Here is a 144,179-nt window from a genome sequence, read left to right as displayed (position 1 = left end):
CCAATACTTTGGCCACCTGATGTGACAAGCCGATTCATTGGAAAACCTGATGCTGGAAAAGATTGGAAGCAGGAGGAGAAGGGGACGACAGAGGATGAGATGGTTGGATGGCATCACTGACTCAATGGACATGAGTTTGAGAAAATTCTGAGAGATAGTGAAGGACAGGGAAGCCTGGCAAGCTGCAGTCCATAGGGTTGCAAAGAGTTGGACATTACTGAGCAACTGAACAACAAATTTCATTGCAAGAATATACCATAATTTGTCCATTTACCAGCTGATGGATATTTGGGTCCTTTACAGCTTTTGGCTATTCCCAAAAATGTTACCATGAAACATCTGTGTGCAAGTCTTTGTGAGAATATACACTTTTTTACCCCTTAGTGAAACTTGCTCTGTCGTGTCCAGCTCTTTGCAATCCCATGGACTATACAGTCCATGGAATTCTCCAGGCCAGAATACTGGAGTGGGTACCCTTTCCCTTCTCCAGGGGATCTTCCAGGGATCAAACCCAGGTCTCCCCACACTACAGGTGGATTCTTTGCCAGCTGAGTCACAAGGGAAACCCTCTTCCCCTTAAATAGATTCCTAAGGGTAGAATGGCTGGGTCTTATGGTAGGTTTATGTTTAAGATTTTAAAAACTGACCAGTTATTTTCTAAAGTGATCTTACTATTTTACATTCTCAGTAGTGTATGAGATCCAGTTGGTCTACATCCTTACCAACACTTGATATGGTCAGGTTTTTTTTTTTTTCATTTTAGAAATTCTAATAGGTGTATAGTAGTATATCATTGGATTTAGTTAGTATGCTGTTGGCATATTTTCCTGTGCTTATTTGTTACCTTTATATCTTCTTCGGTGAAGTGTCTGCTTGACTCTTTTGCACATTTAAAACATTGGATTGTTTGTTTTCTTATTAATGAGTTTTGAGCAGTTCTTTGTATTTTCTGAATGTGTGTCTTGTGTCAGTTGCTCAGTCATGTCCAACTCTTTGCGACCCTATGGACTGTTTCATGAGGTCTGAATACAATTGCTTAACAACTCATTTGCCACTATTTTCCCCAAGTCTGCGGTTTGTCTTAGTCAGGGTTTCTTTATTGGACAAATTTACTACATGCAATGCTCTTTGCTAGGATCTAAGAATCCAGATACTTGAAAACAAGGTCCCACCCTTCGGGGTTCTTATAGGCTAGTCTAATGAAGAGTTATCATCAATCAATGCAAGAAAATGGGATTACTACTAGCCACATGTCAATCTTCTGCTAATCCTGGAGATGGAGATTATACATCCAGGTAAGGTCCAGTCTTTCAGAGTCAGAGTTATAAAAAAAATCCCATGGAGACAATAATGTTGTAAAGAGTGGTCTAATTTAACTTGTATGTATAAAAATAAGCAACAATGAAACAGTTTTTCTGAATTGCAAATGACTTATGTATTTTAGGGGTATACTTCCATTTTTCTGTTTTATTAGCTATTTACTGAAATGGAGAGAAATGAATTTCCCTCTCAGTAGCTATAGACAAATATGGTCAAAACTAATTTACATTGTGATAAAGACTATAATTAATAGGCAACAAAACTTTAAAATAAAAAGTGTGGATGTGCTTAAATGAAGAAATAGAAAGAGAGAGATTGAGGGATACTGTACCCTACTCTTTAACTGTACCCTACTCTTTAGTCCTCAGGAATAGAGTCAACAGCTAGGAAGGGTGGGTAGAACATTTCTTTAAGTGGATCAGAGAACATTAGAAATAATGAACCAACATGATCAATGATTAATAATTTCTCAGGCTTGAGACACAGTACATTAGTGGTGACTACCAGATTTTGTGACAAAATCACTAAAAGAATAAAATGGTGCTATTGATAGGAATATAAAATTCAGAAACAGTAGTTAGTTTTGAGTTAAGGATAAATTTGATTAAATAACTTTGGAAAGACAGCAAGACAACCAACTGGACATGTCCAGCAGGCAGCATGATGAGTGCTTAGAGGGGTAATCAGGACTAGAAGAAACCACTGAAGAGTCATCATCAAACAGGTGACTCTGAGAACAGGTCCATTTTCAAAGCAATGGGAAAATAAAAACAGTGCTGGGTATAAAATGAACACTGGATAAAGGACCTAGAATTGTCATTTCATACAAATATTGAGTTAAAAACAACTCAATTATTTTTATCTCTTACAGTAGGGTGAAAAAAGAAACCCACTAATTTTTACTATATCTGATGTGGTCAGTAGATATCTAGTTGACTAATGGAGTAGTCATAGGTTTTTCAAGATAGACTAGATGATTGTTAGAGAATTCAAACTGGAAAAAGCCTTTCTTGTGTGGAGCCCCATGGGACCGAACCATTATCTTCAATCTTAGTTACAGTTTCTGGCAGATTAGGAACTCAAGCTATGTTTGTTAGACGACCAGGTGATTCCTCTTGTGTTTCTCAGCCAATTCTGTAAGTCTACTCTCTTCCATGTATAAGCCAGATGGCTGAGCAGTTACATGAACTTTTGGCTATATATAGAAGCAGTCTATCATTGTAATTGTCTATTGTGTACCTTGTGTTCTCACTTTCTGTATTTACAAAGACAGTCCAATCATGGTATGATATCAAGACACATTTCAGAGAAGAGAATTGAGGAAATATGTCATATGGCTTCCTTCTCAATACAAGTAGGTGGAGTTATTTAATCTGAGTGGAAATATCTGGGGGCCTTTAGTATAGTGGCTGTGGAGGAAGGTATTTAAGAGCCAATAAAATAAGTATAAAAATATTATAGAACATCAGCTAAGCTATATGTATCATGGATTTTCAGTGAATCAGAATGGTTCTATAATTTTTTCCAGAAAAAAAAAATTATGGGAATTATAGAAAAGGGAGACTTTGAAAATACTGCCTAGTTTAGCAGAGTGAACAAGTTGGGTTTAGAAAAGGCAGAGGAATCAGAGATCAAATTGACAGTGTTCATTGGATCAGAGAGAAAGCAAGGGGACTCCAGAAAAAACCCTCCTCCTGTTTCATGGACTACTCTAAAGCCTTTGAATGTGTGGATCACAACAAACTGTGGAAATTCTTCAAGACATGGGAATACCAGAACATCTTACCTGTCTCCTGAAAATCTGTATACAGGTCAAGAAGCAAGAGTTAGAACCAGATGTGGAACAACGGACTGGTTCAAAATTGGGAAAGGAATACATCAAGACTGCATATTGTTATCCTGTTTATTTAACTTATATGCAGAGTACATCATGTGAAATTCTGGGCTGAATGAGTTACAAGCTGGAATCAAGATTGCTGGGAGAAACATCAACAACCTCAGATATGCAGATGATATCACTGTAATGGCTGAAAGCTAAGAGGAACTAAAGAGACTCTTGATGAAAGTGAAAGAGGAGAGTGAAAAAAGCTGACTTAAAACCCAACGTTCAAAAACTAAGAACGTTTTTGGCATCTGGTTCCATCATTTCATGGCAAATAGATGGGGAAACAATGGAAACAGAGACAGACTTTTTTTCTTGGGCTCCAAAATCACTGCAAATGGTAACTGCAGCCATGAAATTAAAATATGTTTGTTCCTTGGAAGAAAAGCTATGACAAACTCAGACAGTGTATTAAAAAGTAAATCACATTGCCGACAAAGGTCCATCTAGTCAAAGCTCTGGTTTTCCCAGTAGTCATGTATGGATATGAGAGTTGGACCATAAAGAAGGCTGAGTGCCGAAGAATCGATGCTTTCAAATATCGTGCTGAAGAAGACTCTTGCGAGTCTCTTTGACAGTAAGGAGATCCAACCATTCAAACCTAGAGAAATCAGTTCTGAATAGTCATTGGAAGGACTGATGCTGATTGGCCACTTGATGTGAAGAGCCGACTCAATGGAAAAGGCTCTGATGCTGGGAAGAACTGAAGGCAAAAGAAGAGGGTGGCAGAGGATGCGATGCTTGGATAGCATCACCGACATGATGGACATAAACTTGGGCAAACTCCAGGAAACAGTGAGGGACAGGGAAGACTGCTGTGCTATAATCCATCGGGTCACAAGAAGTCAGACACAACTTAGCAACTAAACAACACCAACAACCAAAGCAGAAAGAGTGGAGACAGTATAAAATGTGACACTCATGAGTTGGACCATGAAAGGTCTCCCTCACTGGATTTCTTCATAGCAGAATCCTACGTGTTGTTCTTTTATTCTGTCAGTTTATCAATGGGTTGTGTTCATCCTGTATAAGTCAGGAACTGAAACTCTGCTGAAAAGTCGTGAATTAGGATATGCCCAAGTTCAGATTTCTATAAATAGGAAGATATTTGATTAATGGAACGCTCAACTTCAGTTAGGAATGGCCACAGATGAACTACCAGTCTTTCTTGAGTAGTTTCTGCTACTCAGAATTATCTCTGTTTTGGAAGGGTTGGCTGCCAAATGATCGTGGCTAATTGTTTTAGCTTCCCATCCACTAATCACTGATATGGCACAGTGCTTAAGAGTACACATTTGAGAGTCAAAGAAACCTGTGTTTAAATTCTGGTTGTGTGGCTTACTAGTTTGTATACATGGGGCTTCCCAGGGGGCACAGTGATAAAGAATCTGCCTGCCAATGCAGGAGACACAACAGATGCAGGTCTGATCCCTGGATCAGGAAGATCCCTTGAAGTAGGAAATGGCAACCTATCCCAGTATTCTTGCCTGGAAAATCCCAAGGACACAGGAGCCTGGAGGGCTACAGTCCATGGGGTCGCAAAAACTGAGCAGGCACACATGCAGTTTGCATAGGTTATATTAAGTTACTTTACATTTCTGGTTAAGTAGTGAGGTGTTGAAATTCTCATCTGAAGTGAGGATATGCTATTTAGGTTGTTTTAAGTTTTAAATGGTTAAAGAATTAAATGAGGTAATATATCTAAAGTGCCTAAAGCAATAGCTAGAACTTTTTTTTTTTTTTTTTAATAAATTGTTGTTGGGTTCCTGGCCTTCCAAAATCCCTAACCTTCTTTTTACCTGGGGAGTTTATATTCTCCCATCTTCATTCTAAGGGATGCTCATGGGGATCATTATCAATATAAACACTCATGGTTCACAATAGCAAGACACTTTCAGTATTATAGAAACTGTCACTTGAGGAAAAGTCTTAAATTTGTTTTTGGTTACCCTGGAATAGAGGAGAGGTTTAGGGGAGGGGAATCAATGAATAAAACAGTGAGCCTTACACAAGGACTGAGGTAATTAAAGAAGAAGTTAAGTTTATCCACTACTGCTGCTGCTGCTCTGCTAAGTCGCTTCAGTCGTGTCCGACTCTGTGCAACCCCATAGGCTGCAGCCCACCAGGCTCCCCCGTTCCTGGGATTCTCCAGGAAAGAACACTGGAGTGGGTTGCCATTTCTTTCTCCAATGCATGAAAGTGAAGAGTGAAAGTGAAGTTGCTCAGTTGTGTCTGACTCTTTGGGACCCCATGGACTGCAGCCTACCAGGCTCCTCTGTCCATGGGATTTTCCAGGCAAGAGTACTGGAGCGGGGTGCCATTGCCTTCTCCAAGTTTATCTACTAGGTACAGGCAAAAGCAGTTGCAAAACTGCAGAAAACAGACCTACTTTCTCTTGCAGGGTCTGACCTTCGCCCACTAACCTTACTATAGAGAAGCAATCAGAGAAGTAAAGACTATATGTGGAAAAATACATGGATATTTGAAACTTCCCCCAAAAGGCAAAGCCCAGAGGAAGCTGAGCTATACATGTATAATGCTCAGTTACTCCTCAAGTCTTGAGAAAGATATGAATGTAAGATCGATTAAAAATTTCTTTCCAATACTTCTCAGATAGTAGGAATTCCCATTTTACTGTCCCTGTCAGGAACATGGAGAATTTGAAAGGATAACTGATACTTCTGTGTTTCAAATAGGGATGACTTAGGGGAAAGAAGAGACCCTTTCATCTTTTGGTTCTGTGTCTTGTTCGTATTTGGTAAGGATATGGCCATGGCCGTTTATTTAAGTACTGACTCATGTATGGATGTGAGAGTAGGACTGTGAAGAAGACTGAGCGCCAAAGAATTGATGCTTTTGAACTGTGGTGTTGGAGAAGACTCTTGAGAGTCTCTTGGACTACAAGGAGATCCAACCAGTCCATTCTGAAGGAGATCAGCCCTGGGATTTCTTTGGAAGGAATGATGCTAAAGCTGAAACTCCAGTATTTTGGCCAGCTCATGCGAAGAGTTGACTCATTGGAAAAGACTCTGATGCTGGGAGGGATTGGGGGCAGGAGGAGAAGGGGATGACAGAGGATGAGATGGCTGGATGGCATCACCGACTGGATGGATATGAGTGTGGGTGAACTCCGGGAGTTGGTAATGGACAGGGAGGCCTGGCGTGCTGCAGTTCATGGGGTTGTGAAGAGTCGGACATGACTGAGCGCCTGATCTGATCTGATCTGATGACTATTTTCATACCACAGTTGAGCTGAGTAATGTGACAGAGAACATATGCCCCACAAAACCAGAAAAACTACCTGTTCTTTTATGGAAAAAGTAAAGACCCCTCATCTGAACCAATTACCTAGGCAGAACAGGGGTAGCCTGTTCCTTCCTGTTTGTCAAATACCATGAAAATCCCCAATGGCAATGGTCAGTCACAGTTCCCAGTTCAATGCAGAAGTTGCTATGCCCCACTGTGGAAATATTTCTCTCTTGGGGTGCTAAATTCTCCAAACAGCAAAGCTCAGAGTTTGAGGACTGAGAGGAAAATTTTTGCAAGTGAGTAATAAGGTATAATAATGGGAGATGTAATGTTCACATCCAACCCTGGGTTTCCAGATCCAAGTGTTCTAACTCTGAGGGTAACAGCATCTCATCTCAGTCACTGGTTCAGAGTATATGCCATGTTCCAATCTTGCAAGGTGTTGATTGCCAACTGATGCTGTACTGAGTCTTTGATAAATTTTATTTCATATGTGTAATGAGATACACAGTAAGACTCATGAGCTCCATGATGATTAGTGACTACAGGCTCACTTCTTTTGCTGAAAAAATGAGTTTCTTGATCAAGATATTTGTGGAGAAGAAAACTCTAACAGAGAAGAAGTTTAGATGTAATTTTTAGCCTAAGTATGGTGGGTAGGGGAGGCAAACCCAAATGTAGAAATACCATAAACACAAAGCACTTTTTCTTCCATGACTGCTGTGGTCTTAATGGAAGTCTTGCCTCAAAATTCATATGGTGAAATCCTGATTCTCAAGGTGATTGCATCAGGAGGTGGGGCTCTGGGGAGGTGGTTAGCTCTCTTATAAAAGAGACCTCACGGGGCCCCCTAACCCCTTCCACTATACATGTAAGGACACGGGAAGAAGTCTGTGACCTGGAAGAGGGCCCTCTCTTGAACATAAATTAACCTCAGACCTGCAGCTTCTGGAAGTGTGAGAAATAAATTTCTGTTGTTTATATGCTACCTAGTCTGGGGATATATATATATATTTTTTTGTTTTGTTTTGTTTTGTTTTTTTAGAGCAGTGCAAACAGACTAACACAATGATGACAGGGTTGAAATATCATTTCACTGAATTACTGGCTGGTTCTCCAGGGACTCGGTTTTGGTTGTTTTTAGAATATGGCATACCCAGGAGTGGGGGTAATCTGACTAGGCTTGATGAGAGCAGTCTATGTTGTTGACCTTGCATACAATACATTCCTGCCATCATGGCACTTTTCAGATCAGATCAGTCGCTCAGTCATGTCTGACTCTTTGCGACCCCATGAATCACAGCACGCCAGGCCTCCCTGTCCATCACCAACTCCCTGAGTTCACCCAGACTCACGTCCATCGGGTCAGTGATGCCATCCAGCCATCTCATCCTCTGTTGTCCCCTTCTCCTCTTGCCCCCAATCCCTCCCAGCATCAGAGTCTTTTCCAATGAGTCAACTCTTCGCATGAGGTGGCCAAAGTACTGGAGTTTCAGCTTTAGCATCATTCCTTCCAAAGAAATCCCAGGACTGATCTCCTTCAGAATGGACTGGTTGGATCTCCTTGCAGTCCAAGAGACTCTCAAGAGGCTTCTCCAACACCACAGTTCAAAAGCATCAATTCTTCGGCACTCAGCCTTCTTCACAGTCCAACTTTCACATCCATACACGGCCACAGGAAAAACCATAGCCTTGACTAGACGAACCTTTGTTGGCAAAGTAATGTCTCTGCTTTTGAATAGGCTATCTAGGTTGGTCATAACTTTCCTTCCAAGGAGTAAGCGTCTTTTAATTTCATGGCTGCAGTCACCATCTGCAGTGATTTTGGAGCCCAGAAAAATAAAGTCTGACACTGTTTCCACTGTTTCCCCATCTATTTCCCATGAAGTGATGGGACCGGATGCCATGATCTTCGTTTTCTGAATGTTGAGCTTTAAGCCAACTTTTTCACTCTCCACTTTCACTTTCATCAAGAGGCTTTTGAGTTCCTCTTCACATTCTGCCATAAGGGTGGTGTCATCTGCATATCTGAGGTTACTGATATTTCTCCCAGCAATCTTGATTCCAGCTTGTGTTTCTTCCAGCCCAGTGTTTCTCATGATGTACTCTGCATACAAGTTAAATAAACAGGGTGACAATATACAGCCTTGACGTACTCCTTTTCCTATTTGGAACCAGTCTGTTGTTCCATGTCCAGTTCTAACTGTTGCTTCCTGACCTGCATACAAATTTCTCAAGAGGCAGATCAGGTGGTCTGGTATTCCTATCTCTTTCAGAATTTTCCACAGTTGATTGTGATCCACACAGTCAAAGGCTTTGGCATAGTCAATAAAGCAGAGGAATCCATTAATCAAACATTAGGGGGATTGGGAGTGGCTGACTTGATGAACATGGGGTATATCATTTTGTTCATGTTATTACTGAAAGCTTCTTTCACAAAGGGGACCTTCAGTGAACACGTATGATGCAATTATTCTCTCATTCTGCGCCCATTCTGAGAGGACCACCATGTGATCCTTTCCAAAACATCTTTGTCACTTCAGTTCAGTTCAGTTGCTCAGTTGTGTCCGACTCTTTGCGACCCCATGAATCGCAGCACGCCAGGCCTCCCTGTCCATCACCAACTCCCGGAGTTCACCCAGACTCATGTCCATTGAGTCAGTGATGCCATCCAGCCATCTCATCCTCTGTCGTCCCCTTCTCCTCCTGCCCCCAATCCCTCCCAGCATCAGGGTCTTTTCCAATGAGTCAACTCTTTGCATGAGGTGGCCAAAGCACTGGAGTTTCTGCTTTAGCATCATTCCCTCCAAAGAAATCCCAGGGCTGATCTTCTTCAGAATGGACTGGTTGGATCTCCTTGCAATCCAAGGGACTTTCAAGAGTCTTCTCCAATACCACAGTTCCAAAGGATCAATTCTTTGGTGCTCACTAATTGGCTAAAATTTCTTGCTTTTGACTAAATGGTCAAACCATGCCTAAAGATCAGTATAGGCTCTTACCTTTGACCATGTATGCTTCAAGGCAAACAAAAAAAGTATCAGTGGTCCTCCCGTGGCATATAACTATGCAGACCCTAACTTACATGCACAAATTTCAGTTATCTCAGTTTAACAACAATCCCCCAATAACACAGTTCAAATTTCAGTTACCATGGTCTATTGCCCCTGAGAGACTGCATAAAGTACAAACTTCACTGCCAGCTCTTGGTCCACAGATCACTAAGGAAACAACAGACACACCTAATAATCAGTGACTGATCATGTCACTTCTTTCAACGTCTATCAATGGTCATTTCTCATCTGCTATTCAGTTCACACAAACAACACAGCGTGTCATTTGTTGCCTCCTCATCTCCTGGTGATAAACCTGTGTGATTTACAAAATTGGATAATCCTAAAAGGAAATTGGCCCACAAAAATGGATGTGCAGCAAAGAAACAAAAACTGATAACTCTGGGAGTGAAATTCAAATAAAATGTAACTGGAGCTTTGGGAAAAAATGGCTAACCTTAGGAATTTTGAGATTTTTACCATTTGAGAGACTCTAGATATGTAGTCAGAGGAAGTTACTGAAGGCAAACTAATGGACATAAGTGAGGAAATTGGTTATGACAAGAGGTAGAGTCCTTTGGACTGCAAGGAGATCCAACCAGTCCATTCTGAAAAAGATCAGCCCTGGGATTTCTTTGGAGGGAATGATGCTAAGTTGAAAATCCAGTACTTTGGCCACCTCATGCAAAGAGTTGACTCATTGGAAAATACTCTGATGCTGGGAGGGATTGGGGGCAGGAGGAGAAGGGGACAACAGAGGATGAGATGGCTGGATGGCATCACTGAGTTGATGGACGTGAGTCTGAGTGAACTCCAAGAGTTGGTGATGGACAGGGAGGCCTGGCGTGCTGCGATTCATGGGGTCGCAAAGAGTCAGACACGACTGAGCGACTGAACTGAACTGAAAGACAATTTCAGAGGAAGTGGTGCTGACAAAAAACACATCACAGAGATAACACTCAGATATATTTCATGACAGTGTACGTTCAAATAATAAAATGTTAGAAGGATAAAAAGGAGTTTGGCAATTCACCAAGGCATAGAAAGACACTCTTTCCATATTGCAAGTTATTCAAAAAGAAGGCAATCACTGCTCAAATTACTCTCGATAAGCTTTTTTTTTTAAACAAAGAAATAAAACACTCTAATTCTCAATGTTTCTAATACTTTAAATTACATAATATTACATAAATATTAGTGTCACTTTTTATTGGCCTATCGTTTATAATTGACAGAGTTTTTAATGTTTGACAAAAAATTTTAAAGGTCACAGAACTTTTTCCCCTTGATCATTAAGATCGCTTTTCACAGTTACAGCTTGCAGAGTCATTTTTTCAGCCCTAAGGTGCTGTACAAAGAGGATATTAGGAAGATTCTGCCCACTAGGAGGATATCCTTTCCTATATCTCATCCAAAGTATTTTACTTTGGAGAGAAAATCCATTCAGACTCCAGGCCATGGATGCCCAGAAACTTAATCAAGGTAGAAAATTCCTTTATTTGGGGGGGATTTACTTTCTACCTTTTGTCCTACAAAACAACAATAACACTTGCTACTTCCTGTTTTCTAGATCCTATCAAAGTGGTGTTGTAAATGTACAGGATCAATGGGATATCCTGAAGGACTCAATTATGGCTCAGAAATACAGAGGTGACCTAACTCAAGGCCGAGTAGAAATGGTTACTGCTATTCCTCATGAGTGCTCTTTTCTTCCCTGGAGCTCAGTGCAGTTCAGTTCAGTCACTCAGTCATGTCCGACTCTTTGTAACCCCATGGACTGCAGCACGCCAGGCCTCCCTGTCCATCACCAACTCTCGGAGTCTACTCAAACTCATGTGCATTGAGTCGGTGATGCCATCCAATCATCTCATCCTCTGTCGTCCCCTTCTCCTCCCACCTTCAATCTTTCCCAGCATCAGGGTCTTTTCAAATGAGTCAGTTCTTTGCATCAGGTGGCCAAAGTGTTGAAGTTTCAGCTTCAACTTTCTTCAATTTAGGTCTGAATTTTTATTTGGCAATAAGGAGTTCATGATCTGAGCCACAGTCAGCTCAGTTACAGTATTTTTCAACTCTAGGATTTCTGTTTGTTTTAGATGATTGCTATTTCCTTTCCTCTAATTTTGTTTAGTTGTCTGTGTTTTCTTGTAGTTCACTAAGCTTCTTTAAGAAGTTATTCAGAACTCATTGTCTGACAGCTCATAGATCTTTATTTCTTTAGGGTCACTTATTTGATCTTAATTAGTTTCCTTTGGTGGTGTCATATTTACCTTATTTTTCATGATTCCTTATGTTGGTATCTGCCCACTTGAGTAATGGGGCTTCTCTTCCAGAATGTGTGTATTTGTTTTGGCAGATGCAGTTCTTCACTAGTCACATCAGTTTGAGTTTCTGGCTGTGTTTGTTAGGTGGGTGGGACCTGCTATTATGGTCTATTTTGGGGCAAGGCAACTCCTTGAGCTCTGAGGTTAGGGACTAGGGGTGTGTCACTGGCTGAGAAGAACTGGATAGGACTACTAGACGGTTCTCTACCCAAAAGGCTGTAGAATGGGCTCCACAGTTGCCCGAATTCTCTTGTCAGTCTTATTAGATGGTTGGGACTGTGTACTATATTCAGTAGTAGATAAGGCTATGAATTAGTTCCCTATGCCCTGGAAGGGCAGTAGGCCAGGGTCCACAGCCTATACAGCTTATTATTTAGAGGCCCAAATCAGGCCTCAGTGTACACTGAATTACCCGGTCAGGTGACACCACCAGTTTTGCTAGACACATGGGGAAGCCCTGGGCTATGTTCTTAGTTCAAGAGCCACTGTACAAAGAGCTGTTCATTGGGCTAGGCAGCCTCTCATGTGCTCTAGTTAGGTTCTCTGATCAGACAGGCTGAAAGCTATATTCAGTGATGAGCAGGACGATGATTCAATTCCCTGCCCAGGCACAGTTGGAGAAGCAGCTCTGAAACCAGTAAAGCCCTTTCTTTGTTATCTCAACTCAAGCCAAGAACCCACTCCCCAAGTTCTTTGGCTGAATAGGACCACTGTATTTGCTCTATAAACTATTGGCTCTGTCTGCCCTTCTCTCTGCTTGACTCCCAATGAATGGTACAGCTCCCAGGAGTTGTCACAATTCAGGTCAGTCCTTCAGGTCTGATGGGACTGAAAGCCTCCACAGCAGGTGGAACTATCTAGGTTATTTTTTGCAGGGCAGAGAGGAGGAGCTGCTACTCTAGGCTATTGGTTCACTTTCTTTTTAAAATTGAGTTAGAATTAACTTATAATAATATATTAGTTTCAGGTACACAGCATAGTATGTGATATTTTATACATTATGAAATGATAAGCACAATATGAAATGATCATTGCAATAAAACCAGTTAATTATTGACTATAATCCCTAGACAGACATCATATCCCCATGACTTATTCATTGTATATCTCTTTATCATCTTCATCTATTTCTCTCACCACCTGAAACTACCATCAATCTCCCAAACAGGCTCTCTGGTTGGGAGAGGCCAGGAGGTAAATTAATCCTGCCTGTACGTAGCATGAGATGCCTTCAGGCCCAATACTGGCTTTGCTCTGAGGACAACAGCCTTGACCGCCTGCCTCTCTGCTCAAGTGCACCTTGTCCACACACCTGCCAGGAGTTGTCACCAGCCCTCCTGGTCAGATCAAGCTTAAAGGCACTCTCCATAGCAGGTAGGGCTGTGACTCAGCACCCCACCCGGGTGTGGGCAAACTGGGCTCTAAGGTCAGCAAAACTCCTTATTTGAGAATTCAAATCAGTCAGAAGTGTATGCCCACCAAGTTTCCTGTTCAGAGTATACCCGACTTGGGTCTGCAGATGAACAAAGCTGTTGGCTTGGGATTATTACTTGGGCATTTGCCAAACCCCATGTGCTGATGGTTGCAAACCCCACCCCTCTTCTCTGTCACGGTCATATTCCCAGTGACTGGGCCTCTTGGATTCCCCTGTAATCTCCATGGTGTGAGATCATAGTAAAAGTTGCTATAAAGAGACTCACAAAGCTAGAGAAGGCTGGTTGGCCCCCCTTGGTCTCTTTCTCCACTGGGGGAGTCAGAGGCTCAGGGGAGACCTTCCTAACATGGTGCTGCATTGTCCTGGGGGAGGCACAATGCAATCAACATGTAGCCACTTCTCTTACCTTCAAATGCAGTCTGCCTTGGTCTCTGTGCTGCAGAGCATTGCTTCAGCTGCATCTGTGTTCTAGGATTCTCTCAGTTGTGTCTTGTTCTTGAATAGATGTTATTTGTTCTTCTCCTGAGGGGAATTAAAGTCAGGAATGACCTATCTTGATAATGCCACTGTCATCGATTTATTTATTTTTAATGCGAATCCAACCTAAAGTCCCAGAAATACAATTCCTTTGGTCATGATGTATTATTCTTTTAAATATTGCTGAGTCTGATTTGCTTATATATTCTTTGCGTTTATATTCATGAGGGATATTGGTCCGTAATCCTCATTTCTTGTAATGTCCCTACCTGAGAGCACTCTGCAAATATTTGTTGAATAAATAGATTCAGCAAAAATTGTAGAACACAATGATACAGTGTATCCCCATAGTTACACACTAAAACACACACAAGATACATGCACATTTGAGGGGAAGACTCAGAAAGACCTTCCTACTTCCAGACGTGTCCAAATACAGTTCCTATTGCATAATCTAGACAACATCTTTCTACATTTTACTTTGTTAATCTCATCTTAAAAATATATCACTGGCTTCACATCATCCTCAAAGCAATGTTCAAACTCCTCAACTTTTTAACTTCCCGATCTTTTACATCTCCAGAGTAGCAGCAGACAGAATCAGTAATGAGCGCTGTGCTTTGTTGTTCCTTTTGCACTTACTGTTCCCTCTGTTGGGAATTCTCTATCTCCTTTCTCCACTGCCAACATGGATACATAGACCAGCACCTGTCATGCGCGAACTCCTAGGTACTCTTTTGGTCTCTTCTCAAATATAATTTCCATTCTTTCCACTAGAAAGATCTCTCTAGGCCCCAAGACTAAATATCTCTCATTTTGTGCCCATGGTGGGGTGGGAAAGGGGATAAGGTGTAGCAGGCTTTGCTGGTCGATCTGGATTCAAATCTCAGCCTTGTCACTTATTTTCTGAGGACATTATACAAGATCCTTAACCTCTGTGCCTCATATACCTCAAAACAAACCTAAAACAGTTTGTTATGAGGAAAAAATAAAAGAGGGTGTATATTATATAAATGCACAGCTTGGCACAATGCGTAAACTCTCGATAAATGGCTGCTCTTATTCTTTTGCTATATGAATTTTACTATGTCAGAACTCCCCAGAAGAAGTGGGGGTAACAGAAGAATGAGATGGCTGGATGGCATCATTGACTCAATGGACAGGAGCCTGAGCAAGTGATGGTGACGGTGAAGGACAGGGAAGCCTGGCATACTGCAGTCGATGGGAATGCAAAGAGTTGGACATGACTGAGCGACTGAACAAATGTCAGAACTTAGCACCATATTTTACAGTTCTTTATATATTTTTCTATTTTTTAATTAGGGAAGGTCTTTTTTATTGGAGGATAATTGCTTTACAATGTTGTGTTGGTTTTTGCCATACATTGTGAATCAGCCATAAGTATATACATATCCCCTCCCGCTTGAAACTTCCTCCCACCCCTCCAGGTTGTCACAGAATACCAGGTTGAGCTCCCTGTGTTACACAGTAGCATCCCAACTAGCTATCTATTCTACCCATGGTAATATATATGTTCCAATGCTGAGGAACAGACTTGTGGACAGAGAAGAGGGGAGGAGAGGGTGGGATGAATCAAGAGAGTAGGTAAGTTCTTTAATACCACATAAGCTGTTATAATTTTAGCTTTTACCATAGTTCTGGAAATATAAAAAAGTTCACTAAATGTCAACTATTGCTGATGCTATTATTATAAGATCTTAGAGCTAAATTTTTCTAGATCAGGTGTTCTTGAGGACTGACTAGAAGAATGGAACCATTCATTGAAGGGTGAGTGAAATTGCTTGACACTTGGAGCTACGAGACACATGGGACCCTGGAGGTGACAAGAATTCAGATAAGGCGACCATGTGAGTATTAGGGAACTTGAATTAAGAACTATGCGAGAATTAGTATGAGTTCCATGGCTGTGGGAGCCTGGTCAAAGGCCATGGAGGCCAGATTTGCTGTAGGAAAATACTTTCCAGGGAGCCACAAGGGTCTGGTTAATCAGAAATGACAGAACAGAGTCCATAAGCTTGGAGCCTTATCATCAGGAAGTGCCAAGATTCTTATACAACCATAGGAAGATAAGGAGACCTATAAAGGATAAGTGCAACTGGGTTTCCCATGAGTTGTGCAGGGCTGACTTTGATCGAACTGATTTAGAAAAATAAAGAAATTATCAACATAAATAATAAATAATTTATTATAGATTCTAATATCATACACTGTGTGTGTGTATACTCAGTCATGTTTGACTCTCTGCAACCCCATGGACTGTAGTCTGTTAGGCCTCTTTGTCCATGGAATTTTCCAGGCAAAGATACTAGAGTGGGTTGCCTTTTCCTCCTCCAGGGGATCTTCCTGGCCTAAGGATTGAACCTGTGTCTCTCACATAGCCTGCATTGGCAGGTAGATTCTTTACCACTGCGCCACCTGGGAAGCCCAATGTCATACACTAGTAGGCCTGATAATTCGCACAAGAGCATTCTGCAATGGAGTTGGAAGGCAAGAGGTGATCAGTTACTAGTGAGCCACATCACACTGGACAGGAAGGATCTGGGCCAGGCAAAGAACCTGTGGTTCTTCTTGGGCCAGACCACCTTGGACTCCTAATCCTTCCTCCTGCTTTCTCATCTGTGGTCTAGCGGGTTAGGTGGAAGGAGGTAGGAAGCTCTATAGCTGCCATTCCTGTACCTTGAAAGTCATGGAAAAAGCTTGTCCTGATTCAGTAGTGTATTAAATTTTTTCTGGTACTATTTTTATTTACTATTAATAAATAGTAATTACTACTATCAAAGATAATAATTTATTATTACTATCAAAGATCCCCTAGTTATTTTGGGAGAACCTTCAGAGTTCACAAATAAAGTCCTTCAAACTTCTGTTAACCGTCCACACTTCTCATGGCTACCAGTGATTTATTAACATTTACCCCTACTGCTGTACCCCCGTATCCTGGAAGCTGCTGGCCCACTCATGAAGTTACAGCTTCCTCCATCAGGTTAAGTTGGCACTTGCACTGGCTTTGGCACCCTTGGAATGAGTACTGACACTGCTGAAGACCACAAAGTCAAGAATTATCCACAAAAAACTATGCCGAGGCCATTATGTTAAAGCAAGGAGGATCCTTTCTCTCATTTTTGTGATCCCTTCTTTTTCTTTCATTCCAGAGAAACCTTGTGGTCCCAGTGGGTCCTGGGGCTTTAATATTCCTACACCCACCAGTCATTGGCTAAAAGCCTCTGGGGGAAAACACAGAAAATAGCAGGGTACTTCTGGGGAGCACCAAAACTGTCCACATTATCATCATCTCAGCGCTAACAATTTTTCAGCACCATGTACTAGGTTCAACACTAACTTTGTATGCATTCTTCTATTTAATGTTCAAAGCTACCCCCATTTTACAGATGGGGAAATGAAGACTGCTTTAATTAAACCCTTGTCACTCAGTCAGAGTTTAGCGTATTCTGAGAGTCCAGAGGTCTTCATTGCAACAGCACTGAATGACAGACAGAGTGAGTAGAGGCAAATGAGATGTCCCTAAGGACTGGGTCAGAATTAGCTGTCTGGCTACTTGCAATTAACAATTCCTAGTAAGACTGGAGAAAAACAAACAGATGAAAAGTCTCCCATTTGACCTCTGGGTAGTCCTACATGTCTAGATCCTGTCCGTAGATGTCTAACTGTGAGCAGGGCTGCGAGTGTAATCAGCTATGAGGGTCAGGGAGGAGCTGAACTGTGAGAAACCAGGCAGCACGATGGTTGGCAGCTGCATGTATTTAGCTCGAGTCTAACACAGCCTCTCGTCATTAGAGAAAGGGGCTCTTCCAACTGCAGTTGCGTATCATCAGGGATGGGACAGTTTAAGTATTTTCAGCAATATTTCAACAAAAGAGCTTACTGGGAATGAGGAAACAAATGATTTAATGAGAAAGGAAATACCTCTGTACCTACGATTTTACTCTGAAATGGATAGGAAGGGATTTCATAGCAATTCGCAAACCATGCAGCCCACCCAGGCATGCCACTTAGTCAGAGAGTTAATGGGCAGTTGGGAGCTGAGACCTAGAGGTCATGATAGGATTAATTCCTTTTCCTTGAGAAAGAGCCAAGGGACCTTCCCCCATTCCCCGAGAAGCACAGAGTTGTGCCACAGAGGCCAGTAGACAATTGAGCATCTGTGTGGTGGTCAAGCTGTAATTGGAGCCTTTAAGACCGTGGCTTGTTGACCCTTGAAATTCTACCCATTGACCTGGCATGATGGGCTATTATATTTGTCTCTTGGAGTTTGAGGAGTCTTGTCCATAAGAATAGTGGAATGTCCCCGTGTGCGGGAGGGGCATGTTTGAGGGACACTTTTCCTTTTGATTTCCTCTTACATATTCCACCGGGCCTCACGTTTTCTTCGAGGGGAGTTGGGGGCATGGATACTGGACTAAACTTAAGGTAGTCTGTAGCACGGATCATGGCTACTCGGAGAGTTCTGATATTCCTTAAGTAGGGAAGAAACCCAGGTTGAGCCAAATTGGTTACAGAACTGCCCCAACTCATCATAATTCTCCCAGAAGGATCTTACCTGTGTTTGCCGTGAGGGCTGTCAGGCGGCTCCATCTTGGTGCCCCACTGCTGTCCATGGGAGGTCATCCTTTTTCTCCCTGGAAACTAACAGAATGCTGCTGGCGAGGCTTCTGGTCATGCACGCCAGGACGCTACCTATCACTGAAGGCCGAAGGTTTCTGTAGACCCGTGATTGCACAAAACCCAACCTGCATTGTAATCACCTGGCCTGCGTAGGCCCCACCTCTAAGCTTTTGATACAGTCAGGATGGAACACAGCCTAAGGATCTGCATTTCCAACAAGTTCCCATATAATGCTGATATTGCTAGCTTAAGGACAAAACTTTGGAAACCCCCAAAAAGAGAAAAGTTTAGGCAAATGTACCAGGATAGAAGGCAGCTTGCTGAAATTGCATAACACAGATTGCAGGGGAAGGATAATTAACTGTTAGCTAAGCGCTGGGTATGACCAACCTACATAGCATATTCAAAAGCAGAGACATTACTTTGCCAACAAAGGTTCGTCTAGTCAAGGCTATGGTTTTTCCAGTGGTCATGTATGGATGTGAGAGTTGGACTGTGAAGAAGGCCGAGTGCCAAAGAATTGATGCTTTTGAACTGTGGTGTTGGAGAAGACTCTTGAGAGTCCCTTGGACTGCAAAGAGATCCAACCAGTCCATTCTGAAGGAGATCAGCCCTGGGATTTCTTTGGAGGGAATGATGCTAAAGCTGAAACTCCAGTACTTTGGCCACTTCATGCTGACTCATTGGAAAAGACTCTGATGCTGGGAGGGATTGGGGGCAGGAGGAGAAGGGGACGAGAGAGGATGAGATGGCTGGATGGCATCACTGACTCAATGGATGTGAGTCTGAGTGAACTCTGGGAGTTGGTGACGGACAGGGAGGCCTGGCGTGCTGCGATTCATGGGGTCACAAAGAGTCGGACACAACTGAGCGACTGAACTGAACTGAACTGAAGTGCTGGGTGAATCAGGTGAGGAAAATGAGAATGGGAAAATGATGGTGATTCTATTTTGCTTTTTTCAAAGAACACTTTATTGAGGTACGATTGACATACAAAAAGCTGTATATGTTTAAATGTATACAACTTGAATTTGGAGATAAGTATACAGTCATGAAATCACTGCCACAATTTATGACCCATAACTTGATGAGGGAGTTACAGATAATACACAGGGGGCTGTTAAAGTTATCCAAGTTATTCCAGCCTACTGCTGAAGCTTCCCATGTGATATATGCTCAACCAGGTCAACTGATGTGAGTAGTGAGAAGCCTCTAGACTATGCACAGAATTATGACTCTCTGGTGTTCATCACTGGGAGAGGTCAGAGCTTTGATTCAGATGATGCCTGAATGGAGAAATCTGGAGGTAACTCAGGTGTCTCCTGCGGAGATGCCTGCTTCCATGAACTTAAAACATCTTTTGCTTTCTTTTCACGTGATGGTAATTCTAGCTCTACCTCTGGCATTCCAGGTTCTGGAGAATGACATCAGTAGTAAACATTCTTAAATTAGAAATGTAAGCATCATCCCAGACTTGCAGCTGAGGCATGACATCCAAATCCAGTCAATTCTACTAAATATCTCACAAATCTATCTAGCTTTCTGTCTTCCACTGCTAACCCCTAGCTCACCCTCTCTCCTCACCTCTCCCTGTAACAGTCTCTTAACCAATCTGCTGCCTCTACTGACGATCAATTCTCCATGCAGCTCTGGAAACCATGATCTCAAATGAAACCTTGGTCACCTGTTTATATCATTTTCCAATCAATACTTTATTATCAAATTTATTATTAAGTTCAAAAGTGTACTTCTCATACTTATCCTGTGCATTCCCATTCTCAGAGGACTGCTTGCATATTAACTAAATGTTAAGCATCTCAAGAGCAGGTGCAATGTCTTTTTCTCTTTGTATTCTCAGCATAAAGAGAGTCAGTCAGTCAGTTCAGTCACTCAGTTGTGTCCGACTCTTTGTGACCCTATGAATCGCAGCACGCCAGGCCTCCCTGTCCATCACCAACTCCCGGAGTTCACTCAGACTCATGTCCATCGAGTCAGTGATGCCACCCAACCATCTCATCCTCTGTCATCCCTTTCTCCTCCTGCCCCCAATCCCTTCCAGCATCAGAGTCTTTTCCAATGAGTCAACTCTTTGCATGAGGTGGCCAAAGCACTGGAGTTTCAGCTTTAGCATCATTCCCTCCAAAGAAATCCCAGGGCTGATCTCCTTCAGAATGGACTGGTTGGATCTCCTTGCAGTCCAAGGGACTCTTAAAAGTCTTCTCCAACACCACAGTCCAAAAGCATCAATTCTTCGACACTCAGCCTTCTTCACAGTCCAACTCTCAGTCCATACATGACCACAGGAAAAACCATAGCCTTGACTACTGCTGCTGCTGCTAAGTCTCTTCAGTCGAGTCCGACTCTGTGCAACCCCATAGATGGCAGCCTTGACTAGACAGACCTTTGTTGGCAAAGTAATGTCTCTGCTTTTGAATATGCTATCTAGGTTGGTCATAACGTTCCTTCCAAGGAGTAAGCGTCTTTTAATTTCATGGCTGCAGTCACCATCTGCAGTGATTTTGGAGCCCAAAAAAATAAAGTCTGACACTGTTTCCACTGTTTCTCCATCTATTTCCCATTAAGTGATGGGACCAGATGCCATGATCTTTGTTTTCTGAATGTTGAGTTTTAAGCTAACTTTTTCACTCTCCACTTTCACTTTCATCAAGAGGCTTTTTAGTTCCTCTTTACTTTTTGCCATAAGGGTGATGTCATCTGCATATCTGAGGTTATTGATATTTCTCCCGGCAATCTTGATTCCAGCTTGTGCTTCTTCCAGCCCAGCATTTCTCATGATGTACTCTGCATATAAGTTAAATAAGCAGGGTGACAATATAAAGATAGTAATCATAATCTAATTAATAGCAAAAATACACGTGCCAAACCCTTTTTATGCCTCATTTTTCAACTTTACTTGCAAATTAGACATCATTAACCCTAATTTTCAGACAAGGAAATGGAGGCCTGGCGAGATTAAGCAATTTACTCAGGATCACTCAGCTAAGGAAGGGCAAAGCTGAGATTAAAACCCAGATCTCTCAGATTCAAGATAATATCATCCCAGATATTTCTTCCACATGGTGCCCAGAGGAGATGTTTTCTTGTTGCCTCAATGGACCTGCTGATAATCTACCGTATCTAGCTTGCACATGAGACCTGCTTCCTGCAAGCCCCATAACCCATGTTCTCCCCTATGTCTGTGCCTTTACACAAGTCAGTCCCTCTGCCTACAACATTCTTCTCATGTGTTTTGTTTGCTCATTTTTCAGCAGTTAGTTCAGGCCTTCCTCTCCTAAGGTGAGAGGAGAGCCTAAACTATTCCTATTCCTCCCCAGTGCTTCCATAGCTTCTTAAATAAATCTGTTTGGAAAGTTATCACAACTTTGCTAGTCTGACACCCTTTCCCACTCTCATGAGTCTCCTGAGCTTTTTGGGGAAACTCACTTTAAACCCATAGTGCCTGAAATAAAGCATGTGAATTAGTTAGGTATTTTGAGCTGCAAGGAGCTAAAACCCTAACTCAACATGGCTTAGGTGAAAATGGAATTAATAGACTCAGGTAACTTGGATTCTAGCTCAAAAAAGCTACAGGGATTTTGTGAAAAATAGATATCTTATACCCATACACATACATATAATATCTAATATTTATTGCACTGGCATAGAGTATGTGCTCAGTAAATAACTGCCATTACCTTGGATGTTATCTTTCAGTATCCACATCTGGATCACCTATGTAAGGATTATTTGCAAAAACTATAACTCTAGACTGGATTTTTTTTCTTTATTACCTAGGACAGGATTTCTCAAAGAGTATGGATCACATACATGAGAACTGTGTGAGGTACTTGTTAAAATGCAGCTATATTTCAGTATATTTACTAAATTGGCAGGGCTAGGTGGTGACTAGCAGTCTGGAGAGTGTGGTTGAACAGCTTTATTCAAAGATCTGCAAGTAATTCTTATCTCCATGTCCCTCCCCTCCCTTCTAATTCATAATGGAATCATAGATTCTTACTTTACTATATCGGCAGAAATGTTTGGAATTATCCAGTTTACTCAACATCCTTTCTCTTGCAAGTGAAGAAACTAAGGCTTGGGAAAATCTAGTGAATTGTCCAAAGTTAGCAAAGTAGTGGCAGAGCCGAGCTTTAATAATTTATTTTCTCCCTTAATTTGGTTCATTTTTTACCATTGCCACTTCCCCACTGGTGTGTCAGAGCTCATTCTAGGTTCTGCAAATCAGAACAAATTGACATTAACTAACAGAGATTTCATTTTAAGAGCTATTTCAAGCACTTTTCAATAATATCACATTTAATACTTGGAAAAACCTTCAAAGGTGGATGCAACTATGATCCTCATTTTACAGACAGAAGCGCAGGAAAGTTAAGCAACTCAACCTAGGTCACACGGCTAGTAGGCAATGCCGGATTCAAGCCAGAGGGCCTACTTGACACTTAATTTCTGCATGATCTGATTCCTCTGAGGAAAGAGCACAGCTGATCTCAGTGATGCTTCCATTTTACTCATTGTTAGGACAATTTATAGAAATGCAGTGTTTAAAAGTTTGACTCTACCTCCTATGCTCCGTCTTCAAGGACGGCGATCAACTGAGATGGAATCAGTTTGAGATGTGACAGCACCATGGAGAGGCAGTTAATTGTTAAATTCCAATTGCAGTCATTACTTCCAATACATCCACATTTTACAATCACGAAGTCTTTGTGCTCGGGAGAAAGAGTAAAGGGTTAAGAATCACAGTGCCTGGCCCTGGATCTGAGCTTTAGAACTTCATCTGCAATTTTGTTAGCTCTATGTCATTGATTAATTTGCTGATGCCCTCTAATTTTCAAGAGCTGCTGGCATGTTCTCTACCACATTTTAGTTTGTTGAAATCCTCACTGGTCCCTTTAAGTCCTTGCTTTTGAAAGTGTGGTCAGAGTGTTGGTAGCATGAGAACTACCTGGAGCTTGTTAGAAATATAGAATCTCAGACCCCACCTGTGACCCACTGAATTAGAATCTAATTTCACCAGATTCCCTGATGAGTCCTGAGCTTTCCAGGTGGCTCAATGGTGAAGAATCTGCCTGCCAATGCTGGAGACACGGGTTCAATCCTTGGGTTAGGAAGATCCCCTGGAGTAGGAAATGGCAACCTACTCCAGTATTCTTGCCTGTAAAGTCCCATGGACAGGATCCTGGCGGGCTATAGTCCATAAGGGTTGCAAAGAGTTGGACATGACTGAGTAATTGAGTGAGCACACACACACACGCAGACACACACTGGTGAGTCCTAATGGGCATCAACATTTGAGAAACACCTCTTTAAAGTAACTCTGTCATCCCCAACTCTTCTAGTTGGAGTCTCAAATTTGCAGTTTGCCAACTGTAAATCTTTGCCTGTTATTTAAACTCTTGTCTCAGTTGCTTCACTTGCAAAATGAGAATGATTTTTGATTGTAGGATTCTTAGGAGCATGAAATGAGATAGAGTGCAGAAAGTACCTGACACACAGTGATGAGTCAGAAAAAAATTCATTATTCTTCTCAATCCACCGGCAGTGATCACAATTCTGCCTCTTTTGAATATGGCCCTTTGGTTTCCATGTACTTCTCTTCAGCCCAGTGTCTGAAGGCTCAGTATTCTATCCCCATGGTGGCTGGCTCAATGCCCTCTGTTGTTTCATATATATTTATTGAGTTTAATACTTGTCGACTGATTCAGATTATTTTCTATGTGGTCAAAGGCCTCTCACGTCAGAGAGCCAGATTAATTCTTTGTATTTTAATAAAGTCCCTACATTGTGCAGAATCTTCAAAAGAGCACAACATATGGGCAAAAGCCCTAATTAAACACTTGTTGAAAGTAAATTAGTTAATTAGAGTTGACCGCTGCTTCCCACAGAGGGTAATCAACACGAGGTCTGTGGAGAGCACCAACATCCTGTGGGGGCAGAAACAGGGCTGGTTTTTAGGCAAAAATATGTCCTTTAATAAATGCTTTTATGTGCTTCATCCTGTCCATATTAGAAAAAAAAGAAAGGCCACCAAGTCCACAAACTAATAAAAAAGAACCCAGGGAACTTCTGACTCAGTTTCTTCTAACATTAAGGTACAGCTCACAAAAGGTGCTACCACATTTTCCCTAAGAATGAGTGATTTGAGAAGTTAGAGACTCAAGGCTTCCTTTTGTTTTATTTTATAAAGAAAGCTCAATTCCTAATTAGACCCCCTACCAGGAGCAACTGAGGAAATAATTACAATATGTCATCAATCACTGGAATTTGCCTAACATTTAGTGAGGTAGGCTAAATTTCTGAATATTTCTTTTTACCAGTACAATAACAATTTTATTCATATAAAAATCAAGGGTCTTTAAACCCCAACAAAAAATGAAAAGAAATCCTGATCTAACCAGTTTAAAAAAGTCAAGGATCAAGTTCAGATAAAATATGAGCTAACCTAAGTCATCATTCGTTCACTCTTCACACTAAGCTCAGACCACTTCTGAGGGTTTGGTTTTTTGTTTTTTTTTTTTTTTTGGATTTATGTTTATTTTCATCTGGATATGTAGTTTGGGTTTTGGCTAGAACCAGCCATGGAAATACCATGAGAAAAAGAAGTTACTCCTAAGGCATTTTGACCAAACCCGTTGTTTCATGAAATTGAAGTTTCAACATTAAATTTTTTGGAGAATAACCACCAAATAATGCTGGTTTCAGTCATAATAGAGCAATAAATAAACACTTTCCTTCTTGTATATGGCCTGGTGAGAGATGGCTGGGAGCAAAAAAGAGCCCTGGAGCTGAGACTTGGAAATCTGAGTTTTAGTTTTGTCTCAGTCACTGAATTAGTCTGCTTTTAATGCAAACAGTCTCCTCTAATACTAGAAGCACTTAAAGGTATTCTACAGGGTAGCCCAATACTTTATCATCCCATTGATGATTCCTCTTTTGTGTGTATCTTTTTCCTTCCTCCTCCCCTTTCTCCTTCCCGACTTCTTTCTCCTCTCTTTTTCTTCCTTTTGCCTTTTTCTTCTTCCTTTTTTAAAAGGACTTTTCAGTGACCTTAAAACAGTACTTCAGAATAGGGGTGGGACTGCTTAATAGTCATGTGTTATTTATTATAGTTTGCATACAATGTCAAATTAAGGTCAGTCCTAAGATGAAAGATGACTAGATTCTGAATTGAAGAAACTGACCAGGCGAGCAAGGAATGAAGAGGGAGACACTTGGTGGCAGAAAAGAAGCATGGCAGTCCTCCCCTTACCTGACAGTCTTTGGTGGTTTTGAAAATGTTAACACATTTCCTGCTTGTCAGAACAGCTACACAAAGTTTGATTTGAGTTGCTGTTCACTTAACCCAGCCACAGAGACTCTGTGTTAGAAACCACAAATGCTGTTTGTACTGAGAAAGCAGCCCCACAGCGGATGAAACTCAGCTATTTCACTGGCGCCTTTTCAGCGTCATGTTCTTCCATTAGAAACTGGTTCTTCAATTAGGGGTGAAAAATGCAAATGAAATGTGCCTTCTGTTTTTTTCTCAAATATAGAGAAATTTTAGGAGTTGAAGAAAGCTCAAAATGAGCCTTCTGTTTTTATCCACTTGCCACCTGTTCCTCTTAGTATCTAAACAAATCACAAATAAGAATTTGAGAATAACAATTCAAGAATAAACAATTCAAATAAGAATTTGAATTTCTTCTTACATTTCAGTGTAAGAAGAAAATCTCTTTTTTTATGAGGGGTAGAAGAAAAAGTGAAATATCAGAGATTTTTTTTCATTATTAAAGTCAAGCCGTTCAATATTTGTGTTATAAAAACGAATTCTGCTGAGTTTAAATTTTACGATTTCCTAGGACAACGGACGCTAAGAGTCGGACACGACTGAGCGACTTCACTTTCACTTTTCACTTTCATGCATTGGAGTAGGAAATGGCAACCCACTCCAGCGTTCTTGCCTGGAGAATCCCAGGGACGGGAAGTCTGGTGGGCTGCCGTCTCTGGGGTTGCACAGAGTCGGACACGACTGAAGCGACTTAGCAGCAGTAGCAGGACAACCTAGTATGGAGGATTATTGCTTCAAGCTATTGTATCCACCTGACCTTTTAAAATAATTCTTTTAGTTATAGCTTTTTTCCCCCATTTGTTCAGCTCCTTTTATATACAGTGGAGAAGGAAATGGCAACCCACTCCAGTACTATTGCATGGACAGAGGAGCCTGGAAGGCTACAGTCCATGGGGTGGCAAAGAGTTAAACACGACTGAGGTGACTAACACTAACACATTAACACACTTATATACTGTTCTTGACAAACTTCACATTGACTCCAGGCTTATCTTGAACTTTGGGAGGGGTCTGTTGGTGAGGAACTAGGGTGCCTATGACCTCCCATAATATCTCTCAGGTTCCAGAGGAATCTAATGTTTTGAACATGTTAGAGATTTCCATTAGAGCTGAGTTCCCTCCAGCTTAGTGTTCAGTGTTAACTATAATCTTACTACAAGTGGTTGCAGGAAGCCCAACGTTAAGCACCCTGGCTTCACAGCCGTTACCCAGGAACATCCCACACCCCAGGGAAAACTGAGTGCACTTACTAGGATGCAAGGCTTCCTCTAAAACTGTGTTTAGCTTTTTCATGGGTTAGAGTCCTCATATATTTCATGATGGGCTCATATGCTATTGTTAACCTTGCTTCCATGCCAGAGAGATTTTATTTTTCTTCTTAAAATTTGTCAGCATACTTCTGTGTGATCTATCAAGCATATTATATATGTTTGTTGGTTAATTGATGGATTTCTCTTCCTTTGCTTGTGTATTTACAATAGAATAGCTTATTTAACTTTTATGCAGAATACATCATGAGAAATGCTGGGCTGGAAGAAGCACAAGCTGGAATCAAGATTGCCGGGAGAAATATCAATAACCTCAGATATGCAGATGACACCACCCTTATGGCAGAAAGTAAAGAGGAACTAAAAAGCCTTTTGATGAAAGTGAAAGAGGAGAGTAAAAAAGTTGGCTTAAAGCTCAACATTCAGAAAACGAAGATCATGGCATCTGGTCCCATCACTTCATGGCAAATAGATGGGGAAACAGTGGAAACAGTGTCAGACTTTATTTTGGGGGGCTCCAAAATCACTGCAGATGGTGATTGCAGCCATAAAATTAAAAGATGCTTACTCCTTGGAGGGAAAGTTATGACCAACCTAGATAGCCTATTCAAAAGCAGAGACATTACTTTGCCAACAAAGGTCCATCTAGTCAAGGCTATGGTTTTTCCTGTGGTCATGTATGGATGTGAGAGTTGGACTGTGAAGAAAGCTGAACACTGAAGAATTGATGCTTTTGAACTGTGGTGTTGGAGAAGACTCTTGAGAGTCCCTTGGACTGCAAGGAGATCCAACCAGTCCATTCTGAAGGAGATCAGCCCTGGGATTTCTTTGGAAGGAATGATGCTAAAGCTGAAACTCCAGTACTTTGGCCACCTCATGCAAAGAGTTGACTCATTGGCAAAGACTTTGATGCTGGGAGGGATTGGGGGCAGGAGGAGAAGGAGATGAGAGAGGATGAGATGGCTGGATGGCATCACTGACTTGATGGACATGAGTTTGGGTGAACCCTGGGAGTTGGTGATGGACAGGGAGGCCTGGTGTGCGGCAATTCATGGGGTCGCAGAGAGTCGGACATGACTGGGCGACTGAACTGAACTGGACTGATAGTCCCTAAATAAAGGAATCATCACATTTGGTCAAGAGCTATTATGGTCTGGATCTTGGTTACATGACACAGACTTTTAAAGAATATTTCAAGAAGTGGTTTCTGAAATTAGTCTATAAGGAGTATAAGCATCTCCAGGGACAATGCCAAGCCTTATATATCTTTAAACATTCAGCACTTAGTGCCTGACACATGGAGGTATACAGTAACTGTTGACTGACCTTGGTTTCTATGAACTAGGTAATATTGCATTTTTGTGTGTTCCCTATTACAGGAAGGTATTGACATTTTAGTGAACAAGTCACAGTGATAAAAAAAAGTAACAAATTGTTACTCAATCTACTGTAGCTATTTTCAAATTTTAGCATATATAGGGATTTCTTAATGAATTTGTTTAAAATGCATATTCCATGGCTCCATACCCACAGATTCTCATTCAATAGTATTGTGTGCAGCCCAGGCAATCTTTAAAAGCCCCAGAGGTATTCTGATGCAGGTGGTCGGTGCACTACAATTGGAGAAACTCTATTTTACAGAGTACTCAGGAATATTTCCATGCAGTAATGAGATCTTTAAAGGCTCAATATACACTGGTCCTCAACTACATGGAAGTTTGAAAATATTAAATAACATTTAATATGTTTAACATAACATTAAAAATCTGTTTAATATGCAATCTGAGCTTAATGAACTAAAAAATGGTGACATTTTCAGATAGTCACTCTAAGTAGTAATTACTATATATATCTCAAGATGGTTTTTTGTGTGTGTGCATGTGTAGCCTATCCATTCAGTTGTATTAAAGTAGCAAATATTGAATTCTTATGAGGTGCCAGACACTATGAATCTGCTTCACATAAATGGACATATTTAATGTTCAAAACCACCCTAAATGATAAGTACTCATTATTCACATGTAACAATTAAGGAAACTTGGCTAAAGAGGTTCAGTTCAGTTCAGTTCAGTTCAGTCGCTTAGTTGTGTCCGACTTTTTGCAACCCCATGAATTGCAGCACGCCAGGCCTCCCTGTCCATCACCAACTTCTGGAGTTCACTCAAACTCATGTCCATCGAGACGTTGATGCCATCCAGCCATCTCATCCTTTGTCGTCCCCTTCTCCTGTCCCCAATCCCTCCCAGCATCAGAGTCTTTTCCAATGAGTCAACTCTTCGCGTGAGCTGGCGAAGAGTTTCAGCTTTAGCATCAGTCCTTCCAAAGAACACCCAGGCCTGATCTCCTTTAGAATGGACTGGTTGGATCTCCTTGCAGTCCAAGGGACTCTCAAGAGTCTTCTCCAACACCACAGTTCAAAAGCATCAATTCTTTGGCGCTCAGCTTTCTTCACAGTCCAACTCTCACATCCATACATGACCACTGGAAAAACCATAGCCTTGACTAGACGAACCTTTGTTGGCAAAGTAATGCCTCTGATTTTGAATATGCTATCTAGGTTGGTCATAACTTTCCTTCCAAGGAGTAAATGTCTTTTAATTTCATGGCTGAAATCACCATCTGCAGTGATTTTGGAGCCCAAAAAAATAAAGTCTGACACTGTTTCCACTGTTTCCCCATCTATTTGCCATGAAGTGATGCGACCAGCTGCCATGAAAGTATTAATAATTTACTTAAGGTCACAAACTTCAAAAGTTAACAGTTCAAAATGTTACTGATTTTTCAAAAAGCAAGACTTACATAGAGAAAAGTAGGTACAAAAGTACTCTTTGAAATAAATGAAGGAGATCTTTTAAAACTGAGTTTGTGAGCTCCTGTATAACAGGTAAACGTTTTAGGACTAAGTAGTAGTATACCAACATATTATTTCTACTATAGTTTCTAGAATAATTTTGAGTTTGATTTTTAAAAAATAACGAGGACAAAAAATAGAAGTTTCAGATGACCTGATATTATTATAGAAGGGATATTAATTGAAATTACCCCAAACTCTGATGTGGCTCCAGAAACCACAGGTGAAATAAAGTGCTGCAGGAGCCATAGCCCAGGAGCCCTAGGGAGCAGTCAGGGTGAATGACATCTGAGCCTTACAAATGGATTTTTACCTGGAAAACTTCCTTCCAAAATGGCCATTGTTGTTGTTGTTGTTTTCAAATTCAATAAGCATTAACTGAGGACCTACCCTGTGCCAGAAACTTTTCTAGTTTTTAAATTATATATTATCTTATTCCATCCTTACAGCCATGGTCTGTGGTATGTTATTCATTACTGTTGTTACTGCTTGCCATTTTATGTATGTGAACACTGAGGCTTTGTGAAATTAGGTAAATTGCTAGCAAGTGGCAAGACTCAAGATTTTAGCCCAAGTCAGATTCCAAGTTTTAAGGTTTCAGCCCATCTAACTGTCTTCAAATGTGGTTTCAGATTTTGTAACGATGGCACAAAGTTTGTGTAGTCTGTGGGTTTTATAAAGCAGAACTTAAAGACATCACAAAGGTTTTAATATGAGTATATTCTACTCTTCTGGTAAATACTTAAAATCCCTTCAGCAATGTGCGTGTGTGCACAGAAAGATTGGGAAATGATGGTGGTATGAGGCATATTCACTCATTTAACAAAATGTACTGAACCACACAGTGTCAGGCACTGTGTTGGGAACTGGGGTGCTAGAAATAGAACAAGATAAACATGGAGCTTATAATCTAGCAGGGAAAACACTAGCAAATATAGTTGTGGTAAGTGTCATTTGTTTCTTCAAAATCCTGTATCATAACAGAGATTCAAACTAATTTGTGAAGTAACAGAAGAACTCTCAAAGACAGTGAGATTTCAGGTAGGACTGAATGAGAAATCTGAGGGAGGCAAACCAAGAAGTGGGCAGCAGAATTCTTCCGAGAATTTATTTTCCCTTGCGCTATCATCTTCTGCAGCAGTAGATTATGCAAACAACTTGGCTTGTGATGTGATCAAATCTACCCCACTCATTATCGTATCCCCCTAAGACTTTCCTGACTGGCTCAGAGTGAGTTCTACACTACAGAGGAGGTCTAGGAACCAATATTTTGAATACAAACAAAATAAAGGCAGCCTTGGAACGTTTAAATGCTTTTTCCCAAAACTCAACCTTGGCAAGCACTTCAAATGTACTACCTCTACCTTTAAGAAAACTTCAACATTTAGCTTAATTTTTATTATGTTTTTGAAGTCTATAAATCTCCATTGTACATTTTCCTCAGAAGGCAGCTTAATTCCATTGATATTAAAGAAAGTACATGAAGCTCTCTGGCCCACTAAATGGGGAAATCAGAATGTGACGGAGAGTGGCCAAGACTCAAAGTTTCCATTCTCTTCCAAGGGAAACCAAATGAGAAAAATAATACATCATAAAAGCCAAAGTTCTGATTACAATTCTGGAAATAGGGATGAAATAGGATATTTCATTTAAGAAAAAAAAAGTGCCTGAATTTCCAGCTGAATTTAAAAGGTTATGTAGAGTACACCATATTACCCTTCTACTAATAATTGGGCTTATCTGTGTGTCTTCCTGGGACTTCACAAAACACCCAGGTAGGCATTTAGAGACACCAAGTTAGATGCCTTTGTGTTGGTCATGAGTAAGGTTCATTAGTCAGCTGTTTAATATTGATCCCCCTTCTACCCTAAATTTCATTTTCACAGAATGAATTCATCTGAATTGTCTAAAAAGAAATGTTCCCCTACAGGAGGTCTCCAATGTAACAGTGATAGTGTGTGGACAGTAGGTAGAGACACCAGAGTCCTGCCTTGTCCAGGAATGTGTTCTATCAGAAACCCAGCCCTGCACATTAGAATTATACATGGAGCTTTACAAAAGTCTCCATGTCCATGTGCTAACACCAGAGACCCTGATTTAACTTGTCTGGCTGGAATGGTACCTGGGCAGCAGTAATTTTTAAAAGCCCCCCAGGTGATTCTCATGTGTAGTCAGCTCTTAACCAATTCTCTCATTTATAAAATGAGATCCCAAGCATTTTTTTTAATTAAAATAAATGGACAGAGGTTAGAGGTGTGGTCATGGTTTGAAAGTTTTCATGTTTACTCCATCTTTAATGAATGTTTCTTATTCATTAACTGATGACATGCTTGATTCTCCATCTGCTCTAACAGATTCAACAAATATAATAATAGCTCACATTTAATGAGTGTTCGTTTGTGCTAGGTATTGTGTAAGGTGTTGTTTCTCAAACTGCGGCCAGCAGACCTCAGCCCATCAACTATTACCTGTGACGATGAGATGTATACAAAAATTAAAGTGGTCAGAAATTTTGTAGTAATTTGAGCTTCTGTCATGTATTTATTCGCCTTTACATATAAATTAAAAAAAAAAGCACAAAAACGTTGTGTAAAGTTTAAAAATAAAATAAAATTTAAAAAAATAACATCAGGATAAAGTTAAGAAAAAAAAAACGTTGTGTACATATACTGCTTTTATGTGTGTGTGTGTATAATTTCTAATAATACATTTTATTGCAATCTCTTCCACAGCTGTTAAAGAATTTAAAAATCTCCCAAAACTTCACCATAGATGATTTGCGAGGCAGTGGCATCAAAGTCCTTTATGGATGTTATCTTAATTTAATTCTCACCACTAATTCCAATGAAGTAATTGACTACTTTACAACTAAGGAAGCTGAGGACTGAGATAATTTGCTTAAGGTTACCCTGTCAGTAAGCTAAGTCAGAAGGACTGGAACCCAGAAGTCTGAATCCAGAGCGCAGAGCCCCAGATCCAGGGGAGTGGAAGGTTAAAGAAGAGACTTCATATGACTCGGGACAGGGCAGTGTGGCCGTGTTGGGGAAACCTAGTGCCAGAAAGAGATACTTTCACACAATGCAACCTCAAATGTTCTGGGTTGTTTTTTATCTTTTGTGCATAATTAAAACTGGCCTGAGCCTTGTGAACATTAGTTAAGCTCCTGTAAGGAGTCTGCAATTTAAATTGCCTGGATATTTATAAAACTAAACCAGAGTTCAATGAAAACAGACTATTTTAAACCTGGGAGAGTGGTCTTTCAGTGGCAAGTTTGAGTTTTTTTTCTGTCATCAGTAAAACAAAATTAAAGAAAATAAAGAAGTTATTTTTCACATACTTTGGTCATCTGTATGTTAAATTTTAAGCCTGCTAAAGATGTGCGGTGGGCCTTTTTAATCCTCTCTTTATAATCTATGTAGGAAGAAATAGCTTTTTGGAAAAATTTATAAGACTCTCACCCCAGGAAAAACAGACGTTTTACTGTATAATATTTTCCTATTTCCTCTCCAGAACTTTACATTTTATACAAAAGATATGAGATTAAAAATTACTGAATTTCCTCTTTTAAATATATTTAATGTAATATCCAACATATTTATTTTAATATATTTCATATTTAAATAACATGTTTATTATCATAGGTGGTAGTTCATAAGTAAGAAAAATTAAAACCAACTTTTTTTTTTATCTTACATCTATTGAATCATGTTCTGGTTTACATCCACATTTTCAGAAATGTACCTATTATGCAGAGTGAAACGTACTGGGATGATCAAGAGCATTGGAAGAGGAAAGTCAATAAAGTCTTAAATGCCTTTTGGGCACTGTTATGGAAATATGGAATACGTGTGAAATTTCAGAACCAGAAGAGCTAGACTCTACATTTCTACTAGGTGTGGACAAAGCAAATTGTGAACACCTCGTCTTGGTATCTAGGGTCCCAGTGACCCTCTCCAAGTGGTGGTGTCAACACGTCTGAAATCTATATAAGCAACTGTTTTAGCCGTGGGTTATTATCTTTAATCATTACATAGTGGAAAGTAAATTTAATTTTATAGTAGATGCTTGCCAGTTCTTTGTGCTAAGTATGAAGAAATGCATAAGCTGGTGAGGGAAAACAGTGCTTTGATGAGGCACAGAGGAAAGAGCAAGAGCACAGAGCAGGAAGCAGTCAAGTGAGTAGGCTTGACTTAGGGTGTGATGACCCTGCTGGGAATCAGAGGAAAAACATGGGATTTGGAATGGAAGGACTTAGTCCTCCCTTCTCAATTAGTCACTAAGCATCTTTTTCTAACTCTGTCATAGAATTCAGTCCTGGTGATAAAAAGGGGTGTAAGAAACTTCTCACCTTTGTGAAGCGGGATCTTTTCCTCAAGAAGAGAGAATTCTAAAGCACCGTGGGAGGCACGAATTATAGTAGAATTTCTCATCAAGGCTGTGGAGAGAGGAAGGAGGTGAAAGTAAATAACTCTACTATGTCTTGGACAAGGTACTTACCTCCTCAGTTTCCTCATTTGTAAGAATGGGGATAATTTCACTTACTACACCGAGCTGTGACAACAAATCAAATGAGCTAATGTGCAGGAGCCACTTTTCAAATGTAAATCAGCGTCTTTATTTTTTAATTTAAAATTTTTATTTTATATTGGAGAATAGTTGATTAACAATGTTGTATTAGTTTCCAGTGTACAGCAAAGTGATTCTGTCATATATACACATGTAAAGAATTCTTTTCAAATTCTTTCCCATTTAGATTGTTACAGGATATTGAGCAGAGTTCCCTGTGCTATACCTTAGGTCCTTGTTGGTTATCTAGTTTAGATATCATAGTGTGTATAGGTCAGTTTCAGACTTCTAATCTATCCCTTCTCCCCACACCATCCCCTTGAATCTTCCTCCCTGGTACCCATGTTTATTCTCTGAGTCTTCTCTGTTTTGTAAGTAGGCTCATTTGTATCTCTCTCTCTTTTTTTTTAGATTCAGCATGCAAACAATATGAGACTTGTCTTTCTCTGTCTTACTTCACTTACAATAATCTATTAATTACCTTAAAATATCTGATGGCTACAACAGGTTGTAGCTCACATGGTAAAGAATCTACCTGCAATGCAGGAAACCCTGGGTCAGGAAGATCCCCTGGAGTAGAGAAAGGCAACCCACTCCAGTATTCTTGCCTGGAGAATCCTATGGACAGAGGAGCAGTGGGCTACAGTCCATAGGGTCACAGAGAGTTGGACACGACTGAGTGACTAACACTAATCACCTTAAAATATCTGATGGCTACAACACCACCTTTAGTACCCATTATAAATATGGTGGGGAAGGCAAAAGGTGGTGCTCTCCCTGGAATGATGTGCATTCAATTGTGGGGGTTGGCCCTTGACCTCCCCACACCCACTGTGATGAAGCAGCATAAAGGTTTTCATTTGCTTGGTGTGGTTGCACCATTGCAGATCACTACACATGTCATACTGAACTCTAACCACTGTTGGGAATGCCATTTCCTTTACCTTTTGTCTCAATCAGCTCAGGAGGCCATAACAAAATACCACAGATGCAAAGGCTTAAATAACAGAAACTTCTTTATCACAGTCCTGGAGGATGGGAAGTCCAAGATCAAGGTGCCAGGAGATTTTGTTTCAGGTGAAAGCCTACTTCCTGTCTTGCTGCCAGCCACCTTCCTACAGTGTCCTCACATTGCAATGAAAGAGAGAGAGAGAGAGTGAGCTCTTGTCTCTCTTCCTCTTCTCATAAAGACACAAATCTCCTCACAGGAGCCCCACTTTCATGACTTCATTTAAACCTAATTACTTACCAAAGGTCCCAGCTTCAAATATTATCATGTTGTGGTGATGCTAGGGCGTCAACATAAGAATTTTGGGAGAACGCAAACATTCATGAGTCCATAACACTTTTACAGTTGGTCTGTCAAATCACATATCCTTCAAGAAGTACAAGCATCTTTTCTCTGAAAACTTCCTTTACTCATTGAAAAAGAGCTGATTATTCTTTTTTTCCTATTAGTGATATCACTTCATTCCTCTCCCTATAATTATTGACTCAATAAATACTTATTGTGTTTATCTTGCACAAAATGCTCTTGCCTTGTTCATCTTGGTTTTCACTGTTCCAAGCACCTAGATCACACATACATGCAAAGCAGTTAATAGATGTCTATGGAGTGATTGGGCTTCCCAGGTGGTGCTAGTGGTAAAACACCCACCTCCAATGCAGGAGTCATAAGAGACATGAGTTTGATCCCTGGGTCAAGAAGATCCCCTGGAGAAAGGCATGGTAACCCACTCCAGTATTCTTGCCTGGACAGAGGAGCCTGGCGGGCTACAGTCCAGAGGGTCACACGGAGTTGGACACGACTGAAGTGACTTAGCATGCAGCATGCACATGCAGTGAAAATTTAGATAATGAAGAAAATGACTTAGTAGATAATAGCCAATAAAAGTAAAGAGGAAGTTCATTAAGTAGGAAAGGGATCCATCATGTGTTTATCTCATGAGTAATAACTCATGAGAATAGGGTTAGGAGGAATATCCCAGGAATTTTTTTTGAAGATTCATAGCCCTGCAAACACACCAGGAGAAAGTCCTGGGAGGTAATGTCAGGATAGTACTTGGACCAAGGATACCATAGGAATGACAGTCCTAAATGCATTTAGCCAGATTTTGAACAGGAATGTTTTCGGCCTTTCAGTACTAAGTGTTCTTCAAAATGAGAGTAGTTTTATTTAAAATTCCAATATGGGCTAGATTTGGAGGCATTTTGATTCACTGGGTGTTCAGTTTTCAAAAACCTCAAGAAACAGCTTGCTAAATTTGCCCAAAGCTGCTTTTCGTTTCCCCACCTGCAATTTGTATCCCTGAAATAAATATTACCAACAGTTCGAGCTCCATTTGGTGTGGTCCCAGAATATAACCGCTCTAACAGGGCCCTCTTGGACCGTCTATAGTTCAACACTTTTATTGGCAGCTAAAGGAAAGAATGTAATAGTCTAACTACCTTCTGCCCACACCCCACTCTTTCACCCTTTCCAACAAGCAGCCTGCTGTAAGAGCTCAGTCCTGGAATAGGAAAATATTGCACCTTATCTAGGCCATCTGACGAAGTGAGTAATGTTGTGTGTTATGTTGTGAGATGTGAAATGGACAGTGCCTTAAAACCTGAGACAAGAAAGATCAGGCCAAGAGGAGACTTTGGCAATGGCGGGAAGTTGCTGTCTTGGAACACATTAGAACCTCCAAGAAACAAATTAAATGTGACTTAAGGAAAATGGGTGTGTTCCTGTAACCCAGACATAAAAAGAAAATTGCAACCAGGGTTAAATGCTGTGGATGGTCCTCATGGTGGGCTCCATACAAGTCATCACTTTTCCCTTCAAAGACGGCAAAATGTCATCCTGCTGCTTTTATTTTTTTGTTTGGTTGTATTTTTTATTTGTTTTGCTTCACAGCTTGAGACTTTCAGGACATGCATTCTGATTCCAGGTTCCAATATCCCCTAAATGTGCAGAAGAAAGGCAAAATGAATAGATTTTATCTTTTTCTAAACTTTCAAATTGATGCCAACAGCCGGCTGTTGCTGGCCCCACTTGTGGCTTGTGCTATATGGCCTCCAGCTGGCCCTCATCCCCCACTCTAGTCGATATAATGCATTGACTAACCTGCCTTGCAAATTTCAGCTCTCTCACTGTTTGGCTCACTTGACCCTAAAGACTCTTGTCTCACTGCAGGCAGAGAACTGACATCCTTCCTCGGTTAGAGGGATTAAAAGCTGCCTGAATCTGGTCAGTGAAGCCAGTCAGCATGAGTCAGCCCTATTGCAAGTGCATCTCTGAGCTTGCGCTCCACTTTGTATAACTAATCTTTCACCCCTATCTTTTTCTTAATAATCAGCCAATATGGTATCTCCTCTGAGCCCAGGGCTCTATTTTTCTGTCCCATGGCCACAGCACAATATCCTCCTCTAATTGTCCTTGATCCTGACTTTCTGGCACTACTTACTCTGCTTTGTTTTATCACTACCAAACTGTCTGCTGCGGAGAAGGCAATGGCACCCCACTCCTGTACTCTTGCCTGGAAAATCCTATGGGCGGAGGAGCCTGGTAGGCTGCCATCTATGGGGTCGCAGAGTCAGACACGACTGAAGTGACTTAGCAGCAGCAGCAGCAGCAGCAAACTGTCTGCTGTCACCAGAGCTGCGGGGAGCGAGCTCCGCCTCTGGCAAAGGTCATGAGGAAGGAGGCTTGGCATACGCAAAGGCGGGATCAAGCCTCAGGAGTCTCCCTGGAAATTCTCGAGCAATCTACCCCCAAAACCAGAGTCTGCCTACTTTCTGCTTTGTGCTTTCACCTACACCTCTGACTTTACGGGGGGCTGTCCCCCACGACCTCTCTGAAAAAAGAGTTAGCTTACAGCTCCAGTTAATAATTCCTGGGTGTGACAGTGTTTAACCTACAAACTCCTTTGGAAATCCTCTAGCCTGCCTGAATAGGTTTTTCTGGCCACATGTGATTGTTCAGAGCCTCCCAACTGTGAGAGGCAGGAGATGTTTAAACTGTCTAAACACAGATTCTTTTGAGTAGTTAAAAGTTTGATTAGAAATTGTATTGGTGAAGGGATTTTCACTTGTTGGGCCAATGTTTGCTGCTAAGTTTCCATATCCCTTACCTGCTGTGTCCCTGGCAGTGTATTGATTAATATAGTTGGTGTAAGTAGTAGCTTTAATGTTTGTAACCTGGGACCCTTGAGTTAATTCTTTTTCTTGTTATAGCCCACCACACCTTTGCTCTGTAGGAATGCAACTTTATCTAATGCTTTTTGGAGGCTGGCGCCTGACTTGAGAATAATCACCTTTAGAGAAAAAGGCCTCCGGGCCAGAAGATGATGCAAATCACCTAAACTTTTGCATATGATATGTTTGCAGGAAGAAAGCCTGGCTTACTGCATGACTCTACCCCTTCCCCCATTATCCTCTATGCATAACTTAAGGTATAAAAACTACTTTGGAAAATAAAGTGCGGGCCTTGTTCACCGAAACTTGGTCTCACCATGTCGTTCTTTCTCTTACCTTCTGGCTGAATTATTCAGCCTCTTTTCTACGCTGAATTTCCTCACTGAGCTATCCTTATTTCAGCCTCTTTTCTCCACTGAATTTTCCTACTGAGCTATCCTCATTCTATTACTCTTTATATCCTTAATTAACGTTTAATTAAGCAATTGTTTCCTGATCTTCGCCGACGCCGTCCCCGCTTCGAATTCCCTGGATCAGCCAGGGCTGGTCCCCGGCACAGAGCCTCTGGATAACCTGCTCTGTTTGCTTACTACAATTAGCATCATGACACTCGTTCCACTGGGATCAGTCCTCAAACTGCAGCTTCTTCCTACAGGCTGAGATTTTGAATCCCTTGGTTTCAGAGGGTTTGTCTCACCAACCCATCAATGATCAGCCTGACACTTTATGAAAGGCAAGAAGAAAAGGCCTTGGTTGTCTTATCCTCAGAGGGGCTCATAGATCAATAGGGGGATGTTGATAAAGACTGACTTGCAAAGTCCATCTTTTCTATAAGAAGGGAGGGAACATGGCATAGACCAGTCAGAGTAAAGGTAGTGTGGCAACATCTTCAGTGCAGAATGGATGCTGTGTTAGAATTTGCAGGAGAAAAGAAGTTCTCTGGTTAATCTAAGTGCACAGTAGATCAAGGAGACAAATAGGACAGCATTTATTCACAAGGGGCTCCTTACAAACACACTTTGAAAGTAGGTACAATAATTGATTCAGGAAAAAACAAAGCTGAAAATTCCTTTAGTCTATATCCAACTTCACTGTGACATCTGACTAGTCCCCCACCAGTTTATTAGGATTATTACTGCTAATTCACTTTTATTTTATTTTTTTAGAATACCAGCTTATGGTACAAATTCAAGGAAACCAAAATTGTGTAAAGTGAAAAGTTAAAATTTTCCTCCTGTCCATGGCCATCTAAGAAGTGTGCTTTCATGAATTTTTTTTCCATGAATGTGTACTATTTTTGTAGCTAAAATGTATATTTTTACCACACATGAGATAAACATGTAGGATAAGTCACTTCCTTTTTCTGAAACTTTATTTTTTTTACTTAGTGTATTTCAATGTGTACTACTTGACATTAGTACACATACTGTTGATGGAATATACTCTTTTTACAACTGCATGGATCTGGATGATCTAGTCTACCCACATTAAATACTAAATTCAGAAAACTACAGAATACACTTCCCTGATAGCTCAGTTGGTAAAGAATCTGCCTGTAATGCAGGAGACTCCAGTTCAATTCCTGGGTCGGGAAAATCTGCTAGAGAAGGGATAGGCTATCCACTCCAGTATTCTTGGGCTTCCCTTGTGGCTCAGCTGGTAAAGAATCCACCTGCAATGTGGAGACCTGGGTTTGATCACTGGGTTGGGAAGATCCCCTGGAGAAGGGAAAGGCTACCCATGCCAGTATTCTGGCCTGGAGAATTCCATGGACTGTATAGTCCATGGGGTCGCAAAGAGTTGGACATGACTGAATGACTTTCACTTTCACTTTTCACTTTCACAGAAGAATACACAAACCCTAGTTTGTCTGTTGATGAGCTGTGCCAAACGCCAGAGTGGCTGGATCAACCTGCATCCTTAGTTTGTCCCTGAGAAGAACAAATGTTTAAGAGAATGAGCCAAGAAAGGCTCAATACCTTTTAAGAAAGCCCAGGATAGGAGGGCTCATTTGAATGAAAGATCAGAGGGAAGGGCTGATAGATTCACAGGGGTTGTTTGTTCATAAAGAAAGGATCCACGTGCCTTTCTTTTTAAAAAAAATTGTATTTATTTATTTTTGGCTGTGCTGGGTCTTTGTTGCCACGTGTAGGCCTTCTCCAGTTGTGGCGAATCAGGGCTACTCCTCACTGTGGTGCCCGGGGTTCTTATCATTGTGGTGGCTTCTCTTGTGGAGCATGGCCCCTAGAGTGAAGGGCTTCAGCAGTTGCATCTCAGGGGCTTAGTTGCTCTGCGGCATATGGAATCTTCCTGGACCAGGGACTGAACCCATGTTCCCGCATTAGCAGGCAGATTCCCATCCACTGTACCACCATGGATGTCCTCCAGGTTCTTTTCAATTGATTTAGAGGTCAGGAAACAGCTTCCCAGAGGAGAGTTTTCAGTTCATACCAGAAAAAGATGATAATGAAGGGGTTAAGTACCATGGAATTTTCTTTTGCTTCAGGATCTAAATGATGCCATGTTCTATATAAGAAAAAAATCAAGACTAGATTTTATCGACATACCAGCAAAGCCATATCATTTCTCCAGACACCAAACCCTGAGTTTTTCTCTTAGGCAAGATCTTTTAAGACATTTTCTTTCTACCTTTCTTTTTTTTTGGAAACCTCAGAAAGAAGAGTATTGTATTGAAAAGGGCAAAGAGCAGAAGGTACTTTTATGCTTTTATAGCAATCCTGAATCAATAGGAGTGTGATGGGTCCTCCACGGCACCAGACAACCCTGGAGCCTGGCTTTCGGCAGAATGCCCTGTAGACTTCTCTGTTGGCTCTCAGAGCAGATGTGGATTGTACTGAGGGAACAGCTGGTTCTGGCAGGGAGGCAGCCAACAGCGTGGTATTTCATCACTCCCCATGCCTTCACATCTGAGCTTTGTTCGCTGCTCACTGTCATGGGTGATCTGCTGGCCAGAACAGAGTGCTAAATGTGTCTCTAAAGTAAGAGACAGAGGCTGCCAGGAGAGCACTTGCAGGGAAGCACTCTCATTTGGAAATCCAAGGAAGAAGGGAAACCGTTTCAAAAGAGTTTAATTCCAGGGTGAGGAGCTTGCCAAAAGATAGATGTTGTGGATGAAGTAAGAGCTATGCTCCCATGAGGATTGGGGAATGGATGGTTCATCGGGAAATGAGAAGTTGCTGACAGGGAAAGATGTTGTCAACTGCAAGCACCTTTCATATGATCTCATTTCTCATGGTCATGATTCTGAGGAAGGGCATTGAAATAACTTTCACCTTGCCACTGTCTGAAAGTCCTGGTTCCATGCAGAGCCTGAACATTGCTAAGGCCAAATTGCCTTCAGTTATCTCTAAATTCAGGGACCTTCATTCAGGATTCTGAGAAACCAGGAAAATGGATGTTTCCTCGGTAGAATTTTCAATGTTGATTGCAAATTTTGATGGTTCTAGGCTGGTCATTTGACGTTTGTGTGTAGTTCTTTGGTTCACATTCCAGGAAAATATGAGGAGCATCAAACCTAGACTTTAGTTTAAAAGGAACTTGATTGATTTGAGACCATTGAGTTCTAGGCAAAATTGCCACACAGACCAGGCTTGATTTAATTTTATAAGAGAGAAGATGGCTCATGTTTTATATTGCCTCAGGAAAAAATGAATTTCTCAATTGCCTGGGAGATTCAAAATTCCATCCACTGCTGAGCACTGTCCAGCCTTTTTGGCTTGTTTCTGGTGAGGCTGTTTAAGTAATGTGGCTTTATTTAATTTGGCATAAATTTTTGTTATTATTGAACAAGAGTGAAGTCAGGTTTTTTGATAAAAAATATCATATTATATTCTGGAAATATTCAAATGTCAGTGAAAAATAAGAAATGTAGGTGGTGTTAACAGTAAAAATCTTCACATTTTAGTCTTAAGTACATAGCTACCACTCATTAAGCCAGTGCTAGTGGGACATTCATGGGACTTGGGTTTTTAAAGAACAGAATTCATATTCTCCTATCACCAAGTTGTGTGTTCCTTAACTCTCTAAATCTCCTTTCTTCATCTGTGCAATGGTGTTTGTCACAAGCAGTGTAGGTGTTACTCGTCATAACACTTACCACATGGCTCTCAAAAGGCAAGGACTGAAAATATCGCAGTTCACTCTTTTCCCTCTTTTTCCTGGCTTCCTTGGCAGGTTCTCCTTAATGAAGCAAAATTCTATGATAATCTTGAATATTTAGGTCCTCTTCTTTTCAGATAAGAATAAGGTAGGAGAGCAAAATATCTTCTTTTTATACAATTTACCCAGCCAGTTATTACTGAAAGTGAGGTATAATTGTTCAGTTTTTATATGTAACAGAGCTATTATAACTTTATACAGGGTTCCTAGGTGGTAAAGGCATAGGATCTGAACATGAGAAGTCCTGAGTTAGGGTAAGTGACTTGTCCAAGATCAAACTCATCATATGAATGACCGTGGATAAACTACTTAGCACAAAAATGTCTCCCTAATTTGGGAGAAAATTAATACCACTGCCATCACTAAATGTTCATTTAGTCAAAAATATTTTCTCTTCTAAGGACAGAGGACAGAGCTCTAAAGAAAACATATAAAAATACTGCTTTCACTGGGGCTAACATTTGAGCAAGGATGTACTAGAGATCTCCTCAAGAAAATTAGAGATACAAAGGGGACATTTCATACAAAGATGGGCACAATATAGTACAGAAACAGTATGGACCTAACAGAAGCAGAAGATATTAAGAAGAGGTGGCAAGAATACACAGAACTGTACAAAACAGATCTTCATGACCAAGATAATTATGAGAGTGTGATCACTGACCTAGAGCCAGACATCCTGGTGTGTGAAGTCAAGTGGGCCTTAGGAGCATCACTACGAACAAAGGTAGTGGAGGTGATGGAATTCCAGCTGAGCTATTTCAGATCCTAAAAGATGGTCTTGTGAAAGTGCTGCACTCAATATGCCAGCAAATTTGGAAAACTTAGCAGTGGCCACAGGACTGGAAAAATCAGATTTCATTTCAATCTGAAAGAAAGGCAATGCCAAAGAATGCTCAAACTACCACACAATTGCACTCATCTCACATGCTAGTAAAGTAATGCTCAAAATTCAATACATGAACCATGAACTTCTAGATGTTCAAGCTGGATTTAGAAGAGGCAGAGGAACCAGAGATCAAATTGCCAATATCCACTGGATCATCGAAAAAGCAAGAGAGTTCCAGAATGACATCTATTTTTGCTTTATTGACCACACCAAAGCCTTTGACTGTGTGGATCACAATAAACTGTGGAAAATTCTGAAAGAGATGGGAATACCAGACCACCTGACTAGCCTCTTGAGACATCTGTATGCAGGTCAGGAAGCAACAGTTAGAACTGGACATGGACCAACAGACTGGTTCCAAATCAGGAAAGGAGTATGTCAAGTCTATACATTGTCACCCTGATTATTTAACTTATATGCAGAGCACATAATGTGAAATGCCATGCTGGATGAAGCACAAGCTGGAATCAAGATTGTCAGGAGAAATATCAATAACCTCAGATATGCAAATAATGCCACACTTATGGCAGAAAGTGAAGAGGAAGTAAAGAACTTCTTGATGAAAGTGAAAGAGGAGAGTGAAAAAGTTGGCTTAAAACTCAACATTCAGAAAACTAAGATCACGGCATCTAGTCCCAACACTTCATGGCAAATAGATGGGGAACAATGGAAACAGTGACAGACTTTATATTCTTGCACTCCAAAATCACTGCAGATGGTGACTGCAACCATGAAATTAAAACACACTTGCTCCTTGGAAGAAAAGCTATTACAAACCTATACAGCATATTAAAAAGCAGAGGCATTACTTTGCCAACGAAAGTCCGTATAGTCAAAGGTATAGTTTTTCCAATAGTCATGTATGGGTGTGAGAATTGGATCGTAAAGAAAGCTGAGGGCCAAAAAATTGATGCTTTCGAACTGTGGTGTTGGAGAAGACTCTTGAGAGTCTCTTGGACTGAAAGGAGATCAAACCAGTCAATCCTAAAGGAAATCAATCCTGAATATTCACTGGAAGAACTGATTCTGAAGTTGAAGCTCCAAAACACTGGCCACCTGATGCGAAGAGCTGATTCATTTGAAAATACCCTGATGCTGGGAAAGATTGAAGGCAGGAGGAGAAGTGCATGACAGAGGATGAAATGGTTGGATGGCATCACCAACTCAATGGACATGAGTTTGAGCAAGCTCTGGGAGATGGTGATGGACAGGGAACCCTGGTGTGCTGCAGTCCATGGGGTCAGACACGACTGAGTTACTGAACAACAACAACAACATTCGAGCAAGGATGGACAGAGAGATGTACATAAACAAATGAATACAGCAGATGTATTCAGATAATGCCATGTTCTGTAAAGGATATAAAACAGCTATGGGATAGAGGAAGAGTGACAAAGGAAGAGGGCATGATACTTCAGTTAGGATGGGCCAAGGTGAACTCTCCAGAGAAAGGGCACTTGAGCTAGAAACCTAAATGATACAAATAAGGAAGCCTTGTGGGAAAGTCCAGGAAGAGGATGATGGAAAGCCAAATGTAAAGGCAGTGAGTCAGGAATGAGGTTGGCTATTGAAGGGAAAGAAAGCTATAAACAAGGAAGAGAATAAGGCTGCGGAGATGGGCAAAGGGGAGATTATGGAGGACTTTGTAGACTATGATAAAACGATTTTACTCTTAAAAAGACTTTAAGCATGTTGATGGATCAGATTTACTCTTCTAAAAGATGACTAGATAGTGAGTGAAGGATAAACTTCGGGAATGGTATATAAATTAAACTGGCTAATGTGTCACAAAGTTCTTAACACAGTGTCCGGTACACAGTGCTCTCAGTAATGTTTGCTGTTACTAATTATGGGTTTTTATTGACTGTATATATGAATGTATCTCTTCTTCCTAGAGTAAACATGAAATGATTAAAAACCAATCATCTAAAAAAGTATTCACATTTTAAACCTGCAGCTAGGGCTGCTTGGGAAGATGTCAGGGATACATTTTAGGGTGCCACAATGGAAATCACTAGGAAGAAACTGAATTAAAAATATTATGTTGAGGGAAAGAGGTGAGAGGAAATTTTGAAGTCAGCAACCACAGTAGAATTCTTCTGGGGGCCTTTGCTGTCTAAGTGCAGGAAGGTGTATAAGCCCTCTCTTGCTAAAGTATAGACATCTTGTAGCAAGTCAGGTTGGAGAAGTTGGCCAGACACCATGGGTATAATTTGTAGAATGGATAGGGCTTGAATTTCCAGTGCTATTTGTATAGTAGCAATATAGAAACAGAAATACCAAATGCTGAAAAAATAGTTGACATGTATTTTGTTTACTTGAAGAGCTGCAGACAAAGCAACTAAGAATTTCCTCATGTATAAGAAAACATGCCTATGTATCAGAGATCAGATCAGATCAGTCGCTCAGTCGTGTCCGACTCTTTGGGACCCCATGAATCGCAGCACGCCAGGACTCCCTGTCCATCACCAACTCCCGGAGTTCACTCATACTCACGTCCATCGAGTCAGTGATACCATCCAGCCATCTCATCCGCTGTCGTCCCCTTCTCTTCCTGCCCCCAATCCCTCCCAGCATCAGAGTCTTTTCCAATGAGTCAACTCTTCGCATGAAGTGGCCAAAGTACTGGAGTTTCAGCTTTAGCATCATTCCTTCCAAAGAAATCCCAGGGCTGATCTCCTTCAGAATGGACTGGTTGGATCTCCTTGCAGTCCAAGGGACTCTCAAGAGTCTTCTTCAACTCCACAGTTCAAAAGCATCAATTCTTCGGCGCTCAGCCTTCTTCACAGTCCAACTCTCACATCCATACATGACCACAGGAAAAACCATAGCCTTGACTAGACAAACCTTTGTTGGCAAAGTAACGTCTCTGCTTTTGAATATGCTATCTAGGCTGGTCACAACTTTCCTTCCAAGGAGCAAGCGTCCCTTAATTTCATGGCTGCAGTCACCATCCACAGTGATCCTGGAGCCCAGAAAAACAAAGTCTGACACTGTTTCCACTGTTTCCCCATCTATTTCCCATGAAGTGGTGGGACCGGATGCCATGATCTTCGTTTTCTGAATGTTGAGCTTTAAGCCAACTTTTTCACTCTCCTCTTTCACTTTCATCAAGAGGCTTTTGAGTTCCTCTTCACTTTCTGCCATAAGGGTGGTGTCATATGCATATAATTCTCATATAAAAAAAGTGAGAAGTTTTTTATCGACAGAATTAATAAAGATGGATGTCAGTCAGGACAAATGAAGGATGCAGAAATAGACCAATCATATAAATTACTCTGGAGAAGACAAGACTGGTTCTTAAAGCCATTCTTATCCTAATAAAGTGTGATTGGAATTTGTAATGGAAGTGCAATGTGGTCACAACTACTTATTATGATGTGTGTATGTGTGTTTACGTTAACTGTTTAGTTCATACCATAGGGATGTTTAAGCATCCTTACCTACTTTCTTTTGTTATCTTGATGAAGTCTGGACTTAAAAGAGCCTCTTATCTATCATTAAAAATATATACCTGAATTGACTGGACTCAATTAACATTTGAATCTATGCTTTTGATGACTAAAATGAAAAAAAAAAACAACATATGGGCAACATCTCCTATAAAAGGTTGAATTCCTTTAATCATCCAAGTTCACATGGATGTTCCCAGAGCAGTGGGTCAACATTTATTGAATGTCTTGGTTCCTGGGTATCAGAAGATAGGTGTATCTTTGTTTTGTGTCTGTCTTGATTCTTTTAGATGCTTTAGTATAATTTACTTCCTATTTTCTACTGATCCACAGAACAGTGCTGTTGGGAGAAAAAATCCTTACAGATTTAATCATAAACTTTGTATCTCAAATCTTCCAAAGCCAGACAAGCTTGGGTCCAGTGCTTAATTTTTCTATTTTAAGCCCTTTCCCATACTGTTTCCACTTCTTAGTTCTATAGGAAGAGGAGCAAGGGAAAGAGATGGGAAAGGAAAAGAGGAGAAGACAGGAGAGGAGAGGGGAGAAAAGAAGAGAAGGAACAGGAAATGGGCTGCAGGGAGGAGGACAGGGAAGGGGAATAGAGGGAGAGAGTTTTTTCATGGTCAAATAAACCAGGAGCACACCATCTCCTAGAAAACACTGTGTACAATGCCACTCCTTACAACCTGATCCTTGCTTCCTTCCAGCACAAACACTGCTGTGGTGAAGATGCTTATTCCTCAAATAGGTTGTTTTCATTTCTGTAACCTTTCAATCAGTCCGCAGGCAAAAATCCCACTCTTCAAGATTCATCATCATTCTGACAACTTCCATGCAGTGTTTCTCCACTCTCTCAGTTAACAGTGACCTCTTCTTTCTCTGATCCCCTTGCAGCTCTTGTTTTTTCCCCTCACTCATTTAGACGCTTCCCCCAAAAGTAACATTGCTTTTTCCAGACACTATAGCTTATTTCCATAATTAAAACAAACAACTAGATTATAAGCTTCTTCAGGACAGGAACACAATTTCTTACTTCTGTGTATCCCACAGGGCTGGACACATCATGGGCTTTAACAATCTTTTTACTGAATTGAGTTAATAATAAAATAATGAGAATAACGATTTTATTGAGCGCCTTCCATATACCCGACTTATTTAAGCACACTGTATATGTTATCATACTTCATTTTTCAAAGCAATCTTGTGAAATATTATTATCTTTATTTCACAAATGAAAAAAAAGTAAAATTCAAGGAAATGCACTAACTTATTAATAAGTTGCATAGTTGAAAATAGACCCATATCTGACTCCATAGCCAATATCCTTTAACTACTAGGGCATATTGCCCAATTACACTCATACTGATGTTAACCAAATTTTGGGCCACCACACACAGCCATAGATGTCTGCACTTACCTTAATATAGGTGATGAATGCCTGTACTATTTACTGAGTGATCAAAAGTTCCAGGTTAGAGATTTTGCTTCCTTTCCTTCACCAATAACAATTACAATGTTCTGTCTCATCAGACTGGCATAGAAGCAGGATCACTGTGAGATAACAAGAGAAGCAAAAAAAAAAAAAAAAAAATACCAGGACAGAATTAGAATAATCATTAAAAGAAGCATTAAGAGTTTATGACGAGCAATATCCAGGAGATCACAGCCTATAAGCCTAGCTGACTGAGCTATATTTGCCATAATTAGGGATAGTTATGGTTTGCACATTTATTGTATTATATTTTGAGATCCTGTACATCACTTAAGTAAGAAAAGTTTTTTTAGGAATGATATTAGTTTCAGTCTAAATCTAATTTTTTGAAAAGTAAACAATGCACAGTACATCTAAACCACAAAGTGAAAGTCTCTTTTTTTTTAGTATTTCACGGTACTTTTATTTTTTTTTAATTTTATTTTATTTTTTAACTTTACAATATTGTATTGGTTTTGCCATATATCAAAATGAATCCGTGCCACAGGTATACATATGTTCCCCATCCTGAACCCTAACAACATATCTTCCTTGGAAGCTTAAAAACCCAAGCTCCCACCACCCCCACCTCAAAAACTCATCTTGATTCAACTGTGGCTCTGACACTCTGTTCTTTAATTTGGTCTATGCTGACAGCTGACTTCAATTTTTGCCTGTTTATGGAAGTAAATTAAAAGAACACACTGCCTATGATCCAGTGGCTTTTTGTGGCAGAGTCCTATTCAGTTTCTAAATCAAAACCCGGATAGCTGTCAGGAAAACTAATCCTTGTGTAAACGCATTTGCAGGGCAGAGCACACAGAGGCCCAGCGTGACCAGGAGGAAGGCTGCCTCTTTCCCAGGTACTTCAAGGGTCAAGGTCTCTGTTGTTTCAGTTTTACATAGTGAGTTTAGAACAATTCGCATCAGATTTGGCAGCCTCTGACAGTTGGTGTCTGGGCTGTGGCCTTTGTTTATGCCTACGTAAGAGCTGCTGTTAGTTAGTGATGGCAGGAGCCTCCTTCTGGAGTCAGTACTTACCGAACATGCGAGACAAATACCTAAAAAGAAGTACCCAATGGCCTCTAATTCATATAACTTCCCCCAAATTCAAGAATGCTTTGGTAAAAAGTAACATTCAGTTTCATGAGAGGAGGCTTGATATATACATATATATATATTTTTGGTGTGCACCATTTTTAAAGTCTTAATGAATTTGTTGCAACATTGCTTCTGTTTTGCTTTGGCTTTCTGGCCACGCACTACACTGGATCTTAGCTCCCCAACCAGGGATTGAACACACACACACCCCCTGCATTGGAAGGCCAAGTCTTAACCATTGGACCACCAGGGAAGTCCTGATGCTTGATTTTAAGTATAAACTAACTGCTAGTATTGCATGTGCTATTTTTAGGTTTCCTAGGCAAGTGAAACAAACAAACAAACAAACAAACAAAACATGATTTCATTGGCAGTGGAAAATCACTTCCTAAAACTATAGGACTGATTACATGTTCTTGAAATCTTCAAATTTCAAGGCTTCTTCTCCTTAAGACATTATCTTCTTGGAAATATTTGAAATCATCACTGAGAAATTTCCCCATGAATGTCATACTGTTTTATTAGGTGTGAATTCTCTACCTTTTAGTAATAAGGCAGCATGTTGCTATGTAGTCTGATGATAGAAATATAAGAGGATCTTGTGAGCTGAATACAGGTCAAGAAGGATATACTATGATTTCTACAAAGAACAGGCTACTTTAAGTGATAACCTTTGGGTATTCTTCATGAGTAATTCTAATTCCAGTGTATAGTATAATAAAATATTCAAGCCCTATGATATCTTACCCCAGAAGAGGTCACATTTCATTAGAAGTGGGTGATAATTTTGCTTTGTGTGTGTGCTAAATTGTTCCAGTTGTATCCGACTCTTTGCAACCCTATGGATTATAGCCCACCAGGCTCCTCTGTCCATGGAATTCTCCAGACAAGAACACTGGAGTGAATTGCCATGCCCTCCTCCAGGGGATCTTCCTGACCCAGGGATCGAACCCCCATCTCTTAGGACTCCTGCATTGGCAGGAGGGTTCTTTACTACTAGCACCATGGGGGAAGCCCAAGTGAAAGTGTTAATCACTCACTCCTGACAGACTCTTGGCGACCCCATGGACTATAGCCCACCAGGCTCTTCTGTCCATGGGATTCTCTAGGCAAGAATACCGGAGTGGGTAGTTATTCCCTTCTCCAGGGCATCTTCCCAACTCAGGGATCAAATCCAAGTCACCTGCATTGCAGGCAGGTTCTTTACCATCTGAGCTACCAGTTGAAAAAATTTTGAAACTCCATTTAGTTAGCTGTAGACAAACATACTCCTGAACCACATTATTAACTTCTTATCATTTTTAGAAAAGCAACTGTGGAGAGAAGAGCTTAAAAAAAAGGTTAAGGTGCTACTTCTGAAGACAATTTCATACAATAAGATTATATTCAAAGTATATCATATATCTTTTTAGGTGAACTAAGTCCCATGGGTTCCAGGCCGATAGGACAGCATGGTCAGAGCTACTGAGACAGGAACTGAAAAGAGGCTGGTGTGTCTGCAGCAGATGAACAGATGCAGGAGCGGCAGGAGCTGAGATTGTGAAGTAGGCAGTGGGCAGTTGTAAAGCCACAAGAAGGACTTTGGAGCCTTTTACAAATGCAATGGGGAGCTAAGGAAGGTTTTAGGCACATCACTTTGCTCTTTGAGATACAAGGAGGCAAGAGTGCTGATAGCAGACAGCTAAAGAGGCTTTTCAGGGATTCCCTGGTGGTTCAGTGGTAAAGAATCCTCCTGACAATGCAGGAGGCATGGGTTTGATCCCTGGGTCAGGAAGATCCCCTGGAGAAGGAAGGGCCACCCTGTTGCAGTATTCTTGCCTGGGAAACCCCACAGACAGAGGAAACTGGCGGGCTATAGTCCATGGTGTTGCAAAAGAGTTGGACAAGATTTAGTGACTAAACAACAACAAAGAGGCTGTCAGTCATCCTGGGGAAGAACGAGGGCAGCTTAGACTAGCGTAGCCAGTGTGGACGGAGAGATTCAAATGCTTTCAAATCTATTTTGGATGATTTTTATGAAAAGCGCTGATAGAAAGGGGAGGTAAATGATAAAGGTCATAGTCTGTATGTATGAATTTTAATTTTCACAAATCTCAGCATCTACTGGAATGATAGACAACAAAGTTGTACTTGAGAATGATAAATGTTATAATAGAATCAAATGCAGGGTATTTGAAAAGCACATGGAACAGGAAACCAACCTATAAGCAAACTACATGTAAAAAGTGTTGGTAACTAATTATTGACTTTTTTGTTGAGAAAGCTTTGTATGAATGCAGTTGCAGCACTGTACTAGAGAACCTCAGAGATATTTCTATAGTCCATATATATGAATTTCTTGAGGCAGAAACTGGAGTTTGGAAAGGTTAAGTGTCTTGCCTAAGAGTCAATAGATGGGTAATTACAAAATCACTTAAACACTTAATCGACAGTGACTTGTTCGTGGTGGTAAATAAGAAGCACGATTCTTCTGGCTCACCAAGACCTCCTAATTGAGATGGAGAGGTTGAAGGTGACTATAAAGCTTCTTGCTTGAGCACCTGGGAGGATGGCAGTGCCACTGATTGAAATAAGGGACTTCGGGAGGAACAGTGTTCACGATGTCAGGAGTGCACAGGAAGGACTGAAAAGATTTTACTTGGAGATGCGTGTGAGATGTTCCTGTGGAAATAGAGGGAAATACAATCATTTTAATAAAAGCCAAGTATCTAACCTGGTAGGTAGGATAAAACTAGCTTTACTGACATCATTTTACTTTAATTCCTAATTCAAATTAAACCAGAGATTATTTGTTTACAAATAAAATAGTTATTTTAAATAAGGGTATCATAATATAAGAACTTCCCTGGTAGCTCAGATGGTAAAGAATCTGCTTGCAAGGCAGGACACCCTGGTTCAATCCCTGGGTCAGGAAGAACCTCCAGAGAAGTGAATGGCTACCCACTCCAGTATTCTCGCCTGAAGAATTCCATGGACAGAGGATCCTGGCAGGCTACAGTCCATGGGGTTGCAAAGAGTTGGACATGACTGGGTGACTAACACACACACACACACACACACACACACCCTATTTAAAATAACTATTTTATTTGGAACAAATTGCCTCTGGCTCTGAAACACACAAACAGAATCTCTTATATTATAATTTTAATTTTTAGAGAAGTGGGGTAAATCACAAGAAAAATTCATAGCAGAGATTTGTTATGGGAACACATACACACACACTGAAAATCAATATGGCCACCACTATAACCAGAATGGGGCTTCCCAGGTGGTAAATGCTAAAGAAATCACCTGCCAATGTAGGAGACACAGGAGACATGGATTCAGTCCCTGAGTCAGGAAGATCCCCTGGAGTATGAAATGGCAACCCACTCCAGTAATCTTGCATGGAAAATCCCGTGGACAGAGGAGCCTGGCAGGCTGAAGTCCATGGAGTTGCAAAGAGTTGGACGTGGCTGAGCACATACACTCTACACTCATAATGAGAATAACATTCCTGCTGTGTTTTGGAACTGGTAGAATTCAAGTATTCTTTGATTTAAAACATCAGGTTTATAAGCAGCCTCCTATACAATAAAGGGAGAGGTTCCTTGGAGAGGGTGGAACTTGCATTGGATCATCGTGTTTTATTCTAATTGAAGGAAACCCTTGAGGAGAGGAGAGGGACAAGCTCTACTTACTGGAAAAAGCAACAGGGATCATTAACCCTAACAAAACTTCCAAGTTCTGTTGGCCAAAGGAAGAGATCAAAATCAAGTTCCTTTCTCATTGTAGAGCTTAGATAAAGGGACTATCTTTGAAGGCGTTTATTGTTAGTTTTTTTGAGATCTCCTGGTAGAGAAATACAGATGTCCAAAATAAGGATGGCGTGATTGGTCAGTCTCAGGAGGACGGGGGTTGGGTTGCTGGGGGAGGACTGGAAGTTACCCCATTTCATTACCTTCTTTGGCATTTGGAAGAAAAAGAACTTATCAATCACATCCCCCAAAGGGGTTAGGTCCAACACTCTGAAATGCATCTGGTTACATTCCCAAGGGAAATTAGCCCATGATGTGTCATCATCCTGTGAGGAAATCAAAGGTCTCTTCCAGCATCAAGACTCTAGTTTGCCTTTGTCCATAATTTTTTTTTTTTCGGTGACCCTCACATGTGATTGACTTGCAGTTGCCTGAATGTACAGCTATCACCACACAGCCCTTCTCTGAAGGTTGGCTGATTATACCCAGTTGTCATTTTTTCAGAGTAGTCCCACTAACGACATTTCAAATGAACTTTGGAATTTAATAACAATTTATAACACATTTATAGGGCAAAATATGTTTCAGTTTCTAAGCAATCAACTTGAAATGGTATTTCTACATCAAATGGAATGGTGACCCTTGTATCTACTTAGCCTAACTTTCTGTATCTTCTTTGACAACAGCATAATTCTCCTGTGAGACAAGCGGTGTAGTTATTAAATAAGATAACATTAGCATAGAGATTTTTTCCTTTGAATCTTATGGTTGGAAGTTATCATTGTCATGTAGTTAAATTTTCTCAAGGGCTACCCTGGTGGCTTAGATGGTAAAGAATCTGCCTGCCAATCCACGAGGCACAGGTTTGATCCCTGGGTCAGGAAGATCCCCTGGAGAAGGAAATGGAAACTCACTCCAGTATTCTTGCCTGGAGAATTCCTGGACAGAGGAGTCTGGGTGAGGCTACAGTCCATGAGGTCACAAAGAGTCTTGTTACATTTGATTAAATTGTAGCCCAGGGACTCGTTATTTATCAACATTATGAGTTGATAATTGATCTAATTGATAACAATCTAACTGATTGTTCATTAGGAATACTCTTGGAGTGCTAGAGCTACAGGTGTAAAATGGGACAAAATGAGACACATACCCTCCTCATGACAAAGCTTGCCCAACATTCTGTGTTAATGTTAGTATAATAAGCCTGGGAAGGAACACAGGTCTCCTGCATTGCAGGCAGACGCTTTAACCTCTGAGCCACCAGGGAAGCCCTGAGCTACTACAAGGACGAAATCAAACTCAGTGCAATGTGAGGTGAAAATCTGGCCAACTAAGTGAATTCTAAAAGAGACTTTGGGGATTAATTTTATAACAACATCCCAAAATAGAGGGAGTCACTGGGAGATCAAAGCACCTGATAGATCCTTCCCTCATAGCTCAGATGGTAACGAATGGGCCTACAATGCAGGAGACCTGGGTTTGATCCCTGGCTCGGAAAGATCCCCTGGAGAAGGGAATGGCAACCCACTCCAGTATTCTTGGCTGGAGAATTCCATGCACAGAGGAGCCTTGTGGGCTATATAGTCCATGGGGTTGCAAAGAGTTGAACATGGCTGAGTTACTAACACTTTCAATTTCAATACAATTAAATTCTGTCTTCACAATAGTCAGGTTGCTAACCAGACCTAGGATGTTTGACAGATAAGAAGGAAGCCACTCACATTTTTACCATCACTGTGTAAATATCAACTTAAAAAAAACACACACAAAAAAACTTTATAATTCTAAGAAAACAAAAGGACTGCTCCACCAAATGAAAAGACAGAAACTTTGTATAAGTATTCCTTCAAACTGAAACATTTGTAAGAGTTATCTGAAGAGTATGTCAATTTTCTGGACCCTACCTCTAGGGTTTCTAAGTCTGTAGGACTGGACTGGAGTCCAGAATCATAATTTTTTACAAATACTGTTGAAGTACCCTTCTGCAAAGTGATTTTGATGAAGGTGGTTCATAGACAGCAATTTTATAAATTCATGGAAATAGGAAAGTGCTTAAACTGGAAAATTTATCTGTGTATTCCCAACAATATTTGCCAACAAGTTCTCAGTTTTTATATGTTATAAAGAATTCTTTGCATAGTTCATGAACTCAGGGTAAGAAATATTTTAAAGAAATACCTTAATTTTAATTTCGCATTAAATATTGTCATCATTGGAAAGTAAATATTATGTTACTGAAGTGAAAATCACTCATCCATGTCTGACTTTTTGCGACCCCATGAACTATACAGTCCATGGAATTCTCCAGGCCAGAATACTGGAGGGGGTAGCCTTTCCCTTCTCCAGGGGATCTTCCCAACCCAAGGATCGAACCCAGGTCTCCCGCATTGCAGGCAGATTCTCTACCAGCTGAGCCACAAGGGAAGCCCTTTATGTTATTATGCTTCACTAATTTTTCATAGCATAGGAACTGTGTGTGGTGTGTATATGTATGTTGTATTGAGGGACTGAGAAATCAAGATGCAATAATCAATTTATTTTTTCTTTTACAAAGAGCAAATTTCTGTTAAAATTAATTTGTTTGTAATCAAAATCAAATACCACATGATATTTCTCCACTGGCATAAAAATATGCTTTCTCCTAAAAACTTACAAAATTTGTTATTTATTTTATACAAATATCTCCTCAAAAGAGGATAACATTCAAAGGATAATGAAAGGCAATGGAATAAAATCTCAAACAACTTAGACTTTGAAGAAAGATATAAAAATTGATATGGATAAGCACAAAGACAATTAATGAAAGTTCCGAGGGAAAGTTTTAGGGGCTGGAATTGTTTAGTCTAGAAAAGAGATGTTTAGGGAATATTTTTTATAATGACCAAGCCTAAAACACTGTTTTATCCTAAGAGAGCTGACATTTCTTCATCTCAACTAGATGAAGAAAGTATGCTTCTTGATGATTTTACAAGCATTTGTTTAGGTCTTTTCAATAAATGTATTTTTCTTTCATCTCCCTTCATTTTGTTCTCCATTTTTGACTTCCTTTGTCCCTTCTTTGCTTGTGCAAATAGACCATCTGTTATATGCCAGGTGAAAGGGAAATGAGGTTGGGTATTCAGTTCAGTTCAGTTTCAGTCGCTCAGTTGTATCCCACTCTTTGCAACCCCATGGACTACAGCACGCCAGGCTTCCCTGTCCATCACCAGCTCTAGAGCTTGTTCAAACTCATATCCATTGAGTCGATGATGCCAACTCATCCAACAATCTTATGCTCTCTTCCCCTTCTCCTCCTGCCTTCAATCTTTCCCAGCATCAAGGTCTTTTCCAATGAGTCAGTTCTTTGCATCAGGTGGCCAAAGTATTGGAGTTTCAGCTTCAGCATCCAATGAATATTTGGGACTGATTTCCTTTAGGATGGACTGGTTTGACCTCCACACAGTCCAAATGACTCTCAAGAGTCTTCCCTAACACCACAGCTCAAAAGCATCAGTTTCTTTGGTGCTCAGCTTTGCTTATGGTCCAACTCTCACATCCATACATGACTACTGGAAAAACCATAGCTTTGACTATATGGAACATTGTTGGCAAAGTTAGGTTTGCTTTTTAATACGTTGTCTAGGTTTGTCATAGTTTTTCTTCCAAGGAGCAAGTGTCTTTTAATTTCATGGCTGCACTCACCATCTGCAGTGATTTTGGAGCCCAAAAAAATAAACTCTGACACTGTTTCCATTGTTTCCCCATCTATTTACCATAAAGTGATGGGACCAGATGCCATGATCTTAGTTTTATGAATGTTGAGTTTTAAGCCAACTTTTTCACTCTCCTCTTTCACTTTCATCAAGAGGCTCTTTTGTTCCTCTTCACTTTCTGCCATAAGGGTGGTGTCATCTGTATATCTGAGGTTGTTGATGTTTCTCCTGGTAATCTTGATTCCAGCTTGTGCTTCATCCAGCCCAGTGTTTCTCATGATGCCCTCTGCATGTAAGTTAAATAATCAGGGTCACAATATACAGCCTTGATGTAGTCCTTTCCCAATTTGGAACCAGTCCGTTATTTCAAGTCCAGTTTGAACTGTTGCTTCCTGACCCACATACAGATTTCTCAGGAGGCAGGTAAGGTGGCCTGGTATGTCAATCTCTTGAAAATATTCCACAGTTTGTTGTGATCCACACAGTCAAAAGCTTTTGTGTAGTCAGTGAAACAGAAGTAGATATTTTTCTGGAATTCTCTTGCTTTTTCTATTACCAATGGATGTTGGCAATTTGATCTCTGATTCCTCTGCCTTTTCTAAATCCAGCTTGAACATCTGGAAGTTCTTAGGTCACCTACTGTTGAAGCTTAGCTTGGAGAATTTTCAGGATTACTTTGCTAGTGTGTGAGTTGAGTGCACTTGTGTGGTAGTTTGAGCATTCTTTGGCATTGCCTTTCTTTGGGATTAGAATGAAAATACATTTTCCAGTCCTGTGGCCACTGTTGAGCTTTGCAAATTTGCTGGTAAACTGAGTGCAGCACTTTCACAGCATCATCTTTTAGGATTTGAAATAGCTCAGCTGGAATTCCATCACCTCTACTAGCTTTGTTCATGGTGATGCTTTCTAAGGCCCACTTGACTGCGTACTCCAGGATATCTGGCTCTAGGTGAGTGATCACACTATTGTGGTTATCTGGTTCATTAACAGACTGAGTCAGACCTGCCTTTGAGTATTTGAGTATCTCCTGTGGAGGCACAGGTCAGCAGTGGCCTGCTATGTGGACAGGGGCTCTGGCTGCAGCAGCCCTGGGAAGCACGGCATGTGGCATAAATAAATCTCAGAGAAGATTTATTTATGGAGACCTCTTGGAGGAGGTCTCCATTAGCCTTACCATACAGCTGCCCAGTCCATGACCCACAAACTGGAGAACAATTATATCAAAGAAGTTCTCACACTATTGGAAAAGTTCTGGGGCCCACAACAGATTCCCCAACCTGGGGATCTGGCAAAGGGACTGAGAACCCCCAGGGAATTTGACTTTGAAACCCAGTGGGATTTGATTACAGAACTTTCACAGGACTGGGGAAACAGAGACTCTTGGAAGGGCACAAACAAAATCTTGTGCACACTAGGATCCAGGAGAAAGGAGCAGTGACCCCACAAGAGACTGAGCCAGGCTTGCTTGTGAGTCTCCAGGAGTCTCCAACAGAGGTGTAGGTTGACCGTGGCCTGCCCTTTTGGATGTTGGGTATTAGGTGAGCTATATTTCCTCATTAAGGACATTTCTTCATTTTTTCTTCAAAATTCTTCATTTCATGAAGAAATTCCCTTCTCTATTTTATAACTTATCTGTGTATAGAATGACATATACTATGGATTATACAGGAGGTTTCTCCCAAAGACCACTTACTTTGGAAAATTCCAGTCTGAAACTGAAAGTCTCTCAGTCATGTCCGACTCTTTATGACCCCATGGACTATACAGTCTATGGAATTCTCCAGGCCAGAATACTGAAGTGGGTAGCTGTTCCTTTCTCCAGTGGATCTTCCCAACCCAGAAATCGAAGCCAGGTCTCCCGCATTGCTGGCAGATTCTTTACCAGCTGAGGCACAAGGGAAGCCCAGTCTAACTTTCACTTTATCAGAATCCAACAAGAGACTCTAGTAACATGATTCAATTTCAGAGTGTCGAATATTATAGAAATATTAAGTTTAGAATAGTGGAGAGCCAACAGAAAACTTTTTCTATTTCTAGTTTCACCGATAGCAATTGGAAAAGATTATTAAGTCTACTTGGCAGGCTTTTCCTCCAAATTGCCACTCCGTTCTTTCATTTAATGATCAAAGAAAGATACGATTGACCAAATGGAGTGCCAAATCAGGTGTCAGGAGTATCTGGCTCTATTTTTAGCAATTATCGATAAGAAATTTTGAGTAAGCTGCTTAACTGGTCTGACTTTAATCTCTTCCTCTCCATCAGCCTTCCTGTAACATTTAGATGACCCCTCCTTTTTTCTTTTTTTAAAAGAAAGAAAGTTTCCTCTCATATCTTAGGGCTCATTTTGATTTAAAGTTAGGACCTGGAAATTGAGCATCTTACTAGGTGCTGAGAAATAAGCTCATTAGGTCCCCCAGAGAGTTAAAAAAAAAAAAAAAAAGAGTTGAAAAAGTCAGAAAGAGTGACCATAGCTGGGCTCAGTCCAAGCAAATACGCAAGGGTGAAGTAGTTAAGGCTGCTGAAGAGATGTTAAGAAACATGATCAAGATTGTGACAGAAGAGAATTATAACTAGTGCCCAGGAAAAATGGTGGTTGGTCCTGAGAAATATTGTTAAACCGTTAGTCCCTGGGTTGGGGGAGACTGGCAAAGATAAGAAGTAGAGTTTGGGAACCATCCTTGCAGTCAACTGGATTTTAGCCTTAGGGCTTCAGACAAGCATTTGAATTAATCAGTAAATGCTTTTAATTAAACTTATATCCCTTAAAAATGATTATATCATACCTCTTTACGAATATAGTACAATTATAGGTTTTCACTAACGAACTTTCTCAACTCCAAGTCACTTTCAACTTCCTCCACAGCCTCAATTTCATGTCACATTTCGCCATCTAGTGGGTAATCATGGTATAAGGTTTCCCGAAAAAAGTGAAAGTGTTAGTGTCTCAGTCATGTCTGATTCTTTGCTACCCCATGGACTGTAGCCCGCCAGGCTCCTATGTCCATGGAATTTTCCAGGCAAGAATACTGGTGTGGGTTGCCATTCCTTTCTCCAGGGAATCTTCCCAACCTAGGGATCAAATCCTGGTTTCTTGCATTGCAGGCAGGGATCAAACCCTGGTATCCTACATTGCAGGCAGATTCTTTACCGTCGGAGCCACCAGGGAAGGCCATAAGGCTCCCTATTCAAACCCAAATTATTTCTGTATGTTTTGTTGAAAACCTCAGGCATTCAACTTTGCAAAACATCGGAGATCCTACTTGTTTTCTTTACATGCTGTCTTGCTCCAGAGAGAATACATGGAGTGTATACTTTGGGGTTGAAATTTCAGGTCATGAAAAGGCTGAGAAAGTTTGAGAAGGTAAAATCAAACAAAATTATAAATAAATTTCACTCACTATTTTTCTTAGCATTAAAAAAGTCATTTTTTCTTGGTATTTCTTTCCCATTCAATGTCTATATAAACTGAAATACAATAGGTTTCTCCAATTGAGTAATTCTGGTTGGTTCATTTTATGCTAAAACCAATCTAACAAAAAAAAGTGAAAAAGTTGCTTAGTTGTGTTCAACTCTTCACAACCCCAGAACTGTAGCCCACCTGGCTCCTCTGTCCATGGAATTCTCTAGGCAAGAATACTGGAGCGGGTAGCTATTCCTTTCTCTAGGGGATCTTCTTGACCCAGGGATCAAACTCAGGTCTCTGGCATTGCAGGCAGAGTCTCTACCACCTGAGCCACCAGGGAGGCCAATCTAACTTGTATTTAATTATGTCAAACAGTGTACATTATGCTCCCCAGACTTTGTCCAGCATTTCTCTTCCCTTTGTGTCCCTTGCTTGTGAAGGAGGTATCACATGACTACTTTGCATTAATAAAAACAATCTACAGTTCAACTTCTTGTTGCCTCGGGTGAGATATACCACCGATTATTAAATTAGCTTGTAATTTAGATAAAATATTCTGGAAACTTGAATTCTGTGTTTTCTCCAGCATCAAGTTCCTTTAGGACTGCTTAACACAGTGCTTGTAATACAGGAAATGGGTGAACTACACTCTGCATTCACCATCCAGCTTGTGCCAATGGTTGAGCAAAGAGGAAGCCCTTGTGGCAAACAGTTTATGTGATGCTCTGAGAAAAGTACGGCATCCTTCAAAACCCCACTTGGAGAAAATATTGAATACAAAGGGATTTAGTTTAGAGGGTAAGAGCATGTTTTGGAGGGAACTGACAGATTCGTGTTCCAGATCTGATACTTACTAGCTATAGTGCCTTGTTTAAGTTGTACTGTGCTGTGCTAAGTTGCTTCAGTTATGCCTGACTCTTTGCGACTCTACAGGCTGTAGCCTGCCAGTGTCTTCTGTCCATGGGATTCTCCAGGCAAGAATATGGGAGTGGGTTGTCGTGCCCTTCTCTAGGGGATCTTCCAGACCCAGGGAATGAACCAACATTTCTGATGTCTCCTGCATTGGCAGGTAGATTCTTTACCGCTATCGCCACCTGGGAAACCCTAGTTTAAGTTACTTAACCTCTTTAAGCTATAGTTCCATTATCTGTCAAATAAGAAAATTGTAAGGATTAAACAAAATATTTTTCATATACCCTAGTCGTAGCACAGTGTCTCGGCCATAGTAAACAATCAAGAAATTGAAGGTATGATGATGATAAAGCTGGTAATGACTGTCAGACAATCCATGTTTTGCCATAAATTTCCAATTCTCCCTAAATAAACTTTTTTTTTTTTAACTTCAATTTGTATTGGGGTATAGCTGATTAACACTTGGGATAGTTTCAGGTGAACAGCAAAGGGACTCAGCCATACATTTACTTGTCCATTCTCCCCTAAACTTCCCTCCCATCCAGGCTGCCACATATCATTGAGCAAAGTTCCCTGTGCTATACAGTAGGCCCTTGTTGGTTATCAATTTTAAATATAACAGGCTGTGGAAAATTCTGAAAGAGATGGGAATACCAGACCACCTGATCTGCCTCTTGAGAAATTTGTATGCAGGTCAGGAAGCAACAGTTAGAACTGGACATGGAACAACAGACTGGTTCCAAATAGGAAAAGGAGTACGTCAAGGCTGTATATTGTCACCCTGTTTATTTAACTTATATGCAGAATACATCATGAGAAACGCTGGGCTGGAAGAAACACAAGCTGGAATCAAGATTGCCGGGAGAAATATCAATAACCTCAGATATGCAGATGACACCACCCTTATGGCAGAAAGTGAAGAGGAACTCAAAAGCCTCTTGATGAAAGTGAAAGTGGAGAGTGAAAAAGTTGGCTTAAAGCTCAACATTCAGAAAACGAAGATCATGGCATCCGGTCCCATCACTTCATGGGAAATAGATGGGGAAACAGTGGAAACAGTGTCAGACTTTATTTTTCTGGGCTCCAAAATCACTGCAGATGGTGACTGCAGCCATGAAATTAAAAGACGCTTACTCCTTGGAAGGAAAGTTATGACCAACCTAGATAGCCTATTCAAAAGCAGAGACATTACTTTGCCAACAAAGGTTCGTCTAGTCAAGGGTATGGTTTTTCCTGTGGTCATGTATGGATGTGAGAGTTGGACTGTGAAGAAGGCTGAGTGCCCAAGAATTGATGCTTTTGAACTGTGGTGTTGGAGAAGACTCTTGAGATTCCCTTGGACAGCAAGGAGATCCAACCAGTCCATTCTGAAGGAGATCAGCCCTGGGATTTCTTTGAAGGACTGATGCTAAAGCTGAAACTCCAGTACTTTGGCCACCTCATGCGAAGAGTTGACTCATTGGAAAAGACTCTGATGCTGGGAGGGATTGGGGGCAGGAGGAGAAGGGGACGACAGAGAATGAGATGGCTGGATGACATCACTGACTCTATGGACGTGGTCTCAGTGAACTCTGGGAGTTGGTGATGGACAGGGAGGCCTGGCGTGCTGCGATTCATGGGGTTGCAAAGAGTCAGACACGACTGAGCGACTGATCTGATCTGATCTGAATCTCAGTATTCATTTTCATCTGTGTTTCTTTTATTTTCCTCCCTCTTGGAAAAGACTTCTAACTATATTTGGAATCTGTGCAGCTCTTTCCACCTCTTCTAACACACCCCTATTTCAGAACACTGGGTTTGCCTGAATCACTGAAACACTGCTTTCCCTACCCCCATTCTCTCTCTCCTCTGATTCATACATGATGAAGGACAAATGTCAGGGAAATGAAAACACTGAAGCACCCATTCAAAGTTGAAGAAAAGAGGCACATGTTATAATGAGCAGAGTGCTGAGACGGAAAAGAAGGGATCTAAGACCTGGTTCTGGCTTTACTGCTGCCTGGATAAGGGAGTTTGGGCATGTATCTGCCTCTTTGGATATTTGCTTTTTTATCTGTAAAATGAAAACCTTGAATCAGATGATTTCTAAAGATCCTCAAACTTTGAAATTCAATGATATTGTTAAAGATGTTTCTAATTCTGGAGCAAATGTCTTTTATAATGCTTTTTAAAACTGATTTAAATAATTAAGATGAATAAGATATCAAGGTTTGCCTTGGAAACAAACCAAAATCATTCTGTCGTTTTTGAGATTGCACCTAAGTACTGTATTTCAGACTCTTTTGTTGACTGCAAGGGCTACTCCATTTCTTCTAAGGGATTCTTACCCACAGTAGTAGACATAATGAAGTGAGGTGAAGTGAAAGCCGCTGAGTTGTGTCTGACTCTTTGGAACCCCAAGGAATAGTCCATGGAATTCTCCAGGCCAGAATGCTGGGGTGGGTAGCCATTCCCTTCTTCAAGGGATCTTCCTGACTCAGGAATCGAACCCAGGTCTTCCGCGTTGCAGGTGGATTCTTTACCAGCTAACCCGCCAGGGAAGCCCAGTAGATATAATGGTCATTTGAATTAAATTCACCCATTCCCATCCATTTCAGTTCACTGATTCCTAAAATGTCGATGCTCACTCTTACCATCTCCTATTGACTACTTCCAATTTACCTTGATTCATGGACCTAACATTCCAGGTTCCTATGCAGTATTGTTCTTTTCAGCATCTGAGTTTACTTCCACCACCAGACATATCCACAACTGGGCATTGGTTCTGTTTTGATTCAGCCTCTTCATTCCTCCTGGAGCTATTTCTCTGCTCTTCTCTAGTAGCATATTGGGCACCTAACAACCTGGGGAGTTCATCTTTCAGTGTCATATCTTTTTGCCTTTTCATACTGTTCTTAGGATTCTCAAGGCAAGAATGGTAAAGTGGTTTGTCAAGCCCTTCTACAGTGGACCACGTTTTGTCAGAACTCTCCACGATGGTATGTCTTGGGTGGCCCTACACAGCATGGCTCACAGTTTCAATGAGTTTGACAAAGCTGTGATCCATGTGATGAATTTGGATATTTTTCTGTGATTTTCATTCTGTCTGTCCTCTAATGGATGAGAATAAGAGGTTTGTGGAAGCTTCCTGATGGGAGGCATTGGCTATAGGGAAAACTGGGTCTTATTCTGGTGGGCAAAGCAAAGCTCAGTATATCTTTAATTTATTAAGGTGCAATCTCAAAAATGGCAGAATGATCTTGGTTCATTTATAAGGCAAGCCATTTATTATCACAGCAGTCCAAGTCTAGGCCCAACCACTAATGATGAAGAAGCTGAAGATGAATGGTTCTATGAAGACCTACAAGACCTTCTAGAACTAACACCAAAAACAGGTATCCTTTTCATAATAGGGGACTGGAATGCAAAAGTAGGAAGTCAAGAGATACCTGGAGTAACAGGCAAGTTTGGCCTTGGAGTACAAAATGAAGTAGGGCAAAGGCTAACAGAGTTTCACCAAGAGAATGCACTGGTTATTGCAAACAACCTCTTCCAACAACACAAGAGACAACTCTACATATGGACATCACGAGATGCTCAATACTGAAATCAGATTGATCATATTCTTTGTAGCTGAAGATGGAGAAGCTCAATATAGTCAGCAAAAACAAGACTGGGTAGCTCAGATCATGAAGTCCTTGTTGCAAAATTTAAACTTAAATTGAAGAAAGTAGGGAAAACCACTAGATCATTCAGATATGACCTACATCAGATCCCTTATGATTATAAAGTGGAAGTGACAAATAGATTCAAGGGATTAGATCCAATAGACAGAGTGCCTAAAGAACTCTGGAGGGAGGTTCGTAACATAGTACAGGAGGCAGTGATCAAAATCATCCTCAAGAAAAAGAAATGCAAAAAGGCAAAATGGTTGTCTGAGGAGGCCTTACAAATAGCTGACAAAAGAAGAGAAGTGAAAGGCAAAGGAGAAAAGGAAAGACATACCCATCTGAATGCAGAGTTCCAAACAGTAGCAAGGAGAGATAAGAAAGCCTTCCTAGGTGAACAAAGCAAAGAGATAGAGAAAACAACAGAATGGTAAAGACTAGAGACCTTTTCAAGAGAATTAGAGATACCAAGGGAACATTTCATGCAAAGATGGGTACAATAAAGGGCAGAAACTGAAAAACTGAACAACAACAGATATGATTCTTAAAATCTGCAGATTTAACAATGTGAAGTCGATCAGTTGTGTCCAACTTTTGCGACCCCATGAACTGTAACCTACCAGACTCCTCTGTCCATGGGATTTTACAGGCAAGAATACCGCAGTGGGTTGCCATTTCCTTCTCCAGGGGATCTTCCTGATCCAGGGATCAAACCTGGGTCTCCCACATTGCAGGCAGATGCTTTACCTTATGAGCTACCAGGGAAGCCCTACAGATTTAAAACAGTGGTCAAATTTAAAAGGGTGTGATCATGCACCTAGAGCCAGACATCCTGGAGTGTGAAGTCAAATGGGCCTTAGGAGGCATCACTACAAACAAAGCTAGTGGAAGTGATGGAATTCCAGATGAGCTATTTCAAATCCTAAAAAATAATGCTGTGAAAGTGCTGCATTCAAAATGCCAGCAAATTTGGAAAACTCAGCAGTGGTCACAGGACTGGAAAACGTCAGTTTTCATTCCAATCCCAATGAAGGGCAATGCCAAAGAATGTTCAAACTACCATACAATTGTACTCATTTCACATGCTAGCAAAGTAATGTTTAAAGTCCTTCAAGCTAGGCTTCAACAGTATGTGAAATGAGAACTTCTAGATGTACAAGCTGAATTTAAAAAAGGAACCAGAGATCAAATTGCTAACATCCATTGGATCATAGTTAAAGCAAGAAAATTCCAGAAAAACATCTACTTCTTCACTGACTACATGAAAGCCTTTGACTGTGTGGATTACAACAAACTATGGAACATTCTTAAAGAGATGGTAGTTCCAGACCACCTTACCTGCCTCCTGAGAAACCTGTATGCAGGTCAAGAAGCAACAGTTAGAACCAGACATGGAACAACAGACTGGTTCAAAATTAGGAAAGGAGTATGTCAAGGCTGTATATTGTCATCATGCTTATTTAACTTATATGCAGAGTACATCATGTGAAATGCTGGCTGGATGAAGCACAACGTGGAGTCAAGATTGCTGGGAGAAGTATCAATAACCTCAGATATGCAGATGACATCACCCTTATTGCTGAAAGTGAAGAAGAACTAAAGAGCCTCTTGATGAAAGTGGAAGAGGAGAGTGAAAAAGCTGGCTTAAAACTCAACATTCAAAAAACTAAGATCATGGCATCTGGTCCCATCACTTTAATGGCAAATAGATGGGAAAACAATGGAAACAGTGAGACTTTATTTTCTTGCACTCCAAAATCACTGCTGATGGTGAATTGCAGCCATAAAATTAAAAGACACTTGGTCCTTGGAAGAATAGCTAAGATAAACCTAGACAGTGTATTAAATAGCAGAGATATTACTTTGCTGACAAAGGTTCATATAGTCCAAGCTATGACTTTTCCAGTAGTCATGTATAGATGTGAATGTCAGACCATATAGAAGGCTGAACGCTGAAGAATTGATGTTTTTGAACTGTGTGTTGGAGAAGATTCTTGGGAGTCCCTTGGGCTGCAAGGAGATCAAATCAGTCAATCCTGAATATTCATTGGAGTATCAATATTCATTGATTCTATTCCTAAAAATATGAATATTTGATATTCAAAATTGGAATATCAATATTCAGGAAATCAATCCCAGATATTCATTGGAAGGACTGATGCTGAAGCTCCAATATTTTGGCCACCTGATGCAAAGAGCCAGTTCATTTGAAAATACCCTGATGGTGGGAAAGATTAAGGGCAAAATAAGAAGGGGACGACAGAGGATGAGATGGTTGTATGGCATCACCAACTCAATGGACAGGACTTTGAGCAAGCTCTGGGAGATGGTAAAGGACAGGGAGGCCTGGTTTTCTGCAGTCCATGGGGTTGAAAAGCCTCAGACACAACTGAGCAAATGAACAACAACAGATACAATGATTCTTGCAATCTGAAGATTTAAAACAGTGGCCAAAATTAAAAGGTTTAAGGAGTCAGATTGACATAATTGTTGATGCTGTGAAAGAAATTGACCATATATTAAATACTGACTTTTAACATGAATCAACCCTTGGACTGCAAGGAAATCAAACCAGTTAATCAGTCCTGAATATTCATTGGAAGGACTGATGCTGAAGCTGAAACTCCAATACTTTGGCCACCTGACGCAAAGAACTGACTCTTTGGAAAAGACTCTGATGCTGCGAAAGGTTGAAGGCAGGAAGAGAAGGGGACGACAGAGGATGGACAACAGAGGTTGGATGGCATCACCGACTCAATGGACATGAGTTTGAGCAAGCTCCAGAAGCTGGCGATGGATAAGGAAGCCTGGCATGTTGCCATTCATGGGGTCACAAAGAGTCAGACATGCTGAGTAACTGAACTAAACTGAACTAAAACCTTATTTCAAATATTAAGAACCTCAAGCTGATAAATTATCTTTTCTAGTCATGAAACTTCTGGCAATTCTTATACCCACAGTTTTTAAAGAGGTCAACAGATTATACATATCCTTTTGAAATCTGAAGTGAAAATATCATATTTGTTTGCATATTACCAAAATGGAGATGGGAGAATGGGAAGATCTTAGACTGTAGCTTCTCTGAAAACAAGGATCATGTCTATTTTTGCTAATCATTGTAATCCCAGAGCACATAGTATTTGTTCCAAAAATATTTGTTGACTCAATTATGGCAAATAAGATGTTAGCCTTATCTGCACCACCCTCACATTCATAGCACTATTATTTACAATAGCCAAGACATGGAAACTACTTGTGTCTAATGATGGATGAATGGATAAAGAAGTTGTGTGAAAACAGACATTTGGATCAATGGAACAAAATAGAGAACCCAGAAATAAACCCACAAACCTACAGACAAGGGCTTCCCTGGTAGCTCAGCTGGTAAAGAATCTACCTGGAATGAGGGAGACTTGGGTTCAATCCCTGGGTTGGGAAGATCCCCTGGAGGAGGGCATGGCAACCCACTCCAGTGTTCTTGCCTGAAGAATTGCCATTAAAGAGGAGCCTGGTGGCCTATAGTCCATGGGGGTCACAAAGAGTCGGACACGACTGAGCGACTAAGCACAGCACAGCACAGTACTTACAGTCAATTAATCTTTGACAAAAGAGGCAAGACTATACAGTAGGGAAAAGACAGTCTCTTGATCAAGTTATTCTGGGAAAGTTGGATAGCCACATGTAAATCAATGAAATTAGAACACACCCTCACACCATCCACAAAAATAAACTCAAAATGTCTTAAAGACTTAAATATAAGACAGGACACAATAAAGTTCCTAGTAGACAACACAGGCAAAACATTCTCTGGCATCAACTGTACCAAGGTTTTTGTCAGTTTAAGTCAGTCTCCCAAGGCAATAGAAATAAAAGCAAAAATGAACAAACGGGATGTAAACAAACTTATAGGCTTCTGCACAGCAAAGAAAACTATAAATAAAATGAAAACACAACATGTAGACCGAGAGAAAATATTTGCAAATGATGCAACAGACAAGGGCTTGATTTCCAAAATATACAAATAATTCACACACGCATGCATGTTCATGCGTGCTCAGTTGCTCAGTTGTGTCTGATTCTTTGAGGCTCCATGGACTGTGGCCCGCCAGGCTCCCCTGTCCAGAGAATTCTCCAGGCAACAATACTGGAGTAGGTTGCCATTTCGTTCTCCAGGCAACTTTCTGACCCAGGGATCAAACCCGCGTCTCCTGTTTCCTGCATTAACAAGCGTATTCTTTACCTCTGCACCATCTGAGAAGCAGTTCATACAGCTTAACATAAAAAAAGAAAGAAACAACCCAATCACAAATGGAGAGAAGACCTAAATAAACATTTCTCCATTGAGAACATACAGATGGCCTTGTGAAAAAGGTGCTCAAAAGGCACGTGAAAAGATGCTCAACATTGCTAATTATTAGAGAAATGCAAATCAAAGCTATAATGAGGTACCACTTTACACCTGTCAGAATGGCCATCATTAAAAAGTCTACAAGTAACAAATCCTGGAGAGGGTTTAGAGACAAGGGAATCCTCCTACAGTGTTAGTGGGAATGTAAATTAATGCAGCCACTATAGAGAAAAGTAAGGCAGTTCCTCAGAAAACTAAACACAGAGTTGCCATATGATACAACAGTCCCACTCCTGGACACATATCCAGACAAAACTATAATTTGAAAAGATACATACACTCTTTTGTTTATAGCAGCACTGTTCACAATAGCCAAGACATGGAAACCACCTAAATATCTATTGACAAATGAGTGGATAAAGATGTGGCACATATATACAATGGAGTACTATGCATCCGTATAAAAGAATGAAATAATGCATTGGCATCAACACAGATGGACTTGGAGATTATCATTCTAAGTGAGGCAAATGAGAAAGAGAAATACCATCTGATATCACTTATATGTAGAATCTAAAACATGATACAAAAGAATCTGTCTATGAAACAAACAGACTCATAGTCCTAGAGAACAGACTTGTGATTGCCAAGGGGAAGGGGGTGGGGGAAAGGGATGGATTGGGAATTTGGGATTAGCAGATGCAAACTATTATATATAGAATGGATAAACAATGAGGTCCTACTGTATAGCACAGATAATTCTATTGATATCTGGTGATAAGTAATAATGGAAAAGAATATAAAAAAGAATGTATACATATGTGGTAAGACTAGAAAGAATGACAGTATTTAGGGTTCTGGTTACTTCTAAGGGCTGGAGAGTTGGAAGAGAATGGAATCATGGGAGACCAGAGATGTTCTGGTTTTTTTAAGCTGGATTAAGGGTTCATGGGTGCTTAAATCATTGTTAGAGTTTTGCTATTACAAATGTTGGAATATTCTAAATGGCTTTATGTTTAATTAAAATAATATAAACTATAATATTTCATTCCATCATCACAGGCTAATCATGTCTGGACCACAGAAGGAGAGGTGTCAAATTTAAAAGAGGCTGTCATCAGGGAATTTTCTTTTCCATTAAAAAAGAAAAGATGGGCATGCAGTATCTTTTTCATACATTGTTCAGTCTTACAAATTGTTGTAGGTGATTCCAAGTCCCACTGCAGACTGACATTCATGATGTTTCAGGAAGAAGATAAACCATTTTATAAAAAAGTTTATACAATGCTAAGCAGGCATAGATCACTGTCACATATTATTAAGGCAATGAAATTTAAAATATGATGTTCTTTCTTTAAAATAAAAAATACTTTATGGAAATGGGAAATATAATTTTATGGAAACAGAAAAATATGTTACCTTTCAAGGTAAATATTCTATTCAAAGAAATATTTTACCTTTCAAACTTGATCTTCTTTCAGAGGTCTTTTAACTTGACTCTCAGATTTTTATTTAAGCACTTTTAGAACTGCTATTTCTTCCCTTCAGAAGTCTCCTGATTTTTTAGATTCCCTGCTTCACTGAGCTTCACCAATAAATTACTGTATATGTTCATTATTCTTTGCTTCTGTTTTGTATTTATTCTCAGTTTTTAATTAGATTGTGTCCGTAAGAGCTTTGTACCAGAGATTGATTCATCAGTTATGAAAATGTTACCCCCCTCAATTTTATTAGATTGTTTTACAAAGTTAAAAAATGTTTTTAAAAAACATATCCATTAAAGTTTTCTAATGCGTTCTTACACTTTTCCTTGAAATCTGAACTTCATTTGTGTTTCTCTTTTGATACTAGCCTTCTGGAATGACTGAGGAAAAGCAATCAGACAAGATGATTATGTTTCTATTCCCTATTCCCCTTATTTTCTACATTTGTATTATGTTCTGTCTCTTTAGCTTTTATTATATAGTATTAATTGATGTTGAAACACTAGGTAGTAATTAAAGTAAAAACTTGCTACTCTTTCCTTTTTCAGTAAAGTGAATATTTTATATAAAAAAGAATGTGTACATAAGATGTATACATATGTATATCTATACTGAATCACTTTGCTGTACAGCAGAAACTAATACAACATTGTAAACCAACTATTCTTCAATTAAAAAAAGAAGTTGTGTGTGTGCCATAGAAAAAAATGAAAAATTGCTATTTGTGACAACAAAGACAGACCTTGAAGACATTATGCTAAGTGAGATAAATCAGTAAAAGACATACTATGTGATCTCACTTATATGTTGAATCTAAAATCAAAACCAAAAAACTCCCCACCAAACTCCTAGTAAGAGAGATCAGACATGTGATTACCAGAGGTTGGGAATGATTGAAGGGGGAATTAGAAAACAGAGGTCAAAAGGTACAAATTTTCAATTGTAAGATAAGTACTAGGTGTGTAACGTACAACATGATGCCAATAGCTAATATCACTGTAGTTATACCAGAAAGTTGTTAAGAGAGTAAATCCTAAGAGTTCTCATCACCAGGAGAATATTTTCTTTTCTCTTCATTGTATGTATATGAGATGACAGATGTTAACTAGACCTATTATGGCAATCACTTCACAATATATGCAAATCAAACCATTGTGCTGTCTACCTTAAACTTATATATGTCAATCCTTTCTCAATAACACTGGGGAAAAAAATCAAAGAGGGAAAAAAAAATGTTGTCTATTACTTATCCAATCGTCTAGCAAAGTCAAGTTTTATGGACTCTAGCCAGTTGTAGCAGACTATTGATGGAATATGTGGTAGATTGATTGCAGGTGTGGCCCTAAATCTCCACCTCACATCCATTTCTCTTGCAATGTGACTCTGAAACTTCTCCCATCAAGAGTCAGAGTCTGTTCTCTCCTCTTGATTTTAGGCTGACTTTGTAGCTTGCTTTAGCTGATAGAATTGGCAGAAGAGATGCTGTGCCATGTTCAAGCATGGATCTCAAGAGGACATGTAGCTTCTGCTCTATTGGACACCTGCCTCCACCGTGAGATCAAGCCTTGGCTGATGTACTGGGGGCTGAGAGACCATATGGGGCAGAAATGAGTTGATCCAGCCAAGATTACACTAGACCAGCCAGCCGTCAGGCAATCTGGTGCTGACTGAAGATAAATTGTAAATCCAGCTGAGATAAAGCAAGACTGGCCATGTCAGCAGAACTGGCCAGGGAACTCGCAGATTCATGAGAAATAATAAATAGCTATTATTGTAATCTACTCAGTTTTGGAGTGGTTTGTTACACAGTTATTTTGGCAATAGTTAACAAAGTAAGGTCTGAAAGAGACTGAAGGTCCTTTTGTTAAGCCAGGAAGCCTAGTGTGGATTTGTGTCTGTCTTTTTTTCTAGTTTACATTTGAGCCACCAGTAGCCCTAACTCTAGCTGCTGGAATAGGCTCCACAATTTCCCTTCAAGTGAAGACCAAATTCTGAAAATTTGGTCAGAATATATTGCTTCTACAAAATCATCCTTTTACTTCCACCAACCAGATGTGGAATTTAATGCTACATTATGAAAGCAGGGTTTGCAAGGTTATTTACGAAAAATCTTCTCACAGGGAACTTTGTCTCCTTCTCACAGGCCACTTTCTATCAGGTGGGCTGTGTGTGGTATGTTGGTCCACTGAGTTGTGAGGCTTTCCATAGGAGAAATCAGCACCCATTTATACTTAACGATAAATCTAAAAACAGTAACACATACTTTACTGGAAGAGTTGAGCGTAAACATTAATAAATGAAGTAGACAGCTTTAGTGATCTCACTGTTAATTGGAAACAAACATCCAGAAACAATTGGGTAACTTTCCAAAGAGTTAACTGCCATTGATCTGCTTAAATTAACCAAGTTTTTTTCTGCCCACCTTTAAGTAGTATGCCACCTAAACCTCATTCTGATCTTTTTAAAATTAGGATTTTTTTTAAATCAAATATTTCCTAGGACTTGTTAAAACTGGCTTTAGAGATGTACTTCTTAAAGGCATTCCTCCATGGAGACCACACATTGACTAATCCCCTACTGGGCTGATGATTCCAAATAAAATCTGGTCATTTGTTTAAGCTAAATCCCTGTTTTTCTTATCTCATTTTGTTTATACAAATGTTGGATGAGATCGATCTTTATGTTCTTATTTGTCTGGCTTGTGAAGACCTTCCAGGATTCTTTAATCCACTCAAAAAAAAAAAAAGATGTCTGTTTTTTCTCTCACAAAATAACTTTAACTAGAAATTGACTTAATTAAAAAGAATATATCTTCCTCTGGTATTAATTTAATTAATTAAGAGTAAATTAATTAACTATTAATTAATTAAATCAATCAATATCAGCTTGAAAATTGTCTTTTAGGAGGCCCGTTGATAAAGTAGAATGAGTCATGAAATGACGTCATGTTGTTGTAGAGCTTGAGAACCCTGCCAAATTAAACATAGTTGAATAAGCTGGAGATATCCATGTTAGAAAAGAGAAAAATTATGGGGAACTTAAGTGACTTCAAGTTTCTGAAGTTGGCATAGAAATTTGCCTTTCCCTAGTGTTTCCACAGATAGAATTTGGGATCTTTTAACTATTATAACTCAAATCACATTATTCTCACATATTAAAATAGCTCCTGAGGTCTCTCATTGTTCTCATAGCCTTCAATCCATCTGACATCATAGGCACCACCATGCTGCTCACTCATTAGGGGCCTGACACATTAGGTTTTGCTGTTCTTTCAGTACACAAAGTTCAAACCCACCTCAGGACTCTTCTACTTATTGTTCCCTAATTGAACAAGATACATAATGAATAAATACATGAAACATTAGTAATGGGACTAAGATAAAGATAGCAGATTTTGCTCAGTACAAAGAACTGAGAATCAGAGACTTAAACCCAGAGCCCTGGTGAAAAACGAAGACTGTTCATCTGGAAAGATTAAAGTGAGGGCTAATAGCCTCCTGCCAGTGAAGTTGTAGAAGGTGACTTGGTTGCTTTGGGTTGTATGGGACAGTAATTCATCATAAATTGTCTTAGGCTCTAAGGAGAATACCCTGGTTTATTTAACTGAAAAGTTCCAGTGTGGCTGAATCCAGGTAATTAAACAATGTCCATAGAAATGATATTTTTTCCAACCACAACTCTGCTTCTCTCTGTCTTTGCCCATCCTAAGGCAGGCTGCCTCTATGTGGAAGCAATGTAGACTCCAGAAGTTTCAGGATTATATCCTGCCTGATTAGCAACCCTAGAAGAAAGAGAGTTGCTCCTTCCTAAAGTCCCCAGCAAGGGTCCCCAGATTTGGTGTGTTTGGTTTGACTTGGGCCAAATGTCCACCCTTAGCCAACCCCTGAGCCATGCAGGTGGGATAGTCTCAGTTGCTTCTTCTGGGACTGGTGATAAATCATACCTACCACTGATGGCAGGGGTAGAATCAGTCTCATTAGAATCACATGAAATGAAATTGTGGGGGGGTTGGTTCCCCAAAATAAAATAGGAGAGTAGCTAACAAAAGACAAAAGAACAGGATGCTTAAAAGACAAAATATGAGATTCCTGTTATAAATTATGTTCAGATTGCCTGACTTCTAAGAATGTCTGAGCCTCTGTTCCAGGATAGAGTGAAAGTCATTCATTTGTCTTCACTTGCTCTGGTCCATCTCTCAGGAAGATCTGTCATGTCTAGTGGCTTGACAAGAAGGCAACATAATCTGTTCATGGCAGAGGCAGGACACATATTAGGGAAGGGAAAAGGAAAGCTGGACCTGATCTGAAATAAGAATGGGTAAGAGCTGGGGGACATGACCTAGCTGCAGAGCCTGACTCTGGAGGTACCCCACTGTGTGAACTACTGAGAGAATGCTGTCATCTTCCTCACAGTCCCAGAAATGACTGGAATCAAGCACCCTCGGTCCTCATGCTACTTCTCAGCAGCCCAGCACCTCCACTCTGGGCTCAATCTGTCTATGCCTTTTTGGGGCACTGCTACCTGACTTAGGCTTAAGTAGTCAGATGCCCTACTTCCATAAAGCCTATCTCAAGTCCCAGCGTGAAGGACCTTTCTCTCAACCAGTATTCCCATGTTAAATATACAAAAAGTGTTTTGATATCCTACGCTTCTCAGGGTAGCACATTTGCATAGTGGGGCTCCCAAGTGGCACTAGTGGTAAAGAACCTACCTGCCAATGCAGAAGACATACAAGATGTGGGTTCGATCCCTGAGTCTGGAAGATCCCTTGGAGAAGAGCACGGCAACCCACTCCAGTATTCTTGCCTAAAGAATTCCATGGACAGAGGAGCCTGGTGACTGCATCTCATATGGCTGCACAGAGTTGGACATGACTGAAGTGATTTAGCATACAGACACAGACACACACAAAACCTTTGCATAGTAAGACGTTTCTTTGCCAGAAGGTGTTTCAGTTGAATCTGAACTAGAATTCATAGTTGGAAATGGTAAATGAATGAATGGCTGGCTCTTCCCTCACCCCACCACCAGCAATCTCTGTATGAAGCAATTTAGCTCTCCTCAAATGGGAAGTTTGGGGCTGGTCTCAGGAGATGGGGACAGAGAAAAAAGAAACGAGGAGGGCTGCATGGTTCCTGGCTCAGCCTGTCTCTAGGGACTAGATCTGACCTGGCAAAAATGCGAGCTGTGGGCAATTTTCATAAACAACTTTGTGGGTTACAGTACAGAGCTGATCTGCGGTGGCAAAGTGGGAAAAGGAGCCGGAGTGAGAAACACTCTTCCTCTCTAAAAGGAATTCACCTTTGCTTTGAGCATTGATGAAGGCGTAAATTAAAGCAGCTGCATTTAGGGTAGAAAGAAGTGACCAAGGAGGGCTGGATAGAGAAGAGTGAGGGATCAGATGGGGGAGTGAGAAAGAGAGAGAACCAAGGTCACTCCCCAGTTTAGGTTGGGGAATATAGGAGGAGTTCAGGTAAAATCTCATTAACTGGACACATTTATTGGTAAGCATTTTTATGAAATTCCAGTTAATTTTGGATGTAACTAATAATTATATCCAAGAACTGAGTCTGAGTATATGTCTCTGTGTGGTTCTGATTGCATGTCTGTCTGTGTGTCTGTGTGTACAGGTGGTGGTGTCTACAACAAAGGGTGGGGAAGGGTTCAGATCTGAGATGCAAATGACAAAGCAACATTAGTCAAATGTTGCTCCACCCCACTTCCCAGAGGACAGTACATATTCTCATTTGAGTAGTAATATATCTATGAAATCAGGATAAAAAGTAGACTATGAGAGTGATACCGTAATAAAAGTATTCCTTTTTCTTAGATTGTGTTTTAGTTGTTTGAAATTCTGCTACATTGAGAAAAATGTTTAGTGTCAACATAGATGAAGGTTTTTTCAACTTTTTCAAGAATGGTTATGGCCTTGGTTTCCTTTGTGACCACTTTATGTTACATAATTTTCAGAAGTTAAAAATAAAAAGCCTTCTCTTTTGAATATATATTATTACCCAGGAAAGCTATTTTATATCTGATAATTTTTAACTGAAGTGTAGTGGATTTACAAAATTCACTGAATATTTACCATATGCCAGGCATTCATTTAGGTTTTAATTATGTATTAGTCATTTAATCCATGTTGACTCCTTGAGATCAGTAGGTACCATTCATAGCTCCATTCTACAGATGAGGAAACTGAAGATCAAAGTAATTAAGTAACTTATTGAAGATTACATAGCTAGCAAGTAATAAGGCTAAAGGTTTGAATTTAAATAGTCTGCTCAGCCTAGCAATAAATCATATCTACAGGTGTGATAGGCAGTCTGTAAGATACCCACAATGACCCCTTCCCTTCTGGTGTTCACCATTTTGTGTAATTCCCTCCCCTTTGCATGTGGACTGGGCCTAGAGATTTGCTTCTAATGAATGGAATATAGCAAAAATAATAAGACGTTACCTCCAAGATTAGGATAGGGTATCGTCTAAATGTTTACATCCTCTCCCCAAATTCACATGTTGAAATCCCTGCAGATGATGGTTTTAGTAGGTGGGGCCTCTGGGAGGTGTTTAAGTCATGAACATGGACACCTCTTGAGGGCCTAATGCCTTCTAAAAGAGGCTCTGGAGAAAACACTCGCCCCTGCCACCAAGTGAGGATACAATGAGGAGTCTCCAACCCAGAGAGGACCCTCACCCAGCCATGCCAGCACTGTCATCTCACACTTCCAGCCTCCTGACCTGCGAGCCATAATTTAACCATTCATGAGTTGCTCAGTCTCTGGCACTCTGTCATACCAGCTGAATGGATTAAGGCAGGTTACAAGACAACTGCAGCATCCAGCCTGTTTTCTCTCTCATTCTCTCTCTCTCGTTCATTTGGCAGAAGCCAGTTGACTGATTGTGAGCTGTGCTGTGGAGAGGCTTACCAGGAATGACTAGTAATTAAGGCCTTCAGGCCAACAACCCTCAAGGAACTGGATCCAGCCAGCAGGCCTGCGAGGGAACCAGAAGGCCAACCATTCAGCCTCCACTTGAGATGACTGCAGCCTCGGGGGACACACTGAACACGAGGCACTTAATTTTTTTTTTTTTAATTAAATAATGATAACCTTCTTACAATTTATCCTCTGAAATACTGACTTCTTTCCTGCTTCTGACAGAAGAGATTTTAGAAGCATGGGCTTTGGATCCAGACACATCTGGGTCCAGATGCCTCCATTACTAGCCGCACCTAGCTGAGTGAACATGTAACCATGTCTGAGTTATTTCTTCATTTGTTAAATGAATAATAACACTAATGTCACCTTTTTTTGTTGTTGTTTAAACTGAAGTATGCATGAGTATGTGAAGGGGGAGAGAGAGAGAAAGAGAAGAGAGAAACAAAGAGAGATCTCTTTCTTTTCTGGGAAAGGTAATAGGAGCAATTGTGTTTCCTATCCTTAAGGAGCCCAAACCAGGAGCTTCTGGAAGGTAATCTCTCTTTCAATATTTCAGTATTTCCTGGAAATCTCAGCTTATTTAGAGTTGACTTTAAATGTCTCTGAGGAAAGAGGGGAGCAGAGACCAAGGGAAGCCCCAGATAGGGAAAGGTATGAGAACTGAATGTGCACACCTGTGAAGGTGCTCTGTGTACCTGGGAAGCTCGTTCACTTGGTCTTACAAAGACTCTGCAGAACATCATGTGCCCAAGGTAGCCCCGGAGTAGCAAAATCAGCTGACTTTCAGGATTCTACTGGGCATCTCAGTTCTAACCAGGGGCCTTCTTTGGATTCTTTGCTCTGCAGAAGAAATTGAGGACTTGCAGGCAGGTAAACTGGTGAGAGAGGAACTACAGATGGAGAATTAATTTCATGCCATTCAGGCTGCATGGAACCCTAGAGCTGGATGTCTGAATATGATTTAAAGGTAGGAAAGTAATGAGATATTCCTTAATGCCCAAGAGGTGGTTAAAAATATATACTCACATGCCTATAGAGAGGCACAGAATGCTTTTTCTGTTGGCACCAAGGGCCTTGGAAGCACCTTCCAAGAGTTCCTGTATTGGTGGAGCACTGTTATTGTTAGGACGCGTGTTTTCATGGATGAACTGCTCTAAGGCGTGCGAAAGGCTGATTACTTTCTCCCTAGAGCTGGAGTATTTTCCAGGCTTTGTTCATTCCTAGCCTGATAGCTAAGCAAGATATGATTGTGCAGATAAGACAAATATAACCTCGTTCCAGGACTCTGATATAAAACTTGTGATTTTCATCACTCTCTGGGTTACCATCCTTCAGGGAGAAATTTTCCAAAAGGCCAAGTTATCATTTTTGGTTTATGATGACTCCCCAGAGAGTGATCACTGATTCCAAATAGAGACACTGATTCTGCTTTGGGAGCTATTTTCGAAGCAGATTTAATTAGGTGCTGAGCTTGTTATCAATCCTCAGCAACCCAAACTAGACATTTATCCCCCTGAGAGTCCCTCAATACCGAGTTCTCAGCCTCTTCCCTCTTCCCACCTCCAAAGCCAGTAGGAGGCTGTTCTGTGTGAGGACCAATAACACTGCTAAAAGACCTGCCTTTTAGGGCTCATAATTCTAAGTCATATTGCAATCTGAAAGCTGAACTGCCATTAATGACTTGATTTTTTATAATATTTAACAGGCTTTACGGGAGTTTAACTATTCAGAGTTGACTCTGGAAGCACTTCAACTTGGCTATTTTTCAAAGATGTTTATTTTCTGTATTTCTGGCAGTGCTTTGCTAAGAAATTCTGTGGACATGCTGTCTCAGTAGTGGCATTCCAGACCTCTGCATAAACCCCCAAGATGAGAGAAATAAAGGCCCGGTTGGACAGAGGTCAGACTTACATAGAATGCTGGGAAGTTAAATCAACGTAAGGGCATCTGAGTATAACAGAATGAGTCTCAGGTCTTTGCCTTGCTGGAAAATGCTTTGTAATTCAAGGAATAAATTATCAATGTTTCTTTATGAAAAAAGTCAGGACTTTACTAAAGAAAAGACAGAAGGAGTTCTTATATTAACAATAAAACTTGTGCAGCTTGGGCCACAGGACTCTTAAGAAAAGCTTTGAGGACTGATAGCTAAAAGGATGATCAGAAGGAAATGGAATGATTTTAAGATCTAACCCTAAAGCACATTAAAAAAAAATGCAGGTGTCAAAGTTAGCTGTCAGTGTTGTGCATTAAATGCTCCCTAACTTGGAATTATTTTCTTAGTTTCCACCTTTCATTTACAAGGAGATGGGCAAGTAAGGGTTTCCTTTGCTGGTATCTGCAAAAATACTGTATATCTTGAGTGAAGGCTTTTTATTTTCTGTCTTATTTGACTGAAATCAATAGCCTTGTGTTCATTCAAATTTTATCACTCATCTGGTCTCTTCCTAACTGTTTGAAATTGACATATTAAAAAAAAAAATCCATATACTTTCTTGGATAAGCTTGGCCAGAGTTTTTTCTGATTGTATTTCAAATTGTTTTGTCGCCAACTGTTCATTCTCAAGTTTGTTACTGTGATTCCCATTTTTACACATCTTATTTCTCTTGAATTTGTTGATGGACCAGTTCCTAAAAATTGGTGGGTGATTTTAAACTGATTTGAAGAATTTTCAGAAACAGGGAATAGAGACCAAAACAATTAAATATTTTTCCTTTCATCATTGCTTATTTACTGGGGTCACATTACATATTATAAACTTTTGGAAAACAATATTTAATGATGCTTTATAATTGAAAATATTTTGAGTTATTTTATATTATTCACACAAGTTCACATGTACAAGAACTAAACACAGAATTAGCTGGCTCTCCCGGGACCCCTCAAATATGTCATAGCAAAGTCAAGGCTTGAGATGAATATCTCACTCTTCAATCCTGATTCTGCTTCTGAACTCACCATACTGGTAAATGGCACTACCATTCTCCTTATAACCCAAATAGAACCCTGGCAGGAACACTGGGCCTCTTTCTCATTATCCTCCCTGTGCAAGACATACTATTTTGTCTGGATCCTTCCCTCCAGCTCAATCACTTCTTTACTCAATTTATCTAGACCACAGCACATGTCCCCTCTATTTTTTATGCCTAGAGACACTCTCTATAATAGCCAGAGCAACCTTTCAAAATTACAAATCTGATCAAGTCATTTTTCAGTGTGAATCTATCTTTAATAGATTTCCATTACCTAACTCTAATGGCAGAAAGCAAAGGGGAGCTAAAGAGCCTCTTGATGAGGGTGAAAGAGGAGAGTTAAAAAGCTGGCTTAAACCATGGAGAACAGTGCAGAGATTCCTTAAATAACTGGAGATAGAACTGCCATATGACCCAGCAATCCCATGGCTGGGCATACACACCAAGGTAACCAAAATTGAAAGAGACACATGTATCCCAATATTCATTGCAGCACTGTTTACAATAGCTAGTTCATGGAAGCAATCTAGATGTCCATAGGCAGGCAAATGGATAAGGAAGTTGTGGTACATATACAGAATGGAGTATTACTCAGCTATAAAAAGGAACACATTTGAGTCAGTTCTAATGTGAAGTGAATTTGCTCAGTCATGTCCGACTCTGCGACCCTGTGGACTGTAGCCTACCAGGCTCCTCAGTCCATGGCATTTTTCAGGCAAGAGTACTAGAATGGTTTGCCATTTCCTTCTCCAGGGAATCTTCCTGACCCAGGGATGGAACCTGGGTCTCCTGCATTGCAGGCAGATGCTTTACCATCTAAGTGGATGAAACTGGAGCCTATTATATAAAGTGAACTAGGTCAGAAAGAGAAACACCAATACAGTATATTAATGCATATATATAGAATTTAGAAAGATGGCAACAACGACCCTATATACAAGATAGCAAAAGAGACACAGATGTAAAGAACAGATTTTTGATCTCTGTGGGAGAAGGAGAGGGTGGGATGACTAGAGAGAATAGCATTGAAACATGTATATCACCATATGTAAAATAGATGACCAGTGCAAGTTTGATGTATGAAGCAGAACACACAAAGCTGATGCTCTGGGACAACCCAGAGGGATGGGATAGAGAGGGAGATGGGAAGGGGGTTCAGGATTGGTGGGACACGTGTACACCCGTGGCTGATTCTTGTTGATGTATGGCAAAACCACCACAATATTGTAAAGTAATTAGCCTCCAATTAAAATAAATAGATTAAATTTTTAAAAATGCTGGCTTAAAAGTCACCATTAAAAAAACAAAGATCACGGCATCTGGCCTCATCACTTCATGGCAAATAGATGGAGAAAAAGTGGCAACAGCGACAGATTTTCTTGGGCTCCAAAATCACAGTGGACAGTGACTGCAGCCATGAAATTAGAAGACACTCCTTGGAGGAAAAGCTATGACAAACCTAGACAACATATTAAAAAGCAGAGACATCATCTTGCCAACAAATGACCATATGGTAAAAGTTATGGTTTTTCCAAGAGTCATGTATGGATGTAAGAGTTGGACCATAAAGAAGGCTGAGCACCAAAGAATTGATATTTTCAAATTGTGGTTCTGGAGAAGACTCTTGAAATTCCTTTTGACAGCAAGGAGATCAAGCTGGTCAGTCCTGAAGGAAATCAATGCCAAATATTCATTGGAAGGATTGATGCTGAAGCTGAAATTCCAATACTTTGGCCACCCGATGCAAAGAACTGACTCATCATTGGAAAAGACCCTGATGCTGGGAAAGATTGAGGGCAGAAGGAGAATCAAGTGACAGAGGATAAGATGGTTGGATAGCATCATCAGCTCAATGGACATGAGTTTGAGCCAACACTGGGAGATAGTGGAGGACAGGGAAGACTGGTGTGCTGCAGTCCATGTGGTTGCAAAGGATCAGATATGATGTGGAGACTGAAAAGCAATAGTAAACCCTGAAAATCATTGCATGATGTAGGGATATCTTGATATTAACTAATTTTTCCTTTTATAGGCTTCCCTTGTGGCTCAGATGATAAAGAATCTGCCTGCAATGTGGGAGACCCAGGTTTGATCCCTGGGTTGGGAAGGTTCCCCTGGAGAAGGGAAAGACAACCCACTCCAGTATTCTTGCCTGGAGAATCCCATGGACAGAGGAGCCTGGCAAGCTACAGTCCATGGGGTTGCAAAGGATTGGACATGACCTAGGGACTGAACAATGACAACAAATGCTGAACACCATTGCATAATGGAGGGATATCTTGATATTAACTGATTTTTCATTTTATTTTAAGAACAATTTTATTGCAAACTTTATTTTCAAAAAGTGTTCCAACAATGAACATATAGAGAAAATAGTAGTGTGATGGTGGAAAGAATAGTATGTTGAACCCTTGTGGGCTATCACCTAACTTCAATAACGATCAAGTTATGGCTAATCTTGTTTCACCTATACTTTCTCACTCCTCCCATCTTAATACCCTTTGCTAGACTAATTTAAAGCAAATCTCAGATAACCGCTTGTGCTTTTTTTTAATTAGCAATTTCCTTCTTTTCCCTGATTTCAGGCTGAATGGAGGGAGTCCAGACTCACTGTCTCAGGAGATGGAGTGTTCAGAAGACTAGATTTTTAGGTTTCAAACATAGAAACTCTCACCAGAGATGCTGTCTTTAGATTTTGTTTGTTTGTTTCAAAAGACAAAGCTTATGTAAAAGAACAGATCTGGGAAGAACAGACCACAATGTAAAAGTTCATTTTCTTATCCCATTTTTCAGGACAGAGAGGCAAGTAGAAGGGGGACAAGCAAGCATAGATGCACATGAAATACCAAGGACGGTGGCTGTGTTCTGACCTTCAGCATGTCCCCTGGTGAGAGATGTTAGAAAAGTCCACATTTGGGGCTGAAGAAGAAAGGATACCCCGACATTGTGAAAATGAATGCGTTAGTCGCTCAGTCGTGGGACCCCATGGACTGTAGCTCTCCAGGCTCCTTCGTCTATGGAATTCTCCAGGCAAGAATACTGGAGTGGGTAGCCATTCCCTTTTCTGAGGATATTCCTGACCCAGGGATTGAACCTGGGTCTTCTGCATTGTAGGCAGATTCTTTACTATCTGAGCCATGAGGGAAGCCCACTGGTGACATTATATCCATCTAAACCCCAGGAGGCACTTTGGGACACTATTGTGTATAACTAGCAGGGTGAGAAAGGTTATTCGGCATATCTGGTCAGAAATATACAGTTTTTCCAGAGGTCTTCAGGGTTGTCAAGAGGCAGCTGGTCAATCTGGAGGGACTACATGGTCTAGACAAGGTTAAAGAGAGATCTGAGTAGACAGAAAGCAGGATGGAGCCATGGGCTTCTCAGAAGTTGCCAGCCACAGGGAGATTCGGTAACTGATGGAACCACAGATGCTGTTGTCCTCTGAATCAGCCTCAAGGGAAGCGGAGAGGACAGGCTCTGAGTTGACTGATACACTGAGTTGTCTCAGATTCATTGTTTTGCCTCCAAGTGAAATAAAACATTAAGACAGCAACTGCAAACATGTATGGAAAGTAAAGTACATTTCTGCACTCCTGAATATCCCCTCCATAAAAAGTCATCAGCACTCAGATTTTCTCTCTTTTCTTTATAGTCACGTTCTACCTTGTTGCCTGTTTTCCTCTTGCTTGTCATCAAGTACTCTCTAGGTGGGCTATGGCTGCTGACAGCTTCAAGCATACATGTAACCAATTGACAACTCAAGGGAAAAGAAAGGACCTCCTGGCCAACAGCTCCTTGCAGAGCACAGTACTAACTCTCATGCAAGCATTTTGCATCACGTCCTGGACCATTCACTGGGGCTGTTGACATGGAGATGCTCATATGGCTGACCTGAGATCATGGCCACATTGTAGTTGGGGATGGAGTCAGGTGATCTCCATTTCCTAACAGAGGATAAAGGTGATATTCCCAGAAAGGCAAAGAGATACAGAAAAGGCTGAAATAGCATAAATATTTAATAAAAATACTGCTTAAATGAGTGGAAGAACAAGGCCTTCAAAATCTAAGACCAGGACTGTTGCAGCTACATTACATTGCCTCTATCTTTATTCCATAGTTTATACCAATCTTTACCGAACAAGAAGTCAGAACTTGGCCACCTTAAAAAGGCATTAGGTCTGTAAGATGGTAAGTAAGCTAATTATGACACATTTTGCACAAGAATTACGGATTCTAAATTGTCTTTCTATGGTACCTAGCTTTCAAGATTTTAAGTCTTATAAAAATTAAATATGAGCTCTTAAGTGGCAAGAAAGTGGCAGAAATGAGGTGAGAGGCTGAATTTCAAGGTAAGCAATCTGACCAGTTCTAAGTGACATGTGAATTTAGGGAGATTCACACATCCTGAAAAAAAAAAAGTTTCATTTATTCTTGAAGTTTCTGAGTTCTCCTCAGATTTACCACTTATGGTCAAGTGCCTGCTGAGTCTGCTGGGCAGTGAGTCACCTCTAGTTATTCTCCAAGATGGACCACAAGCTATGAATGCAGGACCTGTTCTCACCCTGCACGCCCAGTCTAGCACAGGCTGGTCACTTGGCAGAACATCAGTGAGTACTTACTAAATGAATGAGATATGACCAGTGGTTTAGATGAGCAAAAATAGTGTAGACACACTCAGTTTTGACTATAGAATTTTTTTAAAGTTGAATTTGTATTTTCATACTTCATGTCAGTTGATGATAGATAGTTACATTGCACCTACATTTCTTCTCTCATGGTAGGGATCATGCCTGTTCATAACAACAGCCGACATATACTGAATCTTACCATGTAGCAGGCTCTTTTGTAACTGCAGTTTACTTCATCCTTACAACAATTCTAGAAGCTTCTGTCATTACACATTGTTTCTTACAAAGTTTGTTGTTTATAGACTGCTGGGACTTGACCCTGGCAGTGGCAGTTCTAAGTACATATTCTAGTTGCTAGGCTTACAAGGCCTGTTGTAAATACTTGCTTGTCCCATGTTTCTCTCTTAGAAGGAAAGAGCTATGATGCTGTCTTAATCACCACACCTGCACAAGGCTGGGCTCAAGTTAATTGTGTCAAATCAAACAAGGGATTAATCAGCTCATTTCCTTACATACATTGATAGATAGAAAGAGGAGTTGAGTTAGGCATCAGAGATCTTACAGATTTCTTAGACAATGTAGAGATGATATAATGCATTATGACAAATAAGAGTAGCTAAATAATTAATATAGACATACAGATAATAGTACAGGTATTTAGCATGTATAGTCTGCTTTTAGGCTTCCCTCATAGCTCAGTTCATAAAGAATCTGCCTGCAATGCAGGAGACCCCGGTTCCATTCCTGGGTCAGGAAGATCCCCTGGAGAAGGGATAGGCTACCCACTCCAGTATTCTTGGGCTTCCCTGGTGGCTCAGCTGGTAAAGAATCCATCTGCAATGCAGGAGACCTGGGTTTGATCCCTGGGTTGGGAAGATCCCCTGGAGAAAGGAAAGGCCACCCACTCCAGTATTCTGGCCTGGAGAATTCCATGAACTGTACAGTCCATGGGGTTGCAATGAGTCAGACAGGACTGAGTGACTTTCACTTTCACTTTCAGTCTGCTTTTAGTTAGACATGCTTCCCAGGTGGCACTAGTGGTAAAAAATCCAGCCACCAATGCAGGAGATGTAGGAGATGAGAGTTCAATCCCTGGGTTGAGAAGGGAATGGCTACCCACTTCATATTCTTGCCTGGAGAATCCCATGGACAGAGGAGCCTGGTGGGCTACAGTCCATGGGGTCACAAAGAGTCTGACACGACTGAAGTGACTTAGCATGTGAATTAGCACATATGCGCCTCAACCCTAGATTTGAATAATAAAATCATCATATCTTAGGTATGGTGGTATACATCTCACAGTCAAAATTTTGACACTTTCCTAGGGAAAAAAAACTACTTTTACTTTAGTGGCTTTTCTGAACCATTTCTTGGAAGTGTACTTGTAGACACAATGGAATGGAAGAAATATTTCCAGATCTGAAATACTTAGGTCTACTGTAATGGACATTTTATTCTGAATTATCAGCAATCTACATGTTAAAAGAATGATGTCATAAGTTATGAGGAATATTGGTATCAAACGTTTTTAAATATTCATATTTATAAGCCATCAAGCCCAATAGTCTCCAGCATTTCCTTAATTATGCTGAGTATAATGAGGAATACAAAGATAAATCATAGTAAAGATTACCCTAATTGTGTATTTCATAATTACCTTAAGATTTCAGTTGTACTTTAGAGTTTTAGTCTGCCCAACAGGTGTTTTAGCTCTCATGGGTCCATCTAACTACACATCTGGTTTATTTAAAATATTTTTGTGGGGAATAAAAGTAAATTATCTCTAGAGGTCCAAAACAAACTCTATATTTAATCTGGGTAAGTCATCCAAATTGATGTTGGCTATTCACTTAATTAGGTATTTAGTGTATGGAATACAAAAGAAAGAAATCTGCAATTTCAAGGAATCCCCACTGAGGCTGCAGATGCTAGAATAGAGGTATAATTATATGATTTAATTTTCGAGTAATTGCTCGAATTTTCTTCTTCAAGGTAGCAACCTCTTTTAAATCCATCCAAGTTAAATTCCATAACTTTTCAGTCACTCTGTCTCAGGTTAGATCCATGGATCCAGGGCTGTAAGAGTGAGTATCTGGTCTGTTACCTTCCTTTCTCCATTCTCCTTTCCTCTTGGCGTGCTATCACTCTGGTGCTGCTAAGCTGGAGAGGAAAGTGAAAGTGAAAGTCACTCAGTGGTTTCCGAATCTTTGTGACCTCCGGGACATACCGCCCATGGAATTCTCCAGGCCAGAACACTGGATTGGGTAGCCTTTCCCTTCTCCAGGGGATCTTCCCGACCCAGGGATCAAACCTAGGTCTCCCCCATTGCAGGCAGATTCTTTACCAGCTGAGCCACAAGGGAAGCCATGCTGGGGTGGAGGTAGAGGACAAATGATATTTCCTTAGGTGAAAGAGAAAGGTGGAGACCCTCTTCATTTGTTTTTAAAAGAAAAAAACAATCAAATTAAGGGCTGCCCCTACAGTGTGCAGGATCCTGAGAAAACAAAAATATTTTTGTAGGGCCCCTGTTCAACAATTTAGTTAAAAAAAAAAATACTACAACATTCATATAAGGACCCATATAAAGTAGAATGATTTATCAATGAATATGGATAGAGAGGACATACTTATATATTTGTTTATTTTCCAATCAGGGCAAGGGAAGATTCTTCATAGTGTCCACACCCCACCTCTTTCTCTTAAGGTCCAGGAATCATCTTTTTTGTGTTCTTTCTTCTCAAATGTGCTGTTTCCAAATAATTTCATGTCTCCCCCATGAGACAAAGGCAGCAAGACTGTCATTAGTCACAATGCCATAGCTCTTTGGAACGTGTTTGTGTGGACACAATATTGATCAGTTTGCCTTTGCAGTTCCCTGATGCCGTGTGCTTAATGCTGGTTGTGTCATTACTCGTGAGGTTGCATTATCCTGTGGACACTGGCTTCCAGGGAGTCACCCAAACATTACTTTGCTTTCTTGATGATGGCATATACAACTTTATCCAGAGTATGCAGGAAAATGTGAACAATAATTTGTTTTCTGGATATGTTAAATTTATTATCTGAAATTTTAAGTATAAACACAGGATGGTTCATCTTCCTTCCATGTCTTTTCTTGAACTTGTCAGGACCACAGAGGCTGCACTCCTAGAATGTGAAGTCCTCACTGGGGAAGTCATCCAGATACTAGATACTACTCTTTCTTTTTCTCAGAAGGTTCTTTTGACAGGCTGTTGTCTGTGTGACTATCACTATTATTCAGGTTTAAATTCAAATGTCACGTCTTCAGAAAGGCCTTCACTGCCCACTCTAACTAAAGCAGCCATAGACATTAGTTTGTTTTATCATCTACATGTACTCATCACTGGCTAACATCAATTCACTATTTCTCTGAGTTTGTCTGACTCCTCTATCTTGACTGTAGGATCCAAGAGCAAGGGGCTCAGTCATATTTTCTCTTCTATCCCTAGTGTATAGACTAGGTCTTGGCATAAAGAAATTACTCAAGAAGGATTTACTGATGATTGCAATATGATTCCTAAATTTTTCATTTATATGTATAATTATGTCTTCTTTCTTATTCCTAATGTTTTCTGTGGTGAATTCTTTTCTTTCTCTTTTTTTCTTAATTATATTTGCCCATCCATTATATATTTTCTATTTTTCAAGAAACTAATTTTTGGTTTTATGACTCAGGAGTCATGTCTGTATTTTATAATATTTTAAAATTTCTATTTCTTGGTTTATTCTTTTTTTATAAGCATTTAACTCATTCCAGGACTTGTACCCAGCATGGCATATAATTCTGGGTCTCCTGTTTGCTCTCTTTTAACCACTTAGGATAGTCAAAGTATACCTGAATGCAGAGATGAAATGTCAACAGAAGGCAGTTGGTTAGATAATGGTTGGGATGTAGCTCCTGATCTTTCCTCTCAGTGAACTCTTTTGCCAGTGAAGAGTTCATTGCTTTTAGACTGTTCCATTGGATAATGAAGCCAACGACTACAGCAAAGTACTTGACTGTTAGTCTAATGAGAATTTATGAATGTATTCCTCAAATACCGAGAGATTGGGTAACCCCAAATCTACATCATGAACAAGAGTGGAGATGCACCCTGGCCTCTACCCTCAAGATTCCTGTTTTGTTATCTCTTTTGTTCAGTCCTGCTAAAAAGGAGTCAGATCAAGCTCCTACCATGTATGAATCTTTGATCTTAAGACTGTCCTTAAGATCTAGACTAGGAGAATGAATTGATTTAGATGCCATAAGAGCATGTTGCTAGACATGCTCTCATGGCATTATCCCTATTTTGTTTCCTGATTTTAGGAACTAAATTAAGAAGAATATAGGATAAAGGCAGGCTATGAAATATTTATTTGGGGACAGTCAAGGATGTTTGGTATACAGGAAAACCGCTATGTCATCTCAGTGTAGGGTTGACTGCTTTCCTCACCAACCAAGGCACATAAAGTGCACACTTGTTGAAGACAAATTTGAATGACTTCATTTCAACATTGACTAGGTGGAAAACTTGAAAAATTCACCTTTAAATACATGCTGTTTGTGCTGAAACTAGTTCCTAGCTTAACATCTGGTTTTCTAAACCTTTCTTTATTGGTCACAAAGGTAATTAGAAATCCATTTCCTGGCAGCAGATTCCAAAATAGAAGCTAAGGACAATAAGGACTTAATGAGTAAAGCACACATATTATGTCCAAATAGCTTACTGAAGAAAGTAAAAGCCAGACTCACTGTTTGTACTTCATCCTGAAACTGTAAAGACACACACATCTGGACTACAGGTCCTTTATCCTAACTTTTGGTTTTCTTCAACTTGTAAAATGATTCACACAAATGGGAGTTATAACTAGTCTTAAATATACAAAAAAATAAATACCTTTATATGTACATACACCCATATATATACTTATACACACACACACATACACACACGCATATATATACATATATATATATATACACACCTCATATAGGTAATATTTATCTCAAATGTGTATGGCCAAGTTATGTGAAGCATAATCAAGTCATCAGAACAATAATGTTTTCATTTAAGGCAGACTTCTCTGCATGTTTTGCTTTTTAAAATCAATCCTTGGAATTGAATTTTATCATGCAATTTCTATGTACCTCTAGCCCACAGTTTATTTCATAGAGAAAAGGAATAACTCAAAATTGTTATTTTCAACCATGACCTTATCTCGTGGGACATGGAGAAATATTTGATGATGAACTTTCAAAGCCATGGTAAATTTATTCTATCAAATTTGGCCTGGTCACAGCACTTGATGCTGTCTAGTCACTTTGTCATGTAATAATACTCTCTCTACTGTCTCTACCCACACAGACTCCTTCAATTTGGTTTGTCATTGAATTCATCAGAGTAAGGTGCTTTTAATGCAGCTAATTAATATAAAAAGGTTTGGGGTTGATAATATCCCAACATATGCATGTATATTGAGAATAACCTTTCTTTTCTGCCCCTTGCAGTTTCTGAGAACATTCATGCTTCTGGTAAATCTTGACTAAAGTCAATAGAAACAGGGGAGTGAAGAATGCAGGGCTGGCCATGCAGGGTAGGGGGGAATGGTATTTCAGCTTGACAGGGGGTGGACAGCAAGGAGAGGAGCACTGGGGAGAACTGGAATTAAAGCTAGAAAAACAAAACAGAGTCAGCTCATGGAGAGATATGAATTCCAGGTTAAGGATTTTAGACTTTATCATGTTGAATACAGTTAATCCTCATTATTTATGGGTTGTGTATTTGTGAATTTGCCTGCTAACTGAAACCTGTCACCCTCAAAATCAATTTTTATACACACAGTACTTTTTCAGTCATAATGGGATATGCACGGGGTGGGGGGCACAAAAAACTTGGGTTATTTGATGTGTATGTTCCCAGTTGAGGCTGAACCAAACGCCCTGTCTTCTTGCTTCAGCTCTCAGACTGTGATTCTTTTCACAGGACATTTAGTATCATTTTTTCCACATTTTTGTGCTTTTCTGTAGGTGATTTCACTGCTTAAAATGGTTCCAAGAATAGTGCTAAAGTGCTATCTAGTATTCCTATGGGTAAGAAAGCTATGACATGAGTTGCAGAGAAAATACATGTGTCAATGTTAAATGAGCTTTGTTCAGTTACAGTTATAGTGCTGTTCATGGTGAATTTAATGTCAATGAAAATATATGTATATATACACATACATACATATGAAAGAAAAAAAATTTTAAACAGAATCCCACGTACAACAAAGTTAATGTAGTGGCCAGTTAATGAAAATGTGACTACAGGCTTGTAGGAACCAAGCCTGTTTATTGCCTAGGAGGAATGGTTCCATATTCACTAACTCACTGTTCCTGGTGACTCTGTAGAACCTATCCGTGATAACTAATGAGAATTGCCTGTAACTTTTTAAAAATGGAATTGCAAGTCACTGAAAGGTTTGAAACAGAAGACATGCTGTGCGGTGGTCCCCAACCTTTTTGGCACCAAGGACTGGTTTCGTGGAAGGCAATTTTTCCACAGACCGGACAAGGGGGTGGTTTAGGGATGATTCAAGCACATTACATTTATTGAACACTTTATTTCTGTTATTATTACATCAGCTCCAGCCCAGATCATCAGGCATTAGATCCCGGGGGTCGAGGACCCCTGCTGTATAGCATTTATGCACACATTTGTGCCTATTTTGAAAACATGAGGGAAGTGATATTTGCCTGCATATTTTGAATAGCATTTAGATTTGCAGTTGTGTTGTACAGAATATTGCAATCTTTAGCAGGCCTAGTAGTCTTTCTAATTGTAGTGTGTGTGTGTGTGTATATGCATGAACACACACTTGCATCTGTGCATGCATGCGCACATGCACACACACACACTGGCCTTAATTCAACTAGATGTATCAGTTTCTATAGTTGCTTCATTATTTTATTCAACAAATACTTTTGAGTGTCTTTCGTGTGCCAGGTATGGTTTTTAAGCACTGAAGATTTAATTGTGGATAGAAAGTCCATCCATCTATGGAGCTTATAACGTACTGCAGAAGTACTTGATCCTGGATGCACACAGAATTATCTGATATTAAAAATCATGATGCTGGGCCATACTCCCAAATCAATTATCTGGGGTTGAGACAAAGTTGTCAAGAATATTTTAAAGTTTCCTAATGATTCTAATGTATGATGAAGATTGAGAATTGCTGTTTTAGAGGGAAAACAATCACTTAAATGGTGCTTATTTTGTGTCAGACATAGTTTTCAACCCTTTATTGCTTTTTAAAATTCCCATAGTAAGGTCCCTTTTAATTATCAGTACAAACTTCTAAATGAGTTATTATTATATCCCCACTTGACAGATGAGAAAACTGACACACAGAGAAGTTGAGTAGATTATCCAAGATTCCAGAGTGCATATCAGAAACACATCTGTGCAATCAGGATTTAACTGTTACTCCATGTTACCTGTGCCCTCAGCTGGTTCATTCATCAATGGGCTCCTGATTCAAGCCAGGCAATAGTCTTTCCTAAGAGTTTTAAGTGGCAGGCATGGTGGTCCTGGGAATCTAGGAAGCTGTTAGAGGACATACGCCTTTTGTGGGGAAAGATCTACACTAGAGATGAAGCTGTTATGAATCGGGAAGCGCAGCTGATGAATGCTGAAAGCACCCTGCTGTTGTTGATGTTTAGTTGCTCATCATGTCCAACTCTTGGTGACCCCATGGACTATAGCTGCCAGGCTCCTCTGTCCGTGGGCTTTCCCAAGCAGGAATACTGGAGTGGATTTCCATTTTCTTCTCCAAAGGATCTTCCCCACCCAGGGATCAAACCTGCGTCTCCTGCATTGCAGGTGGATTCTTTATCAGTGAGCCACCAGGGAAGCCAGAAAGCACCTTGGGAAGACCATTATTTTAGCTGTTGCTAAGTCCCAGCTGGAGAAAGCAATGGCACCCCACTCCAGTACTCTTGCCTGGAAAATCCAATGGATGGAGGAGCCTGGAAGGCTGCAGTCCATGTGGTCACTGAGGGTCAGACACGACTGAGAGACTTCACTTTCACTTTTCACTTTCATGCATTGGAGAAGGAAATGGCAGCCTACTCCACTGTTCTTGCCTGGAGAATCCCAGGGACAGGGGAGCCTGGTGGGCTGCCATCTATGGGGTTGCACAGAGTCGGACATGACTGAAGTGACTTAGCAGCAGCAAGTCCCAGCCAGATCTCTGATCTTCCTGTGATTTATCTACATAAACTTCAGCTGAATTCTGTTAACCAACAAATTCCTATTTTAAGTTAGTCCAAGTTGGGAGTCATTTGTGAGCAAAAACATTGACTAATCCAGAGTTCATTGGCTATATTCTCTAAATACCCCCACTTAACTCACTCAGGTAGCAATGTTGAATGAGTTTATGAAGTTGTGCAACTCTACATGCACAACTCCATCATGCTCTCAGAAACCTCTCCATTTGTGATGTGGAGACAGTTGGCTAACCTGTTACACAACAGCAGTAGCAGCTGATTCCTTTTGTGGAATTGAAATCTCTCAAAAGCACCACTGATGACACTCATGGGCACTTGGCCTCCCATAATACCGTTCTGTCAGCAGATATTTTAGCCCTTGCTGAATCCAGGATCGTAAGAAATCTTTTTATAGTCTGGGTTTTGACCCATAAATGGTCAAGGACATATACAACATGCTTCTCTGAAGAATTCCTTGTTTCTTTGTTTTGATTTTGTATGAAAACCTTCTAGTATTTTAATTTGAATCTAAACACTGATTGACATCAAGGCGGCCTTGCATATTCAGATTATCACATGTAGCATGAAATTTAATTTTCAGACCACAGAATACATTAACTTGTCCTGGTGGTATATGAGAGATTTTATACCACCTGCTGTTGTCCAGATTTTCTTTAAAAAGATAAAATTTCATTGACTCTAGATGGTAAGCAGGAAAATGGGCAGGAGATGAACAAGCCTTCGGTGGAACATGTACTTTGTGGTTCAGATATATCCTACGATTACTTTATCTTCTGTAACTTCAAGAGTAACTACAGGAGTTCAGAAGACCCTATGAAGCACTTCATCCACAACATTTATGAAATCTCCCACTGTTAGCAGCATTCTCACTCCAACCTACTGACCCCTGGCATTCTATATATCCACTTCCTCATCTCTTTCCTCTTTCTATAGACCTCTACCCCAGTATGCTAAAATTTGATTCATATTTAAAGCATTGCTAGCATTCTATTGTTAACATCTTATGATTATGATTCCCTGAAGAGTTATATCCTTGAACCTCACCAAACTGCTCAGCCTGCAATGAATTAAAGGATAAGTTTTCTCCCACTGGTTCCGAGCACTATGAATCCTTGTGCACCAGCAGATGGCAGCAGAAATAAATAAATAAGCTAAACAATGAATTACAAAGACCCAAAGAAATGATGCCCTTTATCCAAATTTTATTCTAAATCTTAAACCTTGTATCTTTATCATTTTATTCCTTCCTCCCTAATTTTTCAGAATAATTTACTGATGTTGCAATACTACTTTTAACTTGACTTCTGTGGAAGAATCGGAAAGGATCTACTTATTCGCTACATTGTTTTTCCTGCCTCCACTTCTGACTCCAGGGAGGTCTTTTGGGAAGCCTTCCAGCAGAAATTATTGGGAGATAATCCTTTACCCTGGCTGAAATGATAACCTGAACTCATTAAGGAGATTATGATGGGTGACCCAGAAAGGGCAGGAGAGAGGTGACTGGGAAGTGTTGAGAGTAGTGATTCTCCCAGACGAGGGGGCAGGAAGGTTGCCGGTTCTGGGAGCAGTGCAGACCTGCATCTCCTCCCAACAGTGTGGCAGGGTGACGGCAGCACGCATGGACGTGGTTGCTGGCTGAGTCAGGGCAATCTGAGAGCATGGATTAGCTGAAGGTGCCGTTCGCATTATTTTGCTGTATACAAGATTACTGGGATCTTCACCTGAACCTAGGGTGGGAGAAGCCCCAGAATAATAATGACTAAAACTGCAGTCTGGACATTCAGTGTGATGTGGCTCAGATTTATTTAGATTCAGAGAAAATAAAGTTAACTTACATGATCTTAGACCCTCAAGTTTACAATGCAATTGTAAAGTTTGTACAGTTTGTACAATCTTGGATTTTTATTCTGCAAAAACACCTTGCCCATAATGGGTAGGGTTGCAACTTTGTCCTAGCAACTTCCTCTCTTGGAAGCTAAATCAGCCCTTCTGTTTTAATTCTTGTGACAAGCGAACAAGGGAGACAAATGGGCTTGGCTTATAAAACGTTATCTATACCTAAACTGTTTACCCTCAGGTCACAGGCTAAGAAATTCAGGATACCAGAAATACGGTTTTCCACTTAAGACCTTTAAAAACTAAATCCATATTAACTATCTAAACTTAACCCCCACATCTGCCATCCCCCAAACTTTAAAGAGACATCATCTCACTGCCATTCCTTTAAACTGTAAAAAGCAACTTAGTTTCCAATACATTTTTTCACTAGTCCATATTTAGATGATAAGTGTAAATAAACTGAGGGCTAAAATAATAAAATAATATGCAAAGCATTAGTTACCAAAAATTAGCTCTATAGTCTTGTGACAGCCTCTGCTTTCAGAAAATCATGCCATTTCTTAAAGCATAAGAACGACTTTCTCACTGAATTTCTTGTCTGTGAACATCCCTGAGTGCAGTGCTATCATTCAGTTCAGTTTAGTTCAATTGTTCAGTCTTTTGCGACCCTGTGGACTGCAGCACGCCAAGCCTCCCTGTCCATCACTAACTCCCAGAGCTTACTCAAACTCATGTCCACTGAGTCGGTGATGCCATCCAACCATCTCATCCTCTGTCCTCCCCTTCTCCTCCTGCCCTCAATCTCTCCCAGCATCAGGGTCTTTTCAAATGAGTCAGATCTTTGCATCAGGTGGCCAAAGTACTGGAGTTTCAGCTTCAAGATCATTCCTTCCAATGAATATTCAGGACTCATTGCCTTTAGGATGGACTGATTGGATCTCCTTGTAGTCCTAGAGACTCTCAAGAGTCTTCTCCAACACCACAGTTCAAAAGCATCAATTCTTCGGCGCTCAGTTTTCATCATAGTCCAACTCTCACATCCATACATGACCAGTGGAAAAACCATAGCCTTGACTAGACGGACCTTTGTTGGCAAAGTAATGTCTCTGCTTTTTAATATGCTGTTCAGGTTTGTCATAGCTTTTCTTCCAAGGAGCAAGTGTCTTTTAATTTCATGGCTACAGTCACCATCTGCAGTGATTTTGGAGCCCAAGAAAATAAAATCTCTATTTCCACTGTTTCCTCATCTACTTGCCATGAAGTGATGGGACTAGATGCCATAATCTTAGTTTTCTGAATGTTGAGTTTTAAGCCAACCTTTTCACTCTCCTCTTTTACTTTCATCAAGAGGCTCTTTAGTTCTTCACTTTCTGCCGTAAGGGTGGTGTCATCTTCTATCTGAGGTCATTGATATTTCTCCTAGCAATCTTGATTCCAGCTTGTGCGTCATCCAGCCTGGCATTTTGCATGATGTACTCTACATACAAGTTAAATAAGCAGGATGACAATATAGAGCCTTGATGTAATCGTTTTCCTATTTGGATCCAGTCTGTTGTTCTATGTCCTGGTTGACCTGCTATCATTATCATTATTGAACCCCCCTTATCATTATCATTATTGAAAACCCTGTAGACAAGTCGACTAGTACAAATGAAATGTCAAGATATGTATCATCAAGGATTAAATGTTGGCTAAGTAAATCTCTTTTGGTTCTACAGAAATACAGGAAATCCGGATCACACAAGCCTTCTATAAAATCCAAAAACCTATACAAAACTCAGTGCAAATGTTTTCTGTAAAATCTGAAGACTAAATAGTATACTCTCATCAGCACGCTGAAATTTAGCCAGTAGGGGGCAGTCAAGGAGTGGCTCATAGAATTCAATTTATACCGACTCTACACAAAGTTCTTTTAAGAATTCTTTCAAGTGAGCTTCTATAATTCTATAAAATCCTGTTCAGTTATGGTATAATTTCTGGGTTCTGGATTCATGTTGCAGTTATAACCATTTTCTCCTGTAAAAGTTCTGGTTTCTTTTATTTAGGATCTGAAATATGTGCAGTATTGTTAGCTAGATCACCTTTAATTTAATATGATCTAAAATTAATTTTTTGTTCAAATTCATTGCAAGACAGAGAATGAATGTTTTCTCTGAATTGTTGAAAAATCTGAATGTAATTTAGAAACGTTAAGTGAAAGATTTATCTATAGCATGAGTGAGCCTACATATTAATAGAAGGAATTGCCTGATAAGAAAAGATAAGTAAGCCTTCTCATGTTTACAGTCATATCAGAAAAGTCAAACTCTTGGTTTTAATTTCCCAGTTACTCAACCTACTAAATCCCCCTGAGACACAGTGGGATGGAAATGCCCTTTTGGGGAGAATTTCTGGTACTTTCAGAAGGAAATTGTACAAAAATAGGCATGTTTGCAGCATCATAGCTTCAAGTCTTTCCTAATTCACATCCAGTCTTCCCTGGAGAATGGTGAATCAGAATTAAGAACTTCAAATGAAGACAATATGAAGTTTAGTTTTAAAAATGAGTGGATCATTATCAGAGAAATGCAAATCAAAACCACTATGAGGTACCATTTCACACCAGTCAGAATGGCTGCGATCCAAAAGTCTACAAATAATAAATGCTGGAGAGGGTGTGGAGAAAAGGGAACACTCTTACACTGTTGGTGGGAATGCAAACTAGTACAGCCACTATGGAGAACAGTGTGGAGATTCCTTAAAAAACTGGAAATAGAACTGCCTTATGATCCAGCTAGGCATACACACTGAGGAAACCAGAAGGGAAAGAGACATGTGTACCCCAATGTTCATCGCAGCACTGTTTATAATAGCCAGGACATGGAAGCAACCTAGATGTCCATCAGCAGATGAATGGATAAGAAAGCTGTGGTACATATACACAATGGAGTATTACTCAGCCATTAAAAAGAATACATTTGAATCAGTTCTAATGAGGTGGATGAAACTGGAGCCTATTATACAGAGTGAAGTAAGCCAGAAGGAAAAACATCAATACAGTATACTAACGCATATATATGGAATTTAGAAAGATGGTAACAATAACCCGGTGTAAGAGACAGCAAAAGAGACACTGAAAAAAAAAAAGTGTAATGGCTTCTTGTGGTTGCTAATCCCTGAATTCTCAGTTTTTCCATCATTTGTGCAATGGATATACCAAATCCTCTGTTGAAAAAAAAAAAAAAAAAAAAGAGTGGAAATTCAACTTACAAAAATTTTTTCAAAAGTTATTTTCACATGTTAGTTGGCATGGAATCAAGCAACATATTAATATTCAATCAACAATATTCAATACAACAAACGTGCCAGCCCCTGTGCCCAACCGTGATTGAATTGGAATGCTGTTTACCACTTTCTGTGCCAGTGGGTCTCAAAGTGCAGGGCAGCCTTCTCCCCTCCCCAACCAACCAGCAGCATCAGCATCACCTGGGCAGTCATCTGAAATGCAAATCAATAATGCTGTGCAAGCGTGCCTGTACTAAATCGCTTCAGTCGTGTCCAACTCATTGCAACCCCATGGATCACAGCCCATTAGGCTCCTCTGTCCATGGGATTCTCCAGGCAAGAAGACTGGAGTGGGCTGCCAAGCCCTCCTCCAGGGGATCTTCCCCACCCAGGGATGGAATCTGTGTCTCTTAGATCTCCTGCATTGGCAGGCAGATTCTTTACTACTAGCAGCCACCTGGAAAGCCCAATGCTGTGCATGGAACCCAACAATCTGTGTTTTAACAAGTGATTCTGATGTGTGCTCAAGTTTGACACTGGAATCACTGCCCATGGGCAGACAGATCAAAATACCTGTTACAGTGGAAGAAAGAACCGGGCAGGCTTCACTCAGCTGCACTCTATTCCTATTGACTGAACTGTAGGCAGAGAGCAGGACTTAGCTTCTTCATATCAGAGAAGTCAAAGTCTTGGTTTTAATTTCCCAGTTACTCAAAATACTAAAGCCCGCTGAGACACAATGGGGTGGAAATGCCCTTTTGGGGAGCACAGGCTCTTCCTGCCCATCTGGGGGTTTTAATTCTAGAGCTCAGTATCACCTTTGCCTGCACATATACACTGTATCTTCCAACCCAGCTCTCAGTAATAAAGGTCATATTATGGTTTTTATCAACCTTATTCCCTGCCTTACTGTCCAGTTGATTCAGAATCTAGGCAGGAAAGAGAGTGTGTTTAGTGGACCCCCTTGAAGACACTAATCTAGCAAAGACAGATTAGCATGAAGTTTAAGTTTAACAAGTGTAAATCTCACAATCTTAACACAATTCAGTTCAGTTCAGTAGCTCAGTCGTGTCTGACTCTTTGTGACCCCATGAATCGCAGCACGTCAGGCCTCCCTGTCCATCACCAACTCCTGGAGTTCACTCAAACTCATGTCCATCGAGTTGGTGATGCCATCCAGCCATCTCATCCTCTGTCGTCCCCTTTTCCTCCTGCCCCCAATTCCTCCCAGCATCAGAGTCTTTTCCAATGAATCAACTCTTCACACGAGGTGGCCAAAGTACTGGAGTTTCAGCTTTAGCATCATTCCTTCCAAAGAACACCCAGGACTGATCTCCTTTAGAATGGACTGGTTGGATCTCCTTGCAGTCCAAGGGACTCTCAAGAGTCTTCTCCAACACCACAGTTGAAAAGCATCAATTCTTCGGGGCTCAGCTTTCTTCACAGTCCAACTCTCACATCCATACATGACCACTGGAAAAACCATAGCCTTGACTAGACGGACCTTTGTTGGCAAAGTAAAGTCTCTGCTTTTGAATATGCTATCTAGGTTGGTCATAACTGTCCTTCCAAGGAGTAAGCGTCTTTTAATTTCATGACTGCAGCCACCATCTGCAGTGATCTTGAAGCCCAAAAAATAAAGTCTGACACTGTTCCTACTGTTTCCCCATCTATTTCCCATGAAGTGATGGGACCAGATGCCATGATCTTCGTTTTCTGAATGTTGAGCTTTAAGCCAACTTTTTCATTCTCCACTTTCACTTTCAAGAGGCTCTTTAGTTCCTCTTCCCTTTCTGCCATAAGGGTGGTGTCATCTGCATATCTGAGGTTATTGATATTTCTCCCGGCAATCTTGATTGCAGCTTGTGCTTCTTCCAGCCCAGCATTTCTCATGATGTACTCTGCATATAACTTACTATTCCTAAAGAACCCAGTTCTCTCTGCAATATTAGAATTGTCTTTTTTGTTTCTTTCTGCAGTTTTTCCATATTTATTTTTCTTGATCTCAGAAATAACAACCTGATTCTTACAGGAAATTAGACATTTTATAATGAGAAAAAAAACAAGATGTTTACATATCTTTTACTTTAAAGAATGGATTGCTCAAAATGCATGGAGGGTGGATCCATTTAATACTCATAAGATATATTTGAAAATGATAACTCAGTGTGTTTGGGGTGACTTCTTTGGGAATTTTTGCATTATAAAGAAAGCCATAGGCTTCACCTGTAGCTGAAAATTTAAATTTCTGTTCCAGTTCTCTTTGTTAATCTCAGTTCTGCCCATGCTATATGGCCTGGTGATTTTTTCTTCCTTGCTTTTCTCAGTCACCAAAGATACCCTCCTCCTCTGATGCCCATAGAATTCACGACCTGGAGTTCTTGTCTAATACTTCACCTGTGCTCCCTCATTATCCATTTCCTCAAATTAATTGTGAATAGACAGCATGCCACTCTCTTTTATAGTCTCAGCACTATGGAATATGATACATATATATGTGCTGATCACATTTATTTCTTAAACATCTTTGATACTTTCATTTATGAGTATTCAATAAATGATTAAAATCTTACTTATAAAACTTGTATATACTTTAGTTGTGTAATTTAAATCCATTCATTGATTTAACTTTTGAAATAGTTCCATTAAAAAGGTCTGATAGGGATTTAAATTAGATTAGTGATTGCCTAGGGCTGAGGGACTTGAAGGAAAATGGAGAGCGACTGCTAATAGGTATGAGACTCTTGGGGGTGATGAAAATATCCTAAAAATGATTGTAGTGGTGGGTGTGTAATAGTGTGACTATATTCAAATGATTGAATTGTACATTTTACACGAGTGAGTTCCAGAATACATGAACTAGATCTCAACAAAGCTGTTCATTTTGACTTAGATAATGGTAGATTTGAAACCATGACCAATGATAACTTATAGAATATAAAAAGAAGTTTGAAATCATGAAAATCTTTATGAAAACTCATAATCTTTTTCTCCTTAATTTCCCTTTTCAATAGATGTATATGAAATGTGCTAAATCTTGCTCTATTCCTGGGAAGATTTTATTTCTAAATTCCAAACTGTTTTTATTTCCAGAAAAAGGAGTTCTTCAAAAATTGATTTCTCACTTAAGATGGACTGGCCTGGTGACATGTTTTAAAATCTGCTAAAGCTCTGGAGGCACGCTTCCAGTGGTCCTGCCCTGTGGATCTGGCTCTTGCCTCAACAGTGTTTGGTTGGAACAGATGGGGTCTTCCCTTCTTCCAGCCTCCCTCTGCCCTCCAATATCCTCTCTGGCCACAAATTCCATATCACCTTGACCATTACCTGCTTTAGGGACCAAGCAACAACGTTGTTTGTGGTTAGCTCTTTTTGCCAACCAACCATAAGCTCCCAGACTTGTCAGAATTATTCCACTGAGGTGCACTGCCTGATCAACCAGCATCTGCAGGCCTCCTGCACCTACCTCTCTCTGGGCATCTACTTTCACTGTAAATATGTGGTTCTGGAGAGTGCAGGCATTTTCTTCCTCGAGCTAATCAAGGAAAAGCCAAGCATCTGTTGAGGATGCAAAGCCAGCGTGGTGGGTGCACCTTCTTCCAGGATGAGCAGAGCTGTCCCAAGATGAATGGGGTAAAGCCCTGGATGCCATGAAAGTGAAAGAGTAGATCTCTCTATGAATGAGTCTTTCCCATTGCCATGAGTAATGTTCCCTCTGCAGATGGAAAAATAACATAGCATTAATATGTCTGTTGGGATGGAAAAGTAGAAACAAGAAAACAAAGTTTTGACAAAATACTGAATTAGAGTAAGTTCAAATCCTAGCTCAATCAGTATGTCTTGCTTCTAATCTCTAAACATAGAAGAATACTGTCTACTACAGGATCTAGTGTTCTTAGTCGCTCAGTCCTGTCCAACTCTTTGCGACCCTGTGGACTGTAGCCCACCAGACTCCTCTGTCCATGGAGATTCTGCAGGCAAGAATACTGGAATGAGTTGCCATGCCCTCCTCCAGGGGATCTTCCCAACCCAGGGATTGAACCCAGGTCTCCCATATTGCAGGCAGATTCTTTATCATATGAGCCACCAGGGAAGCCCAAGAATACTGGAGTGGGTAGCCTATCCCTTCTCCAGGGGATCTTCCCAACCCAGAAATTGAACCTGGTCTCCTGCATGGCAGGAGGATTTTTTATCAGTTGAGCTACCAGGAAAGCCCAGGATCTAATAAGGATTAGATAATTTATGTTAAAGTGTGTATCACCCTGTGGAGACCCAGTAAATTTTGATTTATACATGAATGAACAAAAGGGCATATTCTGTCAATGATATAGGTCCTCTTCCTTTTACATATGAGCTTCCCTCATAGTTCAGTTGGTAAAGAATCTGCCTGCAATGCAGGAGATCCCAGTTTGATTCCTAGGTCGGAAAGATCTACTAGAGAAGGGATAGCCTATCCACTCCAGTATTCTTGGGCTTCCCTTGTGGCTCAGTTGGTAAAAAATCTGCCTGCAATGCAGGAGATTCCAGTTTGATTCCTGTGTTGGAAAGATCCCCTGGAGAAGGGAAAGGCTACCCACTCCAGTATTCTGGCCTGGAGAATGCCATGTACTGTATAGTCCATGGGGTCGGATGCTTTATGGCAGAAATTCAAAGTAGTTTATAAATATTTTTCTGTTACCCATAACCCAGCTTAAAATTGGGACAAATGTCTGAAAATTTGTAAAATTTGTGGAAACAGTATTAGGAAGGGAAAAAATAATAAGTACAAACAGGAAATCACTCAGTGTTTTCATGTGGATAGATAGTATTACTTATGTTAGTACATACTTTTCGCTACTCAGTTAATTCAGCAATATTTATTCTCTCCTAAGTGTCTGATATTATTTGGCCACTTGAAATAAAGAGCCATCAATGAATGAGACAGACCAGGGCCACATGGAATTTACCTTTTAGGAGAGGAAGAGAGACAATAAACAAGAAAAATAAACAAATGAACTAGAGAAAGCCTGAAAGTGATGAGTGTTAATGGGTTAGCTGAAAGGATTTGGTCTAGCCTCAGGGTTCTTTTTTCTAACCCTAAGGGACAACTCTGGAGAAGGCAATGGCAACCTACTCCAGTACTCTTGCCTGGAAAATCCCATGGGCGGAGGAGCCTGGTAGGCTGCAGTCCATGGGGTTGTGAAGAGTCGGACATGACTGAGCAACTTCACTTTCACTTTTCACTTTCGTGTATTGGAGAAGGAAATAGCAACCCACTCCAGTGTTCTTGCCTGGAGAATCCCAGGGACGGGGGAGCCTGGTGGGCTGCCGTCGATGGGGTCGCACAGAGTTGGACACGACTGAAGCGACTTAGCAGCAGCAGCAGCAGCAAGGGACAACTCAGTCAGTTCAGTTTAGTCGCTCAGTCGTTTCTGACTCTTTGCAACCCCATGGGACAACTGGATGCTTGCAAACTACTGATCGTGCTACCAAATGTCAGCTGTACTGCAGTAGAAATCTGGAATAAATTTATAATCAGAGAACTATATAACATAGATCATCAATTTTTGCAAAGCACTTTACAGAATGGAAGGGGCTTCCCAGGAGATGTTAGTGGTAAAGAACTCTCCTGCCAATGCAGGTGATGTAAGAGATATGAATTTTATTCCTGGGTCGGGAAGATCTCCTGGAGGAGGACATGGCAACCCATTCCAGTATTCTTGCTTGGAAAGTCCCATGGACAGAAATCCTGGCAGGCTACAATCCACAGGGTCACAAAGAGTCGGACAGGACTAAAGTGATACACGCACTTCACAGGGTGGAAAACATATTTAGGTGTGCACACTAATAGAATAACTTGCTTCTGCTTTTTTTAAAGGCCAAGGTGCTGAACCCAGAAGTCCTCTCAACAGTACTTGTGAACAGCCACGACCACCTCCAAGCAAAACCTAAGCAGTTAGGGAAGCCTGATCAATAATATTTGTATGGTCTTGCCAGAGAAATAATTGCATTTCTGACCTTGTCTCTTCTGGATAGTTTTTATTGTTCTTCTGATTGATGAATCTTCTATTTATCTGTTTATCCTCAAACTACAGGTATGTCCAGGTGAGCCCTTTAGTCAGGTGTATTTGGATACCCAGCTGGAGGATGATGCCTTGTGAACTTAAAAGGGGAATTCACTTTTGCGGCCATGTGGTGCTGAGGCTTGAAGTGACTTGAAGTCACTAACTTCAAGTGACTATTTTTTGTGTGTGTGTTTTTGTGTAGTTCCTTTTCAGTGGTAATTGAGTTAAGAGGGGATGAAGCTATGGACTTAGTTAAAATTTAGTCCCTAAGAGGGGACAGTTCAGTACACAACACTTTATTTTATTCCCTCCTGCCTGTCATCCCTATACCATTGTGGGGTCGGAGGGGGGGATTCTTTTTGTTTTTTAATGCAAGTATCATCTTGTATTTTAGAAGACAATGCTTTCTTGAATGAATCATATGGGTTTACTTTCACTTCAGAGGAGAGTATAACCTCCTTACTTTTTATGTATTTTCCATCTGTCTCTTGCTGTTTTTTAAAATGAAATATCAATCAATTGCATAAATATTCAAAGCCTATTGAATTAAATATAAAAATTTTCAGGTGACTGATTTTATGAAACTGTATGTTTAAGTCATAAAGCAGAATTTTATAGGTGGAACTACATGAAACTGTCATTTTGTAGGTCAAAAACTAAATACTAACAGTTTTACAAAATTTGACATTAATCAGACAATCTAAGTTCTGTGTTCAATTTTGCTCCATATTTATACAGACAGTCACATTGAAATTGACCAAGAAAAACAAATTGAAATATCTGTAAGTCATATTTAAAGTAAAATAAATGGGTGTCTCCTTCTACTGCGGTTTAGAAAGTGTAACATATTCCTAGGGAAACCCAAGTGTGAAAGTCAGCAAAAAAGGTGGTTAGTGAGTCATTTTGTATATTTTATTTTCCATTTATGATTACCTCAGTTTTGTTTGTAAGGAGCTAACACTATACAATGAGTGATTCATCTATGTCACTTGGTTGATCTGAAGAAAGTATTCTTCTGTGTTTATGCATTAACAAAGTATTTGTGTTCTCTGCCTTGAGAAAACACTACTGGGTATTGAGTGTCATAGGGATTGTGACAACTGAGGTAAACTCAGTACAGTGGGTTTGAGGTAAACTTTGCTTAGGTCATTTAACTAGGGGTGTTGGTAAGTTGGGAACCGAATTTGATGATGACACTTTGAGAGTCTCTGAAGAAAGCCTGTACCTCTAGTTACTTTCTCCTTGTCTCCCCAGTACCTAATGGGCAGTCAGAGCTCACTGAGTTGAAATAAATTTTAGAGATAATTTGCAGAGCACACAAAAGACAAGGCAATTCTCATTAAAAGAGACTGATAAGCATACTGTATACTGAAGCAGTATGGAAACAGAAAACAAACAGCATTGTTTAAAATGTAAAAACTGTCTTCTCTGGCAAATTAGATAGAAATTACTCAATCTGAGTTTTATCAGGTTGTTGTATTCCAAAAGTGTAGATTGGCATTTTTGATTGTCTGAAGATTTCTGGAACTAACTAATAACTGGATTGAAATCTTGCCAAGGGCATGAAGAGTGTAAAGCTGTGAACAAAGTTGGTATTGTATCGTTCTTAGTGTTGTCACAGTGCACTAAGCAAGCACTTCTAAGTTTGGTTACAGTTGCTTTCTTGTTCTGCCTATTGTTGGCATAATATATGTGAACTTAATCTTTCTTGGCAGTTCTCTTTGCAGTTAAGTAGTCCTGGCTTTTGTTCATTTTCCCTTTTCTCTAACGCAGTTTTAACTATGTGCTGAAATGTCCTAAAATGATAATGTAAGCACTGTCTTTAATTAATTGTGCTTACAGCTAGCATCTGGAAAGCATAATAGAGCATCTGCTTTGCATACAGCCACCTAAGGATTATTAAAATCTGGTATTTTGTCTTTTTATATTGTAAGTATCATGTGTTAGCCATACTCAAATACAAATGATTTGAAAAGAAATTAAGCAAAATGGCTGTAGTTCAGCACTTTAAAAGAAACAATCAGAACTTAAGGTTAAATTTTATTTTATTTTTTTCACCTAAGGGAATTTATTCTTTTCTTGGTTTGTCTTGCATGGGGTGGAAAGCGTATAAGTGTCGGGGAGGGGAATTATAGAGTGCTAAATGAATGTGGCTAACCTGCAGAGGAAATACTATATAATCTTTTTGTAGGTACAAAATGAAGATGGAGGGAGCATTGTTATTTAGTTGGAAACAATTTGTAACTCTGGGATCTTCTTTGACCCCAGAGTTGATTTAAGAGTGTACAATTATTAATGTGCTGTATGACAATGTCTGTTTCACAAATGTATATTTCTGCCTTACATCACCTTCTCATTCTTATTTGGTACATGCCTTTAAAAAGTGAAGTTCCAGTGAATTTTAGCATTATGTAATTTTTACATTTTTATTTGGCATTGTAGTTGTCAGTGATACAAAGGATGAATATTCTTGTTTTTCTTCAAAGTCATACTACTTACTAGAAAAACATACACTCACACATCATATATATATACATATATATATATGCATATATATGAACATTTACCCTATCATTATTGTGAAAAGCCACAGGGAATTTTAATATTTCCTTGAATTGTCTTCTAGAATTATGCAAAATATAGTAGTAATACAATTTTATTAATAATGTAAGGTATTTTGTTAATGAACAAAATAGATAGTAATCAAGTGAGTACCCAAGTACATTTGGTGTGAATTTCAAGTAGCTAAAATGAAAAAGCTGAGATGTTTACTTCACACTATTAGTTCTTTCTATTTTATAGATGTAAGCTAAATCTAGACCCTGTCCAGTTACCTTGCAAATACATACATTGTTCAGAATAAACTTGTATTAAATAGCTAGAACAGATGGTATCAGAATAAACTTGTATTAAATAGCTAGAACAGATGGTATGCAAAGAATATCATCTTCCTACAAGAAGGAGATCAAATTTTTAGAGCTCCAAAGCTGTAAATGTCTGAAGAAAATAACAATTGCAATAATAATTTAAATAACAACTGATGTTTACTTAGCTCCTATAATGTGCCAGACACTCTGCTAGGTGCTTGATCGGTGTTTCATGTTACAATCCTGAGTCAAGTACACTTACTATCCTCACTTCATAGGTCAAAAAACCAAGCTCTAGTGGGATTAAGTGAATTACTTGTATCAATAGGTTGCAGTACTCCAATACTGTAATAGAAAGACATGACAGGGAGTTATTTTATTGAATTTTTCAATAAAGTAGGAGCCAAAATGCTCAGCAAGTAGGCATATTAGCATGCAGCTGAATTTTATTTCTACTAAAAGATTTAATATGTATGAAGCCTAGACTGAAAGCTAGAGTAGGTTTAAAAGAATATATGAAGACAATCTTACTTGATGTGGGATATTGGATATGCCTAACCCCTGGTTGTTTGGCAAAGTGACAAATTTTTTTTCGACATTGGCCAGCTTAGTTCACAAATCCTAGGTCTTCTATAAATTTAAAATAAGAAAGACAGTGAGAAAGAGAAGGAGAAAGAGAGAAAGTGAAAGAAAGGCAGACAGATGAAGATATGCCATTTGATCTCCCTTTTTTCAAAATGAGTATTGGATGTGATACATATTTTGGCATATTTTGTTTTAGCCACACGGAAAAGAAAGAAAGCCATTTGACTAAAATGACATTCCAGTTTTTGAAGAGAAATGTTTTAGTGAATTTAGGAGTACTTCCAACAGTCATCTTGCCCAGCTAAAGGCGTAAACTGATTTTTGATTCACAGTGAATGATTTCATGGCTTCCATCTTATTAGAAGGAAAGAAATCCTGAGACTGGAAGAGAAATGAGCCAGTCAACAAGAACCCTGACACCATGGGCTCCGTGTGCATTAATGAGCATTTGGGTTTGGTGGTATGTACAGGGACCCTCAATAACAGAGGCTTATGCAAGATAGAGGGCTTCCTAGGTGGCACCAGTAGTAAAGAACCTGTCTGCCAAAGCAGGAGACTCAAGAGATGCGGGTTTGATCCCTCAGTCATGAAGATCCCCTGGAGGAGGGCATGGCAACCCGCTCCAGTATTCTTGCATGGAGAATCCTATAGCCAGAAGAGCCTGGTGGACTACAGTTCATAGCGACTGAAGCGACTTAGCATGCATGCAAGATAGAAACTTATGTCTCTCATCTGGTAGTTTGAAGATAAGTGGTAGTAGACAGGCATGGATGCTTAGCTCCAGAACTGGATCCAGGCTCCTTCTGTCTGGTTGCTTTATCATTTATAGTACAGGTGCTGTATCCTCAGCTTCATGGTCTAAGATGATGTTCCATCATATCTACATTCCAAAAGCAGAATGGAGAAAGTAGGAGAAAGGACATATCCCATCCCTTTAAGGGCTTTATCCTAGAAACTGCACATATCACTTTCTCTTTCATTCTCTTGGCCTGAACTTAATCATGTGGCTATACTTAGATAAGAGGAAAATAGTGAAATGTAATTGCTATTCCAGGTTGGCTAAAATTAGAAACTTCTATCATAGTAGAAAAATGAGAAAACGAGTAATGGGGAACAACTAGCAGTTGCTGTCATATCATCTCTGTAAAAATTATTTCTCTCCTTTCATTTTTTGATAATCTGAGAAGTATAGGTCAATTTCCATTATTGATTTGACTTCATTTTTTTCTGGATCATTTTAATTAGCAATAGTTCCTTCTTAAAAAATCTCCAGGACACATGTAGAAATGAATTCCTAATTATGTGTTGAATTCATAAACGATTATGCACTGAACTCTTTTCTAAAAATGAGCTCAGAGTTGCTACATTATGAAATTTTCTTCCATCCTTTTTTCTTAAATATTGATTATACATCTCTTCTAAATCATTTGATCTGTTAGGTGCTGGAGGTAAAGGAATAACTAAGACAAGTTCTTTTCCCTGGAAACATGGTGTAGATAGAGAAAGAATGGGATTGAAAGCTAGAGGTGTTTGATTCCAAATCCTAAGCTCTTTTACTCCATACACCTGCTTGCAGAAGGAAGTGCATAACACAGTCTGAATGTTAGTTTCACCATCAACAACCAGAGATAATTTGTAGGGATGTTGCTAGAGTGAACTGTAAGGCATTAATAGTTTTTGAGTGCTTGACACATAATATTTTCTTTACCTCCTACTCTAGCTCTGTTTACTTGAATCCTGAAGTTATTTTTTAGACATAGGAGTTCAGTTCAGAGAACACCATTGTTGGAATCGTTTCCTAGAAGTGTCATTGAATAATTATATTGAAGTCTAGAACAGAGTCTTAAAGAATTGGTATTAAATCTGAAGATAAGAAATATTTAAGATATAAATTTATTTGTAAAAATTTTTATTAGAGTACAGTTGATTACAATGTTGTGTTACTTTCAGGTACACAACAAAGTGAATCAGTTATGTTGTTGTTGTTCAGTTGCTCAGTTGTATCCAACTCTTTGTGATCCCATAGACTGTAGCATGCCAGGCTTCTTGTCCTTCACCGTCTCCTGGAGTTTGCTCAAACTCATGTCCATTAAGTACGTGATGCCATCCAACCATCTTGTCCTCTGTTATCCCCTTTTCCTCCCGCCTTCAATCTTTCCCAGCGTCAGGGTCTTTTCCAATGAGTCTCGTATCAGATGGCCAAAGAATTGGAGCTTCAGATTCAGCATCAGTCCTTCCAATGAATATTCAGAATTGATTTACTTTAGGATTGATTGGTTTGATCTCCTTGCAGTCCAAAGGACTTTCAAAAGTCTTCTCCAGTACCACAGTTTGAAAGTATCAATTCTTCGCCAGCCTTCTTCATGGTCCAACTCTCACATCCATACATAACTACTGGAAAAATCATATACATATATTCATTCTTTTTTTCTTTTTAGATTCTTTTCTATATAGGCCATTACAGAGTTCCTTGTGCTATACAGCAGGTTCTTATTAGTTATCTATAATAATGTCTCTTGCCCTGTTTTCACTAAACATACAAATAATCAGTACAATGAACACTTGTAAATTTTAAATTACAGAATAAATTAAAATGTTTTCGCTTGGAATTTATTGTTTTGCTCTCTCTTATAATAGTGCTTATCTCCATGTAGAAAGTTTGAATAATACTATTCTTTGGGAGATGGTTGGTAATGGAAATTATCAAATGAAATGCTATTTATTGAGCTTCGCTTATATTTCAGGCACGTTCTGGGTGCTTTTACATATGTTAACGCATCAGGTTCTTTGATGTCACCATAGAGAGTCTATACTGATTACCTTTCAAAAATTTATAAAATATACTTGATATCAAGACTGCAATATACAAGTTTTTATCTTTCCTCATATTTCATTTTGCCATAAATATCATTAGGAATTCACTATTTTATCAATTAACAGAGAATTTTAAATGCTGGCATGTTAGTCTGGTTTATATTTTTTCTAGTTTTCATGTTTCTCTCAGCTTCTAGTTCTCTAAGAGCTTGCTGCTGCTAAGTTGCTTCGGTCGTGTCCGACTCTGTGCGACCCCATAGACAGCAGCCCACCAGGCTCCCCCGTCCCTGGGATTCTCCAGGCAAGAACACTGGAGTGGGTTGCCATTTCCTTCTCCAATGCAGGAAAGTGAAAAGTGAAAGTGAAGTCGCTCAGTCATATCCTACTCTTAGCGACCCCATGGACTGCAGCCTACCAGGCGCCTCTGTCCATGGGATTTTCCAGGCAAGAGTAGTGGAGTGGGTTGCCATTGCCTTCTCCGTCTAAGAGCTTCCTAAAATGCAAGTTTGTAATTGAAACTTTTTAATAGTTGTCCATTACCTAAAAGATAGAACTGTGAGTATGATTTATAATTTCCTCTGCAATCTGTTCCTACTTCTCTGCCCATCCCAAGAAGCTCTCTTGCTCCCAAGAGCTTCTCCCTATGTCTCACCATGCATATCAGCCAAGTCTGAGTTCTTTGCAGTTCTGAGAACAAACCATGCTGTTTTACTTCTTTATTTTTTACCTACATCGATCCCTCTGTCTGGCAGCTTTTCCTCACTCCAGACAGAATTGAAAACATACAATTTGGTGGGATAAAGCTTGGTTATGCCTTCTTGGTGGAAATGCATTTGAAAATCATCATTTTTTTGCCAGTAGTTTTTCACGTATCAGAAATCTTTGTACCCTGCAAAGCAATTTTGCAAATTACTGTGCTTTTAAGCACTTTTAAAATTGTTTTTTATTTTTTCAACTTTTCCCCCCTTTGCTTTAAAAATTTGATAATCTTTTAATTGAAATATAAAACATAAAAACAAACAACGTAGCTCTTGTAATACAAAGATTGTGGGGAGAAAAATGCTCAACCAAGTAACTTCTATCTTTTTTTTTAACACCAGCACCTTTGGACACACTATTCATTCTGCTGAAATACTACCCCCTCTCCTTGCCCCCTCCCTGTGTCCACAAGTCTGTTCTGTACTATCTGCACTTCCATTCCTGCCCTGCAAATAGGTTCGTGAGTACCATTTTTCTAGACTCCATCTACATGCATTGAGGAGGGAGAATGAACTGAGAGAGTAGCACTGATGATATATACACTATGCACGCATGCTCAGTGTCTGACTTTTTGCAACCCTATGGGCTGTAGCCTGCTGGGCTCCTCTGTCCATGGAATTCTCCAGGCAAGAATACTGGAGTGGGCTGTCATTTCCTCCTCCTGGGGATCTTCCTGACCCAGGGATTGAACCCACATCTCCTGTGTCTCCTGCATTGGCAGATGGCTTCTTTACCAATAGGGCCATAAAATAGAAAGCTAGCAGGAAGCTGCTGTATAGTACAGGGGGCTCGGCTTGGTGCTCTGTGATAACCTAGAGGGGTGGGATGGCAGGGTGGGAAGGAAGCTCAAGAGAGAGGGGATACATATAACTGATTCACGATGTTGTACAAAAGGAACTAAAACAACATTGCAACACAATTATATTCCAATAAAAAAATCCCAGTACGCCCACTCCTCCCACCACTCTCTTCTCCCTATTTTCAGTTCTTCCAAGTCTCAGCTTCAAAATTGATGCTCTTAATTCCCTTGACAGCCCCAAGTTAAATTTGGTTTTGTGTGGCTCAGACGGTAAAGCGGGAGACCTGGGTTTGATCCCTGGGTCGGGAAGATCCCCTGGAGAAGGAAATGGCAATCCACTCCAGTACTATTGCCTGGAAAATCCCATGGACAGATGAGCCTGGTAGGCTACAGTCCATGGGGTCGCAAAGAGTCAGAGACGACTGAGCAAATTAATTTTCATACATTTTTTTGTAGATTGTGTTTTTCTTTATTTCATCCATCCATCACAATTTTCAGTGCTATAGGTGAAAAATGTGTACAGTGTAGTAGTTGAAAATATAAGCTCTGAAGTCAGAGTGCGTAGGTTCACATCCTAGCTCTGCTAAGGCTATATGACCTTAGGCTATCATTTAACTTTTTAATGCTTCAGTTTCTTCACAAGTAAAATGGAGCTGAGAATAGTAATGACCTCGAAAATCCCATGGACGGAGGAGCCTGGTGGGCTGCATTCCATGGGGTCGCTGAGAGTCTGACACGACTGAGCGACTTCACTTTCACTTTTCACTTTCATACATTGGAGAAGGAAATGGCAACCCACTCCAGTATTCTTGCCTGGAGAATCCCAGGGATGGGGGAGCCTGGTGGGCTGCTGTCTCTGGGGTCACACAGAGACGGACACGACTGAAGTGACTTAGCAGCAGCAGCAAGGATATTATGGGGATTGAATAAGAGAATATATTTAAGTACTTTGCACATTGCCCTGGCACATCAAACTTATCATTTTATATTTGTGTTTATCTGCATGCCTGTGTGTTAAGTTGCTTCAGTCGTGTCTGACTCTCTGTGACCCCATGGACTGTAGCCCGCCAGGCTTCTCTGTCCATGGGATTTTCCAGGCAAGCATATTGGAATAGGTTGCCATGCCCTCCTCCAGGGGATCGTTCCTACCCAGGGGTCGAACCCTGAGTCTTGCGTCTCTTGCATTAGCAGGTGGGTTCTTTACCACTAGTGACACCTGGGAAGCCCCTATGTTTATCTATTTATTTATTTTTAAAGTTTTTATTGAACATATTACAATATTGCTTCTGTTTTTTGTTGTTGTTGTTGTTTTTGTTCTTAGCCAATGAGAATTTGCTGTATGATTTAGGGAGTTCAAGCTTGGTGTTATGTGACAACCTAGAAAGGAGAGTAGAATGGAATGGGAGCTGGGAGGCAGGCTTAAGATGGACGGGACATATGTGTACCTCTGGCTGATTCATGTTGATATATGGCAGAAACTAACACAAAATTGTAAAGCAATTATCCTCCAAAAAAATAAATTAATAAAATAAAAAATGTTTTTTTTTTTTTTCTCTTGGCCATGAGGCTCCCAGACCAGGGATTGAACCCACATCCTCTTCCCTGGAAGCTCAGCTGGTAAAGAATCTGCCTGCATTGCAGGAGAACCCGATTCGACTCTTGAGTCAGGAAGATCCACTAGAGAAAGGATAGGCTACTCACTCCAGTATTCTTGGACTTCTCTGGTGGCTCAGCTGATAAAGAATCCATCTGCAATGCAGGACACCTGGGTTTGATCCCTGGGTTGGGAAGATCCCCTGGAGAAGAGAATCCCCTGGAGAATACAGCTGCCCACTCCAGTATTTTGGCCTGGAGAATTCCATAGATTGTATAGTCCATGGGGTCGCAAAGAGTTGGACACGACTGAGCAACTTTCACTTTCACTTGCCCCTTCCCTGGAAGGTGAGTCTAACAACTGGACACCAGGGAAGTCCCTATATTTATGTTTGCTTATGAAATCTTTTATTATATTATAAGCATTATGTGGTTTGTGACCATGCCTGTTTGTGAACTGCTGCACCCATCATGAGTTAGACATGCCAAAATCATCTATTGAATGAACAAATGAATTAATAATATAGCAGTTTGAAAGTTTAATATACTTGACTACATAAACATTTTTATTATTTTAATTAGGCCTCAAAATTATTGAAAAGGAGTAGGTCAAGGCTGCATATCACCCTGCTTATTTAACTTATATACAGAGTACATTATGAGAAACTCTGGGCTGGATGAAGCACAAACTGGAATAAAGATCGCCGAGAGAAATATCAATAACCTCAGATACACAGATGACACCACCCTTACGGCAGAAAGGGAAGAGGAACTAAAAAGCCTCTTGATGAAGGTGAAAGAGGAGAATGAAAAAGTTGGCTTGAAACTCAACATTCAGAAAACGTTCCATGGCATCTGGTCCCATCACTTCATGGCAAATAGATGGGGAAACAGTGGAAACAGTGACAGACTTTATTTTTGGGGGGCTCCAAAATCACTGCAGATGGTGACTGCATCCATGAAATTAAAAGACACTTGCTCCTTGAAAGAAAAGGCATAACCAACCTAGACAGCATATTAAAAAGCAGAGACATTACTTTGACAACAAAGGTCAGTCTAGTCAAAGCTATGGTTTTTCCAGTAGTCATGTATGGATGTGAGAGTTGGACTGTGAAGAAAGCTGAGTGCCGAAGAATTGATGCTTTTGAACTGTGGTGTTGGAGGACTCTTGCAAGTCCCTTGGACTGCAAGGAGATCCAACCAGTCCATCCTAAAGGAAACTAGTCCTGAATATTCATTAGGACTGATGCTGAAGCTGAAACTTCAATACTTTGGCCACCTGATAGAAAGAGCTGACTCATTTGAAAAGATCCTAATGCTAGGAAAGATTGAGGGCAGCAGGAGAAGGGGAGGACAGAGGATGAGATGGTTGGATGGCATCACCGACTCAATGGACATGAGTTTGAGTAAGCTCCAGGAGTTGGTGATGGACAGGGAGGCCTGGCATGCTGCAGTCCATGGGGTCGCAAAGAGTCAGACAAGACACAGTGACTGAACTGAACTGAACTGAATTGATTGTCTTATGTAATGCTTAAAAAATATCATGAAACTTTGAAAATAAATTTACCTGGAAATCATGCATTAACTAAAAATGGTAAAAATGTGAATAGTTATCTTTCTAATGTAATTACAAAATAACTATTTTTGTTGAATTTTAATCCTTATTTTTCTTTACGTGTTTTAGTTTAGGGGTTAAGACCAAAAATATTATTTTCATTCAACTGTTCCTTTATAATACATATCTTAATACTGTCCTATAGAACATTTGGAATTTTGTTTTCTGGTTTTGGCCAAAGGGTACTTTGAAAAGAATCCTAATTCCCTGAAATGGTGGCTTGAACTCCAATATTGAATTTGTCCCAAAATGATATATATATTTTACCAATGTTAAGTTAATGGACTTTATTTTGACACAGTCGTGTTGTGGCAATTATGCCAGGTTTTTTTTTTTTTCCCCATTACAAAAATGCATATACATTTTCTTACTTTAGAGAGCAAAAGGTGAGTAATTCTAAAGTGAAAAAAAAATTTTTTTTTAATTCTCATGTAAAGGAAAAGTAAAGGTAGCATCTTACTCAACCTTCTCTCTTTTTCTGTTTGATCCAAATGGAAACATGAAATCCTGGGTTATTATGCAGAACCATATGCCACTTGTTAATGGATGCTCAGTTTACATTTTACTCTATTGTTCTTCTAAGTAGTTATTTTCACATTAAGTTAAGCTTAATTTTTCTGTATGATATATATCACTTTTAAAAATAAACTGCACAAAATTGAAGGAGTATCACTTTGACAACTTACATTACATCACAAACTGAATTTTATGCCAAATCTGATGCATACAAGCTGAAACTATGCTCAGCCAGTGTTTGGTCTAGTTTGAATTTAATACTCAACTGGCCTAAATCTGACAGACTTAATTTTATTAATTCAAGAAAGTTTAATCTGTTCTGTAATATGTGCCAAAAAAGACTGGTTCATTGAGAAGACTGAAGGGAAGATGGCTGAGTAAACCTTTATTAAATATTGAAATGAAGGGCCACAGTGACAGGAAGTGATATATTCAATTACAGATTTTGAACTGATAAGGGCATCTAGTAAGAACATTTTTATACTCTTTACAAGTTGCTATTGTTTAAATAGCAGGACATAATTATAAGAAAGTGTGCTATGCTCATTTGTATTTAACAGTGTGAAAAAAAACCCATGGATTGGTTTCAATTATCTGAATATCTTACACATGGCAGTGCTCAAATTAATTACATGATGGCTAAACAATGAAATTGGTTTGCATTTTCTGGATCTTGCCTTGCCCTGCCTTCAGATATATGTTGTCTTAGTCAGCTCAGGCTACCACAACACACTAGCATAGAGTGGCTGGTTAAACAAAAGAAATTGATCTTTTCACGGTTTTGGAGGCTGAAAGGCCAAAATCAAGGTGATGGTAGGACTGATTTCCTTTGAGGCTTCTCTTCTTGACTTGCAGGTCAAGAGCCCTCTTGCTCTCTCTTCACATGGTTGTCCTTTTGTGCTCAAAATATGTCTCTGTGTGTCCAAATTTCTTCTTCTTATAAGAAGACTGGATTAGGGCCCACTCTAATGATCCTCATTTTAACTTAAAGATCGTTTTGAAGGCCTTATCTTTAGATACAGTCACAGTCTGAGGTACTGGGGTTAGACCTTTAAACTATGAACACAATTTAGCTGATAACACCAGAGATACACTTTCCCAATACTGACATTTTGAATCTCTAGTGATAAAAGCTGGGCTTCCCAGGTGGCACTACTGGTAAAGAATCCCCTGCTAATGCAGGAGACATAAGAGACACAGGTTCGATCCTGGGTTGGGAAGATCCCCTGAAGGAGGGCATGGCAACCCACTCCAGTATTCTTGCCTGGGGAGTCCCATGGACAGAGGAGCCTGGTGGGCTATAGTCCATAGTGTGGCAAAAAGCCCGAGACAACTGAAGTGACTTAGCATGCACACACACAATTATAAAAGCTACAGTATAAAATAGCTATTTCAGTTATAATCACCAGCATTACCCCAAGCAGCATAAGCTCTAAGAGCACTATTTTACCTTCCAATAGCTGCTTTTTCTGCATTTTATGTTTGAAGTTACATTAAAGATACTGTAAGTAGGCCAGGGTAATAAATGGAGTTAAGGTAAATAAAGCCAAGTGTCTTCATAAAACCTTTTAATGAATTCCCTTTTCTTTTACCCCAGAGAGCCGGTAAGGGTTCAAGGGGTGGAGGGCATGTTTGTTTGTAACCCCAGTTACAATTCTAATACAGTCCCAGACTCAGACTAGGTGATTAATGAATATTTACTTATTAAATATATACTAATGATTTGTTTAGTAATATCTGATTATAAACCATAAAATAAGGATAGAATTTTCTTCAAAGTGACAAACAGGCTGTTAAATTAATAAATATGACCTATTGGAAAAAGTTTTTTTTTAAGCTTGTTTGCATTTTCATGTTTAAATGATATCACCTGATGTGAGGTTTGAATCTACAGAAACTGAAAAGTAATAGTTTTGGGTACATTTATTTCAGTCCTTTAAATTATTCCTCTAACATTCTTCTCACTGATGACTTGGACAATGTTGTGCTTTTTCTGAGTGGAAAATCTCCAGCTCATTGTAGGGCTACAGATGAAAATTGGGTGGTCATTTGGGCAACTGCATGGAATTCTGTGATGATACAGTTATCTTGTGACAAGAAAGTGATGAAACAGCAGAGAGACTCATCAGGTGATGAAATAATACATGCTCAGATAAAATAGGAGTCTTAGCCATTTTACAAACACTGCAGTTCAGCAGAAGCATCTTGGGTACCATCTTTAGGAAGATATATAAAAATGTAAATATGGCTAAGAAAGCTAAATTTTAGTTTCTATTCACTGTAGAAATGATAGGGTGGACAGAATGGAGTTAAGAAAAATGAAACACAAGAACAAGAGGTTATCATGAGTTTCAGCATGCCTGAAAAGGGTTGGTTCTCCTGCAAGTATTTCTTTATCATGGAGATGGAGCATAAAGCTAGAGTAATGTCTGTACTAGTTTTCTAGGGCTGTCATAACAAAGCACTACAAACTGAGTGACTTTAGCAACAGAAACTTATTTCTCACACTTCTGGAGACTGAAAGCTCAAGACCCAGATCTTGGCAGGTTTCGTTTCTCCCTAGGCCCCTTTTCTTACTTAGCTTGCGGGGGGCTCTCTTCTCCCTGTGTCCTCCCGTGGTCTTCCTCTGTGCAGACTCATCCTTGATATCTCGCTGTGTGTCCAAAGTTGTGTGTCTTCTTAGAAGGACACCATTAAGTTAAATTAGGACCCACCCTAATGGCCTTATTTAGATCTGTTTGATTTCCTGCTTACAAATAACTCCTTTTTATAAATTGATTTTACATGTACATTTTCTTATTGGGAAAAACTGGGCTGTTCAAATTTCCTTAAAGTCACATTCCTTAGCATTCAATTTCTCACTGATACTAGGTTATTCCACAGATACTTTCAAGTCAACATGTCCTTGAGTTGAGTTGTTAGTGACTCCCCAGACTTGTACCTCCTCCTGTGTTTTCTATCTTTGTTATTGATGTCACCATCCATCTATTCACTCAAGCCTGGAACTTATCCTGTTGATTCTTTAATCTTCATCACCTCCTTTCCCATCATAGACTTGGTTGATTCTGCTTTCCGAATCTCTTTCTCCTGCCCATTATAATTGCATTGCTCTGGTCAGGCTTTAATTTTATTTTGTTTCTACTGCTAAAATAACTCACTTTGTTTCCAAACCATCTATCCTTTGTCAAAAACTTCCTCCTAAAATGTAAGTTTGGCTATTTCATTCTTTTCTTTAACTTTTTCAGTTGCTAAAATTCAGCCATATTAAGAAGGTTCACAGGACCTCTCTGTCTACCCCTTAAAACTCCTCTCTCTTCCTACCTGCAAAAATGTTTACTCCAGCCAGAACATGTTCCCTGAATACATATCACTCATGTTTCCTTCTTTTTAGCTCTGGATGTGCTTTTAGCTCTTTCTAGAATGACCTTCTCTCCCTCCCAAATCTTGCTGGTAAACTCCTATCCATCTGATTTATTCAGATGTTATTTTCCCAGGCACGTGATGCTTTTTCCTGCCTCCCCTAGAGACTGAAACCACCTCTGTTCTACCATTTACAAGGCTGTTGCAATTATTTACTTTTTTGTCTCTCTCTCTTATCCCCCCTGGAATCCCTCAGGGAAGAAATAGTTTCTTAGTAATCTGTTAATCTTTATCTCTCTAGGGAATTTAATGAGATTATGAATATTATCTCTGGAATCTGACTGCTTTGGTTTATTTTACTCCAATATTTAATCTTGAGATGTTAGTTCACCTTTTTAAACTTGTCACAAAGTAAATAATAAGTACTAGTTATCTCATTATTTGTACTAATTTTTTTGTTGACTAAAGATGGAATGAATACACTTTTAAGAGAAAGAAATGTATTATACTTTTATTCTGAATGATGTAAATAGATCATCACCAAAAGGTAGCAAAATAGAAAACATTTCAGTTGTTTTTCTTGAAAATTATAGAAAGTTAGGACGGGTGTCTGAGGTTATGTCATTAGGACTATGGATGCTTCATATTTACCTTCTGTCATCTTACTTTGGCACTAATGTTCCCTTAACTCTCTTTTTAATGGAACCATATTAACATACTGTTTAGGGAAAATAAGCAAAACTTAAGCTCTGCTGCATGCTCAAACATGATTTAGTGAGGATAAAAATGCATACTCTTAGGGAAAAGCCTAATAACACTATCATTTAAGTGCCTCCTGTTAATATTTTATAATTTACTCTTGGAATTCTTTCCAAATATAATTATTCCATCATCATAAACATATCAATTAAGAAGATACATAGTCTTTGCTATCAGTTTTTTTGGCATCAGATATTTTAATATTTATTTTAAAGAAAATATTCAGTGTATTTCATCATCTCTTTTTCTTCAGAAATATATTTTTAAAGTCTGTGGATCTTTATTAATTTCTTTATGTTGGAAATACTACTCTTTTATTTTCATAAGCAAAATATGAAGCTAATAATTAAAACATCATGGAAATGGGTCCTAATAGGCATTTGATACATATTTATCAGAAGATATCATGTATTATTTGCCTTTGAAATGTTGATGTCATAATCTATAAATCACACAAACAAGAATAGTTTCAGATTGTTTTTGATGAACAGGAATTTCAAATTACCAAAGGAAATCAACTGAATTCTTGTATTGGTAGTTGAATTTAGATCTCAGAATATTGTTCATTTCTGAACTTTGGGTTCATGTTACAGATCATAAATCAAATTTTCTCTAATCCTTTTAAGTGTCAAACAATTTTATAAAAATAAGCCAAATACTTCCCTCTTTTACATAATGAGATGTGACTTCAGATAAACACCAACGAACATAGATAAGAAGGAATGTTTCATTAAAGGAAATACAAGGGGTTGAACATATAATATTTTCATAAATTTATTTATACTCAGAAAGCATAATACAGCCAATGAGAAAGATATAAAACTCTTCATGAGTAATAACAAACACATTGCAACAACAAAAAAAGAAATCCAAGGCATGCCCTTTTCCTACTAGAATAAAATACAGCATTAAAAATAGGAAAAGAAAAATAATCGTTATATACACAAATGTGATTTTTTAAAAGTGAAAAACAGCAACAGAATCTTTGTTTACATATGTAGTTCTCACGCATTTTTGTATGAAAAGAAACATCATTGACACACGGATGAGAAAACTGAACTAATTTTATTTTAAAATTTAAAATTATATACCTTAAATAACTTATCCATGCCATGATTTTAGATTACAATCTAGGGTATAACATTATATTAAATTATATACCTAGGCTCGCCTTCAGATAATCTTCATGTTGATTTGCAAATGCAAAATCCTAGATACACACACACGTCTAACTGTGCTCTCAGATTTGGCATTTTTTTTTATAGTTGGATTAACATATTTTGGAAAGAAGATAGTAACTTCAAACAGTTATCAAAATTGCATTACATGCTTCACTGTAAGAAATTGAGATGTTAAAAATGCTTACGCTTTTGATTTTATCTCATTAAAATAATGTAGCATTAAGAAAGATACAAACAGACCGAGAAAAGCCTTAGGACTTTTTTCCCCTCCGATCTAAGAATAGAAAGGAGACAGGCCAGTGATGGAACACACTATGTAATGAGGCAAAATCCTTGCCAATATGTCCCAACCCAAGGTCTTTGAGAGGGTAAGGATGCATTTGGACTACAGAAATCAGTGTGCCTAATTTATTTAGACTTGTACAAAGCTTTTGACAAGGTTCTACGCAAAAGGTTAATAAAAACAGAACAAAATCAAGTTGTCATTGGATTTAAGGAAATATTTGCTTTAAATGTAGAACTGGATTAAAGATACAAATAAAAGTTAGAGATAATGGGGAAATGCCTGGATGTAAACGTGTGCCTCAAATGTCTCTTAAAGGGTATAACTGATTTGCAACATTTTGAAAATTAACTTATTAAATTAAGAGTAGAACCTGGAATTCCAGGCAAATGGAAGTAAACTGGAGGGAATTTACTAAAACAAAGCAAACAAAAACAAAATACTGTGAAAGGGAACATCACAAATAGAGCTGTACTTTAATTTTGACCCATATTCTAAGTACTTATAGCTTATTATTTGGCCTAACAGAAGTCTCTCGTCACCAATCTCTCACTCTGTCACCAGCTACAGAATTATTTTCAGAGTCGTCATGGGGACAATTTAGAAGCACGTGGGTCATTTTACATGAATTTTCCATTTACATTTCTATTGCCCACCTGAAGGTGAGCTTTTAGAGGAAAGGGATAGTGTGTGATTGGCTTTACATCTTCAATACCTTGAACAGTATGCATAACATAATATGAGCACTCATACACAACAAAAGTTCATCAAATGGATTAAAGGGGAACTAAATCTATTCTGTATCTTAACACACAATGCATGATATAGCAAGCAATCTTTCTTTCTGATGAAAAGTGCTTTTATTAACAGCTCAATTTACTTTCAATTTATTTTTTTTTTAAATTATATTTCAGGAGTAGCCTCTCTTCCATTGATTTCAATAGTTTTTGGAGGTCTAGCCTTTGACAGAGTCCTATTGTGATGAGTTTTGAAGGGGACAGCATGAGAAAGATTCCTCTCCTGTTTATTATATCTGGCAACTGGCCAGAGGTAGGAAGGAAGGCAAATGTGAAGGCAAAAGAGAGGAGCCCTGTGGCCTTCCCTTCTCTGTGGTTCACTGCCACAGGGAAGAGGATGGAATGAAACAGGAAGGTGTCATGAGACCTGTGAGGGCTCAGTTTGAGTCTTTCAGCCGGTCACAAACTTAACATGAATAATAACCTAAAATTAAACTTGAAAATGACAAATACCAATTACAGAACATGATATGAAATGAATACCTTTGTCTGTTTTAAAATATTTGTTGACTGTAAATTCTTTGATGGAAGAAATTTTTTTGCCTTACTAGGCATTTTGTCTGTGGGTCTTAGCACTGTGCTCAGCACATTAGCTGGTACTATATATTCACTGAATGACTGAACAAATAAATAAGCAAAACTCCTTAAAACTGAGCAAAAAAAAAAAAATAGTACGTAGACAATTCCTATTACGGGAACAAAGTGAACTGCCTAAAATTTTTTAAAGGAACGATTAAAGAATAGCAAAAAAAAAAAAAAAAAATAGTAAATAAGGTTAAGGCTTTTTCCCAAGGACAGCTGACCCACAAATTTGAACTGTGCGGATCCGCTTATATGCAGATTTTTTTTCCCCATAAATATGTATCAGAGAAGCACAAAATCTGCAGTTGATTGTATCCCCTGATGTAGGAGCACAGATACAAAGACTGACTGTAAAGTTTTACTTTGAGTTTTTATTGCACAGGGGTGTTGGCAGCTCTAACCACTGCCCTGTTCAAGAGTCAGCTATATTAATTTGCAAGATGCTGTTTGGAACTCAGAATTTCCCGAAGACATGTGTTACACACCGTGACTGGCAAGCACCCCTAATTCTATTTTACCAATAGTGTAACAGTCCAGAATTATGCCTACCAACATTCCCTTAAGACAATGCAAGTTCAATTGAAAGGCATCTGCCATGATGTAAATTCCTCCTATGGGGCATTCTGAGGAGTCTGTCTGTATAAATACACTGTGCTTGTGCTCAATCATGTCTGACTCTTCAAGACCCCATGGGCCCCATAGCCTGCCAGACTTCTCTGTCCATGGGGTTTCCTAGGCAAGAATACTGAAGTGGGTTGCCATTTCCTTCTCCTGGGGATCTTCCTGACCCAGGGATCAAACCTGTGTCTCCTGCATTGGCAGGCAGATTCTTTACATTAGCACCACCAGGGAAGCCCCTACGTAAATACAATAATGCATGAAAAGATGCTTGGCATCATCAGTCATTACAGAAATGCAATTTTATATCAAAACACACCTGTCAGAATGGCTAAAATTTTTAAAAAGTGATAATATCAAATGCCAGTGAAGATGTAGAGAAACTGGATCTTCATGCATTAGGAATGTAAAATGGTATAGCTATTCTAGGATAGTATGTGGCTGTTTCTTATGTAGGTGCACTCAGTTAGCTACTGGTTTTGAAACAGAAGCAAAAAAGCCTCTACTGGATCATATGAAGCTATGAAAAAGACCAAGATGTCCCAAAATTACTTAGCATATTACTGTAGCACAGAATTTATACTGCTAATTTGTATTCTAACTCAAGAGATTTTCAACTATTTAACCTAAAAATCAAACTCTTGGGATGAATAAATAATAGAAACTGTTTATAATGAAGAAACTCAAACCAGCAGTAGATGATTGATCTGATGGTACAAGACTATTCATCCACCCAAGAGAACTGAGTATGTGACAGTTGTATTTGGAGTTTTATCCATGAGGTATTTATGGCCTCTGGAGATAGGCAAGATTTTTTTTTTTCTAACTGAACTGTAGTTGATTTGCCATACTGTGTTACTTTCAGATATATAGATAGTGATTTCAGTATTTTTGCTGGTTATATTCTATTATAAATAAGATAATGGTTTTCATTTCCTGTAGTATATGGTATATTGTTACTTATCTATTTTATATCTAGTAGTTTTATCTGTTAATCCCATACCCCAGTTGGTCCCTTCTTCCTTCTCTGTCCCTTTTGGTAACCACAAGCTCGTTTTTTACATCTGTAGGTCTGTTTCTGTTTTGTATGTACATTCATTTTTATTTTTCAGATTCTACATGTAAGTGATATCACATAGTGTTTGCCTTTCTCTGACTTATTTCACTTATCATAATATTCTCTACATCTATCCACATGATATATGTATAATGTGGATATACACACACACACACACACACACACACACACATTGTCCTAATCCAATCATCTGTTGATGGATACTTGAGTTGCTTCCATGTCTTGACTGTTGTAAATAGTGCTGCTATGAACACTGGGGAGCATGTATCTTTTATTTAGTTTTTTTCTGGATATATACTCATGATCAGGGGCTTCCCTCGTGGCTCAGATGGTAAAAGAATCTGCCTGAAATGCAGGAGACCTGGGTTTGATCCCTGGATTGGGAATATCCCCTGGAGAAGGAAATGGCAACCCCCTCCAGCATTCTTGTCTGGGAAATCCCATGGATAGAGGAGCCTGGTGGGCTTCAGTCCATAGGGTTGCAAAGGATTGGACTCAACTGAGGGACTAACACTTTACCCGTGATTAAAACTGCTGAATCATATGGTAATTCTACTTCTTGTTTTTTTAAAGAACTCCCACATTGTTTTCCACAGTGGCTGTGCCAATTTACATTCCCACCAACAGTGTATGAGGGTTTCCTTTTTGGTGATAGGCAAAGGAGCAAAGGAGGAATTCATTTTAAAAAGTTTAGTCATAACTAGCTAGAACTGCTATCTCATACAGATTACAATACAGAAAGAACATTTCACAAGTATTTTATATCCCTTTGTTCATTGTAACATCTGTATGGTGCTGACAAGATAAAATAGTCTGGACTTAGAGCAGCTATTGAAAACAAATTGTGTATTTACCTTATGGTGAGAGATGGTGTTCTGGTTGACAAAGAATAATACTTAGGTGTAACAGAGTAGAATATACAGAGAACTGAACTTGTTATTTTAGCATTTGGAATTCCTATGTATTGTTGAGCTTGACATATTTAAACAGTGTGATTATGAGAATTCTGAAGTACAGCTATTAAGGTGATTCTATCTGGAAAAGTTTTGATACTGTTTGGCCAGGCATAACTCTTACATAGTGGTCCATGTCCAGATACGGAGCAGGTCCCTGGAGTTCAGAGAGAAACAACAGAGGCTGATCCAATCATTTGGTCAGAGAAGCAAGAGGTATCCCCATTGTATTTGCATTGTATTTGCAGAAAACGCTCAAATCTTGGACACATTATTTAAAATGTTTTTGTCTCAGTTTCCTTATTGTTAAGGTGGGGATCAGCGAATCCACCTCTAGGATTATTATAAGGTTTAAGTGAAGTAAACCTGGAATGTACCCCAAGAAGTGCCTAGTGCTAGTGTCACTCAGTCATGTCTGACTCTTTGCAACCCCATGGACTATAGCCCGCCAGACTCCTCTGTCCATGGAATTCACCAGGCAAGAATACTGGAGTGGGTTGTCATTCTCTTCTCTAGGGGAGCTTCCCAACCCAGGGGTCAAACCTGTGTCTACCACATTTCAGGAAGATTCTTTAGCATTTGAGCCACCAGGGAAGCCTGGCACCACCAGGGAAGTAGTTCCTATGTGTGGTGTGCTAAGTCACTTTAGTCGTGTCTGACTTTGTGTGACCCTGTGGACTTCAGCCTACCAGGTTTCTCTGTCCATGGGATTCTCCAGGAAAGAATATTGGAGTGGGTAGTTGTACCCTTCTCGAGGAGATCTTCCCCACCCAAGGATGGAACCTGTGTCTCTTATGTCTCCTGCATTAGCAGGCTGGTTCTTTACCACTAGCACCACTGGGAAACCCCAGTAGTGCCTGTGCTGTGCTTAGTTACTCAGTCATGTGCAACTCTTTGTGACCCCATGGACTGTAGCTCACCAGGTTCCTCTGTCCATGGGGATTTTCCAGGGATGAATACTGGAGTGGGTTGCCATGCCCTCCTCCAGGGGATCTTTCTGACCCAGGAATCTAAATGGGGCCTTCTGCACTGTGGGCAGATTCTTTACCAGCTGAGCTACCAGGGAAGCTCTGTTAAAGTTAGTGTTACCATTAAGACACAAAATTGTAGCATATAGTAGTGTAGCGCCTTGCTACGTAATGAATGAATGTGTGGTCCATGGACTAGTAGCACTGATGTCACCTGGAAGCTTGTCAGAGATGCAAAAGCTCTGGCCCCACTCCATGGATCACAATCTGTGTCTTAACAAGATCCCTGAGTATCTTTATAAACAGTAACATTGAGAGTCACAACACAGAAACTGAAAAGGAGATACTGAATTTTGTTAAAGGCAGAGCCCAAGAGGGAAGATCTACAAATTCCAGCAGTTGAAACGACAAGAGTTACCTCAGTTTCTACTCTCATCCTCTGTTGTCCTGCAGTGCTTACTGGTTTATATTTCCACATGGGCTACAGAAAATGTCCTCTCATATATTTAGTTCTTGTTCCCAAATCACCTTAGTGTCCCGGTCCTTAGAAAAATTTCCCACCTGTCCCCAGAGTTTTGGAGAAATATCCTGAAAGGGCACTATAGAGCAAAATAGAACTCTTCACCTTACATATGCATCACTAAGAAGGGTCCACTCAAGGATGTGAAAGAATTAGTTCCAAAGTCCACTGGGCAGTGAACAGTAGACAATGCTGACTTACTGAAAATGTCACTTAGCTTTTTGAGACTTTCAGCTTCCAGGTCTCTCATCTTCCTTGAAAGAGAGTAAATAATGACAATGAATGAACCACACTGGAGAGGAACAAAGACATAACTGGTGCCAATCCACCTTCTCTAGATCCTGGGCATTCATACTGAAAAACCCATTATTTTCTTAGGTTAGAAGGTAGCAGTTTTGCTCTGGAGTTTCTGTTTTGCTCTAGCTAGAGAGGTTCAGTCTATCAGATTGAATCTAAAATAGAACCATTTTTTTCAAGTCAATATAGCTTACTGAATGAAGCTTCTTTCAGGTACAGAACCCTCCTAAGGACAGCATCACTCATATTTTAACTGGGCCTTTTAAAACACAATGTACTTCATCAGCTCAGTAGGTGCTCACGCTGGCGGATTTCTGAGCCCAGGGAACGATGTGCTAGGAAACACCTGGGGCAGACTTCAGTAGGCTAAATTCTGCTTGCTACCTTCAGAGCAGAATCTGTCATATCTTGCTCCTTTTTGAGTGTAATATTTAATCAGCTTTTTTTTTAATAAGGACTGGAATTTCCATAAGTCAGAAATGCAGTCTCCAGCAAGTACATGTCCTGAAATCCTAATCTCTATTCTTACACGTGCTCTCAATCATAATGCACAAACCTTAGGACAAAAAAAAAAAAAAAAATCAAGCTTCACTCTCAAGTATTTCAGTACCATAAATGGCTTGCATAGCCCCATGGGCCATAAAGTCTCTTAATTTACTGAAAGCCTGAGTGCATTTAATAATTGCTGGACATACAAAGCCAAAGCTAGTCATCATCAGTTATTTACTTCTCTTTTCCTCTGCACTAAGGGAGAAAGCCAAATTCCCATAGCTGTCCCAACCTTCCCCCTCCCAAATGGAGAGAGAGAAATCTTCTGCCAAAGCAGATTGTGTGCAGTTCTCCTTGTTTCAGAGCTGCCAGTTTTCCTAAGCACAGAATCAGAACTAATACATCATCCTTGAACTTTAAGCCTCTGATGTACCCTGACATTTGGAATAGCCTAGGATCCAGAGGGATAAAGAGGCAGTAGATTCTCCTTTAATGATTTATGTTGTTTTCAATCTCCTTTCACAGGTTAGAGCAGCTTCCTGCTCTCAGCCTATATGAGGCACAAAAGGGTGGTCTTCCCATGCTTTGGAGGAAAGGCAGGCATACATATATTAAGACCATCCTGCAATTAAATACTTTCTCTAGTTGTTAGGAAAAGGAAAATAATGATTAATTTCCAAATGTTTAAAGTGAAAAAAAAAAAAAAAAGGACTTGGACGAACCTTTGAGTAATCAAAAGGAAAGAAATGCTTAAGGACACGTATAGTAGAGCACCTATATTTTCCATTTCTCATTTCCAGTAATCTATCTTTATCCCAATGAGTTTCTGCTTAATTTTTGAGTTGAACTAGCATTTTTAGCCTATGTAGCAAGGACCACAGGTTCTATCTAATCAGAGCACAAGGCATCACTGAGAATTAATATAATTGCAGCTGTGTCTATATGTTGCCAAATATCAATGTGGATCTTAAGGAGAGGAAAAAAAGAATGCAAAGGGCAATAGAAACTTTGCTTTTGGAAATTGTCTCAAATAGCTCCAAGCTGGAGAGATATCCAAGAAGTAAATGTCTTAGTCAAACTAATCAGTTACCTAGAGACTAAGGATGAGCTTCAAAATACTCCCCTTGTGTGTTAAAAATACATCGAATGATCCAGGAACGATTATCTTTCTGTTTTATTAAAGAAGCTGCTATCATTTTGTTAACACCACTCCGGATTGCTTGGGCCACCCAGAAGTAAGAACTTCCAGTCACTTGTCTGTGGAGAACTCTCCTGAGATAAGGACCGACCTGTGTTATCAGTTATCTTTCTGGGAACTGACAACAACAACAAAAATGTAACTTCCCACATTAAGGTGCTATTGCAGTAGTGGTTTTGTGGTAGTAAACACATAATAAAGTCAAAATTATTAAATTCTAAATTATTAAAATATTTGAATAGCAAATAATTGCAGCACATATATTTCTTTTCCAGTGTTAGAAAATACTTTTGACATAAATTAGCCTGATTGGAGTTGGTTTCTGAATTCTATTCCTACAAGTAATATGGAACAGAAGGCACTCAAAGGTATGCCCATATTCCTTCACTTTCCTCTTTTACCCTCTGACTCACCTCCACAAAAGAAAACACAATTTTGTATGGATGTATGACCAATCATACTCTGGGCTGGAAGAAGCACAAGCTGGAATCAAGATTGCTGGGAGAAATATCAATAACCTCAGATATGCAGATGACACCACCCTTATGGCAGAAAGGGAAGAGGAACTAAAAAGCCTCTTGATGAAGGTGAAAGTGGAGAGTGAAAAAGTTGGCTTAAAGCTCAACATTCAGAAAACTAAGATCATGGCATCTGGTCCCATCACTTCAAGGGAAATAGATGGGGAAACAGTGGCAAACTTTATTTTTTTGGGCTCCAGAATCACTGCAGATGGTGATTGCAGCCATGAAATTAAAAGACGCTTACTCCTTGGAAGGAAAGTTATGACCAACCTAGATAGCATATTCAAAAGCAGAGACATTACTTTGCCAACAAAGGTTTGTCTAGTCAAGGCTATGGTTTTTCCAGTGTCATGTATGGATGTGAGAGTTGGACTGTGAAGAAAGCTGAGCGCCAAAGAATTGATCTTTTGAACTGTGGTGTTGGAGAAGACTCTTGGGAGTCCCTTGGACTTCAAGGAGATCCAACTAGTCCATCCTAAAGGAGATCAGTCCTGGGTGTTCATTGGAAGGACTGATACTGAAGCTGAAACTCCAGTACTTTGGCCACCTCATGCAGAGCTGACTCATTGGAAAAGATGCTGATGCTGGGAGGGATTGGGGGCAGGAGGAGAAGAGAACAACAGAGGATGAGATGGCTGGATGGCATCACTGACTCGACGCACATGAATTTTGGGTGAAGTCCAGGAGTTGGTGATGGACAGGGAGGCCTGGTGTGGTGCGATTCATGGGGTCGCAAAGAGTCGGACACGACTGAGTGGCTGAACTGAACTGATGACCAATCATAATGTTGATCTTGTGATTTTATAGCCAGAAATGACTCTAGCACAAGCTTTGGAGCCAGGTTACTCAACTGGAATCTTGCTCTAGACACTTAAACTGCATGTGCATGCTAAGTTGCTTTAGTCGTGTCCCACTCTTTGCTACCCTCTGGGGTGTAAACTAGATACTACATAATCTTGGGCCAATTATCTAACTTCTTTTGGCTCTATTTCCTCATTTGTAAGATTTGTGGTCTATAAGTTTTCCTCTAGATACTCTGACCCCAATTCCTGCCAATGTTCCCTTGAAGGTTACATTATACTCAGAGCCCTGAAAACAGCATATTGTCATAGTTTTATCTCAAACCTGTGGCAGTTTGCAACTTAGCTAATATGAGATTGAAACAAACCTTGGAAATTTATCATTTAGGGGTGACTAAGGCAATATTTGTGTCTATTTCATAATTATACACAAGGGATGTTGCTTAAAATAGTTTAATTTCTCTTAATTTGTAATACATTTCTCACCTTGTTCTATCCATCAGATCATCATTTTTAGAAAAGTCTAATCCTGTTAAAATGGTTTGGATAGATTCTATGCTACTTTGAAAATCCTCCATTAATAAAATATAGTTTTGATGTCAGTGATGTTATCATTAGTTAAATATAGCATTGATTTTGATTCTTATTCTATGGTTTTTCTCTGAATTATTATCACTCTTTCCTCTAATTAAGTAGGTAAAAAACCTGGGAATATAATGATGTTTTCTCATTCTGCTTCTTTATCTCCCACTTCTCCAAACCACCAACTACATTTTGCAAGTGTAGGTTACTTAAGGAAAGAAAAGTGCTTGTTACAATTCAGTAACTGGAGTGAGCAGTAGGCACTTTAAATCTGAGTACAATAATTTACAACAGCGAGTGCATTTCTGAGAACCCTATGTGAGCTCCCAAGAACCCTGGCTACACTGTCAGACACCTATCTTTAAACTGCCTCCTGCCAAATGATGACTGTGGCCCTGTCACCCTGGTCAGCCCCGTAAGTCTCATTCACACTCCTTCTAATTGGCAGGATCCCACTCTGGGCACCTCCATGGCCCTTGTAACATTTTTTTAGTCAGATAACTTGACACTGTAAATTTGGCTGCAAGCCTGCTACTGTGGGATGTCTTTACATCCGCCCTCAATGGTCACCTCAGTTCATACCCTTGAAATTCCAGCCTCAACAGTCTGCAAATTAAATTACAGGACAGAAAGATGTGATTTCTTCAGCGTGGGTGGCCAGCCCTCTTCACCTGTTCGAAGAAGAAAAATTTGATTACTGGGAAAAGAAGGAGTGAAAAAGTGTTTTTTACAGACAGGAAGAGGAGGGCGAAAACTATCAACCAGAGTATCTCAGGATTTGAGGAAGCCTAGAGTGTGTGGCGTTTGGTTTCCGACATGAATGTGGCAGCAGGCTCAGGAAACCTGATAACAGCTTTTGTGACCTTGAGGTCTGGAAACGGTTTCACTGATTGACGTTATATAAGTTCAGCTAAATTTGAATGTGTTGTAAATATTTATCTGGCAGCCTGACATACAGTTGTTCTTGAAATTATGGGGTAGAGTCTTATCTTTCCTAGCATATAATTTTTGAAATGTTCTTCTGGATGGTGTTTAAGATTATAAATATAACTGAGTTATTGTTTTGTGCTAAGGTTTTCTCAGACTTTAAGCCTGTTTAAAAGAATAGAGAGTGTTTTCTGGCAGCTTTGTTTTCCTAAATATATTGGAGGCTGCAATAAAAATCTGCCTGGAGACTAAGCCTTGGTGAAACATAAACAGTCTGCTTCAGCTGCAGTTATATATTTTCCTTCACATTTCCAGATATGCTGGTATATAAGGTCTCAGATCCAATGGGTATTTTATGTGAGAAAACTGTTAGTATGCAGCATTCCTTTCCAGTGAATTATTGAGTTGTCCAGCAGCAAAACAGGCAGGAGACAAGCTAGTCTACAATGAAATAGTCCTTCGTTGCTTCAAAAGCTACTCTGAGCCAGCCCTGCCCTGAGACACCTGGGCTCGTGAATGCTGAGACCTTTGAGGAGGAGTACAAACAGACCTGAGCAAGTTCTTAATGGGTGCCCCATAACATACACCACTCATCTCCCACTGACGAACAGCATCTCAACCAGCAGGCAGGTGCCTTTTGGGGAAAATGTGGGGAAAGCGAGCAGTAGGCCAGGATGAAAGGAGTGACAAGAATGAAGATGTCCAAGGTTAAGTCTTAGACCAAAGCTGATGATGTACAGCCACTGTAGATGGCCCAAATCTCATCCCCACGGTTGTGGTTCCATCAATTGTAACAGCCTATTTAACTATCTAATGTTACTCTCGCATCTTGAGGCATTTTTACCAGGTGGGACCACTCCTAGATTCATTAGCATTTCCCAGTTTGATTTAGAGGTGCCACTGGAGAACTTTACCACTGTGCTCTAAGAAGCCAGTCAACCCTGTGGCTGGCTAATACAAAATCACTGCATTGAGAGATCTTACAGCTCTGCTACATAAATAACAAAATCTTTGTCATGCTGTTGATTCCATTTGTAGTGCTTATATTCAACAATCATTTATTAAAGACATATCATACATCAAGGTCTCAGAAGCTCTTGGTGAGTAGTTGATATAAAGGTAAATCTACCATGGACCTTACTTTCAGACACTTTACAATCTTGTAGAGAAAAGAAGATGAGAGGGTCTCCACTCTAATTAATTCAATATAATTTTATAATTAGTATGTTAGTAAAATGTGTTTGTGGCATGACATCTAAGTTGAAGTAGGAGTAAACAGAAATTTTAATCTTATTACATAGTTATTTTTGGCGAGATGGAGAATGTTATGCAACAGACTGCCTAAAATAACACATTTCTATTTAGGGCTCTCTATTCTGTTTGCTTTAAGATCAAATGGAAGCGTTCAGCATTTCAAATGTAGGACAAATTTACATCACACTTATAAGCAGACATTATCACATAGGGCAGGGAGGGTTGATATGAGACATGCATGTTTATAGTCCTTTTGATGTTGATAGATAGGTAAGTTAACTGTGGCTTTCTGAATGAATCTGAATTTAGTTTCAAACTCCTTACTCTGCATAGACTTCAAGCAATTACTACTAATCAAGCTTAGCAGGCATAACACATGAAATTTATTTTATCATCCCAGCTATAAGTACTCTCAGATTCTAAGGTACAGACCATTTTATTTCCTGATTAATGATTTTTGACAATCAATTTATATTTTCTGTCTTTTGTCAACATCATTTTTCAAGTATTTCAATTTTATCATCAGAAAATATCCCAAATAACTGCAAAATAGGTAAGAAGTGTGTATGTTATCATTTAAACAGCTCTATACTGCCACAAAACCTACATGGATTTAATGGTACCTACCTGGATTTAGATCACATCATTAAGAGTTTGAAAAGATTACAGTGACTCCACACTACAGAGTTCATAAGTGTAAATTAAAACAGAAGAAGAAAAGAAGACCTCATGGGATTTAAATGCTTCCAGATACATTATTATTTCAGCTCAGATTGTATGAAGATTCTAATTGTTGGCTTAAGGCATCATTTTATTTATAAATATGTGAGCAAATACAATTCTTTTAAAAACCCTAATGTGTCTGGTAGTCAGGATAGCCTAAGTTATGCTGCAGTAATGAAAAACCCCAAATTTCAGAGGAGAAGTGGGCTACAGAGGATGAGATGGTTGGATGACATCACTGACTCAATGAATATGAGCTTGAGCAAACTCTGGGAGATAGTGAAGAAGAGGGAGGCCTGGCGTGCTGTGGTGCATGGGGTCACAAAGACTCAGACACGACTTAGCAACTAAACAACAACAAACGAGAGTTCACTTCTTTATCATGAAATTCCTCTGCAGACCCTGGCCATTCTATGGGGCAGCTGACCTCCCTGTGGTGGCTCAACACTGTTCCCTCCATAACAGCACAGGCTTCCATGGCAGCCTCAGCAAGCAAAGAGAGAGAGGTACATAGTAGAAAACTGGGGAATAAACAGCTTCACCTGGGAAGGATGTACACCATGTCTGCTTACTCACTGGCTGAAACAACTTCCAAGTTGTACTTAAGTTCAGAGGGCAGGAAATACAATCTTTCTATTGTGTTCCAGTTGGAGAAGGAAACAATATCAGAGAATGGTAGTAATATCTGCCTCAGTGACTTAAGCTTTTTCTATCACAACTTTTGTCTTAAGGGATATAGTGTATAGGGCGTTATACAGTTTGAGCTTTAGACAATGAAACAAAATCTCAGTACAGTTCAGTTCAGTCACTCAGCCAAGTCTGACTCTTTGTGACCCCATGGACTGCAGCACACATGGCCTCTCTGTCCATCACCAACTCCCGGAGTTCACCCAAACTCACGTCCATCGAGTTGGTGATGCCATTTGACCATCTCACCCTCTGTCGTCCCCTTCTCCCGTCTTCAATGTTTCCCAGCATCAGGGTCTTTTCAAATGAGTCAGCTCTTTGCATCAGGTGGCCAAAGTATTAGTTTCCACTTCAACATCAGTCCATCCAGTGCAAATTCAGGACTGATCTCCTTTAGGATGGACTGGTTGGATCTCCTTGCAGTCCAAGGGACTCTCAAGAGTCTTCTCCAACACCACAGTTCAAAAGCATCAATTCTTCAGCACTCAGCTTTCTTCACAGTCCAACTCTCACATCCATACATGGCCACTGGAAAAACCATAGCCTTGACTAGATGGACCTTTGTTGGCAAAGTAACGTCTCTGCTTTTGAATATGCTATCTAGGTTGGTCATAACTTTCCTTCCAAGGAGTAAGCATCTTTTAATTTCATGGCTGCAGTCACCATCTGCAGTGATTTTGGAGCCCCCCAAAATTAAGTCTGACACTGTTTCCACTGTTTCCCCATCTATTTGCCATGAAATGGTGGGACCAGATGCCATGATCTTCATTTTCTGAATGTTGAGCTTTAAGCCAACTTTTTCACTCTCCTCTTTGACTTTCATTAAGAGGCTTTTTAGTTCCTCTTCACTTTCTGCCATAAGGGTGGTGTCATCCGCATATCTGAGGTGATTGAGATTTCTCCCGGCAATCTTGATTCCAGCTTGTGTTTCTTCCAGCCCAGTGTTTCTCATGATGTATTCTGCATATAAGTTAAATAAGCAGGGTGATAGTATACAGCCTTGACGTACTCCTTTTCCTATTTGGAACCAGTCTGTTGTTCCATGTCCAGTTCTAACTGTTGCTTCCTGACCTGCATATAGGTTTCTCAAGAGGCAGGTCAGGTGGTCTGGTATTGCCTAGCTAATGTTAGAAAGTTCAGTTTTGTTGTGTATTCTGTGGGTTTGGACTATGTATAATGACATGTATCCTTCATTATCGTATCATAGAGAGAATTTTTTACTACCCTGAAAGTCATCTATGTGTTTCATCTATTCATCCTTCTTCCTATTAACCATTGATGTTTTTTATCATCTCCATAGTTTTACCTTTTTCAGAATGTCACATAGTTGGAATCATATGACACAGCCTTCTCAAATTTGCTTCTTTTACTTAACAATATGCATTTAATTTTCCTCTTTATGGCTTGATAGCTCATTTCTTTTTAGTATTGATAGTACTCCATTTTCTGTATTCTACCATAGTTTGTTTATCCACTCATCTACTGAGACATTTTAATTGCTTCCCAAGTTTTGGTAACCATGAATAAGGCTGTTATAAACAAGCGTGTGCAGGTTTTGTGTGGTCCACTAGGTTTTTAACGCCTCAAACAGTAATAAAATCTTCCTTTTTAAAAAATTCAGCACAATAACTAGAATTTTATATGGAATACAAAAAATAGACACTCAAAAATACTTGGTGAGTGTATATTTAAAAATAAACTTCAAGGGTAAATAGACCAGTCTCCAAGTTTTATTGTTTCCATTCTAACAATAATAACTGATCCTTATTGAGCATCTATTTTATTCGAGGTACTATACTAAGTGCTTTATTTCCTGTAATTCATACAACAAGCCTATGAACTATATATTTTTAGTATTCTGATATTACAGTGAGAAAACTGAGGCTTAGAGGGGTTAAGCAGCTTGCCTGCTTTTCAATAGTACCTAAATCAGAATTTAAACTAAGCACAGAGAACCCCAGAATTTAACCACCACTCTATACTGTTTCCATGTCTACTTTAATGATAACTTGAATAGACTGTCGAAAAGAAAGTCTCCAAGATCTAAGAAAAAAGGTTAATGGAAATAATTTGTCTAGAAAAATAAAACTGATTTCTGGATTCATGCAAGTTATATCCATGTTATGTGTCATGTGCTCAGCTGTGTCTGACTCTTTGCAGCCCCAGGGACTGTAGCCTGTCAGGTTCCTCTGCCCATGGAATTTTTCAGGCAAGAATACTGGAGTGGGTTGCCATTTCATACTCTAGAGGATTTTCCCAACCCAAGGATGGAACCCGGCTCTCTTGAATCTCCTGCATTGGCAGGCAGATTCTTTACCACTATCGCCACTGTGATTAACCAGTATAACACATCTCTTCTAAATCAACATCAAAGGATTGCCTGTGACATACTGAAGAAGGGTAGTAGGGTGCAGACCTCTAATTTTAATATCATGTCACATTTAAGGTCAAATTTCCTATAGGGAAAAATCAGAAAAAGGACAAATAAAAATTTTAATTTTTATATTACTATCATTAAAACATAAATTCAATAATGAGATAAAGATTGATTTTATTCTTATTTATAAAAAACACATTAAGCAATGCATTAGTTTTAATCAAACCATTAGAAACATGAAGCAATGTATTATGTAATACTGGGGCAGGGAAAAAATAAACTTGAATTTTGACTTAAGCAGGGATGAAAAAAGCTTAGATTAAAAAATACACATACACTGTAAATCTAAAAAACTATTTGAAAGAAACATATGCCAGAGATTTAAAGTTTACTGTGTATAGACATTAGACACTAATGATGGCTCTTGTGTGAAGTTGCAATAAAGGTATTATTATTAGAAAGTAAAGAAATAGCCAAAATGGTACCTTATTATAACAGGATCAGGATGCTATTTAAGCCAGTTTTTGGCACTCAATGTGGTCAGTTACTTAACAAGTTATTCTAAGACTACAATTTCAGTTACATCATTTAAAAGTGTCAGATGTTGATTTAAAAGCATTTTAAATGACTTCTTGCAGTGATAGGGTACTAAAAATTTAAGGGAGTTTAGAGGAACTTCAAAAATATTCATTGAGTTAATCACAATGGAAAATTCATTACCTGATATTTGTCATGAAGATATATGGAAAAACATATACAAGCATATAAAAATTGCTGATAATTTTATTGAGTTTTCTACTAAAAGAATCCTATATTCAGCATAATCTTATCTGTTTATAATATACTTTGAATTTGGAACTATTTGATGAGAAATTTAGGTTACTTTTGATGTGGAATTATACCCTCACTTTCAGAAGTTAAACTGAACCTCTAACAGTTATTGAGAATGTTCATAAATGGTGATTGATAAATTAGAGTGAGCTAGAATATTTTTGAAGGGAACTGGAAGATGAGTTGAAGCATTACTTGAGTTGTCAGTCCCTCTGAGTTCAAACACTAATGTGAACACTGTTGAACTGTGAATTCCTGGGCACATCACTTAACCTTTCTGTGTTTCCATTTCCTTATCTACACAATGAGGCTAATAATACTGATTGACCTCATAACATTTAATTAGGCCATTGGGAAGCTCTTTGAAAATGCTAAGTATCATTTGTTGGCACTTAGCTTCATGAAAGGTTTGTGTTTTTAACACACTGTGGTTTGAAGATGTGTTGGTACAGCTCCTGCCAACTTCTTGTTTTTCAACCATATCTTTTCTGAGCTCCCTTTGAAGTCCATGGGAATTATGGTGATTGAAGGCACTTAGGGGAGGCAGCAGTAATGAGAGTGTGTTCTCTGGCACGTTTATAATAGGTTTACTTTACCGTTATGAAGAAAATGCCATACTTCTCAATGGAAAAAGGGCTGATGGCTTCCCAGTGGTTTATGGGTGGGTAAAATCATGATTGCTCATGGATCTTAAGCCCTAGAGGAAAAGATTCTTTGGCAAAGACAATGAGAAAGTTTAAAGTGTTTGAATTTAACTTTCAGGGAATATAAAAAATGACAGGCTCCTGTAGGGGAGGATTATATCTTTTACTTTCTGTACAGAACACATAGTCACTACTAAATACATGCTTACTAAATAAATGCATGATGAATGGGCAGAAATTACTATAACAGTAGCATATTACATGATAATTATCACATTATATAACATTAATGCAGCATTAGAATACACATTGGTTACTACTTTTTAATTCTTTTTGTGTGTTTCCCCCTCTATTATAGCATTAACTAGTATGCTTGTAGTACCATTTACAGAAATATATTGCAACATATTTCTACTCAAAGTTTAAAAGAAAGGGGGTGGGAGGAGTCCCATCACACTTGAAATTTGCATCTATTTGGAAGCGTCACCATAGTCTCATGATGCCTATTGCAGACTATGTCAATAGCCTTCTAGTTGGAATCTCTGTTTCTAATCTTTTAAAGATCTATTTTATAATTCACTGCCAAATTAATCTTTCTTTAACATCACTTTCATTATGGTACTCATTTCAAAAGTTTCAGTGGCTTTTTATTTCCTATTACGTCATGTCCATTTCCAAAACTGTGATTTTAAAGCCATCTATCATTGGTTGAATTGCATCCCTCCAAGTTTCATGTTGAAGTCCTAACCTCTAGTATCTAATGATGTGATTGGATTTGGAGATAGAGTCTTTAAAGAGCTAATTAAGTTAAAGTGATGTCATTAGGGTGGGTCCAAATCCAAGCTGACTTGTGTGCTTATAAGATGAGGACATTTGGACACAGACATACACAGAGGGAAGACCATGTAAAGAAAAACAGAAAACAGCTATCTATAAGCCAAGAAGAATGGCTTTGAAAGAAACCAATCCTGCCAATACCTTGATCTCAGACTTTCAGTCTCCAGAATTGTGAGAAAACGAATTTGTTGTTCAAACCACTTGCTGTTTATTTTCTAAGTTGTGTCTGTCTCTTCTGTGACCCATGGACTATAGCCCATCAGGCTCCTCTGTCCATGGGATTTCCCAGACAAGAATACTGGAGTGGGTTGCCATCTCCTTCTCCAGGGAATCTTCCTGACCATGGATCAAACCCATGTCTCCTGAATTAGCAGGCAAATTCTTTACCAGTGAGTCACTGGGGAAACCCCTTAAGCCTCCTAGTCTGTGAAATTTATTAAGGCAGCCTTAGTAAACTAATATAACATTCATAATATAGAAGCCCCCACATGGTTTTATGACCTTATTTCTCTAAGATAATTTAAGTTTTAGTCATCTGGTAAACTTAGTTATTTTTACTGTGATCACAATTCCTCTTTTTTCTGTGTCACAGTCCATTATAGGTGGCCCTAAGATTCCCGACTTTTCAAAGGGAAGAACCCTGAGCAGAAGACAGAACATGTCTTTTATTGACCTCAGGACTTGAGCATGTCATGTCTCCTCTTCAAAACTTAGAAAATAATGCCAGATTTTCCTACTTCAAAGGTCTACAGGCTTTTGAAGGCTCAAATAAGATGATGCACAAGGAAATATTTGGATGGTCACCAAGTGCTGGGACTCTGCTTGAAACTGGATCATCTAGCCCAAGATCATGACAGCCCCTTGCATGCTTCTGCCTTTTGATGACACTGTTATGGACCGAATGTTTGTGTCCCCATCCTAACTTCATATGTAGAAGCCCTAATGTGATGATATTTGGAGATGGGGCTGGAAAGCATTAAGTTGGATGCCAGGGAATGCCTTAAACCAAGTAAATTATTGTTTAGAGCAGAAAAAGGTTTCTAATAATAACCTTGAATAAAAAAAAAAACAAACAAAAAAAAACCACAAGGAATAAGTCTGAAGCCAAGCAATAAGGACTGGGTAATTCTAAAGAGAAGATGCAGGTTCCACAGGTAGTTTAACCTAAGCCCACTAGACAGAGAGTTTCAGTCGGCAAAGCTAACTCCAGATTCTACCTACTGTTATGGATAGGGTGGCTAAATTATGGGCTCTAGGTTAACGAGGATAGAGCTAAGCATGCCAGTGTAGACTGAAGATCTTTGTTATTGTAGCCAACAGCATTTGGGAGGTAATTAGGTCATGAAGGTGGACCTCAATAATGGGATGAGTGTCTTTATACAAAGAGGAAGAGAGCTAGCTCTCTTTTTCTCTGCCAGGTGAAGCCAACTAAAAGCCTACCACCAACAAATCAGGAGAAGAGCTTTCACAAAGAACCCAACAATGGTGTCACTCTGATCTAAGATTTCTAGACTTCAAAACTGTGAGAAATGAATGTTTATTGTTTAAGCCACCTAGTCTGGTATTCTGGTATTCTGTTATAGCAGCCTGAACTAAGACACTTGTAAAAGCAGATGTTCTATGTCCAAACATCAGGCTAAATCAAACCCAACTTTGCCATCCCATTTAGACACTGCAATTTAGACTTTGAACCCACCTCTCTAGGGTTAGCCTCATAGCTAACTAGGCCATTTACGTACTGCTCTTCCTCTGCGTATTCCATGACAACAAACTTCAAGACTGAGCTCATATATGATCCATGCAAAGAGACTCCTCTTATTTTATTATGGAATATCAAAGCTAAGTTCAGTTCCTATTTTTCTAATAAGTATTCTCTGATAAATATTTCCTTTCTTTGAACTTTTAAAGTATTTTCAGTCCACATTACAGAATTAAGCCCTTAATTATACAGCTGATCTCTTACCCTCTTTTTGTGATTTTTCTTCACATGAATGAATGACTTTTGATTAACTAGATTATGAAATCTCAATAACATACTTATATTGATTGTATATTCTGAGTATAACAAAATATAAAACTTTAAATAAGCTTCAAAATTAAAAATACTTTTGTTGCATGTACTTTTATGTTTTTTTATGAATACAAATTTCAACTTTGGGCTACACAAGTACATTCTGTCTTATCCTTTTCAGAAATTTTTTTAATATTCATGAGTTTAAAATTTAATGAAATTAATTTTGTCAGTGTTTTTCACTTTATATTTTTGCTAAAAACCTTTCCATTTTCATTGTCAGTTTGAATATTTAAATATATTTCCTCTAGTTATTATGTTTTATTACTTTAATTTTAAAATTCACACAGTACATAATTAAATTTGCAAATGCATGCCCACACTGAATAATGCAGAGGGAAAGATTGGCAGGAAATAGCAAAACATTAATATGATTACATGATTATGTCTGAGCAGTAATTATTTTGTTTCCCTCCTATATTTCTATATATCACATAATTTTATTTCTTTAATGTGCAGGTCCTCCTGCTTAATGCTAAAAATGTTGACCTAAGAAAAAAATTAAATCATCTATTTCTGTGCTTTCTTGTACTATTACATTTAAAATATTTTTCCTAACCTTCTAGTTCATTGTTATCTCTGAATCTCTATTTTCTTCTTCTATCTTTACAAACTTTCCTTAAAGTGAAACAAGATAAGCATCATGATTAAGTAAATGTGTGTAGAGGCTACAAAAATGAGACCCTAAATTCAAAGATTCTAAGCAATTTTTTAAGTCAGGATAGATTAAGCTATGGTAAACAAGCAAATTATAAAAAAAAAAATCTACCTCCAGAAATCTGTGGTTTAAAATAATAAAGGTTATTTCTGACTCATGTTACATGTTCATTTTGAGTCAGCAAGGGGCTCAATACATCACAGTCATGCAGGGGCTGAAACTGACAGAGAGGCAACCATCTCAAACTTTATGGATCACTTTGCTGAGATAGAAGAGCTCAGGAGGGTATCACATCAGCAGCTAAACACTCAGCGTGGAAGCGACATAAGTTATGTGTTCTCACAGCTCAACGGTCAGAACTAACCATACGGCCCCAAAACAAGTGGAAAAGGAAGTTCAATCATACTATAAGACAGAAGTCAGAGAAATAGACATATTTGGTCAATTATTAGCACTAATAAGCATTTGCCTGAAATCACTTTAGCTAAGAATATTTCCAGTGTAAATTTTCAAGTACAATGAATTACACTGTGGCCTAAAGGAAATAATAATTTTCATTTAAAATTTTGCATTTTCCTTTATATTAAAAAAATAGGGATATATTGAATGTATTCAAATTAAAACAGTCTTAAAATGAAACTACAGATCGATTAGCTATGAAAATAACAGTTTATAAGCCCAAATTGTTAAATATCCTGTTTACTTAAAATAAGATAGTGATCAGAGATACCATTTTGACAATTAATTTAAATTTTTCATTTTGTTAATTAACAAATCATTATATTGGATAAAATGAATTTAAAAGAAAAAGACTGTCTTTTGTACAAGTCGTTTGATAGACAAAAAAAGAATATAATGAAACACAAACTTTCGGATAGAAATTGTGACAGAATATCCCTGCATTTCTCATAGGAGTACTTAGTAATTTAAAGAATTGTATAACAAGATAAAATTAGAAGAAAATTAAATTGTTTTACCTAATATGAAAAGTATTTAAAATACAAACAAACCCATGCTAAGACTAAGTATAGGACTAGTTTTTAGATTATGTTAATTGTATCCATGGCTTTGAGAGTCAACTTTTGAAGGCTTTGTAAATCCTTTAATAGTGATAGTGAAAGTTGCTTAGTTGTGTCCAACTCATTGTGACCCCATGGACTATACAGTTCATGGAATTCTCCAGGCCAGAATACTGGAGTTGGTAGCCTTTCCCTTCTCCAAAGGATTTCCCAACCCAGGGATAGAACCCTGGTCTCCCACATTGCAGGTGGATTATTTACCAGCTGAGCCACAAGGGAAGCTCAAATCCTTTAAAAGGCCCTCCAATTTGAATTTTGATATTTTCCCACAACATAAGGGAATATCTTAGATAAAGGTATTTAGAAGAAAGAACCTAACAACTTCTCTTCAATTTTTTCCATTGAAGTATTTTCAGTTACCTTGCCAAAATAGAATAAATTTTGCTCCAGTAGGTTTAATGAAAAATAATAAATTTTCATTTTCTTCTTCTCTACCAAGCAGATGTCTTCATCAAGTCTTTAGTCTCTGAAAGTATTTTTCCAGGGAGGTGAATCATATGAAGTAATTTATAAGGTTTAACATGTCAAAAGTGCTGTCATTAAACTAGTAATGTATGTCTATAGGGGAAACATTCTCTTGAGACCTGCTGCTGTTCATAAACTTGACCCATGATTTCATATTTTATATTTTCAGCAGAACACCTCTTGTATATTACAATTCCTTGTTTGCTTGGAGGTGCTCCATTATTCTCCA

Source organism: Bos mutus, chromosome 14 (assembly GCF_027580195.1).
Source record: "Bos mutus isolate GX-2022 chromosome 14, NWIPB_WYAK_1.1, whole genome shotgun sequence".
Taxonomy (NCBI): Eukaryota; Metazoa; Chordata; class Mammalia; order Artiodactyla; family Bovidae; genus Bos; species Bos mutus.
Note: the sequence above shows the minus strand (reverse complement) of the source record.